The sequence below is a fragment of the Parambassis ranga genome, chromosome 12, assembly GCF_900634625.1.
Source record: "Parambassis ranga chromosome 12, fParRan2.1, whole genome shotgun sequence".
In the NCBI taxonomy this organism is placed as follows: Eukaryota; Metazoa; Chordata; class Actinopteri; family Ambassidae; genus Parambassis; species Parambassis ranga.
Window position 1 is genome coordinate 2,712,511 of NC_041032.1, and position 140,700 is coordinate 2,853,210.

General features: G+C 40.8%; 12 protein-coding genes across 24 annotated transcripts; 8 read left to right on the plus strand and 4 right to left on the minus strand.

The window, feature by feature from the left end:
- The first annotated feature begins 24,676 nt into the window (after positions 1-24,676).
- On the plus strand, positions 24,677-27,370 carry LOC114443897 (uncharacterized). Of its 2 annotated transcripts, none has more exons than XM_028418250.1 (3): positions 24,677-24,803; positions 25,396-25,831; positions 25,910-27,370. In XM_028418250.1, the coding sequence occupies exons 2-3, from the start codon at positions 25,530-25,532 to the stop codon at positions 26,340-26,342; spliced, it is 735 nt and encodes a 244-aa protein (XP_028274051.1). In that variant the 5' UTR covers positions 24,677-24,803; positions 25,396-25,529; the 3' UTR covers positions 26,343-27,370. The 2 variants fall into 2 exon arrangements, with proteins under 2 accessions (XP_028274051.1, XP_028274052.1); XM_028418251.1 differs by having other exon boundaries at positions 24,690-24,803; positions 25,418-25,831.
- An 8,512-nt stretch (positions 27,371-35,882) lies between these two features.
- On the minus strand, positions 35,883-37,133 carry htr1ab (5-hydroxytryptamine (serotonin) receptor 1A b). The gene has a single exon (XM_028418211.1). It carries the CDS (start codon positions 37,131-37,133, stop codon positions 35,883-35,885), a length of 1,251 nt encoding a protein of 416 aa, XP_028274012.1.
- Positions 37,134-37,992: 859 nt separating this feature from the next.
- On the plus strand, positions 37,993-43,298 carry rnf180b (ring finger protein 180b). 4 transcript variants are annotated; one of them, XM_028417941.1, is made up of 9 exons: positions 38,000-38,098; positions 38,496-38,631; positions 38,992-39,076; positions 39,390-39,494; positions 39,702-40,433; positions 40,654-40,782; positions 40,901-41,126; positions 41,220-41,345; positions 41,867-43,298. In XM_028417941.1, the coding sequence occupies exons 2-9, from the start codon at positions 38,579-38,581 to the stop codon at positions 42,061-42,063; spliced, it is 1,653 nt and encodes a 550-aa protein (XP_028273742.1). In that variant the 5' UTR covers positions 38,000-38,098; positions 38,496-38,578; the 3' UTR covers positions 42,064-43,298. The 4 variants fall into 4 exon arrangements, with proteins under 4 accessions (XP_028273744.1, XP_028273745.1, XP_028273742.1 ...); XM_028417942.1 differs by having other exon boundaries at positions 39,393-39,494; XM_028417943.1 differs by lacking the exon at positions 38,496-38,631 and having other exon boundaries at positions 37,993-38,098.
- Positions 43,299-43,370: 72 nt separating this feature from the next.
- Positions 43,371-47,425, plus strand: LOC114443695 (regulator of G-protein signaling 7-binding protein B-like). Of its 2 annotated transcripts, XM_028417962.1 has the most exons (7): positions 43,371-43,477; positions 43,633-43,827; positions 44,053-44,225; positions 44,516-44,646; positions 45,348-45,486; positions 45,586-45,656; positions 47,312-47,425. In XM_028417962.1, exons 2-7 carry the CDS (start codon positions 43,699-43,701, stop codon positions 47,401-47,403), a joined length of 735 nt encoding a protein of 244 aa, XP_028273763.1. In that variant the 5' UTR covers positions 43,371-43,477; positions 43,633-43,698; the 3' UTR covers positions 47,404-47,425. The 2 variants fall into 2 exon arrangements, with proteins under 2 accessions (XP_028273763.1, XP_028273762.1); XM_028417961.1 differs by having other exon boundaries at positions 43,474-43,827.
- Positions 47,426-50,996: 3,571 nt separating this feature from the next.
- Positions 50,997-58,705, plus strand: c6.2 (complement component 6, duplicate 2). Of its 4 annotated transcripts, none has more exons than XM_028417954.1 (18): positions 50,997-51,167; positions 51,261-51,479; positions 51,664-51,820; positions 52,655-52,799; positions 52,867-53,005; positions 53,088-53,226; positions 53,652-53,852; positions 53,955-54,198; positions 54,470-54,592; positions 54,670-54,836; positions 54,915-55,140; positions 55,559-55,727; positions 55,808-55,919; positions 56,655-56,787; positions 57,387-57,581; positions 57,695-57,782; positions 57,860-58,104; positions 58,189-58,705. In XM_028417954.1, exons 2-18 carry the CDS (start codon positions 51,331-51,333, stop codon positions 58,368-58,370), a joined length of 2,814 nt encoding a protein of 937 aa, XP_028273755.1. In that variant the 5' UTR covers positions 50,997-51,167; positions 51,261-51,330; the 3' UTR covers positions 58,371-58,705. The 4 variants fall into 4 exon arrangements, with proteins under 4 accessions (XP_028273755.1, XP_028273754.1, XP_028273756.1 ...); XM_028417953.1 differs by having other exon boundaries at positions 51,302-51,479; XM_028417955.1 differs by having other exon boundaries at positions 51,323-51,479.
- c7b (complement component 7b) lies at positions 58,634-63,797 on the minus strand. Of its 2 annotated transcripts, none has more exons than XM_028417957.1 (18): positions 63,727-63,797; positions 63,566-63,627; positions 63,335-63,410; positions 62,784-62,925; positions 62,563-62,707; positions 62,351-62,489; positions 62,111-62,239; positions 61,771-62,014; positions 61,584-61,697; positions 61,338-61,504; positions 61,038-61,266; positions 60,780-60,951; positions 60,603-60,690; positions 60,376-60,508; positions 60,101-60,292; positions 59,240-59,336; positions 58,972-59,150; positions 58,634-58,876 (listed from the first exon to the last, which is right to left on the minus strand). In XM_028417957.1, the coding sequence occupies exons 1-18, from the start codon at positions 63,730-63,732 to the stop codon at positions 58,698-58,700; spliced, it is 2,493 nt and encodes an 830-aa protein (XP_028273758.1). In that variant the 5' UTR covers positions 63,733-63,797; the 3' UTR covers positions 58,634-58,697. The 2 variants fall into 2 exon arrangements, with proteins under 2 accessions (XP_028273758.1, XP_028273757.1); XM_028417956.1 differs by having other exon boundaries at positions 60,367-60,508.
- A 3,284-nt stretch (positions 63,798-67,081) lies between these two features.
- On the plus strand, positions 67,082-80,895 carry LOC114443694 (growth hormone receptor-like). Of its 2 annotated transcripts, XM_028417960.1 has the most exons (9): positions 67,082-67,320; positions 70,833-70,914; positions 75,944-76,079; positions 77,208-77,380; positions 77,475-77,653; positions 77,738-77,882; positions 77,969-78,059; positions 78,142-78,211; positions 79,285-80,895. In XM_028417960.1, the coding sequence occupies exons 2-9, from the start codon at positions 70,842-70,844 to the stop codon at positions 80,113-80,115; spliced, it is 1,698 nt and encodes a 565-aa protein (XP_028273761.1). In that variant the 5' UTR covers positions 67,082-67,320; positions 70,833-70,841; the 3' UTR covers positions 80,116-80,895. The 2 variants fall into 2 exon arrangements, with proteins under 2 accessions (XP_028273761.1, XP_028273759.1); XM_028417958.1 differs by lacking the exon at positions 67,082-67,320 and having other exon boundaries at positions 70,818-70,914.
- Positions 80,896-81,029: 134 nt separating this feature from the next.
- ccdc152 (coiled-coil domain containing 152) lies at positions 81,030-85,085 on the plus strand. The gene is made up of 8 exons (XM_028418489.1): positions 81,030-81,698; positions 82,023-82,128; positions 82,521-82,589; positions 82,689-82,753; positions 83,087-83,222; positions 83,725-83,852; positions 84,500-84,604; positions 84,957-85,085. The coding sequence occupies exons 1-8, from the start codon at positions 81,636-81,638 to the stop codon at positions 85,083-85,085; spliced, it is 801 nt and encodes a 266-aa protein (XP_028274290.1). The 5' UTR covers positions 81,030-81,635.
- Positions 85,086-87,251: 2,166 nt separating this feature from the next.
- nim1kb (NIM1 serine/threonine protein kinase) lies at positions 87,252-88,812 on the plus strand. The gene is made up of 3 exons (XM_028418319.1): positions 87,252-87,525; positions 87,676-87,944; positions 88,054-88,812. Exons 1-3 carry the CDS (start codon positions 87,252-87,254, stop codon positions 88,810-88,812), a joined length of 1,302 nt encoding a protein of 433 aa, XP_028274120.1.
- A 978-nt stretch (positions 88,813-89,790) lies between these two features.
- On the minus strand, positions 89,791-91,387 carry LOC114443675 (growth arrest and DNA damage-inducible protein GADD45 gamma-like). The gene is made up of 3 exons (XM_028417919.1): positions 91,170-91,387; positions 90,851-91,058; positions 89,791-90,739 (listed from the first exon to the last, which is right to left on the minus strand). The coding sequence occupies exons 1-3, from the start codon at positions 91,310-91,312 to the stop codon at positions 90,626-90,628; spliced, it is 465 nt and encodes a 154-aa protein (XP_028273720.1). The 5' UTR covers positions 91,313-91,387; the 3' UTR covers positions 89,791-90,625.
- Positions 91,388-95,329: 3,942 nt separating this feature from the next.
- LOC114443689 (growth arrest and DNA damage-inducible protein GADD45 gamma-like) lies at positions 95,330-96,539 on the plus strand. Its single transcript, XM_028417948.1, has 3 exons — positions 95,330-95,445; positions 95,558-95,765; positions 95,877-96,539. Exons 1-3 carry the CDS (start codon positions 95,345-95,347, stop codon positions 95,988-95,990), a joined length of 423 nt encoding a protein of 140 aa, XP_028273749.1. The 5' UTR covers positions 95,330-95,344; the 3' UTR covers positions 95,991-96,539.
- A 9,428-nt stretch (positions 96,540-105,967) lies between these two features.
- On the minus strand, positions 105,968-113,699 carry LOC114443787 (uncharacterized). Of its 3 annotated transcripts, none has more exons than XM_028418110.1 (11): positions 113,533-113,699; positions 111,701-111,777; positions 111,301-111,410; positions 108,517-108,618; positions 108,294-108,436; positions 108,107-108,191; positions 107,582-107,726; positions 107,138-107,331; positions 106,914-107,052; positions 106,631-106,749; positions 105,968-106,388 (listed from the first exon to the last, which is right to left on the minus strand). In XM_028418110.1, the coding sequence occupies exons 2-11, from the start codon at positions 111,765-111,767 to the stop codon at positions 106,092-106,094; spliced, it is 1,401 nt and encodes a 466-aa protein (XP_028273911.1). In that variant the 5' UTR covers positions 111,768-111,777; positions 113,533-113,699; the 3' UTR covers positions 105,968-106,091. The 3 variants fall into 3 exon arrangements, with proteins under 3 accessions (XP_028273911.1, XP_028273910.1, XP_028273912.1); XM_028418109.1 differs by lacking the exon at positions 113,533-113,699 and adding an exon at positions 112,376-112,746; XM_028418111.1 differs by lacking the exons at positions 106,631-106,749; positions 113,533-113,699 and adding an exon at positions 112,376-112,745 and having other exon boundaries at positions 106,208-106,388.
- Between the last annotated feature and the right edge of the window lie 27,001 nt (positions 113,700-140,700).

Here is a 140,700-nt window from a genome sequence, read left to right on the forward strand (position 1 = left end):
CTAGAGGAGGAAGAGCATGAAGTGTAAAAGAGAGCACAGACATGGGTTATTAGCAACTTATTTCAACAAAACCTGACCTGTTTAGTACCAATTAGCATCCTATTAAGAAGTGTTTTTTTTGGTGGGTCATTAGTGAACACACGAGGAAGCATTCTGATTGGTCGAACTTTTCTTGGTTTATTGAATCATCTGCCTTGTATTATCTGTCGTCAGTTTTCATTGGTGGTTTGAAAACTGTAAAATCAAAGTTAAATCAAAGTTAAAAACCAAATCCCATACATTAACAACTGATGTATAATTTTACTAGAGAAATTAAGATTAAGATTAAGAAAAACTTTATTTGTCCCACAATGGGGACAATGTTATTGCAACAGCACAGATACAGAAAGCAAAAAATAAGATAAGAAAAACTATATACATTATAAAATAAATTACCAATAAAATATACAATAGAGTCAAATAAGAACATACATATCAACAGGAATTGCACAGATTATCGGAGGTAGAAGTGGTAAATTCCCCTCTGGGCCATCACCCATCACAAAGAGGTGGTGTCAGTGGCAACCCATCATCACCAGCAAAACATACGTGTAGAGGGTGGGGCTTCTCATCATGGTACCTGAAAATGGCAGCAGAAGTGACGTTTATAGTGTTGAAGAAGCAATTAGGTAAAACAACCTAATAATGTCAGGTGGACATACCCCCTCCCCCCATGAAATATGCTGGACGAAATATTGTATTGTCAATCACACAACCACCACATGGTTTCCAACATAGTGCTACCACTTAACCACAGTGACTTCTGAATCCTGTGATGTCACGTGCAAGGCCTCTATATGGAAACCCAGATCAAATGACACAGGTCATACATCTGTATGTTGTGCCCATACAGCATAACCATCTGAGCTGAGGATATATTGGTGAATGGACAGCAACATTGGCAGAACTCTTGAGTTAATAAATAGCCATGCTTTAAGCCGTGTTTTTAATTTATGGCTAGACACAGTTGTCATGGAAATTATATATCACAATAAAACCATGTTTGCACCAGGCTGTAAACATGTTTATCTTTTAACATGGACCTTTTTACCATGGTGATTGTAGCCACTAGAGGAACTGCAGCTTTTGGCTTGGATTCATGTTTTGGCCACAGAAGTACTGCTTGATACTGATGTGCTAAAAATTCCAGAATTTTGGCCTGACAATGCTGCCAATAAAACATTAATAAATTATCAAAAGGATCCATTCAGGTATGTAAATACATGTACTAAACTAAAAACCTTCTATTAAATGCTATATAAAATGAGTGTTGACTGTTATGATTCTGTGATCTTGTGTTTTGTTTTCCTTGTTTAGTTAAAAGTCTAAAGTCCTGTCCTGACCTCCCTCATGTGTTTGTGGTGTTGTCTTGTGTTTCCTGTTTTATTTTGAAAATCCTTATTCCCCCTTGTAATCCTGTGTGTTTTACTTCCTAGTGTTTTCCCTCCTTGGTGATTGCCTGCCCTGCCCTAATGTGTCTCACCTGTGTTTTCGTCAGTCCGTCAGTATTATCCACGACGTCGTGTGTTCCCATCCTACCTTTGAATCTCCTTTGTTGTTTGGTTTGTTTTTAACCCCATCTTCCTTTGCCTTTGTTTGTACTTTTGGATTTTGATTTGTGTCTGCATTTGGGTCCTTTAAAACTGGCTTAACAAGAGAAACCAGATCAGCAAGTTTGAAAAGTTGATTAAAAAGTAAAATAAATAAACTAAGCTTGTAATATATCCAAACATTAAAAAATATCAAGAGTAATGGGTAAAGTTACTGTGCTGGTTCCCTGACTGTAAGTGATTCAATTCACAGTGCAAAGCATCAGTCCCACCTCTGCATGTCTTAATAAACGCCCTGCAATCCTGTTGCTCTTTTACAGTGTGCAGACAAGTCTGCTCATCCCTCTTATAAGCTCCGTGCCCCAAGTCTTGGCAATCACCTGAACTTAATGAGCCGCTGACCTTTCACTGCATCATTTTCCACAGTCGGTCTACTGCTAAGTCATAATCCACACAGCCTTACCTGAGTGTATGATTTGCATTTTTATTGACAGGAGGAATGTGACGATTGATGCAGCTGTGGTTGCAGGCTGGGCACATTTAGATAAAATGACACATTGGATCATCTGGGCGCCTTTTGGTCTTCCTGCCCGAGCCAAAACCACACTGTATTTTTTATGATTTATTTTTTATTTTTTTAAGGTCTCTATGTCGATTGGGGTCGATGACAACGATCAATCAACATCTGCTGGGAGTAGATGCCAATATGAAGGAGAAAAAACAAATTCAGGGACATTATTGACTCTTCCTGACTCTGTCTCTAATGACAAAAAAAATGGTTTGAATGGTTGGCATGGCAACCAAGAAAATCATTAATACAATACAAATTTAGACTAAGCAGAACTACAGGCTTTTTGTGCTGTGTGTTTATTGATTTGACCTCCAATATGCAAATGACCATTTTATTTTATCTGTAAGTATGAAATTATATATAAATATAATTATCTTTATCAGATGTATCTCACTTTTAATTAAGCTAACCCAATTATCTTTAGAGGCTTAGTTTTAATTGACACATATTTTCTCTCCGTGGGTATATAAACGCATTCCTGAGCTCACGCTGGCTCGTACACACACACCTCTTTGTGTTATTTTGACTTCCTCTTTTAATTAATACTGCAGCGCTCTCACGCATACCTCACCCCCCAGGTGACTTTTTTTGACTTTGAGTTTTATTCTGTTAAGATACAAACCACCTCTAACTTCTTGCTTTTTTTTTCTTAGTGAAAGAAGCTGAGTCTTCATGAGCTGCTCCATAATGTAAAAAGCTACTAGTCCATGTCAGGTTGGTGCAGACTGGCAGATGGTAACGGTGGGTGTTGCAAGCTGTTTCCCATTGTAGAAATGACTGGAAGGCACAAACAGAGCACAACAGGAAGTGTCATTTTGAGATTATGATATTACCTATTAGTTCACAAGGGTAAAACGTATGATAACCTTCTTGCACTCAATAAAATAAACATTGATTGACAGATTGCTACACAATGGATGACCCTATATATTCCTGCAATACATATGAGAGCGCTACATGTGGTCTTCGCTTCAGATCTCTTCCAGAAAACATCCAGCTAACATGCTGTGATCCGCCTTAAACAAGTTTTGAATTCAAACTGTGATCCTGTGGCGTGCAGCTTCTGTCGAGTTATTAGTGGTTAAAACTCTGGATTTGTTGACCCGTGATTCAGCCAATGGCCAGAACCCAGCTCAGTTGGTCTGTGGATGTTTATGGAAGCAATGCAACAAATGAGATACTGCTGAAATTAGGCTATATACTGATATCATTACACTGGGTTTCACTTATTATTTGAGTTTATTATGTTTTATTCTTGCTACAGTGCCAATATTGGTCTCTTTTATTGTCTTTAGAAATGGAAGCAAGTGCAATTTAATGCACTACTTCAATTAAATTTGTTTTATTATTATTTTATTAAATGTACTAATTAATGTCAAAGTGAAAACGCACTTCTACAAACTTTTACAACTTATACAATTACAATATGTAAATATTAACTCATTTTCCTCCCCTTTAAATGGACTGCTTTAAAAGGTTGAGTCAACTGATGCTAGAAGTCTCATAATTACTGAAAAGAGGATCGGCTGAGTGCAGTGAATGTGTCTCAGTGATTGGAGCATGAAGGCAGCTGGTCACTGGTTAATGGTTATTCCTGGATGCAATTACACTGTGAAGACAAAAACACAGAGAGAAAAGATTATTGAAAATTATAAGTCAGGGGATGGAAACAAAATCATTACCAAGTCCTGATCATCTCCTGGATTTAATTAAGTCCCCCATTAAGAAATGAAAGAATACTAAGCATGTATAAATCTGCCTGCAAGGAGTGAGGGAGGCCGACAAGACAAAAAAACCTGTGACTACGAAGGAGTTAAGAAGCTTGTGGTGGACTCCAGTTATTAACTCAAAGAAGGTTCTTTGGTCAACGGACTAATCACCATCCTCTGTATGTCCAGTCGTCCCTAAACACTCTAACTTACAATGAAAAAAATGCTGCAATAGAGCATATAAGGACAAGGTGACTCCTATCAGAGGAGGACATTACACTCATCAGATTTAGTGTCTTGCCCACAGGCTCTTTGCTGCTAGGAGCGGCTCCAACATTAGCTTGCTGCTCCTGGCATAACTTTAGCACTGGCTCTGGAGGATTTGACTTTCGAAGTTCTTATGTGTCATAATCTGACAGTTTGTGTTCAGTTTTTGCCCTTATTATAACATACTTGTCAATGTGTTATGTAGTGCCGGCTGATTATTCAAGGCCATTATGCCCTGTGAAATTGCTATAGAAAAAGCAGACACAAGAGGCAGCCTATGTGATGAACGAATGTGTCAAATGGGATTTTTGTTGCTGACTTGTCACCATGGAACCATGATCTATTTTTTTCATGCCTAATCAGGTTTCAATAGAAAGCAACAGTCTCATGGGTCCAAGCCACTAACACCTCCATTTGTGGTTTTCAGCAGATGTTGGTGATCATTAAGACCAAACAGCTCCACTTTGGTCTTATGTGTCCATAGGACATTGTTCCACAAGTGTTGTTCTTTGTTCAGATGCAGGTTTGTGAACCTCAGTCCTGCTTCCATGTGTTTTTTAGACAGAAGAGTCTTTCTCCTGGTAACCCTTCAAACAAACTGTACTTGTTCGGTCTTCTTCTAACTGTGCGGTCACATTAACACTGAGCATGCTCAGTGAGGTCTGTAGGCTCTGACATGTAGCTCTTGGGTTTTTTTGTATTTCTCTGATCTTGGGCTGAATCAGCAGGGACGTCCACTCCTGTGAAGATTGACAGCTGTCTTGACAGCTGTCGCGAATAATCTTTCTCACTGTAGAACGTCTGTTTTTATAGAGGTCTGTACACCTGCTGATGATCAGTTCATCAAGGACTGGTCATCAGCAGCACCTGCTGCAGCTCAACTAATTAAATCCTATGGAAGCAGGAAAAAGAGACACGGTATGAACATGTGCTAAGAGGGAGAACCAACTTCGGAATATGACTGTATAACTTTATTTTTGTAGAGTTTTGGGCAAGTCACGCTAAGAAAATTTAGAGCACCAGGAAGAACAGCTATAAATTGTCCTCTGTGTTGACGCATTTGACACAAAAATAAATCTCACAGTGAACAGAAAAGCTTTCAGGGTCAGGTTACAAACTATTAATTAATTACAGAGCTTTGAAATATTGATATTTGTGTGTTAAAATGCTTTGGTGTATACTGCATATTCAATTAGATTTAGTCTCTAGTAATAATCTACCTTCAGTAGATTATTTAAAAAATAGTCAGTGATGCTTACAAATACGGCTGATAGTACAGAATAGACTTGAATGAATGAAGTTTGTTAAATGACATTATGTCCTGGCATCCACACTCCATTTAATTTTCTGACCTTTGTCAACAGATAATGATCGTTTGCTGCTTCTCTGGGAAATTTGTGGCCCTTTGTGCTTTGTGCTTCTGTGGCACTCCAGGGGGAGCATTTATTCATACTCAAGGACATAAAACTGAAAAACATGGTCAAAAGAAAAACTGGAATAAGAGTTTGTTGACCTAAATTAATATGCTGGTGAAATCATTAAAAAAATAAGGACAGGGAAGTGAAGAATATGTCCTTTTGTGAGCAATTAATTTCAAAGGACATGTAGCAACAATAGAGGAGGGTGCGCCTTGTTCCAGATTGGTGAAGAAGCATGGTGTCAAATTTAATCACTCAAGACGTTGCCAAGCCACAAACTTATCAATCAGCCCCAGTACACTGTATGCAGAATCACAGTGAAGAATGTTGTTGCTTCTTGTGTGTCCCCTAGCAACCCTAACGAGTGAGGTCAGACCTTTAACTAGCTGTGAGATCAATATTGGCAAATTGTGTAAAAAAAGGAAACTACACTTGAGGTCAAATTAGTGTTCAGCTTCCTGTGTGTCAGAAAGCTGCACGCTGATAGAGGGACTTGGTGACGTGACCCCGGAGCAGGAATGCATAGTGCATTAATCTAACGCTTCCATCCTGAGTGGCACCACTGCCTGACAGAATTACCATAGACAAAGTTGGTGTTAGCATGCATAGTAATTACACTTAACACTTATTTGTAAGTAAAACTTGTAATGTTATCAAAAATGATGTCGATGTAGCAACATTTGATTTTAAATATTTAAAAAATTGCATTTATACTTCAATTACCATGAACATATATAGACTCTGAAGTGACTCTGAGTGACAGCAACGGGTAGTTTGAATTTTTGTGTTAAGGTAGACTGTGCCTGTCTGGATTGGAAGAAGAAGAGTATAGAGCTTAGACTCAGTAGAAGACTGTGAAGGGTCTTCAACTAGAACCCACCATGTCCAGTTCTGTATGTTGTCTTTGAGTTATCCTGTGGTTTAGTATTGTTTCCTGTTTTACTTTGAAAGTCCTGTCTTCCTGTGTTCCCACCTGTTCCGATTACCTGCCCCGCCCTGATTGTGTTCACCTGTGTCTTGTTGTCTGTGTTTAAGTCCTGAGTCCCTTTGTTTGGGCCAGATTGTCTTTGTGAGATCCCTGAGTGCATGAGCTCAGTTTGTTAGTTAGTTTTTTGAGTAAGCTTGTGTGCACGACGTTATTTTGGAAAACGGAGGGAAGGAAATATTCGTTTTTCAAAATACCCGGCTATGTGTAAACGGGGTCTCACACAACCCTGACAACGCGCAGCTTGAAAGAGAGAGTTGTGCATATTTACGCATGAGCACAGAGTCAAATAAGACTATGTATTAACAGTTGTGCTTTCACACAGGTATTTCCTGTTGATTCAACACACACAGACAGATTTTAGTCTTTGTACATTTCTGCATAAAATGACCTAAAAAGTAGACAACCTAACCAAACAAATGAATCAGAGATTTGACAAATGAGCCAATATTACATATCTGTCAGGTGCAAAAGTTTGCGAACTTATAGGATTAGAAGAAGTGAATTTCAAGGCCAAATTAGAGTCTATCTGCTCCGAAGTGTTTCCAATCAATGTAATGAGACACAGGTGCCGCTCAGTCAGGGATTTGTCACAGTCTGGTCTTCACAACACATACAAGTGTATAATGGCACAGACAAAAAAGCTTTCTGAGGACAGAGAGCTTTGCTCCTCTGGCTGGAAAAGGTTACACAATAATTACATAAAGAAAGGCCGGGCTTTTTGGATAAAGTTCTCTGAAAAAGTTGACAATGGAAAAGGAGTTTGGAAGATGCTTTTCTTTACGAGGTGGACAGCTGAGGTGATCAGCTATGAATTTGCATCATATAAAGGGTTGCTGAAGGCAAGGCGAGGTCAAATGTCCAAAAAGGAATCAAACAAATCCATCAAGGAATGTTTCAAAAGGAAGAAATCGAGTGTTTTGAAATGCAAATGCAGTGTAGTGTCAGCATGGCTGTAGTATTCCCTTTGATACAGCTCCCTGAGAACTGAGAATAAATACAAGAGCATCCAAATTTATATAACTCCAAACCTTTTTCTGAGGGGGGTGAAGCTTCCAGGGACAAGCAGAGGCTTTCCATACTACCACCATAGGCTTCTAATCTAAGGCTAAAATGGGCTACAGGCTTTTTTTTTCTCCACCAGCCACCCACAAGCAAAGCCTCATGATCAGCAGCTGGGTTCTGACATAAAATGTAGAGAAAATAGCTCATACACATGTGGGACCAGGGTGGGACAAACTTAGTAAACCCAAGCAGCAGTAGTGAAGTGGTCACCATCCCAGCGACATTGCCTACATTACAACATTCGCCACCTCAGTGCGATACAATAGGATGTGTTTTGTTGTACAACTGAACTGCATGGCAAACATGGTGAAATTATTTGACATGACTTAAAACTCTTCATACGCCGACAACATCAGATAATGTTAGGAAAGTTTTGGTCATCTGTGGATACCGTTGCCTGCAGCACGCTCAACCGGGTGGGTTCTTCTCCGTTTTGACAGCTCCACGATGCCAAAAAGCTTTTTGAGGAAGCGACGACATGCTGCGAGTCAGAAAGCCCTCCACTCAACAATCGTAAAAATATATATCCCAGGCAAACACTCAGAATGGGTTGTCTTCATGCACATTATAGGCAAAAACACAAAGTATCTTTTTTTTCTATATTTAGTGCATTCACATTTTTGGGATTAATAATGATGTCCACATCCATAAAGAAGACTTTTTATTAGGTTGGTGGTGAATAACGGTCTGTTCCAATCTGCAACCACCAGGGCTGATAAATGAAGGTTTCTATTATATACAAAGAATTAGTCTGGTGTCTGTGGGTTCCAGTTGGAGTCCCAGGGTAAAGTACCAACAGATGCAGAATAAACTTTTTGGATGCATTTGGATAGACACACAACCAATCAGAAAAATGAAACGTGCCTCAGGCATTTTAGGTCATTTTTAGGTTTTAGTTTAGTTTGACCCCCTGTACGCCCCTGGTGCCTGCTGACTGGATGAACAACACCTGCATCGAAGAGTATGGGACCAGTCAGCGGGAGGACTATGCAGCTATGCTGAGGCTTCCATTGTTTTACTTTATTTTATCAATTAAACACCTTGCCTCACCTGTACCATCTGGTTTATGTTACTTTCCCTTCCCTAGCACAGCTGGGTTGTAACATGACTCAGGCAATGCAAAAACTAAGAGACTCTCTGCTTAGAGGCTCTACCATACCTGGAAAAGACTAGTATCCACAAAAACCATCCAAAGTGGTGTGCAGTGGAGTAGGTCCATAGGGGCTACATTGATACACTAACTGTGAAGGGGCAGGATTCCAGACCCATTTCATGGAGTAAATATTCGTGGAGTGAATGAGTATGGCTGGTCAGGCTAGAAACCCTCAACTCCACTTACGCTGCACTTCTTTGCCTGTATTATGATGGGAAACTTTCAAAATACATTGTGATGATGTTTACTATAACTTTTTAAATTTTTGACTTATTATTGTACAGATCTGGAGAAAATCATTTAGAATTCAGCTCAAAATTTAATTTTGCAAATGTGAAATTTGATATTTCATCATAGAAATGCCTATATACTTTTTATTGCATCCACATTTCATCCAGCATCATCTTTTTTCATTTTCCAATTCTTGACTTACAAAAAAAACCCACATCTACTTTACAGACACACAAATACAAAAGGGTGCACATCCTCAGACAAACACACACCATCCGAGATGACTATCATTACAGTGCATCTCCTAAGTATTCCAGCTCAATCAGAGGTGATACAAAAGGCCTTATCAGAGCTGACGAGCTACCCTCTTAAGTCCCCTTCTTCCTTCTTCTGCTGATTGCGGCTATCAGTGCAGTGTGTGGGTTAGATGGCGCCTGATAACTCTCCTCTCTCAAATGAGCCCATCTTTTCGTGTTTGTATGCTCAGATAGCTGATGTACATTGTGAAACATCACATGGGTGCGTATAAGGGCTGTGCACTTGTAAGCCATAGATCAATTGATTCATTTTCTACCGCCCTGTCTTCTGTTCATTTCTAAATACTCTTATTACACATGTTACTCCTAAACCTAAACATTTATTGTCATTTAGAAGATAATATTATCACCATTCTCAGCGCATTCTATGTACATATTTAAACATATAACCATAATTTTAAGTAGCGTTTGGACATGGGTATGGTGTGAGTTGTCTGTCAATAATAGCTTACAATCTGTGATGCATAATTCAGCATGCTGTATTACACAATCAGTGTATTCAAGCAGTAAATCTGGAGAAAATGGACTCTTCAGGGTGCAGTTATGTGTGGGGTAAAGTACCTGTGAAGCTCCAGTCGCTATAAGCATCCCGTGAAGAGACCTCCAGTCATTAAAATGTGAGCACATCTGTTTCCACACAGACTTCATATGGGTGGCTGAGATGGTTCCCGCCACTGTTATTACAGATCTAATTCTGGTTTGTAATATTTTTGTCTGTGAAATGGCGACTTCATGGTGTCACACTCACTCACACAGTCTAGGCAATAAAGCACCCTGAGAAGATGTGTACTGTCTGATATTTTTATTTATGCAGTTTTTCACTCCCAAAAGGGGCTCCTCAACTAGATCATAATAATAAATAATAACTATTTTTTAACTTCAAAAAGCACCTTCAGATGCTTTGACGGATAAGCGATGTACCAGAAGAGCAATGAATAAACACAACAAGATAGAATGACACAGGCTGCAAGGCACAAATGCACAGAGAGGGAAATATATTAGGAGATGAGAATAAAGGAATTTAAAACTTTATAGAGTAATTAACAATACATGTATACATATACATTTACTACTCATTGCTTTTTTGCAAGTCTTCTTTTATATCACATTAAAAATGTAACAAGTGTCAAAGATAAACAATACAATAAAAAATAAAAAACAAAATGCAAAAAAAAATACAGAAAATAAAATGATGAAATATTTACAATACAGAATACACTACCCAACATATACTTACAAAGAATAAGACAAAAAGTTCCAACCTAACTAATGAAGTGAAATGTATAAATTGTTGGTGTGTGTGTCTGCTTACTGATCACTTCTGTCAATAAATTCTCCAATAAAGATTGTACAAAATGTGTTATTCTTTGTATGTTTTGTTTACATTCAAAAACACAGTGCACCTTAAGTATTAGTGTATCAGTCCAGATTGAGATGACTTGTCTGTGTTTGAGCAGCAGCTGCTGCCACTGGTGATGACATTTGTAGATATCACCAAACATGTTTAGACAACAATGTAGACTGTATATAAATATGGATGTCATGAATATTTTTTAGAGTCTTGAGTCCCTGTGGGAGAGTCCCACCGCAGACATGTTGGCAGCACAGAAGCAGGAAGTTGTTGCTGTAAAGTTAGACATTTTAACATAGAGGTCTATTGGGATTGACTTACTTTTGAAGCCCCTAGAGGTCATCGACAGGAACTGCAGTTTTTGACACTTATGGGTGGGCTTCATTTCTCGGCACTGGAGGTTGCCGACACACAAGTTGTACAAAAGCCTTTTAATCTCCCAGTCTAGGAAAATGCAACATGGCCAGGTTGTAAATCATCCTCTGAATCAACACATGCTGGTGCAATCATCAGACTGTGGGGGTGTTACAACTGTAGATGATCCCTGCTGTTACGCCGCATTAGCCCCACACCTTGTCATCAGCTAAATTATTTCTCAAAATCGTTTGCGCCCTCTCTAGTTTTCCAGCCTGGCATGTGAGCACAGGAATTATATGATTGGTCCAATAACAGGAAGTGGAATTTGACTGATCTCACCCCCAAAAACACACTGAGCAAAGTTCAGGATTGAACATTTTCATTACGGCATATCAATGAATGATGATAAGCTGACTTGCAATTATTGATGTTTGATGTCATTGTTAGTATGTTCCTTTATATGGTTAAATGAGGAAATTAAGGAAGGTGGTGCAGTGGTTAGCACTGTCACCTCACAGCAAGTTTGTGTTGCATGTTTTAGCCAAACCTGTGGGTGCCTGCGTGGGTTCTCTCCGGGTAATCCGGCTTCCTCCCATACTCTAAAGACGTGCTTGGTTAATTGGTCACTCTAAATTGCCTGTAGGTGCGAGTGTGAATGGTTGTCTGTCTCTATGTTGCCCTGCGATGGACTGGTGACCGTCCACGGTGTACCCTGCCTCTCGCCCAAAAGCTAGCTGGGATAGGCTCCAGCCCCCTGTGATCCTGCACTGTGGGACAAGTGGGTTAACAGAAGATGGATGGATGAGGAAATTTGGAGAAAACTCCAAATGTTAAATCAATGATGTGTTTTTTTTCTTAGAGCTTTGGTGAACTTCGCTCTTCAAATTTGCAAACTGTCTTGACATTGTTGAGCTATATGTTAATAGAAGGCCAGAGTCTGTGTGTTCTTAGGGACAGGGACTAGTTGCAATCATGGCTAAAACATGTCATGTTATGGTGTAACCCTGGTTCTCTGAGTAAAGAGACTATCTCTCCACTCTGTTACATATTTTATATGTACTGGGAGTAATCCCCTCCTGTTAGGGGGTATGGATAATTCTTTAAGATGCACCAGCTTGCCTGGCCACATCTTGTGGGTCAAGTAGTCTCTTCAGAGAACCAGGGTTACGCTGTAATCTGAATGTTTTGGCTTTGGCCCCCTTGGGGACCAGCCTTCTCTCCAATCCACTTCTGATAGCCCACTACTCCAGAACACATTGTGGGAGGCCTGTGAGAAAACTGCAGGCGGTAACCATGGGTCATTGTCAAAACGACCCATGAGTTCACCCCGAGAGCCAACCATGCCACCTTGAAATTCATCAAGGGAGGGGGCTGACTGGTCAGTTGGCAATAGTCAGGAAGGAGAGGGCCGCTTCTTGGTGGGCGGACTATGCTGTCCTTTACAATACTGGCAAAAGGCCTCTAGCTGAGGCCTGAGGTCCCATATACCCCAGCTTGGGGCCTGTGCAGGGGAAGGTGTGGTCGTGCCACCCTTCCTTTGCTTAGAGGCTCTACCATGCCTGGAAAAGCCACCTGTGGCCACTTGTGCACAGCGTTGACTTTCCTGTGCCTGACGCAGGAGCCTTAATGCATCAGGACCAATCATGACACGGGACAATAAAGCATGCTTGTAACCCAGACACAGGACACATCTGTCGTGTCCATCATCCAAAGGAATATCAACCTCACAGCCCACACAATTGTGTCCCTGCTGGCTTGCCATACTTGCTCATGCGCATCATGACATGGACTAGCCTGCAAAGCCGTGTGGAGGCAGTACCTAGCGTGTTAACGGCTGCCAAGAAATACCAGCTGGGAGAGACAACACCTAGCGTGTTAGCCATGCACCGTAGCTACACACTACATGCTAAGAAGGTAGGACCTAGCACTGCACTGCCGTAATATGCTATGGAAACCATCACGTGATCCAACAGCTGGAAGTGGCACTGGCAGCAATATACTAGGTAGACTACTGCTGTGGATTGCAAGGTCACATGGTTCTGAACTGACACGAGTAGGCTTCGGCACATCCCTGAGTGCAATAACTCACCCCTGCAAGAAATACACCAGGACAGACAGTGGAGCAGATAACTCTTCTTCCTGGAAAGATGAAGCAGAAGAGAACAGCAATCCCAGGAGGCTGTCCAGAAGACAGAAATATCCACGTACCCTAACGGGAGGGGGATACTCCCTGTACATATGAAATATGTAACAGAGTGGAGAGATGGTCTCGAGATGATAGAGAACCATCTTTACTTAAGCCCTCACTTCATGGTGTAACCTGCTAACACAAGACAGGGTAAGTTTATTATAGCACATTTCAGCAACAAGACAACTTTTGTCTTTGAACAAGCACTATGATCGTTCCTTTTGTCTGTCAGTCCGTCAGTTTATCCACGGTGTTATCTCCTGTGTGTTCCTGTCCTCCCTTTTTAATCTCATTAGTTGTTTTTTTTGTTTTGTTTTTTTCCTCTTTTGCCTTTGTTTGATTTGTACTTTTTTCTTTCACTTCACCTCAGTCTGCCTCCGTGTCTATTACTAAAAATAACACTTTGAATATAATTTTTGCCCCTCGACACAAATCAACCCCTGTCCTTCAACAGGTTTTTAAATCAACTGTACAAGAAAGTAACAAGAACAAGTAAAAAGAAATGCCTTGTTAGCAAGTTAGCGGTTAGCTCAGCAGTTACAATAGCCCTGTGATTTAGATCAGGCTCGTATATACTTTAGGATCATGTGGGTAATTTCCCAGTCCCTGCATATGTGAATAATACTAATAATAACAACAATATGAGTAAAAAGAAGTGATATATCATTCTTTTTTACACCCAAGCAAATGTATTTACCACTTTGTGTGTGCTTCTTTTCAATGAGTTTTCAATGTGATTCGTGAGCTTCATTTATGCAGTTTTAGAACCACGTGTTTTCAAAAAGTTATTTTTGGCTGTGACTCCTTCTGATGAAAAATATCCAAACAGAACCACAGAAAAAAGTGATCCATTTTATTTAGGGTTTTGCGCCAGCATTGAATACAGACTTGTGAGTGGGAGTAAGAGAGAACTGATCTGATGCTTCGACTTTCAAAAAAACAAAAAGCTGCTCCTCACTCCAGGCATCATCACTCAACCCCATTGGTATAGTGGATTAAGCACACACACACAAACACACTCAAATACCACAAATACACATGCAGACAGTGGAAAAGTGGTGGGTTTTGCCTTGGGCCCCAAATGTCCGAACCTCTACTGGAACCGAGCCTGTTCATCAGTGTCTGTTTTGACTCAATGACCACAGGACAAGTCACTGCAGACAGCTGTTATCTAATCTCATAGAGTGGATGATGTATGATTTTTAAAACTGTTTATCTATGGTATTTTTTGAAAAAATATGTTTTACATAAATCAAGTGATTTCCTTTATTTATAATGTAAAGTGCATATGTAACTTTGCATTATTAAATGACTCTGCACATGACCACCTCCATATATAATATATTGCACATTCCACAGGCCATTCATATTAACCCAATTTGCCTCATATTTGTACATTTTATATACAAATAAGGATTATAGACATTGTATGATGACTTGAAGACCAGCAGTGTGTCCCTATAATTATTAGTAATGCCTTAATAATGTTAGTCCCATTCCTGGTTTTACACTGCCTTTTTAAGGCTATGTTTTCCACTCTCCGGTGATCAAAAATACATGCTCTTACCATGAACATAAAAAAAAACATGACCAAATTTCACTTAAATACCTGTTTTCCACATGTTTCTGTGACAGTCACATAATTTTCTGTAACCATGACAACTAAAAGCATGTGACTTTATTTTTGTCAGAGCATTTACATGCCCATTTCTTGCAGGATGAAGAGCATATTTTAAGATTCATAAAGGCTGTTAGGATGGGAACAGTACTAGTAAAGAGTGCATTAGATCACAACATGCCTTTCCGAACACTAGCACTGTTCTTTTTTTTTGTACATAAAGTGGGCCCCTCATGTTTTTTTACATATCACAGACACCTTTTTCCAATGACAACAAATTTTTTAATGGCCAACAAAATATATACAAAATGTGTTTTATATATTTTTCTAATGTATTACAGTTTTCATTGTATCAACTCTGTAAATTGCAAGGTGCCAACATAAAGGGGCCCTTTCATTGCTGCTGGTTTCTACCTGTAGTACCTATTCCAGCTCTCACTGGGCAAGAAAAGGGATACCCACAAGGGAAAGCAACACACCAAAGCAATAACATAGCAATGATGCGAAACTGACATTACACTTACACTGTTAGCAGAGGTGCTAACGCAAGGAATAGCTTGGTCCTACCTTTAAACTACAGCAATAAGAATGCACAATGTTTGCAATGATAACAGGGGACCAACAGCCTGACTCCACCAACCTTCAAAACTGGCAGCAATATAGGCCCCAAATAAAGTTCTGCTAAGGGCCCCTTGAGACACTCCTGACTGTTAGCCAACATAGCTGTATGTCGTCCCATTGTGTGAAATATTCTCATTTTATCTATTGTTTTGTGCACATCAACACAATCGTTCATTTTTTTTTTTAAAGATATTGCTGTATGTATTGTGTGTGTGTGTGTGTTTATAGTCTTGAAGAATCAGGGGTGGTGGGTGGCTCTCACCCACTGTGTACTCTGCTTTAGTTTTATGAAGTGCTTTATGACAAATATGAACATTGCTTCCATCTTGTGTTTTACTCGCAGTTGGGGTTATAGGCATAAAAAGACTATTACATGAAATTGTGATCTTTTAACGTGCTGCAGACATGAAAGGCAATTCTGATTGAAATGCATTAGATTGAAATATGTGATGCCTGTCACAAAAGAAAAAGAATGTCTCATGTCAGGATGAATGGACGGATGGAAGGGGATGAGACTGAGACTAGGGTTACCAGGCCTTTTGTTTGACACACAGAAAAAAGACAGAGATACATAGACAGCATCTGGTGCGTCCTTTCGGGCAGCAAGAGTGTCTTGAGGGCAGTCTCGTGCTAAAAACAGAAAGAAAAATCAGAAGTACCTTATTTTCTGGACTAGTCACACTTTTTTCTTCCTTTGGCTGGGTATGCGACTTATACTCAGGTGCAACGTATATATTGAAATATATAATGGTAGCTGTTCTGTCCCTCTCCTGACGGTTCTCTTCCACCTCCAGCTTGTCCACACTGCATTCCAAGCATAGGTGACGTGCATGTTCACCTCACCTGGCAATAATGAATTCTATTTTCTGATTGGTCAGATTGTTGAAATGCGTGTGTCTCACTCAGCCACACCACTTAAGTCAAGAGAAAATGAACAAACACGCACTGGCATGTTTCACTATATTTATTTCAGGAACCTGACTGTACAGAAAATCCAAAGTCTTCAGGGGAGCTTGTGTCCTTTTTTGGCTGGTGTGACTAATATATGTTTTTTATTAATATGCATTTTTTGGCTGGTGCGACTTATACTCCGATGCGACCTATAGTCCAGAAAATATGGTGAAAAAGGTTAATTTCTAACTGGGCAGATGAATTTTTGGAAAGTCTGTCACTGTTTCTCATGTGCTAAAATCACCCAATCAGATCATTTGTTAAACATGATAACACACAGATACACGCATAAACCCTGGGTGTCCATCGCTCACAATGCTATGTGTTTTTTATTACACCGGTTTTCATGACTCTAACTAAGGAATTAAAACTAAAGTCTTGTCTACTGCTATAGGTGTAAACAGTCAAATAATCACCACTAAGAAATAATGATTTTAAGTTGCAATGAACGTATCACACCATGTGATGGTGCATTTCTACATTTATATCTAAGATGTGTTCCTATTGTGGGTCCACATCATCTTCTTTATGCACAATTAAGATTTGAATTGGTAAAGCACCTCTGTTGTCAACCGTGCAAAAGGTTTGCGCCACACAGTGACAAATACAGAGATCTAATTGACATGTCAAGCTTTACACACGTTAATTGGCTGGAATCAGGACATAAACCAACAGTTTTCTTTAGAGATGGACACAGAAATGAGGCGCATGTCGTTTCCTCCTAACTGTTCGAAGCTCCCTTCAGGGTGCAATGTGCTGTTATAAAACCACGAAACCGTGGATAAATGGGGAAAAAAAATCTAATTTGCCTGTATGTGACTGAAGCCCAACCACAGAGATGGCATTGTAGAAAAGAGTGTGTATGAATCATTCCGGTAATGCAGTTATGAAAGTCAATGGCTTGATGATGCTTGTACCTTCAAAAGCAGCTGGAGTTTTCATGGCAGGGGATGCTAATGGGAGTTCTGAATCTTCCAAAGTGTGCTTTTCACCATCAGTCTATAAGTTAATATAAGACCTCCTGTGCTGTTTGCCATCAGCAAACAGCATTCAAATCATTAGACTTGTGTGATGGTACAGGCACGGGTAGAATCCGTTGGTAATGCTTGCACACAGTGCACTCTAGTTAGACATCTATGCCAGGTGTGAGATGATGTGAGACCTCATGAGACTGGAGGAAATCAGGGTGTGATGGGAAACATCTGACATACAGCTTTTCAAATCTAGAAAAATACTGTTAACTACAGTTATTAATGACATCATGCACCACAAGCCCCTATAATTATGATCCTGTGTTCTGTTGTGCTTGTTTTCTGTTAAATTTTAGTATATTTGTATTCAACCTGTATTTAACTAGAATAAAGAATCCATTGAGATTAGGATCTCTTTCACAAGGGCACATGTCAAAAGAACAGTTACAAGAAAGTGAAAGCGTCAATTACAGTTTTACAAGTGTACAAGAAATAGTGTTTTCAACAAAAAAAGTTCAGGAGCTCAACAAGAAACCATCAAATTTAACATTTAAAGCACAGACACTGTTCAATGGTGTCACGCTGTCTGTCCGTGAGGATAGAACAGAAGACTCTAAGTGGAATAATTTCAGAAAGTTTCAGTTTGGACTGAAAGGTATTTCATGCTGAGGGGTCAGCACTGCTGAAAGCTCTTTTCCCACATTCAGTCCGTACCCACGGAACAGATAAAACAAGTGTATTGCAAGAACGCAAGGCGTAGAAGATGCTTGTTGCACAAAAAATAAGGGGGTCTCTAGCCTAAAAGAGCTTTTTAAATTAGGATCAGCCAATGTACATATCTGCGTGAACTCAGGGGAGGTATGTTCGATTTAGGTGCTTCCTGTTTTATTTTGAAATACCTGTTTCCCCGTGTGTTCCTGTGTGCTTTGTTTCCTCTTCTTTCTCTCCTTTGTGATTGCCTGTCCCATCCTGTGTCTTGTTACCCTTATGTGTTTGAGTCTTCATTGTCCTTGTCGATCAATACTGTGTTGTCACTGTCTCCATGATGAGTTTCTCCATTGTTCCTGGTCTCTTTCGGATTACCTTTGCCATAGTTTGGTTGGTTTCTGTTGTTCCTTTAGACCAAGGCTCTTAAGTCTCACGCATTGAGAGTGAGGCACACACATTTCAACCACTCACACACCACACATGGCATTTCTCACACAAAGAAATGATTAACCGCACAGAAATTCCTGAAGACTATCCTACCAATGAGTCAAAGGCAGACTATACTGTGCACTCGCAATTAGCAACCTATCAGCCAATCGGAAAACAGAATTCTTGTTGTCAGGTGAGATCTGTTTTTTAGCTGCAAGCACGTTTTCCATGCTTTCCACAGCAGACTATGCTCTGAATGCAAGTTGTAGATGAGCTGGAGGTGGATGATTGTTGCAGTGTCAAAGGGCCCAGCCATCAAATGAGGTCAAACTCTGTCTAATAACAGTTGGACATGCAAAAAAAAGCATTAAGAATGGTTAAATAACTTCCTAATCGTCACTGCACACAAAAGTGCTGTCAGCCTCAGTCACCTACTGACTGATTAAAAGTGCACTTAACAGCTGAAATAATGGCTGCACAGCTGATTCAGCCAACACCACACTTTACTGAGAAACCTCTGGGGGAAGATATGAATTAGCCTGTAACACCATTATACTTTTTAATGTATAGAGGCATTATTTTTTGTGTGAAATGAGTTTACATCTATGTGACGCATATTTATATTGTTATGACATCCTTTATCAGTGTCACCGGGTTATCAGACAGAGGAGAAAATCAAGTTGTGTTTTATGAGTTCTGTTTTTATGATGGTGGTTTGGAGAGGATTGCTGGACCTTTTTGACTTTTCAATATCGTGGTGGACAAATTTAAGGAGGGAAGCTCTTTTTTAATCTTTTCGTCATGAGGCGTAACATTTTATTGATGGATTAAAGGCTACTGAAATTAGTTTCTGTTGTCTGAAGATGGATGTGTTTTTTTTTCTGCTTGTTTAGTCGAAGTAAAATGTTTCAGGAAGTGATAAAGTTACTCTTGAAGGCGTTTATGTGGACACTTTAAGGCAATTATCTTGTCCACGATGGCTTCAAATTGCCCTTGAAAGTTCATTAACATCCTCAGCTCGTGCTCCGATCATGAGCTTGCTCTAAATCTTTCACCCCTATTACATGGTTGTCATAAGCAGATGGAGTTTGGATTTAATACAGATGTTTTATCACCTGTTAAGACTTTATCTGACACAAAGTAGACCTTGAAATGAATGAAAGCTACAATTCACTCTTGACCCTGGAAATAACTTCCAAAATGTGCTTGATTTTTAATTTTGATTGCAGTTTGCCTTGGGAGGGATTCAAAATCTGACCTGTGCTTCTCCAACATGAATATGAAAATAAGCCCGGAAATGATGAATTGAGATGCTTGATGAGCGTGAAGCATTTATTAGACGCTTGGTTAGAGACTAATGAAAACCTTTTAACCCGCGTCTCATCCTCACATTCGATGCAAACTATGTCTGACACTAACATCAACTGAGCAAGAGGCGTGAAAACTCATCCTAAAATACACATTCAGATCCTCCATTGGATTAGAAGTGTTGAAGACTGAGAAAATAAAAGCCTATAATTCCACTGCAGATGAACTGCAGTTCCTTGAGTGGCCACTTGAGGCTTTAGAGCAACCCTCTAAATTAAGTCATAATACTTTATGTGACAGGATGGTTATTCTTATACTAACACATCCACATGTATCTACATGGGAGTAATACAGCCACAAAAGCCTGTGTTAGCAGTGAGGCTGGCGATGGTAGGGGTTCATGCTGTGGTGGACATTTATGTGTGGTGGATTGTCTAATCTCAGAGGGAGGAGTTGTACAGTTTGATGGCCACAGGAAGGAATGACCTCCTGTGGCTCTCAGTGGTGCATTTAGGAGGGATCAGTGTAGCACTGAAAGTACTCCTGCACCTCAGCAGCACGTTGTGAATATAAGTTAATCCTGTAGCAAGGGATAAATAAAAATGGACGGATGGTTTATTACATGGTTTATTTTTCCTGTTGAACTTTCTCTTTTATTTGAAAATCAAGTTTCCTTCTGTGGTCCTTTTGTTTTCTCGTCTCAGTGATTGGCTGCTTCACACCTCACTGTTTCCAACCGAGTCTCGTCACCCTCTGCTATTGTTCTTTCCTGTGATCCAGACCTGTCTTCACCTGTTGTTCCTTTGTTTGGTTTTGCCTGCATAAAAAAAGAGAACAATATAATCAACAATTCATTATGCCTCATTCAGCAATAAAAAAAGCTTCATTTTGTGACATTGGATGAAGGTTGGAAACGTGACTACTGTTAGTACTCACAGCTGTCGAGATAGCAAGATTACAGCAGATCTTATGAAATAGTTACACTCTACACTCTGTTAATACAGCAGGGTATAGTCTTCCTGCTTCTTCCAGAAACTGATGATCACTTCTTTTTTTCTCTTTGCACCATGTGTATTCATTTTCATGTTATGGAAAAGGAAGTGGCCTGATTCGGAAGTAACAGTGTCTGCAGATAATGTAGAGTATGTTATAGCATTTAATACCAACTATACCACTGTATACCATACTGTAACTTGAATTACTTGAGTAGTGACCAACTTTTACGTCAAATGTCAAAAAAGCTTAAAAGCACATGATGTAGACAGCCACTTACCAGAAATATGTAACATGAGGTTGTCATTTCAGCCAATGGAAATGTAAAATGTGTGCATTTCTGTGCCCATATCTCATGTGTTCATGGGGGCAGAAAATTGCAACTTTGGAACATTTTTTTTAAATGCCTAACCTTAACAATATGTTTTGGTATAAAATACCTAGCAGTGACAAGGGACCCAAACCCCAGAGTTCTGAAGGTTCGCCACTCTGCAAGTGTCCCCACCGCCCCAAGTCTACCCTACCTCCTTCTTCCACAGACCCTTAGGCTGTACTGGTCCCATGAACAAATGACATTGGGCGATACAATAACATGTTTTATTAGCATAAACATAACAATGTGTTGCCACTGGGATATGCCCACCTCGCCATTCCCCTTTGAGGTTGCACAGTGCTGGCGGTGGTGCTGTGGATGACTCAGGCTACGGAGGAGGTACTATTCATACAGTTTGTCATCAAAATTTGTCAAGCCAAATATAACCATGAGAAATGTCCCTATGGACGACACAGATACCTGCCACTAAAGTGAAAGTCTGGAGTGTCTTTACCTTATTTTTGTTGGGCATATGATAATGTTATCCATCTGTATGTGTGGGACATGCACACCTATGTTTTCTATTGTATCTCCTCCTATGGTGTAGCAGACACAGTTCTCCCCTGTTTATTTAATATAAATACTGAGAAATGCATGAATGACAGTAACTCCTGCTTTGAACCTTCTTCTGCCACCACCTGTTTTTGTCCCGCTCATTTTATTTTTAATGACTGCTGCAGCCTTCTGGGGACATTAGCAGTGCAAGATGTCTTAGAGTCTTTGTGTGTGTGGGAGTGTGTATTTGTATTGAAGGGTGTGGAAGGTTAAGCTTTCAGTGCTCTTCAGTGTTTTTCTCCGACACAGAAACAGATTAAAGAACGGCGCCAATTTCCAACTAAGCTGTCCAATGATTGCCATCAAGAGTCCTAAATGGTCCACGGTCTGTCCTCTATTAAGACTTCATTCATTCTCAGTCCATGTTTACTGTTTCAGTGAAGGTGGAGGGGACAAGGTCAAGTTATGAAAAACTGAATTCTTACAGATGAAAATCATATTTCACTGTCAGTAAGACAGCTAAATATTTATAATATCAGGAGTTATGCATTCAGATGGTATTATTGACATAGCTGTGAGTGCGTCTGTGTGGACAGATGAAGGGTTCGGCCCCGCTGAAGAGCGACGCCGCCCTGATGGCCGGTGAGCACAGGACGACGGCTGACTGAAAATGAGTGTAGACAGCTGAGCGTCCGTGGGGCAGCCCTGGCCGAAGGTTGTCATCTGATGACCTTGTGCTGCCTGCCGTGGAAAGCTGATCTGACAGTGCGAGGCCCGAGGCCGCAGACACACATGTGGGAGTGCGGATAGCCAACAGGACTTAGACTGACTGACTGACTGACAGATGTGGAGTCAGAATAGTGTGAGGACCGGGAGGCATCCGGCTAATAACAACAACACTTTGCATGTCAATTAAACAATTAGTGCTCTTCCTCCCTCTCTTTGTGGAAGTGGATTTATTTATTTATGATCATAACATTGAAAGTGCTATTTATATTAGTTTATATAGAGAGGTGGACCTTGGCGTTGGAGTTGGTCCTCATTCTGTGCCATTGTGTTATTCAACATGTGTCATTTTTTACAAAATGAACATAGATGATTTATAGATGGTTCTTTTTACATTCATTTTGTATGAAGAGACTCATACATTATGGCATTAAAGACCTTCAAATGTGCAGGATGTGATGAACATTCTTGTATTTAACAGTGTGGGTTAACAGTGGCCAGTCAAAGAGCACTTAAGAGCTCCCTGGTAGTCTTTAGTCATGCATGCTAAGGCAAAAAAAAAAAAAGTCCAATCACTGAACTCCTACTTGAGCCGTCTGTCGACTCCGTCAGCCTGTCAGAACGGTGGCGCCACACTCAGATGAAAATGGCCACATTAGCTCTTCACATTAAGAGCTCATGAATAGATTTACATCTCTGCGGTCATTAACTGAAGGATTGTCTTCACTGCGTTCACACCAGTGTGTGTGTCTGTGTGTGTGTGTGTGTGTGTGTGTGTTATACGTATATGCTGCACGTGCCTTTAGCTAGCACATGATACTCGTTATCCTCGTTATCACATCACCTTCATGAGGGGGATGAGGATGGTCATCGCAAGATCATAACCGCAAATCATTCTCTTCCTCCATTCCTTCCATCTTTCTCCTCTTCATCATCATCATCATCATTTTCTGAAAAAAAATGTTTTCATATTCATACATATTGACAACCATATTGAGTGCCACAATAAATGTAAAAAATATAGGCAAAAAACCCTCCTACCTACCTTCAATAATAATCTCTAATCATTACATTTGCTATTGGTAAATTGTAACATTGTTAAAATGTAATTTTCTCAGAGGCATTGTCACTGCTGCCATTTACACCTGCACCACAATAGTCGCCATAATTACCGTAATTATCCACTTCCATCATACATATAGCCTTTGCATTTTTTTTACATATCAATAATAGCCCTAACAATTATCTGTCAGCTGCAACTGTTGCTTGGACAGAATAAATATGCACATTATTTTAAAACATAGAGTAAAAAGAAATACAAATGAATTGATGAAACAAGGACCTTTTTGAACTGGTTGCAGTTGTAAATGGAAACACTGCAGGAGCCAGTTGTTTAACTTAAAAAGCTGTAATTTATTTTGAATTCTATTCAACACTGAAGAAGCAGTAAATATATAATAATAAATTAATAGAAAATGATCAGAATGAAGATACATTTTCTGCTATTGTTTAAAAAAATAATAATAATACAGCCTCTGAATCCCTTGCTGGCAGCAGGTTGTCTGGCCAGATTATACCTCCCTCCTCCTGAACTACAATTGGACCTTGTGATAACAGATCTTTTAATATTACTCTCCTCCTTCAATATCAGAGGATTGTTTGGGTGCCAGGCGGTGGGGATATTGAGTGAGAGCTAAGAGTTTCTCCCTTTTCGGCTCGGCCTGGTATGGAAAACTTATTAGACAGATAAATGAGAGGTGGACCTTGGCGTTGGAGTTGGTCCTATCCATTCTGTGCCTGGGTGTCATTTATTCACCCCCCCCCCCCCCCACCTCTGAATGCATTGCTCAATCAGATAGTGGGCCAGCCTGTTTTTTCCCACGTTGGCCACCATCTCTCTACATCTGTTGACCCAGCCAGGACTTAATGTGGGCTCCAGTGGCACTGAAAAGAACAGGTTTTCTTACACTTTCAAGCAGCTTTTGTGTAATTTTGATCTTTAAATAATACCTAGATAAACCTCAATTTTAAAGGTCACGTAGTGGTTCCAATGTATTTTTTGCTCTTAGATTACAAGAGGCTGTAGATGCATAAAAAGCTTGTTCAAAACACTTGTGTGCCATGTATTTCACAGAGTTTGTGTGCTCACTCTTCTTAAAAAAAAAATATCCTTGACCAGTTTCCTGTAACCATGGCAATAGGAAGTGCTCTCCTCTCCAATCACATTTTTGCATTGTGTGTTGGGGAAGTGCACTGTTTCCTGCTGTTTCCACTGGCTTCCCCTTCATTTGGTGTGAGTACTGGAGGACTCTGCGTTCAGTCCTGAAAAGCCAAACAGTTTCTTTTTTTCACAGTTCATCTTCTTTTTTTCTAATGAATTCACCTACAGCGCTGTCACGTTTGAATAACGTAAGTTTAAAGATTTCTTGTAAAAATTTTAACATATATTGAGGAAGTCTTTTTAGTGAGATATTTCCGGTTTCCCACATAGCTGATTGACTTTCTTGGAGTTCACAGCATGCAAAGCTTTTTACAGCGTCCTTGCTTACTGAGGCCTGGAGAGTCTGTATAGCTCTGTGCACAATCTGACCTTGGGGTGGATTTACTGAACTCCTGGGAAGATCAGCAGCTGCCTCTTAGCATGCTGGACTTCAGATTGTTCGGAAACCTTCATAGATTGTTAGGCAGCAACAATCTAAGATCATTGCTGATGTCTATCCTCTTTGGCATTGTGTAAACACACACCTGGCTGCTACTTCCACTTTTTTCCTATATAGAATCAGTAAAGGTGCACTTTTGTTGACATTTAATAGCCATTTCTCAGTGTCTTTAGGCTAGAAGGTGTATTTTAGGAGGTTATTTAAAGACTTAAATGATACCTATTGAGTGCCTCACCTTGATGTTAATGAAATAGTTTCTTGGTTTCTAAATGTAATAACATTATAACATAATATTAACACTACAAAAATGACACCAAACATCATCTGTGTCACTGTAACAGAATCTTCACAACACTTTAACAGCTGCCACCTGAAGACTCCTCCTCACACTTCTGGGAAATGATGGAGAACTAATTTGCAGCAAGCAAAACTCCATCACCCCCCCCCTCCCCCGTCTGCATCCAACCCAGCAGGGATGCAGCTTCGAGTCACCAGAAGCACCTCTCACCAGATCCCTCCCCAGCCTGCTACACTGAGGAGGCGACACCAGATCCTATTAGACGCCATCCAGCCAGTCCTGGTGGGCGCCATCATCAATCCAAAGCGGGGGATGGAGGAGCCCCCCCAGCTGCAGACTCCGCAGCCCCCCAGAAGTTGCAACTCACCTGCTGGGAAATCGTGCTGGAGCCTGGATGTGAGGGTAGCAGTGATACTGGTGACTCTGGCAGGTGCTGTAATCCTGCTGCTGCTGTACTGGCTCTTACAGCTGAGGCACAGGTGTGTGAACATACAGCATGCCCCCCCTTTTTCTGGTTGCGACTTCATTGGTAACTTTTTTGTCATTGTGTTCTGCAGGCTGAGGATGGCCAGGGCGAGGCATGCTTTGGAGTACTTCAGCTTCTACCACACCGCCACCTACTCATTCAAACATCCCACGCCATGTCAGGACATGCCAACTAAAAACGGAGCCATCCCAGAAGCCAGTCCACCGCTCCAAACCATAACCACGGTGACTTCCATCACCCCAGCGCCACCCATGCTGGTGCCACCTCCATCACCGCTTCCGCCTCCCCTACCACCTCCACCGTCTCTCTCTCCGACTCCCGCCGTCCTGTCCCTGCCTCTCCCCCTGCCTGTGATCCACACCACCCCGCCCAGCCCTCACCTGTCATGGGGCGCCTGCTCGGACGCTGATGTTTACTCTCGGATTGGAGCTTTCAGGCCTTCCCGGCTCTCCAGCCTCTCCAGCCAATCAACAGTCATCCTGTTTGAGCACTCATCTCTCTGAGCTCTCACATTAGATATGACTGTGATGGCTAAATCCATGTTCTTCTGGCAGACCAAGTACTGAATATATATATTTAGATACATTTTTCTGTTGACTCTAATGAAGTTTGAAATACATCCTCCACTGAAAATTGCATTTTGGATCAAAACAACTTATCTATAATTATGTTTTGACTCGCTGGCTGTGTCTGGATGTGACTTCTGAAATTAGGCTGATGGAAAATTCAAAAAATCTTCATCTCTGTGATGTTTTGGAGGTAAATGAAAAAGAAAAAAAATTCTTAGACTGTTGATCTGATCTGGTCAAACTCCATCAGGATGTCCAAGGATCAAGGGTGATCAAGGGTGAACAGCACTTTCCATATCCAGCCACAAATTCTCTGTTGGATTGACGTCTGTGCTTTGACTTGGCCACTTCAGAACATTTACTTTGTTTTCTTTAAACCATTTCTGTGTAGCTTCAGCTCTGTGTCTTTAGCTAAAAAATATAAAAGCTTGGCTGAATAAGATTGTCCCTTTGTTTTTTAAGGCCTGCTGCTGAAAATCATTCTTGCAGCATGATGCAACCACCAGAGTATGATGACCGAAGAACCTTCTTCCAGTTGTTCTTGGAGTCCACCATAACCTTTTCTCTGAGTTGCTGTTTTGCCTTCATAGTGTAATTATAGCCAGGAATACTAAATAACCATTGACTGGATCTTCCAGACACACACAGCTGTCTTTATGCTTCAACCACTGAGACACATACACTGCACTCAGATGCTCTGCATATGACGTATTGTAGGTCTAATAACATCAGGTAAGTCACTTTAAAGGGCGTTTCTTTCTCGGGGTGATTAAGATTGGACAAAATATGCATATATGTGTTGTAAAAGGACTAATATTATATCATATATTGCTCTGTGTTATAGACCAGGGTCTGTGCCATCATGTGAACACACTCATGGCTATACTACGTGGACCTAAACCCACCATCTTCTGTGTTTTCATTGCCTGATTCTGAACACTGAATTGCTTTTTTTGGACGCCCATCACTCACCCCAAGCATCTCACATTGTTTCTCACCTTTGTGATAATAATTGTATTTCATTCAGAAAAAAAACAATCATGTGGCACAGAGGACAATAATGAGAGGCAGGAATGATGCAATTACAAGCATCTTGCATTTTGAGTCAGTGGATTCTGGGACATGAGGTCATTTATCTGGAGTCAGGATCAGATTTATGATCCCACAGACTGATAACTGTTGGCCAGGTCTGATGAACACAAAAGTCTTTCAAGAACAAGGACACCATGTAATCAATGCACTGTAACGTGATGAATCCTAAATCTTTGCCATAATATAATATGAAAGTCCATGTCTGATGGTTGACTGTTAGGAAAGGCATTGGGTATCCTTTTTGTCATGATTGTGTTCTTGTTTGTTTTTCTTATCCTGTGGTTTGGCCTCTATGTGTGGGAGGTGTTTATTTCAGTAGCGGGGTGGGGCCTTCCGGCAGACAAAGCCTGCAATTCACATAGCTGTGGTCAATCGCCTCGTCCTTCCTGCTCTTAAGTGCTAACTTGACACTTCATTTTCCTACCTGCCAGAGTCAGAGTACAGAGTTTTCTGGCAGCTTCAGTGCTTTTCTAAGTTTTTCTTCTTCTTGTGTGTGTGTGTGTGTGTGTGTGTGCGCTGCGTGATTTTTCCGAAGTCTGCATGGACAGACAAATCCAATCATCATCGTAATTTTTAAATCAAACTTTAATCACTTATTAAAGAACTTAAAGACTCACAGAATATTGATCAGTCACGTCAGAATCCGTGCACTTTCCTGCCTTGCATGAACGTTGTTGTCATCGATCTGTGGCAGTACTGTGGTCTAAAATGCTTTTGGTTATTGTCATTCTTGTTGTTGGTGGTGATCGAAATAACACATAAGTCAGACGGAGTTATGTGGACCACCAAGACAGGCAAATATGATCTGTGAAAAATAAATAAATCCATACATTTTTAAAACCTTGGACTGTCTCTGACAGAAAAAATGAAATGAAAAAAATCATCACATTTATACATTTACAAACCAAAAAAAAGTTAATTTTACAAGAAAAATGCTAAACATACAGTTAAAATCCAGTTTTCTACAGATGAATTTGTGTCGTCACTTCATTTATTTTTGGCCGTAACACACTGTATTTCCATTTATCCTTTCTTCCATTTGCCTTGTTTTATTTACATGCAGTTGTAATTGCTGTGTGTTGTTACAAACATCTTTCCATCTCATCTTACGACCAACTGAGAGGCAATGCGGTCCACAGATTGAATTAACTAGCTTTTAGTATGGAGCCAGCATGCAGCTTCAATAAAGCATACTTACATTCAGAAAGGCGTAACGAGGCATGTCACACAAGGTCTCAGTTTTCACCCCACCAGGAGAAAGGAGGGAAAAATGGCTTTCCTCATGAATTTTCAAACTACTGCGGAATTATAAATAAGAGGACACTATGAAAAAAAACATGGTTAAACACTGAAGGAAAAATCATTTTAACAGCTTGTTAGGTCCCAAGGTGAGCACATATTACCATAGAAACAACACCAAGCCTCGACAGGGCCTCTGTACATGAGTCAATCTGTGCTCATTTGTCAAAGTTTAGCCGATAAGTAACAATTTATTCACAACTTGCACCTTTCCTAATTAAGTGAGGTAATTGTGCTATATATTTTCAGTGTGTTATTGATATTATTTATTGTGTTTATGGAGAATATGAACAAGGAAGGGAAGGAAATGCAAAATGAGACTGGAAAAATAGTGACCCTGCCTTGGAAACAGCCCATCATCACCAGGAAAATATTAAATGAGGTTGATATTTCATATTCATATTTCATATTCATATTCATATTTCTTGAAAACAGAAAAAAAGGTTTTCACAGTTGTCATCGATCATCAAGGTGAGCACAGATACAACACCAAGCCTCGACAGGGCCTCCTGTTTTATTGAAGGTCCTGTCTCCGTTGTGTGTGTCCATGTGTTCCCGCCTTGGTGATTGGTTGCCCCGCCCTAATGTGTTTCACCTGTGTCTTGTTCCTTTGTCTATTTAAGTCCTGTGTTCCCCTTTATCTGTGCCAGATTGTCCTATTTGGTTCTCCTTGTGTTATCATTGTTTTGTCACCTTCCGTGTTCCCTGTGTTTTCGTAAGTTTTGGATTATTTCCTTACTTGGGTTTTTTATTGGTTTATTTAGTGTTTTTTGGATTAACGTTTCATTTTGTTCTTTTACAATATAGCCTCACCTGGCATGCTGAATCTTGCCTGAGAAACATAAAATCGGAATTCTTTTAAATGCATTCACGTATAATTAGCCAATCAGCATCCGATAGCTTCAGAATGAAAACGGATAAATTTAAAACTGCTGTTTCCATGTTTTTGTGTGTACGCCCGATCTTTTCTGAAGCGATGATGCCACAGCTCCACCTCTCACTTACCCCGCAAGACAACAACAAACTACTGAACACAATATAAGTTTTACAACAAAATCTTCTGCTCCTCTACTAACACCGCGAGCGCAAGCGGCAGGTGGACAACAACTAAAAAGTTTTTAGATCCTTTCTGTTTACATCGTACGTTTTGTGTCCATGCCCCATGTGCTTCTGTCGTAGCGTTACAGCGCCACTCATAGGCCTGGCATATGTACTACAGCGTTTTCAGCGGTTTTGTGTGGATACGTGTGGACGCACATTGAAAAGATGCCATCTTTACAGAACTACAATGTGGCAGTGTGTGTCCATGTATTGTGTTTTTCTAGTGTGGCACTGGAGGACCACACATAACATCCCTTCATTTAAACAGCTGTCACACAAGTTTGGTTTCTATGACAACATCAGCATCATTAATCTTCTTCTTTAAAAAAAAATCATGAAGTTGTCTGGATGACATTCACATCCTGTTCTTATTTGCCGGACAGACAAAGAACACCTGCACAAGGCATCAAACAGCAAGACAACAAACAACAAGCCTCTGTTTGATGTCACACTTAAAATGACTGATGCTCTGACACCTGCTGCAGGTTCAGGTGGGTCAAGATCAGGAGGGCCTGGCTCCAAGATTTATGACAGGACCAGGGAGAGGCTTGTGACTAAACAATATGAATGTCAGAGACATGTTGTTTACCTTTTCAAGCTTGTTTTCTTAGGCTAACAACCTCTTGTTTTACACATTATTCAAATCATTTTAGGTGCCGACAGAAGTTTTCCTCTCACTTCAGTTTACTTCGCACGAAAGGAAACTTTCTGCTCAGGACTAATTGGCAAAATTAATTTAATAAGTATGTACACATAATGAGTGGTGGCTTCATTACTGTTAGAGGACCGCTGTGCTGCACGCTGAAACAGAACAACCTCACAGCGGAGGCTTCATTTGTTTTCTTACAGCTCCAGGAGAGACATTCGTGCATGACCAGGAATCCATGTTTCATATGATCTCATCGAGAAAGTCAAACTTTCAAAAGTTGCCAGAAACACAGTTTATTTATCAAAAATAAACACAGAACTATTTTGATTATAAATACTGTATATTCTCAGATTTGTATTCAAAGTTCTTAGAGAGGTTTTTATTTATGGATGTTTTGTATATTTAACTACAGTGATATTGGTTAATCACTCTGTGGGCTGCTATGGATACACTGTTGCTATGGACACAGTTTAGATCACTGTCCAATCTGCTAAATCAGGCTGGTAAATTTCATTTTCCCCTGGAAGCTTATTGATTTCTTCAGTAGTATTTGTAGTCAAAGGTAAGCCATTGTAAAAAAACATAGAAATAGAAAAACACAAGACAGCTGTCAATCTTCTAGAAGATCAGAGAAATACAAAAAAACCTAGAGCTACATGTCAGAGCCTGCAGGCTTGGTGGAATTTTGGATCATGCAGCAGGACAGAATGACTTAAATGAATGAAAAATATAAATAATTTTCTATCATTTTTATAGTAATTATTTTTTATACATAAAACACAACATTATAAGAATGGACACTAACTTTTGAACATGGCTGTATTACATTTATGGACACTGGAAATGTTTCATTTTCCATGCAGCATACACTTAATAAATTCCACTGTATTTAAATTGAAAGCTTTATAAATGTTAATGAGGCTCCTGTTGTGCTATTTTTCACTAAAGCTCATTACCAACAAGTTCCAAGAGAAAATTCACAAAAGATACAGAGGCTTTATTCCATTGTTTTGAGTCCTACAAGGTTTTGAGAACCCGTAACATAATTCCTCTGACAGCAGAATGCCACCAGCAGCCCTGCAGGGGAAACATGACTGAACAGTTCAAGAGTGTATGGATGAAATTTAATCCACACTCTTCTCCTCCTCCAAAATGTAGGCTGATTTACCGGCAAGTGCACTTGGCAGCAGTCTCTGAGGAAGCGCGGTGAGTGAACCTGGAGAATACACAAGCATCTGCAGCATCTGCAATAAACAAAGAGAAGTGGTGCAGTATTATCCTGTACTTTTTGTGACCTCATGAAATTTTACTTTCTTCAAGGTTAAAAGAGCAGTTTCTCAGTGTGTTAGGTAAAAAAAAGACCCAAATTATGAATTACACAATTAACAAAACAGCTACGATGTATGAGCCCTTTGACAAACTGGCGTCCCATCCACAGTTTATCCTGCCTCTCAACTATTGACAGCTGGGATAGGGTTAAGAAATTGGTTAAGAAATTGAATGGATGGATCTTGTTATCTACGTATGTTAGCACATTAACCAGCTAGGCATAAACCACATCCTTATTGCAATACCAATTTATATCACTAGATGGTGTTGTGCCAATGTGGCATCTATCCTGCCCTCCGTCAAACCAGAGAAGAAGTAGTTTAAAATTCTTGAGCTGTGTCCCTCCTCAGAGGCTGCATCCATCTGTGACCTGCTGGACCTCTGCCTGACCACCACTTATTTCCAGTACAATGGGAACTTTTACAGACAGAAGCACGGCTGTGCGATGGGATCACCTGTGTCTCCTATTGTGGCCAACCTCTACATGGAAGAAGTGGAGAGAAGAGCCCTGAGTTCCTATCCTGGAACCACCCCCACCCACTGGTTTAGATATGTGGATGACACCTGGGTCAAAATCAAGACCAACGAAGTGGAACGGTTCACAGAACACATCAACGCAGTGGATAACAACATCAAGTTCACTCGCGAGGACACCAAGGACAACAATCTGGCCTTCTTGGACTGCACAGTACATATTGAGGAGGACAGGAGCCTCAATGTGGAAGTGTACAGGAAACCCACACACACGGACCAGTCCCTATTGTTTGATTCACACCACCCACTGGAACACAAACTGGGAGTCATCAGGACCCTGCAGCACAGAGCACAAACTGTACCAACCAGCTCAGAGGGGAAGAAGAAGGAGCAACACCACATCAGGAAGGCCCTGCAAACATGTGGCTACCCAAAGTGGGCACTCATCAAAGCCACAAAACCAAGACCCCCCAACAACAAGAAGAAGGACAACACCAGGCGGAGAAAGAACATCTCCATTCCATATGTGTCAGGAGTATCAGAGAAACTCCGCGGGATCTTCAACAACCATGACATCCCGGTCCATTTCAAACCTATGACAACACTGAGACAGAGACTGGTTCACCCGAAGGATAAGATTCCCAGGGAGAAACACAGCAATGTGATATATGCAGTCCAGTGCAGTGAGGAATGCTCTGATCTGTACATTGGAGAAACTAAACAACCACTCCACAGAAGAATGGCTCAGCACAGGAGAGCCACCTCCTCAGGACAAGACTCAGCTGTTCAACTCCACCTCAGAGACAAAGGACACTCCTTTGAGGACAACAATGTTCACATTTTAGACAGGGAGGAAAGGTGGTATGAAAGAGGAGTCAAGGAAGCCATCTATGTTAAGCTGGAAAAACCTTCCCTTAACAGAGGTGGTGGCCTCAGACATCATCTTTCTACCACATACAATGCAGTGATTCCATCCATTCCCAGGAAGTTTGCACATACTCACAGTAAGAACAAAGGGCTGTCAACCAGTCCCCCTCCGGCAGTTTCATAGTCGTTTCGTTAGACACACCTGGCCCAGTCAGCCAGAACATCACAGGTAAGTATGGAAACATTTAGTGCTATTGTTTTTAAGTTTTTTAAGTTTTACCCAGACCCACCCACTGAGGTCTGTAACCACATATAAACCATGTTTTCCCACCAAACAGTTAGAACTGATGAAGCTGTTTGGATGAGCAGCAAAACGTCTTCTAGAAAACGTAAGGTAATAAATTGGACCATGTCTGACTGGATGGCTGTGGAAGTTGGGTGTAAAGTTGTGATGGCAGCTGCTGTATTTACATCAACTCTAAAGAAGTTTTTATGTTACATCTCATCACTGGTGGTGGAACGATGAATTGGATCCTCCCCTTGAATTGGATGACTGTATTATATCAGGGGAGAATATCATCAAAGATTTCACAATTTAATCAGAATCTGCTCACAGTGATGTCCACAATTAATTAAAATAATGATATTGATGAAACCTTATTTAATCTCTTAAAATGATTAAATTGCATAATTAATTCATTAGAAAGTGACACTGAGATGATAGGTGCAGATAAGCATACATACTTGAAAAAGCAGTTAGACATGACTATATTATGTTGCTCAACATTTCCCTTTTTTTGTGGCGTATTCGACATACACATATATACATATACATATGTATATATGTGTATATATGTATATATTTCTACAAACTGAATAGGTGTGTGCATATATTATCTCAAGAATTGCTTAAGAGGAATTTTTGTGTTTTGCAGTGCTCAGTGTTCAGCAGAAGCTGTTAAAAAGGTCAATAAAATATCAAATACACCTGCTTATTGTCTGAGGTAGCTGCCAGCTGTGGGCCCCTCACACACAACTCTGTATTCCTGTGTCGCAGCAGGCCTTTGATCAGGTAATTGCCCCTCGGCCTCCGGAGTTTGCATCCCCCATATGTCGCTATGGCGACCACCTCTCCAGCATCCATCTGCGCGCCGCCTTCACACCCGGGTTGGGCTTATATGTTACGAGGCTAGGAGTGATGGAGGAAAAGGGCAGCAAGGTGCTACAAGTAGCACCTCGTATACTTTACCAGCAGCATTTTTATGACCGCTCATGTATAGCGATGAGTGTATGGTGCGTATGTGTGCATCCATCTAAATGTACGCAGTCCCCCCCCCACTGGAATGACAAAATGCAATGTTTGAACCTGTAATGGGAATTATCTTTGTTTCACAAATGGCCCAGAGGTACAGGAAAGCCACACATGACACATGACACACACATGACATGAGAGGATCAATATGTAGGTTGAGCTCAGGAGGTTGAAGGTACTTTGAGGAGATAGATGACATTTTGTGTGGCAGGGAGATCAGATTCTGTGAAGGTTCTATTAAAAGGGCTTATTCTCTGATATAAATTTATTTTCTAATCACTCGAATTTCTCCTCAAATAAGGCTTTTGAAGACTTTTCTGTCAAGATCACATCATCTCTTCCAACACTTGCTGTGTAGGCAGATATATTCCTGTCAAAGCTCTATTTCAAAATATAGAAAGTTTAGATTTTAGGCACAGCATTTATATTGACAGATTGCTGTTTTTATTCTCTGTTTTTAAGCATGGTTTCCCTGCAAGTTTGTAATGAGTGGCTGGGGAATGAGGAAGTTTAGAGTTATGATGTCAAGATGACAGCTTTTGCCTGCAAAGCTGTCTCATTATGTGCCTTGCTTGAGGGCAGAGCAGTAAAGGGGGACATGTTTAATCCATATCTCCACAGACAAAAAAGATTTTTTTAGGAAAGTTGCGCATTGACCGAATGCTGCAAATATGAATGTTACTGTGTCTGAATATATATCTTTTTTTAAAAACATGTTACATTATTATGTATAAACCTATTAACCTTTTTTTGTGTTTACATCATTAAAATTGCTAAAATAAATAAAATATTTTAAGAACTCTTTAAAACGCTTATTTGTCCAACCACCAGTCCAAAAACTATTCATTTTAAACAATAAAGTAACGCATCAAATTATTTTAAAAATATAATAAAGAACTAAAATAAAATGTTTATATAGGCCTACTCAAAATTGCAATCGTATTTATTTGTGCCTATTTATTTATTTATTTATTGCTCAATACAATATGCCCAATATATTTCCAAAACAATAGTAAATAATTGAAAATGTAAATCAACAAATTTATTTTAAAATAATGACTTCAGGGAGGGGGAAAAAATATGAAAAAGTATTTCTTTATTGGACTTTACAGAACAGGGTGGTTATAACATGGAGCTTCAATCCAACGATCACAGCTTTATCTATGCATAGGCTACAGACATCTGGAAAATATTTAACGGTGGTGATAAACAGTAATCATGATGAGCCCTCTTTTCAGATTCATTTTTAATCAGAACAATCTTTTTATAGATTGTCTCTTTTCACCTGGATGTCTTCAGTTCGAACCTCACTGAGTGTTATGGTGACACCACAAAAGCAAAACTGGAACCATCACGGTCTGCAGAAATGACACTTGATTATTTTCTTAAAAGCGCTCTGAAAGTCTTTGTTGAAGTACGCGTAAATGATGGGATTGAGTAAGGAGTTGGAGTAACCGAGCCAGTTTATGACATCCTCCAGCCAGCGGGGCATGTAGCAGGACTCTTGGCAAAAAGGCATGACCAAGGCGACGATAAAGAAAGGCAGCCAGCAGAGGATGAAGGTACCCATGATGATGCCCAAAGTCTTCACCGTTTTGCGCTCCCGTGCAAGCGCGATCTTTCTCTTCGCCTCCGTCGCCTTTTCGTGCCTGCTCTCGAACAGCGGCACAGTGCTGGGTGTGTGAGGAAGTGGCAGGTTGCCTTTGGAGTTGCTGTGAACTTCGATGATCTCCAAAGACTCGCCGTCCTCAGCGTGTTTCACCGCGCCGTTGACGCTTGGCAGTGGCCGGGGTTCTACGCTCCGTTTCCAACTCTTGCCCTGTGCGTCTCCGTGAGTCTTTTTGTGGAACAGCGCTGGGGAAAGCGCCAAACAGGAGTCGGACACTTTCTTTTTCTCCGTTTTACGCACAGTCCTTCTGATCCGAAACCGGGCTGCTTTGAATATCCGCCCATATAGAACCAACATCAGCGTCAAAGGAATGTAAAAAGCACCGAATGTGGAGTATATTGTGTACCAGGGGTCTTGCCTAATTTTACACTGTTTTGGGTTCGCCCTGTCCTCTGCCATGCTGCTGGGCTGGGAGCGCATGATCAGCATAGGTGGCACTGAGATGGAAAACCCGACGAGCCAGGTGACGCTGATGAGGACCGCAGCTCTCCTCGGCGTCCTCTTTTTCATGTAGTCTATGGGCTCGGTTATCGCCCAGTATCTGTCCAGAGCGATGGCGCACAGGTGCAGTATGGACGAGGTGCAGCATAAGACATCTAGAGAGATGAAGATGTCGCACGGAACTTGTCCAAGTGTCCACCGGTTTAACACCTGGTAAAGCGCCGCCATGGGCAGAACCAAAACCGACACCATCAAGTCGGTGACTGCCAGAGAACCAATCAGGTAGTTGGCCACATTTTGGAGAGACCTCTCCAACGCAATGGCCGCAACTACGCACGCGTTTCCAAATATTGCGCACAGGATGAGCGCGCCAAGCAGGAACGATGTGACCACTTGATAACTCAGCTTTACCTCCTCATCTTCAGGTTTAGAAGTTCTGTTGGAAGAGTTGTCAAACTGGGGCCAGGCTGTTGTGTTGTTCGTGCCTTCCATTGTTGGAAAACCCGATGTGTTTTGGAGCGCTTCTGTTATTCTGTGAAGAACCCCATGCGCATCACACGCTGACACCCTGTACAGTGCATAGCGGACTGAGCAGGTGCTGCGGAGAAGGTCTGAACTGTGAGTCTCGGCTGCTGACGGAGAATGATGCTGCCTATTTATACCAGTGATGGAAAATGCGTCATTTGTCTGTGAGGATGTCTGGCTGTGTTTGAGTTGTGTAAAGTCGGCAATGAAGACATGGGACCAAGGAAATAAAAACATAAAATTTTCTTTTTTGTTTATGCTCTCAAGACTACAATTGATATTTATAATAGAAAGTGAATTTTCAGGTGTGATATGGTGAGTTATAAGGCGGTACTACATTATTCTGAGTTTCTCTTCTTTCCTTACACAAATTAAAATGCCCCATTAGAACTATTTAACCCCAAATGCTCTTAGGCTACATTATTTTTATGTTTTATTAGCACCAGAGCAGGGCCCACCAGGTGTGACGCTGCCACCTAGCGTCGGCCCACTTTCACAATACATAGTAAACAATTGTAATGCAATTTAATGCTTTAATGCTTCTCTGTTTAAACAGTCTTCTTCTGCTTCTTCTTATTATTATTATTAGCCTATTATTAGCCCATTATTATTATTAATATTAGCCTATTATTATTATTATTATTATTAGTAGTAGTAGTAGTAGTACTAATACTTGTATTGGCATATATTTCTCTGCCGTTCGGCTTGCCTGAAATGCTGCAGGCTATAAAATAAAGTCCGAACCCACGGAGGGTCCCATTATATTTCTAGCGTATGACGTTTTTTGTCTCATTAGACTTTCCGTAGTGTTCCTCCTTTTCGTGACGTCACGACCTTATTTAAAGCAGAGAGGCTGCATAAGTTTTGTTTTTTTCCCTGTCTTGAACATGTCCCAGTTGTCACAACGGCCATAAAGTCTTCCAGGCGGTTAGGTAGGTTTGCTTATATTTTCCACATAACAACAGTGTGACTGTCATTATCTTATAATTAGTAAAAACCGTAATGTTACAGTCTGTTTTTGTCAAATGAGCTAAGAGGCTAACTCGCTAGCATTGTTTTTATTCTGCCACCGTGACTGCTAGCTTGTTCTGTGCGTGTTAAATGATGAGAATATGTCATTGTAATGTTGCCCTGAAGACTTAAACACAATCAGAAGAACTGTTTATCTTTTTAAATTGCTTCAGACTGGAGAAACTGCTTAGTAGCTTTACAGCCCAGGGGTCAGCTAGAGTACTAAACATATGAGATTACAGGAGACAACTCTGCTCCCATGCGTTTGGTCTGCGGCTGATTTTATGCTACAAGCTAAGATCAATCTTTATCCCGCAGGTCCAGCATCACACAGAGATATTTTAGACACTAGTGTGCTTCCAGCTTTGGTAAACAACTTTACTACCCACAATCCTAATATAATGTGGTGTTCTGTCCCTGACTTCAGCCGCTCACTGCTCCAACAACATACAAGGTACAGCATCAGGTTGCTTGATGTATAAATAAGTGGGTCACTCCAGCTTGATTTACCTGTTTTGTCACACATTTTAAGCCTGTAAGACATGAGCCTGAGATTTTATGCAACAAAGGTTTTTTCCACCCTGATTTTCTTGCTGAACATTTCAGATTATTACAAACAGGTTTTGCCAAAACGGAAAAAGCTGCGGCACATAAGGATCTCTCCTAAAGTACACATTGTCTCAGGGTTTCTTGTCTTTTCTAAATTCAAGGAAATTCTGACCTGTAAAGTAACATTTGCCAGGTTACATACCAGTGCAGTGTTAGGAGCTATATGCGTTAACTATGATATGACAGTTGTCAATACCATCAACAGATGGACTAAAAAAACTGGAGGGAGAACCATGCTTCGCTGCAGGAGGTGTCGAAAAGGCGTCATAGAGTCAACATGTTTGTCGGTGGTAGGTCAATTTGATCTCTCATGCCTTTAGCAGTTTGATCTTACATGTTAGTTACATTTTTTGTATGTATTGTGAGGGTAAGCGTCTGTGATTGTCTTTTGCATATGTTTTAGTGTTGAATTGTTTATTAATATGGGAAAATAAAATATTGGTATATAGCATCTCAGGACATAATGGTGACGCATAATCTCTGAAGGAGATGTTAGTGTTGGCAAAACCCACAGATAACAGCTTGTGTTCAAGTCATAAAAAAAGATAGAGGGTTATAAGCGTCCCAGAAACTGGGTCTGATCGTTTGTCTTTTACACTAAAGCAGGGTCAGGCGCAGGCCACAGATGAAAGCTCAGCTGCTGTTTGCAGTATTTGGCACGTGAACGTTGACACATTACCAGAGTGGATACTGACCTCAGTTCACCAGGTAAGTTTGGTTGAATTATTATTATTATTATTATTAAATAATTTAAAGGAACTTCTTGAAGGAACATGTTCCTGACACAAATTTGCAGTTCACACGACTCTGCATCTTGTTAGACCTAAAATACTCTTAGTAGTAACTCAGCTACTGTCAGCTGTTTACTCCTCTGTGCCGTGCGCCTCCACCTAACCTGATGTGTGTTCTGTGTAGGCCCAGTGGACTGTAGGAAAACTGAACTGCCAGAACTGCGGGGCCCGTTTGGGTGGCTTCAACTTTATTAATCGCAGTGATTGTCCCTGTGGGCGGGATGCCACCATCCACCTGAACAAGAGCCGCGTAGATCATGACCAAAAGCACTATGTTCTCATTGTTCAGCCGAGGAGGACGAGGCCCGAGAGGGGACAGGCTGGTCTGCTGATGGACAGCCCTCAGAATAAAGAAGATGGGCCTACTACTCTGGACAGTTTACAGCTGAACTGTGCTGCTATCATGTCACACATTAGCCCCGCAGCAGCATCCAATTCACTGCCTGATACTGAAAACACCCCGTCATTTTCTTTCAGTCCTCTTTACTGCATCTCTAATAGGAGACGGTGCAGTTTGGAGGATGATGCAGACTTCAGGTCATCTTGTTTTTGCCCTACTGGCCCTTCGAATGTGTCTGCTGTTGATTCAGTGAGGTCAGGGACCAATGAGTCTGCAGGCTCACCTGTCTTGCATCCCGTACGTGAGCAGTTAAACATAGATGGTGACGCCTCATTTAATGTTGTCCCATCTGTTTCTGGAGATACTTGGTTGCCTCTGAATCAACACCTGCTACGAACTGAGGAGGTTGTGGAGTCTTTTTTTGAGACCACAGCTGTCCACGAGGAGGTTTCTGATTCTGCCCTGTTCCTCAGAGGGAGATCCGTCTCCGACAGTGTAGCCAACGAGGAAGCAGAGGTAATTTAAATTAGCCTCTACATAAAACATTGATTCAGATTCAAATTACATCATGTTCCTTTTTATCCAATTCATGTTCTGTCCTGAAATGATGAAGCTGCGGACATTTGTGGGCAGTTGTGGTTAAATCATCTTCTTAAAACCATGCATTAGTCTAACTGATGGACTCTCCTGTATAAGCTGCTGCATATCATGTTCTTGGTGTGTGTTCCCTTCTCAGCTTCAGGCTTCTGTGGGTTCTCCAGCTCTGAACAGACTGACCAAAAGAGAGAAGAACCGTCTGAAGAGCCTGCGGAGGAAGCAGAGGAGGAGAGAGAGATGGCTGCACAGTCAGCTAGAGCAGGAGCAGGTGTGAGAGCAGAGTTCACACTGATAACGTGGGCGTATGCAGGAATAGATTTAACTACCAATGGAAAAAAGTAGCAGTTTTTTTACACATCTGATGTATGATGATGATTTGTGTCTAGGAGGCTGAAAGTGTGAGCGGTTCACCGTTGGACAGCGAAGGGGAGGAGGACAGAGAGGGCTTTACTTGCGCCGTGTGTCTCGACATCTACTTCAGTCCATACAGCTGCCAGCCCTGTGGTCACATATTCTGCGAGCCTTGTCTCCGCACACTTGCCAAAAACCGGACAACAAACACTCCCTGCCCTCTGTGTCGCACCCTCATCTCACACACCGTCTTCCACAAAGGTGATCCTACATTATAACTAGGACAGAAGCCACTTGCATCTTACCAGTTTGTGTGTAAAAAGTGATGATTTGCTTTCGCCTATTTCTCTTCAGAGCTCAACCAGACAGCAAAGACCTTCTTCCCGAAAGTTTACTTAACCCGCAAGCAGAACTTCCAGAACGCCTCATGTGCAAAATGGCCTCTGCCCAGCTTTCGTAAACACTTCAGTCCCTTCTGGGGTGAGAATTTTTTTTTTTTACTTATAGACTTGTTTCTCTTTGCTTGGAAATTAGGTCCTAAAGAGGATATTGCTGCAATTGACCACTAGAAGCTTATAAGTAAGCCCACATTCAGATGCCTGACATCATTTTTTTATGTCATTTTACAGCACTCTTTCTTCATACTGTAGTGAAAATAGTAAAGGTTAATTTTTCCAGCAAGATAAGATAATATACATAAGTGTATCCACCTATTTAAAGTTATATGGCCTCATACCTGTGGAAGGTCAGTGCAACCAATATATAAATTTGATCGCATAATACTTTAAAAAGTTTATTTTCCTAAAATAAATAAGCATGTGCATTTACACAGCTTTTCAGTAGCGTATGTCTTAATTATGTTTTTACCGTTGTTATTGCTCGACTAAAACAAAAAAAACAACTGGAAATGTTTGTAATTTAATGAAAATGGTTTTCAAATGTTACAATTAAACATCAGATAAAAATGCTTCGATTGCTGAATGTAACTTTATTTTCTTCAGGATATCGGCGACAGGCAGCAGCAGCAGGGAGACGCTGGCACTTTGTCCACGGTGGCTTCACGCTAGAAGCGCTGGACTTCACCGACATGCGTGGCTGGCTCTTCGACATTGGCCTGGTCATCGTCTACGTTCACTCTCTCAACTGGATTCTGGCTTTCTTGCTCCTCTGTTTCCTCATGTACTACTTCTTCTGTTGAGACACTGATGAGTGTTCATGTATGAGTATGTACTTTTTTTGAAAGTGCATTGGTACTGGGTAGTTTTTGTGTTTGACACCAAACACACATACAATGTTAAGTATCCCAGAGAGCAGAGGTATAAAGGAAAGTAGCATATAGGTATTACCTTTAAAATGTATTAGTGATTTAAACAGAGCCTCATTTTACCTTTTGTTGGATGTGCAATAATACATGCAGAAGTGTCCTGATGTTCTGGGCAGTGCTGATGTGATGCCATTAGGTTTTCTCCTAATAGCTACAGTGATATATCAGTGGTATTGATTTGTTGATTTAAAGACTCACAGCAATAGGGGTGTAAATATGAGTATAAACATAGTGCCTTTGCTTAGTTTGTGCCTTGTTTACAAATTGAAACTGCACATGAGCAACTCAAAGTGCCAAAATGAAATGTAGACACTATTATGTTTATAGTGAACAATTCTTGTGTCATTTTTTTGTTTGCTTTTCTCTCTCTCTCTGGAAAGCATTTTAATTTAAAGGAGATAAAACTGACACCAAAATTAAGGTCATGGTAGAAAAAATACAGATTTTATTTAAATTGCATAATTGAGAGAACTTGTGATTGGGATACAGTTAATTGAAATTATTTATAGTTAAGGGGTTAAGTTTATTCAACGATTCATACCTGCACGTTTACTTTATGTACGTTACGTGAACATCACAGTAAAAGCGACCAATTAGAAACGAGCTTCAGGTCACCTGTTTACCCAAACAGGAAGTGCGTATATCGCTCAGGCATGAACGCACAAGATAAGTTAACAATTTACTGTTTACATAAGATAAATATGTTTAATTTTCAATGCATATTTATCTTAAAGTATTATACATTTCAAGTTACATTTGCTCTAAAAACAGAAAGAGCTAGCTAGCAGCGAACTAACTAGCTAGCAAATAGGCTAATTGTTAGCTAGTTAGACGGACATTTTTCTAAGGATACCATGGGAGATATTAGTTATAATGTAAGTAATCGGTGAGTTCAGTTTACAATACGTCTACCCTGGTTGCGGTGTATTGTTTTGTCAGGTTGTACAATGTATATGCTAACAATTTACAGAAAAAACAACAGTGCTTCGTTAGCTACGTTAATCAACAGGTCAGTAGAACCTCCTAGTGGCCAAAGTCATCTTTAAAACAATGAAAGTGCATGTCGACTGTAATTCATTCATAATAAAATGTTTCGTTTTAATGACGTATACCACATTGAAGAAATTCATTCATTTTTTTGGCCTACTGATGCAGATAAACAGTTAATATTCAGTCGGAGGGTGACGACTTGTTTTGCTGTTGGCTCCCTCCTCCTTATCTACCTCACACGTGAGCGAGGGGCGGAAGACGGAGGAGCCTCCTTCTCGGCCTTCGGGAGGTGCTGAAGGTGACTCTCCTCTTGGCTGGGATGCAGAGGGAGCTGCTGGGGGTCCTTTCGGTCCGATACACGGTCCTGCTACGGGGAATAAGCGGGGACTTTAAGTATTAATCAACCCCCCCCCGACCCAGCGGCGTCTGAGCGAGTCATTTTCTCCTCCACAGAGGACGCAGCAGTCACTAGAAAAGAGAGGGTATCTCTGGCTGAGCTCCTGTGGTGGAGGTGCATGCATGTGTTCTGCACCGTACGGGCGGAAAAAGCGCCCCAGATCTGCAGGGAGCATTTTCCCCATCAGTAAAGTGCAGACGGAGCCGGAGCGCCGGGAGAGCACGGAGGGGGTCGTGGACGGCAGCAGGATGGTGGGTGCTGAAATAAGGATGTTGATGATTGACAAGTGTTCATTGTTGGCTCTGCACCAAAGGACGGCTTCTTGTGTTTACCATGCAGATATAATCGTGTGCTTGGGCAGTGGTACGGGTGAAAACGACGAATATCGTTTGAAGCTGTTTGTTACACATAATGAATCACGGTCTGTTCAAGGTTATCGCTCGTTTACATATGTATTTTTTCTCTCTCTCTCGAAGACTGTCCAGGAATTCAACAATCTCGTAGCGCTGTACCGGGAGCAGGTCATATCCGTCGGGGAGATCTCGGCCGATTGTCCGTCCCTGCGGGCTCAGATGCACCACACGCGAACCAAAGGATGCTCCATGGCTCGGGCTGCGCACCAGGACCTCGCCGACATCTCCGTTTCAGGGTATAATGTTGTTTTAATTGTGTTTTAATACATTTTCAGATCCACAAACATTTTTTTTTTGCAAATACATTTTTAAATGGTAAAAATAAAGGCAAGTGGACTGTGACTCCTTTGTGAAGTGTGTGTAACTACAGATATAGGTACTATGTAAACAAATGAAAAGCGTCTTCAAAAGCCCAAATCTGCAGAATGTTTCAGATATTAGCTGTAATATGGATGCATGTTTCCCTCCGCTGTTTCTCCTCCATCTTCCTTCCTACATGTCCCTTCTCTTCTTTCTCATGCTGCAGACCAGAGGACGGAGAGATCCACCCAGAGATCTGTCGGCTCTTCATCCAGCTGCAGTGCTGCCTGGAGATGTTCATAACAGAGATGCTCAAGTCTATGTGCCTGCTGGGGGTGCTGCAGCTACACCGAAAAAGTACCATCACAGAAACATACAGCAATAAATACAATATAATACAGAACAGTGATGCAGAGAGTCAAGGCTGCACTTCATAGACATAATCATTAATTCAGAGGCCTGGATCAGAAGCGAGCTTCCTATGTTTCATTTATTAGGCTTGATTTGATTATGATTAAGATATGGCACGCTTAGCATGATTACACTTCTTGATAAAAGTTGCACCCACCAATAGGACCACCGCTGTAGGACCTTGATATTCCAATTAAATATTATATGCCATAAATAGCCCACTGCTGTGATTATTAGCAAACAAAACACAGAAGTAAATGCATGATTTTATAGTATAATGGTCATAAATGAATGATAAATGAACTGTGTTCAGTAAAAGGATGTTATGAGGGATGGTGATAAATGAGTCACGAGTGTACACTGAAGTAAATTCTAGTGGTTATATTTTAGGAATAAATGAACTTTTTTAAAAAAGTTTCTCAGCTCTATTACACAGTACTTTTGAAATGTTTTTTTTTTTAAAAAGGACATTTCTATATGACTTATACATTTGTAAAATATACAGTACTGTCATATATGTAAAGTTCATGCTTCATTTAAACAGCAGGGGGCAGCAGTAAGCTGTGTGATGAGCAGCCTCCATAGTATTGCTGTGTATATGTTATCAAAGGGTTTGAAGTGGCTGCTCTCTCTGTGCTGTTCTGAAGGAATAGATTCTGAGCCAAGGGTGGACTTCAGGGTTGATGAGAGCTCAGATGTTCCCATCCTGGAGGACCGATCCTCCTCTCCCATCGACTTCCCTCAGGAGCACTGGCTGGTGGGAACAGACATTGAAAACATAGAGAGGTACACACACACACACACACACAGCACCTCAATGTTTTGTTTCATGCAGCATGTGCACAAATGTGCAGTTTGTTAACAACCGATTCTTGGTGTTCACAGAGATATGCGAGACATGCGAAACTTACTCAGCAAACTCAGGGAGACGATGCCATTGCCACTGAAGAATCAAGGTAGGTGAAATTCATGAAATTCAGTGACTCAGGTGTTGAATACTGTGAAAGGTCATGATGCTTATAGGCTACTCTCATTTATAGAAGTATAATAGCATATATTCTATATTCTATAGTATTTTATTCAAAATTCAAAAGTTCATGTTGAAATACTTTTAGTTTTATAGTTTTGACTGTTAGAATAAAATAAGTCGAAATGGGGAAACAGCAAGCTTAACCCTTGTTAGTGTTCTTTAACCATAATCTCTGTGTAAAGGTCACTGCTAGTTTAATATTAATATTAATAATATGTAATGTATAACGATCTTCTTTTTTGTTTTTCTTGACTTAGAATTTCCCTTTCCCATACCGTGTCTCTTTGTAACTCGACATTTTGTGCCGCCATGTTTGTACAGTATTCCAGAATGGACAAAATATGTATTGATATACCGTATTTTCCGGGCTATAAGTCGCACTTTTTTTCATCCTTTGGCTGGGTATGTGACTTATACTCAGGTGCGACTTATATATGAAAAAATATACAATTAGTTAGCCTTTTTTCCTGACGTACCATTACAGATACAATGACAGCTGTTCTGTCCCTCTCCTGACGGTTCTCTTCCACCTCCTGCTTGTCCAGTCTTTGCATTCCGAGCACAGGTGACACGCACGTTCATGGAACCTGTGCTGGCAGCTGAGCCGACAGGTCGCTAACTCTAGACAGCTATATCAGCACACAGTAATCTGCCTTTGACTCATTTACAGGATGTCTATAGGAATTTCTGTGCGGTGAAGCTAATCCTTTCTCCGCGTGAGGACTTGTTGAAATGCGTGTGTCTCACTCTCAATGCCCTGCAGCCGCACCACTTAAGTTAAGAGGAATTCAAGAGGCAACGTTACGCTAAAAACTAGTGATTTACGCTGGCCCGCTGGTGCGACTAATACTCCGGTGCGACTTATCTATGTTTTTTCTTCTTCATTACGCATTTTTTGGCTGGTGCGACGTATACTCCAGTGTGACCTATAGTCCGGAAAATACGGTACTTGATTGACCCACAAAGAAATACAAAATATCTAAAGAAAAATGCAAAAATGTAACAACAAAAGAAGGTTTAAAGCACTGTTGCAGGCCAGCATGATAAAATGATCTTAATATATTAAAGAAGTAGAACAATAAAGTAATGCAATGTATATATATTAGACATAATTTATTAAAATCAGTTTTTAACACAGGTGTTACTCTACCAAGTGGGGGCAGGAGGGTAGCAATGTATGTATCCTCTACATTTGCGTACATGCAGCGGTCTCTTTTCCTGCATAGTGCAAGTTACTGATGAAAATTTCGGAAGTCTCAAGTAATGGCCACAAAATCACTGGAATGATTCTGTAATGAGTCTGTAACTAGCAGTGCCTCACATGCCAATGCCATAACAGAGAACTCCCATCATAAATAATACGGACACAGTACTAACAGCTGGTCCTTTATCTGTACACAAACACTGCTCAGCTTTTAATATGTATGAGAGAGGTGTCAGCAATGATGGATGTCAGCACAAGTAGCTCAGAAACTCAGTCAGGTGACGATATTTTAACTTTTATTCGGTGGTGGCATGAACTTACAACCACAACACTGCTCGGGAACCACTGAGAAAAGACACAATTTTGATTTGTTGCAGACGACAGCAGCTTGTTGAATCTGACTCCACACCCGCTGAACAGACAGAGGAAGAGACGTTTCCCCGGACTCTGCTGCATGGTGTCTGGCTGAGAGTCTGACGGACACACACAGGAAAGGACTTTAATTTTAGGTTCTTTTATTCCGTGGTATGGGGTAATTCAGAGATGCTTTAATAATATTTCATTGCATTCTTCATTTTTCTACCAATATCTAAAATTGTAATCCTGTAGTATATTATTTTATTGATCATCCTCAATCAATATGTGCTGTTGCTGCAGTTCATTTGCATTTAGCTTATTTTCAATATGTACATTTTGTGTACATTTTCGAGCTAGAATCTGATGTGATTATTTTCACATGTATTTTTGTAAGACGTTTGTCTCATAGACTTTAAATACAGGATGGGATTTACAGATTGTCAGTGATAAATGAAGCAAGAGTACCGTACATCACTTGCTGTTCTGGTGTCTGGTAAGTTAAGACATCCTCATTTCACACATGCATTAATATACTTCGTCATCTTTCTGTTTTTATACAATAAAAGCTAATAAATGTACATATTCAGGCTATGCACAGGCATTTCCAGCTGTCTCACTGTGCTTGTGTCACAGGTGTCATTTGAGCGTCAGTCAGTGGGGACTGCTGAGTCTCTGCTAACACGTGTCATGTGACACTGTGCACACAAAGCAATTCATCAACAGCACTATGGTGTATACACCTAAAATTGTAGTATTTCGATCACTGTGGGGGAAAAAAAGGGATTTAGAATTTATTGAACACTGAGTCTGTAAAATAAATGTTACGCCTGAGAAGAAAAAAAGATGTTTACCAGAACTTTGCCTTGTAGAAGTCATCAGCATCTTTGTTATGACCTGACATTGTAGTTTATACAATAATGAAGTAATTTCATTACATTTCATAACAGTTTCTTTATGCCAAAACAATAGATATGGTCACATTGTCATCAGCATTGTCATCAGTAATACACTTATATCCTCAAAGGAAGATACTGTAGTTACCGGTAAGTGACTCTTTAACTGTAATGTATGTCATCATATGGTTTCACAGTATGGGTCAAGGACAAATAAAGGGCCAGATTGGTCAGCAGCAGTGTCTCGGTTATTAACATCTCAGGCATTTGCATAATGTAATTGTTGCATTACAAAAATATATAAAAATGTTAAATACAATGTTTCTTAATACAACAGGTGACAGGAAACTGCAAATGGCTTTAAAGTATGTCATTCTGCAGAAGGCCAAATCCACTCATTCACAATTTCTTCATGTGCAAAATGTCATGGGAAAAAAAACATGATAGACATTTTTTCACAGAGGATGGCTCACTTGACCACAGTATCTAAATTTGAATGTGCCAATACGTACTTGTAATGTTTTTGTTTTCATTTCATTTGCATCAGCAGCGCAGCGTAACATTAGAGCTTTCAGCTTCAGTTCTTCACAAGGGCTTTGCAGAATTTACACACAAAAAACAATCCACCTGTAAAGTTCTTCATCTGAAGCATTCTACTAGAGCCATTCTCCCATTGAATGTAAGTGCAATGTCATTTGTCAGTGCTTGTAGTGCGGTGGTGTTTAAATAGCTGAACTCTTTGTTTTTGGCATGCGTATGATGACTCAGACTAGGCCTTGTGTAGATTGTGTCCTGCAATGTAGAGAAAACAGCTAAACATAATGTACAGCGTAGGACATTTTATAATGTGAATAAAGTTTTATACACAAATGAGAAGTCTGTACTGTGATTACGGACTAATTTATTTCCTTTTTAAAAGAGTGAGAAAGGATAAATATAGACGGGTATATGCCTGCCTGTTAATAGGATTAGGTTCTGGCCTTTTGTTTTGTAGTCTTAGCAGTACAGTGTACCTCTTTTTATTTTGCTCTGCTCTTGCTTATAGTCAGTGCATTTTCAACAGACTGGCCATGGTATGTTTGGATAATAATGTTCTGACACATTATCATTTTGATTGTGGTTTTGGAAACCAGTAAAAGTGTTATGGGATGATAAATACTTTTATTATTGTTTATACATTCATTTCTGTCATCATCTTTATCTATGATACAATAAAAGCTAATAAATGTACATATTCAGGCTATGCACAGGCATTTCCAGCTGTCTCACTGCTTGTGTCACAGTGTCATTTGAGCGTCAGTCAGTGGGGACCGCTGAGTCTCTGTTAACAAGTGTGAGGTGACACTGAGCACACAAAGCAATTCATTCAATTCAACAGCACGATGGTGCATTTTCTCGGTGTGTACAATAAATGTTATGCCGGACAAGAAAAAGATATGCACCAGAATTTTACCAGATTTTTGTCTTGATTTTGTAGAGCGTGCAATAACTAAGTCATTTCATCATGTTTCATAACACTTTCTCATGCCAAAACAAGAAATATGGAACAATTACAGATATTGTTTTAGAGGATGGCTCATTTTTCCACAATATCACCATTTTAATATACATTTGAGCAATAATAATAATAATAATACCTACCTGTTGGAATTTTCCAACATTTTCATCAGCAGTGCAGAGTAACGTTTTATTTACATGATAAAAAAATGTCCTGTTTGTTGTTCTATTTGTGTATCTTGGCTGGTAATGTCCCTTTTATTTCATTTTGAATTTCTACAATGTATTATCAACAATAAAACATCCAACCCAGTAACATGCAATTGTTGTAATAAATTAAATTTCTGCAAAACACTTACTGTTGTTATATTGTACAACCCTGTATGCACAGGCACAACCAACAAAGGGTTTGTTGTCTTGTTGAAAATGTTTAGACGCCTAACCCTGGAAAAAAAGCGTGCAAAGCGTAGGTGGTTTACCCACACCTGGAGCCTAAATGCAGCATTTATGTCCACTCTTAAGCTTTGCTCTTTTTTTATGGGCACTTCAGAAATAAATACAGATTCCACTGAGAAAAGGGGCAGAGAATAGGAGAGACTGGTTCACCTGGTCCTCGGGACTCATCTGTAATTCTTTTGACATGCACTGTTGGATAAGCATGTCTCTTGAGTCTTTGTCCCCCATAGGAATGCATGTCCAATACTGGATTGTGTTCTTGTCTGTGAAGCTGTTGATTTAAGTGTTGCCTCTGCTTAACTCCTTGCTCATTATCCAAATCTTATGTGGCTTAAGGGTTTACGCTGGAGTCTGCAGTCCTCCCACAGGCTGATCAACAGTTGTATCATGGTTCCTCATGACACTTTGTACATGTATCCACTCTGTTCACTCTGTTAATTCCAATGTGTGCAGTGGCCTACAATGTATTAAGCGACTACACATCCAACCAAGTAACATTTATTAACTGTAATAAATGATGCATTAGTTAAGGGACTGCAAACAATTTAGTACCAATACTTACTGTTATCCTGTACAAGCCTGTATGCAAAGACAACAACCAACAAAGGGTTTGTTGTGTTTAGTGCCAAGTTGTGAAAATATTGGCACAGCTGACCGTAAAGAGACCCCCCCACCCTATTCTGGGCTCTTTAGTCTCCAACACTCAACATCTGGTTTTTGTCTCAGCAGCCGGGAAACTCCAGAACTCCTAACTTCCAGTAACACTGACAAAGATGTTATGTAAGAACTTCATATGAAATATTTTGTTCTCTTATCTATTTGCACATTTATTTATTTTGACGTGTTTTTGGACACAACACCCAGTGTTGGAATTTGAATAGTCAGACTGAAAGCTAAAAGAGTCGGAGTCCGCTTTGCCTGCAGTGCAGACACCACTTTCTCCACTTGTGCTCCCTTATCAGCCTCTTAAATATCCAGGCAGACACAGAAGCTGCTTAGATATCTGCTGCAGAGGACGTCAGCGCATGTGGTGAGTTTGATTTAACTTTTTAAAGCATTAAAAAAACAACTTTGTAGTTGCTTTATGTTGTGTGTTTATTTGACTTTTAAATGTGCAATATAGGCCTAATGTAAATACCAACACATGCTGAACTTGTTTAAAAGTTGTTGACTGAGCATAGAAAGCTTCTCAGATGGCTCCTACCAGCAGAAACTTGGTCCTGCTCCTGCAGCTCCTCAGCTGCGTATCAGTTAGTCTGAGCTGCCACTGCGTCCGATACCACTGGTCCTCCTGGTCTTCCTGCACCAGGACCTGCAACTATGGTACACAGCAGAGAGAGAGGTGAGGCGCAGTAAAGACACATTATTGATACAAACAAGTCACTTTTACACATGAAAGCTGTTGTCAAAGAAATTGTGCAACAATATAATCATGACTTGTTTCCTCTGCTGTGTTCAGTTGTGAAGTAAAGTCAGATAATGCCAGCACTTGTTGCCAAAAGTAATTGTTCTTACTTTCTCGGCAGGAACTTTATTCTTGATGAGTATTACTGGATCAGCAGCTGCTATCAGTTGTGTGACAAATATGACTACCGAGCTTGTAACGAGCAGGCTTGTCCAATCAACTGCCAGCTGACAGAGTTTGGGCCGTGGTCCGAGTGTTCACCCTGCTCCAAAAAACAGGCAAGGATCACACAATGATACACACTCTCTAAACATATCATATATCACACACCACAAGCAAACCTGGCTCTCAGTCTGAGGTGATCTGGGGAGTTTTTGTACTTAAAGACCATAGTGTTCGTCATGTCAAAGAATTAAAATGTAGTAATTTGACGTATGATACCTGGAGTAAACCACAGAAGCTAGTGTGGTGTGTGTGTGTGTGAGAGAGAGAGAGAGAAAGAATAGAGATGTGAGGGGGAGTTGAAGCATTATTCAATGGTTAGAGGTTCTTTTCCGTCACAGCTGGACACGACTCCAGCAGCTCAAACCTACTTCGCTGGTTTGATTTTGTCCTTGGTGTCTGTCCTGAGTCAGCTTGTGTCAGATGTTTCATTTCCTCCTCCCATTCTATCCACAGCTGCATAAGAGCACAATATCCTTTTTATGTAGTGCTCATACAGCTTTTGTTGTTATCCTGTGATTCTGTTTTGGATCCATTCAAAGATCTGACCTCGTCCTCTTTAGGACTTGAAATATTTCTTTTAAATCCTTATATGTCTCCTCCATGTCTTGATGTTTCTCCCATCAAATATGTCTCCAGCTCCACTGTTTCCTCTGTAATACTGTCCTGCAGAGCACTGTTCTTATACACAAGTGTTGGTGTCATCTAGGTCCTTACAGAAGGATACTGTCTTGGCATTCATTCTCATATGTCTGTTCATACAGTATGTGAGGAAATATTCCAGTATTGACACAGATTCTGTTTACAGTAAGCAGTAATTAATTAATTCACTATTGTTCAGTCTAATTAAAATGAACTCCTTATTTCTTCCCCTCATCTTGTCACCACAGTTTCGGACCCGGTCTGTGCAGAGGCCCTCCCAGTTTGATGGATCTGCCTGCGACGTGGAGCTGACAGAGGAGAGGCCCTGCCATCCATCCAAAGAGTGCAGGATGGCATCCATCGACTGCAAAGATGACTTCATGTGTGATAGTGGTAAGCAGCAATTTCCCTCCACGCTTTGCACAACATTTGAATCTTAATAGCATTCTTTCTTCTGCAGGACGCTGCATCAACTCCACACTGACATGTAACAACCAGAACGACTGCGGAGATAATTCCGATGAGAGGGACTGTGACGAGGTCAGAGTTGTATGTCCAGGTCGGAAACCTGCCCCTGGGGCAGACCTGGTTGGAAATGGGTAAGATAAAGTTCAGCTTCTTCACTGATATTATTGTCCCTGATCAGTCATTTGACTTTTGTGCTTGATTTTGTGTGTGAAGTTTTGATGCTCTGGCGGGGGAGCCGAGGGGGGCGGTGCTGGACAGCCTGTTTATGGGAGGAAGCTGCATCCTCCAGAGGCCTAAGGGGCAACCGCAAATCTATCGAATTCCTTACAACTTCGAAAGCTTTGAGATTAAGGTAGTGTTTTGTAGCTTGTCCTCAGGACAAATGAACAATAAGAACTTTGCTGAATTATATAGTGGATTAGAATACAGTGGAACGCTTTATGTATCCCACATTTGAAGCCCATACCAACACCTAGCTAGCTATTATAATATTCATATTCTGCTATGATTGTACTTTTATGTACAGTGCGGTTGGAACGTTTGTTAAACCCTTTAGAATTTGTGATATTTCTGCTTAAATATGACCCAAAACATCAACTGATTTTCACAGTCCTGGAAACAATAATACTTCACTTTGTAATTCATTCATTTGAGAAAACGGCCTAATATTACACGTGTAAGTGTGCAAACCTGAATGATTAGCAATATATAAAATACATACTGCTGTAAAATACAGCAATATTAATTTTCTTTTGTAATGTATTTTGGATCATTTAGATTGGGGAGGTAGAGGATTTCAGCACACAGCCCCAGGAGGTGCACACTGAGCCTCTCAAAGTAACATTCACAACAGAGTCTGGAAAATCCACAAAGGACGACGACTTCTTCTTCATCTTCCCCATTCCCTTTGTTTTCTTTAATAACTACGGGTCGTCGGTCAGCTCCAACAAGGGCGCTTTCACAGCTTCAAAGAAAATTGTGAGTGATGCAATCATCAACAAGCATGCTTATGTTTGTATTGATGTGCTGAAGCTAAAACTATGATGTCATCCTCACACTTCCTGTTTGTCCCCTTTACAGGACTCTAAGTTTTTCAGAGTGCAGCAAATTCTCCCGGTGTCCACGTTCAAGCTGAGGGACCCAGGGAACCTCGTCCTCTCGCTGCCTTTCCATCAGTTTCTTCACGCCCTTCCTCTTGACTACAACTACGCCCTCTACAGAGACATCTTCCAGCGCTTTGGAACACACTACTACAGCGCGGGGTCACTTGGAGGTCACTACGACCTGATGTACCAGTACAACCGGCAAGAGCTCACCAGTTCAGGTATAATAGAAAAGCCTGGTGGACAACATTTGGAATGACACCCTGAGCTGGAGTGGAAACACAAGAACTGGAAATTTGGGTTAAAATACATATACAGGAAGTGTTAGTGGTTTCTTAAGCACAACCATATATTCAATATTGAAATCCTACATTGCTGAGTTTGTGTCATGTTTGGTTTACTGAATACTTTTATTGTGAAAGAGCCAGTGTCTGCTCATACCTAACATATGTCTATTACAGATGCTTGTTTTCAGTTCATTTGTTTCCGCAGGCGAAACAGAAGAGCACCTCACAGGCTGCCTGCACCGAGAGACCGCCTGGAGCGTGATCCTCTACACTGAATACAGAAGTGCCCATCGATGCACTAACAACAGGATGACTGAGAAATATCAAGGTTACAGACCAAACAATCTAAAACTCTGTGATTATGTCATCACTGCAGTGTTTTCTTTACACTTTCTTTTTCACCAGGCTCATACATTCAGGCAGCAGAGAAGTCCTTCTCCATGGTGAAGGGAGGTCGAGCCAGAGAGGCAGCAGCTCTGGCCTGGGAGAGGCAGGGCTCTTTTCCGGGCCAAACCACCTACAAGAACTGGGTCATGTCTGTCCTGGAAAACCCTGCTGTGGTTGATTACAAGGTTAAAGCTCCTCAGCCAGTATTCACATAACCATCATTATACAATCTCATCTTACACTCGTGTGGGTTGTGTCTCTAGCTGCTTCCCATCATTAATCTGGTTCGGGGAATTCCTTGTGCTGCCACAAAGAGGAGACACCTGAGGAAGGCCTTGCTGCAGTACCTAGAGGAGTTCGATCCCTGCAAGTGCGCCCCGTGTCCCAACAATGCCCGGCCGGTTCTCTCTGGCACAGAGTGCAAATGTGTATGTCAGACTGGCACATTTGGGACCAACTGCGAGAAACGGGCTCCTGACTACACTTCATGTACGTGATATCTGTTGTGTAAAACTGGACTCAGTTTAACAGTATGAGTCCTGTAGCATGTCTTGTGTTATTCTCACACAGTTTATACTTGCATACACATAAGAATGTTGATGAGTTTTCTTTTGAGATCTCAAATACAAGTAGGTAGATGGTTTTCACAAAAGTGCACAATGGGACACACCCTATGTCGCTTCTGGGGCTCCATAGGTTTTAGCTGAATGGCTAACAAATAATTTGTGCAGTATCTTGCATTGGTTTTTTTCTAGGACATGGATACAAGTCTCATATACAACTCTTCTTCATCACATCTCTCCCATCGCACAACTCCTAGAGCAGGAAGCTGAGAACAACCCTGACGGGACATCTTACCTCTAAATGCAAAACATAACAAGGTCTGTTACATTTGTAATTTCTACAGACGCAGTTGATGGTTACTGGAGCTGCTGGGGTCCGTGGAGTAGCTGTGGAGCCACCATGAAAAGACATCGGACGAGGCGCTGCAATAACCCCGCCCCCCTCAGAGGAGGACAATACTGCAATGGTTCATATAAACAGGAGGAAACATGTCACATCTCCATCTTTGAAAGGAAGGATTATCAGCTGCTATTAATACATATTATTCTAAAACTACTCATTTAAATGCAAATGTTTTACTTTTCTCTTTCAGACAGGAGACCTGTGAAAATGATGACGACTTCATGGTGGGCTGGAGGGACGAGCTGCCTCCTGGTGTGCAGGGCTGCCTGAGACCACAGAGGCCTCCTAACAGCTTCCTGAGGGTAAACACACAAATCTAAATTTAGAGCAAGAACTGAACACACAGATGTTTATATTTTTGCCATGTTTATTGTTTTGTAATCTTGATTTGTTTTTTTAAAAAAAGCTAATTTTACACTATAAACAAACTCTAGCATGGACACTTACAATGTCATGTTGTTTGTGGTCCCATACATAGAAACATATAAAGCCATCGGTCAGTGCTGTGTGTTTTGTGTTAACCACAAACATTATTTAAGCATTTAAACCAAAAGATCCATGGAATATGTGACAAAGGAGCAAGAATCCTGAAATACTTGGTTACTACTCTGGTTTTAGGGCTAATTTGTTGCAGCCTTTATTAAGCAGCAAAGGTCCAAACTGTACTAGCGAGTTGCATTGTGGGAAATTTTGCACAGGGCGTTCCAGTTAAAAACTCTCTTTGATTTATTTAGAGAAGTAGGATAGCAAAGAAACAAAGGAGAAGCACAAACAAAAAATATTTAAAGCAGCAACAAATTAAAACTCCTCTGTTGACACTGTCAGAACTACATTTTTACTGATATATATGTATGGATACATACAGAAACACACTTTTCTCAGTTACTTAAACGTATGGCCACGGCACTGAACGAAATGTTGACTAAATGATTTGCATAAAAGTGTGTAGAAGATTTGAGCATATCACAGAATCAGTTTCATATTTGAAGTATATGTAACAGCTCCTAAATATGTTTATGAATTTTCTCCTCTGGCAGAAAGCAAAGAGATATTATGATTTTGGTGAGGCTGAGGAGTTCCAGTGCTTCACTGGATTTGAGCTGGTGGGTTTCCAGTACATCAACTGTCTTCCTGATGGAACCTGGAGTCAACCAAAGGGCAAATGCATTAGTAAGTTTCATCTGTAACCATCTCAACACGTCACACTTAACATTTCACAAGGCAAACAGCTCACACGTGGTCGCCCTTTTGGGCTGACATCAGGATAAGTCCTCACCCACCATGAGCAGGTAGAGATGCGGGATTCAGTGGGTTTGGAGTGCAAGGAGAGGCTTCTATAAGTGCATGGGAGCCGCCGCTACCTGCTAACATCCGCTGCACTAATGGTACAGTACTGTAGTGGTAAAAATGGCGACCCTACTGGTCACAGCTTTAATAATACTATAGGTAGAGATGCGACCGAAGAAACACTCCATTTTTAAGAGCGGTAAAATCAACCTCATGCTGTTTTTTTCTGGTGAGGACCAGGTGCCTTTTATTCTTCTGTATTAAATAACTTTCTGTTCAGCTTTAGCTGGCTGTTAGCTGCTGAGCTAACTGTGGCTAACTCCTGACAAGATGGAGGTCTCACTATAATAAAAAAAAACACTGTATGAATGAATTTTACATTTTTATAGTTTTTTCATAGACTCAACTGAGACTCAACTGTCCCATCCTGTTAAAGAAATGATTAAAAATGTGTTTCAAATGTGTTCTCCTGTAAATTTTAGGAACGTTATGCCTTCCTCCTGAAATCCCTGATGATATGACGCTGTTCCCCACCAAAGACGAATACGCAGTGGGTGATTCAGTCAGTTTGGAGTGCAAGGAGATGGGTCTCATGCCACTGCCGAGAGGCTTCTATAAGTGCGTCACCGGTCTTACATGGGAGCCCCCGCTACCTGCTAACATTCGCTGCACTAATGGTACAGTACTGTAGTGGTAGAAATGGCGACCCTACTGGTCACAGCCTTAATAATACTATGTGATAGAGTTCTGGCATGTGATTACAATAATGTGGTGTATTTCCTTTGTGTAGATTTACCATTTGTTCCTGAGGTTCTGTGTCCTCTAGGGCAGAGGCTAGAGAACTCTCGCTGTGTCTGCGTCCCACGGGAGAGCTGCCTGTAAGACTCTTTAATGGATTCACTCTCCTTTCAGTTCTAGTCTGTAAGCACCTATGTGTGTGTGTGTGTGTGTGCAGGTCACAGCTGGAGGATCTTTGCATCCTGAACACAAACATTGACGTCACTGTGTCAATGTCCCTCTGCTCCTTCACCTCCGGACGTTGCCACGGAGATCCGCTCTTCTTTGTCAGCCAGGGTTTGTGTAATGAAGTGGATCCATCCATACTGGAGTGGTCCAAGTTCAGAGCCAAGATGTCCTCCAAGAGTTCTGTTCAGGTGCCTTGTAAGCATGACACCTGTTACGAATGGGAGACCTGCTCCGGTAAGTTTATAAGAACTTAATGAACACTTGTGAGGTTCTTGTGAAATCAATGACCGATTATTTATTCATTTATTCTGTTCCTAGAGTCTAAGAGGTGTGAGTGCATAGCTGCTCGGGACTGTGCCAGATCTGAAGACCGCATGTTCTGCGTGAAGCTGACGAGGAATCAGAGGACTCGCAGCATGAACCTCTGTTCTCTGGGTGCCCTCAAATGCGCAAGCTATGAGTTTGAAATTCTCAGTGAAGGTGTCTGTGAGTCCAGATGATGCAGATCATTTTTTTGTAGATCCGTTTAGCAGTGGTGTGTTTAATGTAATGTTCTACCACTGCTGGTGAAACTAAAAAAGTAGCTTTAATGTTGAATGCACATGATATTTTAGAATGCTTTGTGCAGTGAAATTTAGATAGTTTGTGCGTATGTTGTGTTTTTCTTGAGCTTTTAAGCTCATGCTTGCCGTCAACTAAATAGTGAAGAAAAAAAACAGCATGACAAAATATTCTAACAAAAATCTTTTAATAATTTTCCTTAACAAAAAAACAGCAGCTTACTATTTTATTTACAGTGTGAAAACATTCAGTGAAATAAAGCATGTTTATTCCAGACATGCATCAATGCTGATCACATTGATCTGTTCTCCAGCACACCGCCTGGCCCCCACTTCACATTCTGTCATGGTAACGGCAGCGCTTCCATCACCGAAGGTGACGCAGATGGGGGCGGAGTCTTCAGGGCATTCAGATGTGTCCTTGCATATGCATTTCCTCTCTGATTCTACAAAAGAAAAGATTATTAATTTACTGCTGTAGTCAAGGTTAAAAAACTTATTTTGGTGGCCAAAACAAAAAAAACAAGAAAAGAACACTCACCTTGACAGGTTGTCCCCGGTTTGCAGTCCCTGCAGGATGTGAACGTGTCTTCTGGCAGGTTACAGTCCCTGGCCAACGTGACGCTCCGCCCCATACAGCGCAGAGCTCCGAGCTGACAGACGCCCAGCAAACGGGTTTGGCTTGAGCCGCCGAGTCTGGCACACAACTGCAGTGAAGTCCTTAAAAAAGGATAACAAATAGAAAAATGTGTTCATCTTTGTACTCGGATAGTGTATTTGATTGTGATACTAAAAAAAAGTCTACTCACGAGCACTGAAATGGCATTTTACACACACAACCAGTTTTCCCTGTACTTTCCCACAATTTACAGTTCAAGCCAGAGGGGGGAGGGCGATGTGTGGGCGCTGAGAAGATAAAATACAAAGCAGGATTAGTGTGCATATTAGAAACAGAAACCTTCCTGCAACATTTTTTGTGCTGACTTCAGATTTAGTGATAAAGTTGTTTATTCTGCCCATTCCAAAGTGCTTTAAAGGTGTTACTGATGCTTTTGTTTTGTTCAAGGAAGTCCCCTCTTACTGTTTCCATAGGTGAGATGAGACCAAAGTGGAGTTGTTTGGCTGATTACAGACTGACTACAATTAGATGATTTTTGTGTTGTGTTTATACACAACCATAGAATTAAAAGAGGGAGTACTAACATTTAAACATGATGCCACCTAGTCCATCTGGGGCTGTGAAAGTGTTTATTTCTGTTGTAAGTGAACGTTGCACACATGGCGGTCTGGGTGGATTGACTTGGTATTGGAGCCAGCCTCCAGAAGACACAAGGGAAAACTGCAGTTTCTTCCTCTTTTTTTATGTATTTATCATATAATTTGCTAATTATCAAGCATAATAATGTACATGCTCCAAGTACAAATGAGAGACAACACGAGCAAAATTAGCTTTCACTGCTGTTTGCTCCACACTGCCACTTACTGGTAGCAGACAGCTATAACAGGTAGTTGCAAAAAGAAGTTGCAAACAAAACCAAAACCATGAGCTAAACGAAGCTAAAATGAGAATGTTTTAAGGATTGTTGTTTATTTATATGTTTATATATATGTGATATATTTCTATTCCTGAGAGGTGGACTGTAGAACTACTGAGGCTGAGTGGACAGTACCTGCTTTACAGTGAGTATTGGCAGGAGAAGGAGACCACTGCAGACTGGGACTGCATATAATCTCCGACTCCTCGCTCTCCAGCACCGATCCCGCAGGACAGGACAGGGACACTCTGTCTCCAATCTGATAAGCTGTTTTAGTAGGCGTAGCTATAACTAAGCTGTTGAGTGATGGGACTTCACATGTGGAACCTGGAACAGGAAGAGAAGAATTTAAAGCTACAGACAGCCACTCTGTGAGTCAGGTGACACCATCGCTTACATACTTAACATACTTTTACAAGCCATCGCACCCATTCTCCATGTCTGGTTTTCGGTACATGTGGCTACAGAGTCTCCAGTGAGGTGATATCCATCTATGCAGGAGTACTGCACCCTGTTTCCAACCAGGTAAAGATCTTTGGGATCCTACCCAAAAAAAACAAAATGTCACAGAAACACTTCAGCAATCATTTCTGTGGCCTCAAAGAAGACAAAGACAAAACTAAAAGTAAGACCTGACCTGGATGAATCCGTTCCTGAGGTTTGGAGGTGGTCCACAGGTTTTTGGAGGAGTTATGGAAAGACTGAAGCACTGAGGCTCCATCATTCTGAGAGTAAACAGTCAACGGTAAGACACACATTCTGTCTATCAAGCTTAAAGGAATGGATACAAAAGAAAGTATGTTTGTGTCCTGACTGTAAGTGCTGGATGTCTGGGTCTTCACAAGGTTTCTGCTCCACCTGCAGTCCAGTGCAGTGATGGCCGCCTCCTCTGGGGGCTGGGTTGTTGCAGCTTCGGGTCCTCGACCTTTGACCTCCAGAGCAGGATCCCCAGGAAGACCAGCAGCTCCAGCTGCCATGGATCACCCCTGAGAGAGAAGAAGATTCTCCTTCTTGTTCTGTCTAGTTTGACCATTTGATTCGGTGTTGTTGAACATCAAATCTTGTCACTAACCTGGTTGCTCTCCGATCACAGATCCTATCTCACAGGCTCTCCCTGAACTTCCCGGGCGGCAAACGCAGCGACACTCAGAGCCTGTCAGCAGCGGTTGGCCGTTGTTCTGGCAGGGTTGACAGTGACAGGGATGCTCCTCCGCCAGGTACTCTTCTGTAGCCCTTTTCAGGTTGAACTTCTTCAAACCTGCACACTGCACCTCTTTCACCAGCTCATGCAGCGGGCGCAGCTAGAACACAAGGTTATAGTCTATTAAAGGTTACGAAAGAATGGATATCTTAGTCAGGGATCCAGTTATACCTTCTGGTCTATGACTTCAGGGAAGTCTTTGACAGAAGAGGCCCAGTTATTGTAAATCTCTCCATTAGCTTCTGGGTTTTCCAAATCCAGAAGAGACAAAGTACCTATGAGGCCTAGATCTCCTCCAAACACATTGACCTTAATGGGCATCTTGTTAACATCATTTCCTGCAATGACAAAGGGTATTATTTTTATGAAATACTCTTGACACTCTGTGGCTTGAAGTCTTCTTCAGCTTCTACTCACTGTAGCTGGATGATAAAGATTTAGTCAGTTTCTCACAGACGGTTTTGACTTTCTTCCAGAAGAGACGCCGCTTCACTTTTCTCCAACACCTCTGGTATTCTATATCAGTTGTACCTATATACAAATAAAACCAAAAATTAGACTTTTTAAATAAAAGAACAAATTATCAACCAGCAAAAGTTCTTACTTGTGGATGCGAGTGCCTGACGGTCTAGCTCCAGCAAGGCTTGGTATTCTCCTCCTAGTGACCCCTCAGAGAGATAGTGTGTCCCGTAAGTCTGCAGTAGCTTGCGGTAAGCTGAGTAGTCGTATGTGAGAGGCAGCGAAGACAGGGCCCTCCAGAAACCTTCGGACAGAGTCAGATACTGGGGGGCCGAATTCTGAAACTGGGCCAGCTCCACTTTGTTTTTCAGGATTAGAAGTCTGTAGGCCTAGATTATAGATTTGAAAAGACAGGGATGTTATACTCTGTTGGTCTTATGGTACTGAAGAAGTCAACATGAATGGTGATTCGAGAAGCACATCACCTTATTGTCAGTGAGCTCTTTGTGAAAGGTGCGCCGGTCATGTCCCACTAAGGCGTTAGACTGGATGTGCTGCATGTAGGACCAGGAGCTTTCGTAGGATTCATCACTTTCTTCATTGTCTACTTTTACCTACAACATGAAGACAGTTCAACATTTGGCTCTGAGGAGATGGTGGTATTCTTCAGCTGGTTCAGGACTTTTCTTCTGGATTTTTAACCACCTAACACTTGTCCGACTCACCTCAAAGTTGTATCTAAGGATGTTCTGTGGCAGTCTGTAAAAGACTTTATGGTCACCACTGAACACCTTCCTGCACTGCCCTCCGAAGCTCTGAGTGTTGATCACACCTCCTCTCAGTTTACCTGTCAGAACATCATACCTGTAAAGCCATAAAAACAGGTCATCAGCTGTTACAGTGCTTTATCCTGGTCTAGGGACTTGTAGTCACTCACCCTCTGCCTGTGAAGTCAGAGTTGGGAGGTGTTTTGTCAATGTCACATGAGTACTGGTTGCTGTCTTGGTTGCAGTTTCGCTCATCAAGACCGTCTTCACAGTCCTGGTCTCCGTTGCACACGAGCGATTGGCTGATGCATTGACCTGCATTAGTAAAGACTTGTGATTATGGTGCTGAAAAAAAAAATCTCAGGCATTATTTTTGTATACTGTAACATACCTGAGGTGCAGTGGAACCTTTCTCCACAACCTGTTCCCAGGGGACACCTTTTCTGTGGAACACACGTCTGTGTTTGGGAGCCTTCTCCTGCACATGGTGCACCACCAAACTGAGCATATACCTGCACATGGCGAGTTCGCACCTGAAAAGTGACCATAGAACAAAATGAACAAATGTTGATGTCTTTAGGACTTATAAGCTGTGTCAAGCTGTGTCAATTCATGGTCTCATGGCCTCAGGAGGACGCAGACCATGAATTGGGACACACCTATAGTCCTCTAAAGCAAAGAGGAGTTTGAAATGGATGCAAGGATCCACAAGACATTGAGTGGCTTTTTGGTTTCTTAATTCCATAACGAAGCATTGACTTCAACATTTAACCATGACGACAAGACAAACAAAAAAGTCCTACACAGTTATGTACTGTATTGTTGTCCTGAGCTTTTCTAAAACCTAAGTAGTTTGACGATTCATTATATTGAAGGGTTAGGGTCTTGACAGATCGTCCAGAAAATATAGTGTGGTATAGTTCAAGCAGTGTTCTGAAGTACCTTAGTATTTGTACAGCCATCACATTCAGACCACTGGCCCCATGGCCTCCATAAGCAGTTTACAGGCTGCTGACACCTGACAGGAATGAACATACACAGTTTACCCTTGCAGAACACTAAAATAAAATGCTTTATAAGATTTTAAACATATCTAAATTATATCCTAACACCATTAGGGCATTCTTTTTCAGCTCATTGTACAGTAGTGCCAATGTAAAAAGGCTCACTCACCAAACTGGTGACATAAATATGACTGAAAATGCCAGAGAAGGCAGAGCTGCAGGCAAATTCAACTGTGGATAAAAAACAAACAAAGCAAAGTATTGTTAAATGTCAAAATGATAATATTCAAATGTAATATTATTTCTGTAGGGTAAGCATGAGTGTTTTACCTTCATAATGTGCTCATTAGTCTGGTCCTGCACTCTAACTCTTACATATTTATATTTTTTCCCAGGTAGGTGGAGTTTAAGAGGGGGATTAAACAATCAGGTGCAGGAATTTCCCAGCTGGTGAAAGTCATTCATGATCTGAACAGTCAGAGTCATACCACATTAATTAGTGTAGTGAGTCATGAACAGAGACCCAGTGTTCCCTTCCACCAAGTTAATCCTGGCTTGTCCCAGCTTGTTTTGCTTAACACGATCAGCTTGTTTAGTAAAAAAAACTGTGTTTGTTTTGGGATTTTATTGGAACAACAAGAAACCTGATAAAAACCTGCTTTTTTCACCATAGACAGGTGTAGTTGCGTCACAATCCTGGATAAGGCTGCCAGAAAAGCCGTCTGTATGATTTGGACAAAGGTCAGGAAATTCCCATTTGTCCCATATGTGTCCCATTTTTCCCCACTTCTCTTCATTTGCCAGGTTTACTAATTTGAGACCAGGAGTTTCTTATTTTGAATATTCTGAAACGTTTTGAATAAAATAAAAATGTCCAGTCAGCAGATCTCTAATGGTTTTTATCATCAGGACTAGATAAGGGAAATACTCTCATCCTCTGAGTCACCACTGCTTGTCATCTTCGATTTTTCCTTTAGTGATGTCAGGGGGAGCTCTGATGGCGTAGTGAGTCATGAAGGGTGAAAGAATTTATTCTGCACTGTTACCATGCAGTGTGTGTTCAGATATATAGAAGTATGTCCCTAACATGAAGTATTCAAGTGTATATTACTTAATAATGTGATTTTCACATTATTATTTCACAAGCGTTTATGTGTTAGGAAGTTTTATAGAAAATCAAAGTAATTTGAGGATACTGAATGTAATAAGAAGTAATTTCATAGTGTGTCATATAACTTTGTTTTCTGCAGTTCAAGCTGTGGCAGAGGAGATCAGTTCTTTTTCTGCTCTCTGGAGAGAGCTCCGGTTGGTACGAGATGGTCATAAATTCAGTCTAAGGACAGCAGCACCTCTGACCTGATAAAAGCCAGATTCTAAAGGAATGTGTTTTTCTCCTGAGTGCCCAGTTTATGGTCACCCCCAGATCGGACTGACAACCTATGATTGAAGCTTTCACCTTATTAGGGAATAAACACTAATGGTCTATTCGCTGTATGACCCAGGGTCTGCAGGGGGGGCAGTAGATGCCCCTGTAGGCCGGCAGGCAGGAACGCCCATGTGGTATATCAATGTGTGAATTCCATATCCAGTTGTTGCGTTGTTCGTTGTTGCTGCATGGTTGTTTGTTTTTGTGTTGTTCTTGTTTGGTTCTTTGTGTTGCAACAACCCAGAGCTTTGTGACTCAGAATCTGCCTCATTGTTCAGTAAATTGTAATCTTGAGACCAGAATTTACAAACAATGGGAATTTCATCCCTGACAGTCATCATCTAGCCAGTGGTGAGAGACTTTTTGATGCATTTGGAGTCTATTGAAGTCCATTCAGCTCCTGCTGCTGTGGTGCCTAATTTTTCCTCACATGCATGAATGAAGATTATTGCTATGAAAAACTGCCTGTTGCTATGTAGATCTGATTGTTGCTATGCAAAAGAAGTGATTGTATTTTATTTTAAGTGTGAAATGATTGATTTAATATGTTTTCATGATGAATTAGTAAATTGCTTCTTTAGTAGGTAGCTGTGTAATAAGCAGGACCCACTTGTCTGGATTAAATTCAGTGATGATGATAGAGTTTCATGAGCCAGCAGAAGAAAAAAAAGTCATGTTCATCATGTTTCTGCTTCCCCCAAGAGGCTAGTGTCAGTAAGTGCAAACTTAAGTTGTACATAAACTAGTTAGGCAGGGTGTCTTTCTGACAGTAACTACTAGTTACCCCTGTTGATTTGGGGTTGGGGGGTTCCTTTAATGCAAATTAAGACTACAGATTGTGTGTGTGTGTGTGTGTGTGTGTGTGTGTGTGTGTGCTTCTCTCTCTCTTTGTGTGTATCTGTGCTATGTGAAGCATGTGGAGAGCGTGTGGGTGGTCCGTACAGCCTGAGGTGGTGGATATAGAGTGGAAAACAAGTTGTTGCTGACATGTGTCCGGCTCACATGTAGCACTGTCTGGATGCAGTGAAATGAGATTCCACATTCTAGATGGTTGAGGGAGGCAGACCTGACAAGTTAATCACAGTTTATATTTGTATTTTGATTATATATTATTATATATGATTTCATGGCTTACAAATTCATTGATTTAAGCTGTATGGTAATAATAACACAACACAAATGTAGAGAACGATCAGTGCTGCTGCTTCTTTTCATTCTGTGTTTTTTGTGTAAAAACGTAACAAAAAATATTGTATTGGTTGTTAGTATTAGACAAACATATTTTCCTGTATGACTTTATCAGTCTCTCACATTATTGTAGGTGAATTTTGGTCCATTCAGTTCAAGGTGTTTGAGCATTCACTTCACAGACCTCTGAATGTCCAGGCACAGCTTTTCATTGGGTTGAGGTCTGAACTTTGACTGAGTTGTTGCAAAACATTGATTCTTTTATTTTTCATTCATTCTGTTGTAGATTTGCTGCTGTACTTTGGATCATTGTCCTGTTGCATGACCTAATTTGGTTCAAGCTTTAACTGTCAGACAGATGTCCTCACATGTCTCTAGAATACTCTGGTATAGTTCATGGTGGACATGATTGACAGCTGTCTTGAATGTTTTCCACATGTGAATAATCTTTCTCTCTGTAGAACGTTAAACTCCAAATAGTTTGAAATGGTTTTATTAGTCTTTCCAGATTGATGTGCAGCAACAGCTGCTTCTCTAACACCATTGTTTATGTCTTTCTCTCTGGTCATTGTGTTAACACACACCTGAATGTTCCAGAGCTGCAAACTGTCCAAACATCTGTTTTTATAGAGGTCTGTGCACCTGCTGATGATCAATACATCAACGACTGACGATCAGCAGCACCTGCTGCAGCTCAACTAATTAACTCCTGTGGAAGCAGTGGACACAATATCAACACATGTTTTTTGGTTTGTTTTCTGTTGTGTTTGTAGTTGCCCAATACTAAGAGCCGCTTCACTCACATGATTTTTTTTATTATGTTTTAACACAAAACAGAATTAAAAGAAGGCATACCAACTTTTGAACACGACTGTAGACATTATAATTCAAAGCTGAATCCCAACAATCTATCCTAAATAAATCTAATAAAAAGTGAAAAATGCTGAACTAGTTATAACTAAACGAAGAGAAAAATGTGAAATTCTTAGTTTTTGTCTGTGTTGTCCTGCTTTACTAGTCCCCACCAGCAGATGGCGCCCCGCTCTCTTCTTCTCATCAGCCCCAGCACATTAAAGCAGCGCTGCTGCTCCAAGGAGCCGCAGACGGACACATGAACAGCGAGCCTTTCCTCGACATCCAGCGCAGCTCTCGCTGAAACACGTTCACGGAACCTCCGTCCGTTTACAGAGACTCTTCGGAGTTCTTTTCTCCGAGCCCGCAGTCTGATCCAGGACGCCAAGGGACACGCTCCAAGTGAGGCAGGGAGCAGACTGCTGTTCGTGTCCGGTCCGGTCCGGTTCTCCACAGCGGTGAGTTTCTGTCTGTCTGTCCTGCACGTTTATGTCTCTTTTTGTTGAATTCTGTACAGTTTACACTTGTGTGTGTCGGTGCTTGTTTACGTTCTCTTTATAAGTAGCTAACCTTGTGACCAGTCTGACAAAAAACAGGAGGGAAGACGTCAAAGCCAAAGCTGTGACAGTTTTTACAACATAAAAATATTATAATAGAAAAATAAGGTCTATTGTAATTACAAAAAACGAGAACAAGTTTTTAATTATAATTATATATTAAAAAGAAAAACATAATTAAAATAATTAAAAATATCATTTTACTAATATTATATTATATAATGCAGGTTTTAGGACTCATAGCTGCATTATTATAATAATAATTATAGACTAACTAATACTGAAGGGATTTGAAAAAGGTGCTTTTTCAGTTGATATAGCCTATTTCAGATCTGTAAACACAAGGCCCCTCTTTTGATTATTTTCTTTTCCTGTTTCCTTATTGACCTAAAATGGAGTTTCAAAATGTACATATTGTTCTTTTAATTACCTTAGTGTCTGAAAAGAGTTTTTGAAAACTAATCACTTAATCTCAGAGTGGTTTATACGCCTGATAAACACATGCAGATCTCACTCAGTCCGTGCACAGAGCACACTTTTGCTTTTCACAGAAAGGTTCTGAAACTGAGCAGAGATTGAACAGCTGCAATAACAAGTAAAGCACATAAAATAAATAAAATAATAAAATACAATTTTTTTTTTCCTGAGCGCTGTCTTGCATTTGATCCACTCATGCATCCTCCCTACTCTCCTCTGGTCATTGTGCCCAGTTATAATCACAACAACCACTAGGGGGTTTCTGTGTATGAACATGTGCTGCTTGCTGTAAAGCGGGTTAACGGTAAAACATAACTAACTGTTTCAGAGAAAAGGGTGATTCGGCCCTGAACATGTTGATGTATGTGGAAAACCAGACCCCACCTGCTATTGCACTGTGGGGATTGTTTAGACTGTTACTGAATCAGTGTGAGAAAAAAACTGTGTTTATACTAATAGTGGTGAACAGAGATAACAAAGTATTAACATTGATATTATAGCCACGTTTATGGGATACAAGAAGTAAAAGTTATGCAGCAATGGAAAAGATACTGTAAATATGAATGAAATAAGTTCCAGTTAATGACGATTGTCCCCTGTCCCAGGAGGCTGAACCCCTTCCCCTTGACTATAAGACATAATATGAGAAAATGGCTATATGTCTATATCTAAGCTGCAATGGAGTTATAGTCTGTGTTTGGTACTGGATTCAGGACAGCTTAAGTAAAAGCAATATGTGCATTGATTTGGTTTCAAAACACGATTAAAACATGATAAATATGTAAAATCAGAAATTCTAATCTTACAATGTGTAACCACTTGCATGGACAGTCTCCACACCAAAGTTTGTGTTTCTACCTCAACTTTTTTATTACACACTAAATTTCATTGATAGACTAGAATGAATTAGGGAAGTCATATGCACTGCACTAGCGCCACATTGATTTTTAGCACCATATTGCATGTAGACTATTGGACTAAAACAGCCCTGAGTTGGACTGTTGACCTGTCCAGGGTGTGCCCCGCCTCTCACCCCTATAGCTGGGATAGGCTCCAGCCCTCCAAGAACCAAGGACCCAGGAGCAGGTTCAGATAATGGATGGATAGATGTAGATGGCACCATCATTCCACAGTTTCTTATGCATACTTGTCAGTCAGTAAACAAGATGCAGTGAAGGATTGGACCTTTGCAGGGATGGATTTCATAAGTGCTGGCAGGAACGACTGCTGGCTGCAGATGGATGTCATTATTTCGAGCAGAACTGTTTGAAAACATGCCTCTGTAGGGAGGATGAGCGGTGCTAATGCCAAGAAAGAAAGACAGTAATACATAAAACTTGCTCAATTTTGATTTGAACCAGCTGTTCTCAACCATGCCGATGCATCGCTCAGATGAATGTTAATCAGTCGTTTTCTGAAGAATCAGGAAAATCAAAAGCTGGTACAATGATTTTGTATAATTGTAAAAGACAATGTCAAGAAAATTAAGCTCAAGCACTAGAACACAAGTGAAGTGGATGTTCATCGAAAGCATATATACCTATACCTATACATATATAAACGCTTCTATTTTAGTCAGTGGGAGTAATTACACCACAGCGTCCAACCTCATCAAGCAGACAGGAAGTCAGGCACCAGAGAGTTTTCAGGAGATTTTCAAAATAAAACACTGTGAGTGAGACTGAACTGTCATTGATTTAACATCACAGCCACAGCCATGTACGAGGAGAGATTCAGTTTGGAAGTGGAGAAACAGCATTTCATATGACATAACATGCTTTATATTGAGGCGACATCAGAAAGGAAAAGGCAGGGAGAGAAGCAGCAACTGTTTCCAGAGTGGAAGAAGCTGCCTGTGTGTGTGTTGATGGACGTGCTCTGTAACCCAGCCTGATACATGTAGAGAGGACATTAACCAGCAGGTGAACGGGCAGATTAGTGTGAGTGTGTGATTTTGTGAATCTCGTGGGAGCTTGTAACATACGCACGGAGACAGTACGCTTCAGAAGGCCTCTGGTGGGGATTGGTGTCACTCCGGTGTCACTGTACGGCACTTCTGTAACACTTTTAAGGCTTTAAATCTGGGGTTAACTTAACGGTAGGGTAGGAGATTTCATTCTGATGCACTTTTTGTTAAATTAGTGTAACTTCTCTTAGCAACCGATTAGTTCGGCAGTTCCGCTTTAAACGAAGAATATGAATCATCTGTGGAAGCTATAAAACGCTAAAAACATCAGCCAATCCTCTCTTCCTGCTCTGCGCGCATCAGAGAGGTACGTGCATGATGGCCGAAGTCTGGGTGGGAGGCGTGGCTTCGGGGTGAGCTCCGAGAGAAAGGGGCGTGTGTTTACTTTCAAAATCTGGCTGACTCTCACTGAGTTTTCAAAATCTCCTACCCTACCTTTAAGTACATAGGAGCTAAAAAGGAGCTAAAAATGGTAGACCTTGAAAAGGAATAAAAGGAGTTGAAGTGCCAGTTGAACAGGTGCTAATTCCCATCATGTCAACTTTAAAAGCAGATATCAGAAAGAGGCACTGTGAAGTGACACGTTGACGTGTAGCTGGGACAGGTTTAAGGTGACATACAGGTGCAAATGCTGAGTGTGAAAGAAGTTGAAGTGTAAGAGGCAGGAGGAGTTCAAAATATTAAAAAACACGTTCATTTTCTTTCATTGACACGTTACAATGAGTCTCCTAATATCTGCTATATTTGTGTTTTCTCATAAAGCATAACAATCAAATCACTGTCATAGTTAATGGAGTTAATTAAAATGTTGATAATTAAAGTAGGTAGCCATTTCAACTGTATCATGGGTGTCTCCTATATGGGGTGGGGGGGTGGGGGTCTTCCCTCTTTAATGGTATCAGTGGGCTGGGCCTTCAGCTGGGTGGACATGCTCGGAGAAACTAACATCAGCCACATGTTCCCTCCACAGCTCAGCACCATGGCTGCTGCTCTCACCCTGCTCTGCTTCTTCCTTCACATCCTCACCGCTTCAGCGCTGGACTCGGAGCAAGGTATGTGTCAAAACATATGTTTAAAAGTCAACCTTCTATATTTGTTTTAACATTGAACTGGGATAAATTGAAATTATGATGAGGCCTTCTTTCACGTCTGCTGAATTATAACACCTAGATTTTGATTGATATGAGTGGAGCAATCTGCTTTTAATTAGGCGCGCAGCTCATGTTTAAAACATTAGTAGCGGCTGACCGCGCAGCCTTGGCATTTTACACGAACACAAAATTGTATTGCGCAACAGCCGAGCCACAGAGAACAGCCAGCAGATTTCTAGTGAAGTGGCTTCCCAGGAATTCTGCAAAGCAGAGAGAGAGAGAGAGAGAGAGGCCACTCCACCGCTGAACAATGGGAAGCTGTTTAGTATGTAGACGCCCAGCGTTTTTTTGCCAGACACTCCTCCTGCGGCAGTCAGAAAGACTGTGTATTTGCATACATGGTGTGTATTTTATCCACAGACATTAAGTAGGTCTGGTTTGACCATTTAAGTCACAGGCACAGGCATCCGGTGCTTTGTCATGTTATATAACACACTCAGGGAGCTAGTAGCAGAAGTATGGACACAATGTCCTGCTGCTTTTTTATTTTGTTCTGGTTTCATGCCTTTATTTTGAAAAGAAGATAACTGCTTGCCAAAAAATGGGAAAAATGTAACCTGAGAACGAATAATTTCATGTTATGATGTTGTGTCTTTTTTGTTTTGTTTTGTACATTTTTGCACACACAAGAACCAGGTTTAAGGGTCCTTAACCACAATGTAACATTTCCAGTCCTTGGAAACCATCACTGTGTGTGCATCTCATGCGTTGCCATGGAGGCTGAAAACTGGGATGTAGAAATGAAATGTGTTTCCTAGTAAAAACATGCGTAATGTTATGAATGTGCGTGTGTTTTGACACAAACCGTGACCTTTATCCACATTTTTGTTTAATACTAACCCTAAACAAAAAACAGGGAAAGGAAACAGACGACACGTTTGCAGTTTTCCTCAAGCACGTGACTAAAATGCCACAATGACACAGACACCAGACACCTGGGTGATAGTCTGCCGCAGGGTTAAAAAAAAAACCCACCAAACCGCCGTTACATCCACCGGAGGATGGGGATCTGGCGATCTATGAACTGACTGTTCACATCAGTCCCCAGATCCGATTACGTCAGGCCATACGTCTCTATGTTCCAGTTTCTGAGAATGTGTCGTCCTCGCACGTCTGCACGAACTCCAGAAAGTGTCCTTGGTGTCCTTCTAGTGTCCACGGTCTACAGCAGATAGTTGTCTAGACGATGTCTTTATGTAATTATATTGTTTTAAAGACATTATGTGGAAGTCTAGTTAGTGGAGGAGCAGAGCATCCGCATCCCTTATGTGTTCATGAGGGGCGGGACTTGTCAACCCGAAAATGGTGACTTCACCTTCCTTATAAAATGTGTTTTGTGTTATAACTGCATGCAAACCATAAATGTGTCCTAAGCCGTGCCGTGCTGGTTATTTTTTGCTCATTGTTTCGGTGTACATTATGCATTATGCATACCACTTACAATAAATAAGTCTTACAGCAGACTGGCAAACTGTCCAGGGTGTGCTTCCAGACTTCTTACTAAGATGTTTTTTACCTCCCCAAAGAGATTGTGCAAGTTTTAGTGTGACAGCAGTCACACAAGTGAAGCAAGTAGTAGAAATAAAGCCCATGTGGACGAATTAAAAAAAAAAAAATGGCAGTTCACCCCACAGCGTGTAGAGGCTTGGCTCCAAAAGACAGTCCCCTGTAGACTGCCATGTCAAAATGTCTAACTTTACAACAGAAATAAACATGTTTACAGCCTGGTATATATATATTTTTGTCATACATTGATAAGTTGCTTCATCCACAGATATACATATTCTATATCTAAGCAGGAAGTCTTTAGGAGTCATATAAAAGCTCCCAGAGGTACTACTTCTAGGAATCCACAAGTGTTTTTTTCCTCCACATTATGTGAGCATGCTGTTTACGTGTCTCTTAGAAATCAGGACATTGGTTGTTAGTGTGATTGCTTCTTGACTGGTGTAGACAGCGCTGGGCTCCCAGGCTTTTCCCCCCCCTTCCACCTTTTGCCCATAAAGCTTGTTCTGGACTGTAATCACCGATGAGAGCTTTGTGGCTTTTTAGCCAAGGAAGGAAATGACTTTCGTAAATGCATTGGATAAGGAATTTCCCTGTGAGGGTGCAGTGACTGATGTCTAAACACGTGACTGTCTAAATAACTGTTTGCCCTGCATGCTGACAGGAAACACATTAATGAAGGCTTCCCATCGGCACCACTGTGCAAATGTTAATACATCCAATAATGGGAAAAACACACACTGCTAATTATCATCAAGAGGCTGTATAAACAGAGAGGGACAATACGCTGTGTTCCATAATGGCTTCAGCTCTTTAGCTGCTATTTCCTGGTCCCTTCACACTGAAAGGAAACACATCTGGCCTTATCAAAACAGATTGAGCGAGGATGTTTTGGTTTAAACCTGAAATAGACCGTCAGAGGCGTTCGGAGAAAAACGCACACTGAATACTGCAGGACATGCGACAAGCACAAATTGATATTAAATTGTCCTGTTTTCGTGTGTGTTCAGAGTGCGCTCCACATCCAGCGCTCGCATGTTTACTCACACCCGAAGTGAACTCTGCTCGGCAGCTGCTGAGCAAACACAGAAGCACTTTGGAAAATAAAGCCTGCCTGCGCACGAGATAGGAGTCGACAGAGGTTGAGAAATCCTCATTTTTAGCTTCAAAATTTCACACAATGCACACTGACCTCCTTTATAAGACTATATTTCATGTGTATGTGCCCATTATATGTTTCCAGACAGCATAATACTATCTTAAAATTCGTTTGTCATTCATATGTGTCACTTCATGACTAACTTTGTGTTGCCAGGGATATTGTGTTACACTGCATCCTACTCTGCCTAAGGTCAGGAATGATTTCCATGCTCAAGCTCTTGAAATTCAATCCAGCAGTGCCATAAAGCAGCAATTCATGCCGGAGACATAAATGTATTGTGACAGCAGTGGCAGATCTGTATCATTTCACGTTATGTATTAGCAGGAGTAAACCGGCCTCGGCCCGCACGTCCTTATATATCACTGTAAAGAGAGAGAGAGGGAGGGAGAGAGAGACAAAATGCTCTGCATAGCTCAGTGTCAAATTGATTTTTCTCTTAATCCTGAACACAGTTCCGAGGAGGAGTCAGGGATCTGGTAAACAGGTTATTTTTAACCCTTCCCTGAAGCAGGGCAGAGGTATTCATCATCATATGCTCTGAGCGCTGACACTGAGCTGAGTAGGAGCCATCTTGTCCTTACACTTCCCGGTACTCAGCCAGCTAAGGAGTTGTGTGTGTTGATCCTCTCTGAACTGTTGATGTGGTCAGTCTGCTGACACAGCTGCCCTCCTCTTCATACAATTAGCAGAGTTTACCTTTAACAAAACACACACACAAAAAAGAACAAAACAGTCACATCACTTGTTTGTTTAAGGGCCATATAATGGAAAATAAACAAACACGCACTTGTGGTAGCAGCAAAAAATGTAAAAGTCCAGAGGGAACTACTAATTATTTCATCTAAAGATCCAATAATAATGATATATTTGTGTTTGATGTGAGGAAATACGTAAATAAAGGGTGTGAAAACACAACTTGTTAGTGCTCTCTGGAGGACAGAGAGGAGATGAGCCAGACCTCACAGTTAGCTGTCTTCATGGAAACCTGTTTCCATCTAAACAAAGAGTGTTTTCTGTGTATCACAGTAACCAGAACATTGTTCTATTCTGGGAAGAGTTTGAGTTTTTTTAAGCCATTTTGTAATTCTAGTAAAACGAAGCTATTGTCTGGGATAACAAAAAGATGTCATGAAACCTTGAGGCAAGTGCGCTGTGCTGCGTTCAGGACGCCGAGACGCAGAGGAGAGGAGAGAGCAAAAAAAAAAAAATTAACATTTTGCTGTACTGGGCAGCTGTGGTTCAGGTGGTAGAGCCACTCCCATGGTTGGCGGTTCAATCCCCGGTCCTGGCTGCATGCTGATGTGTCCTTGGGCAAAGGTAGAAAAACACTAAATAAATACAGACAATTTAGCTTTTGCGTCTGGCTGGATGCCTTTCTTTTGGTTGGATGGACGGTGTGCAGCAGTCAGACTCCAAATTTACTGAAACGTAACCACCGTGCAAGCATGAGCCTTCAGAATGATGCACTTAGATCAGTTAATGTTAGATAATTCAGAGCTCAGCGGCACTGCTGTTGTGTCCTCTCGTAAAGAAGCCTGAGGAGCAGTTTGCAATCTGAAAGCAGCTCATTATGTGTAGCTTCAGTATGATATCAAGGGATAAACCCCATAAATTGCATGTCAATGAATACTGTATTCTATTTGGAGCAAGCCTCAAGTGGTCAATTTAGGAACTGCAGGTGTGCTTTTGACGTAGCTAGCTTGCAATTCCCCGAGAAGACAATTCTACATCACCCTCTGTTCATCTACATGCTGCAGACGGTGCTGGAAACAATTCAGAGCGCCCTCTGCTGAAGAAAATAGAAAGAACATTTTTGATAATATTGCATGATCACTGTTGCAGTATGGCTGGTTAAACTTTACAGAGAGAACATTTTGTTGCAGTCTTTTTGCCACAACAGCACTTGGAACAGAGCTGCAAGAAGAAGTCAGTTCACACATGTTTTGCATGAAGCAAAACAAGATCCAGAGACTCTTTTCTAAGCATGTGTGTTTCTTAGTACTGAGAAAGCAAATATCCTGTTCCCCGACAGTGGTGGCAGTGAACTCACCAAGCTGCAGCTTTCTATTGAAGAGCAGTAAAATGACTTCCAGGAAAATGCTCACACTAGCGCTTGTGGCAAAGCTCCTTGGCGGAGTTAGGTTACTGCCCACCCAGTCATCCTCAAAAGCAACATGACAAGCAAAGGAGAAACAAATCTTTGTGGTGCGCTGTATAATTAGATGTGTAATCTTTCCTCTCCCTTGTCGGTTTATCCCGCAGTCCTCCCCCAGAGACGCCCACACCTAACTGGCTGTGTTTCCACCAACATGGAGACTTTCCGCTGCAGATGGAATGTCGGCACTTTCCAGAACGTGTCCAAGCCGGGAGACCTGCGCATATTCTACATTAATATAAAGTGAGGAACAAGAAGGAAAAAAAGGGATTTGCTATTATTAACTTCGAGGAAATCTGATGCAAGGCACACAATTCTTAGAAAGAAGGAAAAAGAAAAGTAGTAGTAGGTGACTCAAGTTTTCTCTGACTTGTAAATTGCAAGAACAGATGATTCAGATGATTGATAACATGATAACATCTGGTCCATCAGACAAACGTGAGATTGCAAAATGTCTGTCGACACACTTTTACTTAACGGTCGAGCTGACACAGTTCATGCGAGGTTGGCGCTTTTTTTTGTGTGTGTGTCTTATCTGACACATGCTTCACTCCCTCTCTATGTTGACAAGGCAAAGTCCAGTTCAGGGAAACAGTTGTTCCTTTGAAAAAGTCGAATTTAAGGCACAGTCAGGGGTTCTTTTTGCCGAGGGCCAAGAAGGCTAATGTATTAAACAAAAAAAATGTAAAATTTGAAAAAATGTACACACAAACAATCCTAAAGACAAGATCTTAGAAATACAGAGGTCTAAAAAGTGGAAAAATATGGAATGTGCAAAAGTGGCATTGAGCTAAATTCTCCTTTAATATTTTCCAGATCTGTACAGAAGTATGTAATTTAAATTGTCACAGTTATGGTCATGTAATCCATTGAAATCCATTTCTCTACCTCTAAAGGATAATTGGCACAGTTTAATTAATAAACAATGCATCTGAGGCTTTTAAGATGGGACAGATATGTTCATAATAAAAATTAATTGGACCGATACCGTAACAGTTTGTATAGACGCTGGCTTGACCGAGCTTTTTCAGATGATGGCAGTAAAACCTCTGCATTTGTCAAATATATTGTATTCATTGCTCCCATTATAAACCCAAGAAATGACACTAGTGATCAGGACAGTAGCAGTGATTCTTGGTATTATACAACGTCTCTACAAGGTTGTTGAGATGTTTCCCAGAGAGGAGTTCTTCCCAGTGCAAATATTTTTTGTGCCAAATTTGAGGGCTGGTTCTGTATAAATGTTGACCAGAGTGGACCCATTTCAAAAATGCTGCTTTTAGGGATTAATACAAATTTCATGCTCTACATTTTGACTCACTTATGACTGTGTTGTTGAGTAGAGTCTGACTGCAGTGCTGTTTTGTTCAGGCCCCCTCCACCGACAAACTGGAGTGAATGCCCTCACTACAGCAGCAAGACGCCAAACGAGTGTTTTTTCAATGAGACCTACACATCCGTCTGGACATATTACAACATCCAGCTCCGCTCCAGGGATAGGTCCATCCTATATGATGAAATCTTCTTTCATGTCCAAGACATTGGTGAGTTTCCTACCAACCTGTCATCAGCCTGTCAACACACGAAGATGCTTGACCTTGATATTAAATTAAATTAAATCAATGTTCTGTCCTAAAGTACAACCGGACCCTCCTGTCGGCCTGAACTGGACCTTGCTGAACATGAGTCAGACTGGCACCTACTATGACGTAATGCTGAGCTGGAAGCCTCCACAGTCTGCAGATGTGGAGATGGGATGGATGACCCTGCAATACGAGGTCCAGTACCGTGATGTGGACTCTGACATGTGGGAGCCGGTGAGCGATTTAAACTTGATCTAAACTTTCCTTAGTTGCTGTGGCTTCCATTGGGTGTTTGAACCTCATGTTTTTCCACTGCAGCTCGACCTTGTGAAAAGCATGTATCGCTCACTTTATGCTCTTCAAACTGACATGAGTCACGAGGTTCGGGTCCGATGCAAAATGCTCGGAGGGAAAGAGTTTGGAGAATTCAGCGACTCTATCTTTGTTAATATTCCGTCAAAAGGTAAATACAAGTCTAGATGAAAATGACATTTTTATATTATATATTATATGAAGTTTATGTGAATCTTTGTGAACCTTTTCCCCCAGTTTCAAGATTCCCAGTGGTGGCTTTGCTCATCTTTGGCGCCTTGTGTTTAGTGGCTATCCTGATGTTAATTGTGATATCACAGCAAGAAAAGTAAGTATTTCAGGCCATTTGTGCAACATCTGACAACATCCTTCTAAATTTAACATTCTTCTTCTTTTTTTTACTTCCCAAGGTTAATGGTGATTCTTTTGCCTCCTGTTCCTGGACCTAAAATAAGAGGAATTGACTCTGAGCTACTCAAGGTACTCTCCATATCCACGGTAGTGCAGTAGTACAGTATAAAGCAGCATCAGCTCATCTATATGTGGGGCCTAGGTCCTCCTGAAGGTACAAGACGTGATGAACATTCTCCATTTTCTTAGTTACTAGGGCAACAAGTTCCATGCACAGATTGGTTACTGTGACAACACTCTCACATGATGTGATTAGCTAAACAATTATAGTTCTGTTAATATGATCTTTTAAAAAATGCATTTCTGCTGGGTGTGTTAAGGAGTTACACAAACAAGGCCCTCAGAGGATGCTGTAACACAATAGCCTATTTCAGGAAGTTTATAATTGCAGATCTGCCCTGTTAGCAGACCACAAGCTACAACTCAGGGCTTCAGTGTTTTAGACATTTGTGACGATACAAGCGCCACAAACTAAATTATCTGTGCCTTCATTGTGCATCAGCTGAAGCCTCAGGGGAGATTTTGGGTTGTATATGCTCTCTTCTGTTTGTTTGTTTGTCCTATAAAAGGTGGTAAATACATTGGTATTGGTCTGTGGTTGCAGATGGGTGGATACTTCTTCTGAGATGGTGCCACTCTTGTGTGATTGTAACGTTGTATAAGCTTCCCAGGACTTTTCCATGAATCAGGTTGAAACAGGATTATTTAAGATTTGTTTTGTGAGTTCATCCAATCACCGTTCAGTTGGTGTGTAGAGCCCAAGGTGCAGCGTTCAGGGATGAAAAATGCTGCAGGTGTGTGAGAAAGTGCAGTTCCCACTGCGGCCTCTAGGGTTGCTGGCTCCAAAAGTGACCTCCATACATCCATACTTAACTTGGTTTGTACAGGGTCATGGGGGAGCTATCTACAGCTATCTACAGGCGAGAGGTGGGGTACACCCTGGAGAGGACTCCAGCCCATCTTAGGGCTTCTATGTTGAAATGTTCAACACAATTCAAAAGGTTGAAGCAAGGCACCTTTTCTTGAAAACAATTCTGGACAGTTCTCAGTCCAACAGAAATAACCATGTTTACAGCCTGGTTACTTTATGACTTCTAATTTTGCATAATTATAGCCAGAACTCCACTCTTTTTATCTCACAGAAAGGGAAGCTTCGAGAGATGACATCAATCCTGGGCGGTCCCGCTGACTTGAGGCCGGAGCTGTACAACAATGACCCCTGGGTGGAATTCATCGATCTGGACATCGAGGAGCAGAACGACAGACTAACAGACCTGGACACAGACTGCCTCATGGACCGCTCCCTGTCCTCTAACTGCTCACCGCTCTCATTGGGCTTCAGGGACGATGACTCTGGTCGGGCCAGCTGCTGCGAACCGGACCTCCCCAGCGACGCAGAAGCATCACCTTTTCATCCTCTCATCCCAAATCAGATACCTGTAAAAGAACCGCCCTGCCCAGCTGTGTCTGCATCTACCCCCACCAGTGCAGAACCTCCTCCTTTAGCAGGCCCGGGAAAAGAGTCTTTGTACACCAAGGTGAGCGAGGTGAGGTCATCTGGCAAGGTGCTGCTGTCCCCTGAGGAACAGAGCGAGGTGGACAAAGACAACATGGAGAAAGAAAAGAAAACATTTCAGCTCCTCGTTGTGAACGAAGATGACAGAGACTACACCTCAGAGCTCCTCGCAGTGAAAATGAAACCCAAACTATCCACAGGGGATCTGAGCGAACACCACCAGACAGTAGGAGAGCTGAGCGAAATACCGTCTCTGTCACACGAATCGGACACCAGCCCCGTGTCCTTGCTGCCCCCTGTTCCTGTCTACACCGTGGTAGAGGGTGTTGACAGGCAGAACACCCTCTTACTTACACCGAATTCAACACCAGCGCCACATCTGATAATCCCAAAGAGCGTTCCAACACCAGACGGCTACCTGACCCCTGACCTTTTAGGGAGCATAAATCAAAAGTGAAGTGTGCAAAAATCAAAGACTATTCAATTCAAGACAGTATTGGAGGATGACTGTTGGGGGGTCCTAGGCTGAGTGTCAGCTTGCATAAAACAGATTGCTGGTGGTGTGCTGCCACCACCTGTGCATCCTCTGACAGGACTCTAAAGTGGAAGTTTGGTTTTTAGCAATGGATGCTAAGTGGGAACAGAAACATGTTTTACACTGATTGTAGAAAAATTGGAGCAAAAAAAAAACATCATCATCGTGCATTATAAGCTGACATTCATACATACTGTTACAAAATGTGTTAACAAACAGTTACCTATTCATATATTTAGCATTTACACGCATTCATTTTCATGGTCATTAATATTTGTCTATAAATATTTGGCTCCTTAGCTGCTTATTGTTCCACTTTTTTTTTCTGAAGTTAGATGCTAATTTTTGTTTCTATTACAACCTCTAGGGCCAAACCGCAGTTCCTCAAATGGCCACTTGAGGCTGAATTCAAAATGTCCATATAGATGTTAATATGCCCAACCAGCGAAAATACACAAACCTAGAACTACTCTCCTGTTTAAATTATATTTATGCATAAAGTCATGTGCTACCATGATGATTAATGGAGCCTTCAATACTTTCAAAAAAGTTTAAGTGTAATTTCCCCATGGGATTATTATCACAAATGGCACCTTTAACTTAATTTTATTCTGTGTGATATATAAAATTGCAGCATTACATTTAAATTAAATTAAATCTTGTACATATAATTTTTTTTTAAATAAAATCAGGCTGAAAACATGTTCTTTATATGCTCTATTTTTTTATGACTCCAACTTTTGCATTATGTTTTCATTCCTTTTAGGCCACCACGGAAACAAATAAATAACTTACTAATTTCAATTCATTTCTATGTCATTATATGCATCAAAAAAACATGATTTGTGTGTAAAAGGATCAACAACATTACGTTACAATGCATATTGTGTTCTTCATTTATGTTCTGAAAATTTTTTCAGCTTTTGTTTTTTTTGTTTTTTATTGCATTGACTGTGAAGGTCTTTTTTTACTATTATTGTTTTAATTGTTTTAATTTCTGGTTGGATGTTATGTGCATTTAATGCAACATAAAGATGCATGTTTGTCATTGTTAAAGTTGTACAGTTATAGCATCTGACTGTTCCTGATGACAAATTAAAAAAAGCATTTTTTGCCCTTTTTTCATGTTATCATTGTTTCACAGGTAGGCCTATGTAGAAACACTTTGTGGATATGTTTTTAAATAGCACAACTGCATAAAAATACATTAAATATATATTTTTTACATTTGTGAAGCAGCCCTGATGGCACCCAGGCCCCTGCGTAGCGTGTTTTATATGAGGTTCCTAAATCTCGCGAGAATTCAGCGCCGGAAGTAAATGTTTGGTAGTTGGAACAGGAAGATAATAAGACCTCGGAGCTAATTAGAAGCCACTATTAATATTTATAGAGCAACCGCTTGTTATTTTATACAGTTGTTTGAACACTCTTGGATTAAAAAGATGACAAAGTCAAATTGCGTTAATCTTGATAAGTTTATACAGGAATTTGCTCAACTAGAGCAGGTAAGCTAGCTAGCTAGCTAACTGCTTTATGGCTAATTTTGGATGTTTGCAATGGTCTTTGTTAAATTAATATTAGGCAGTGAAGGAATACTAAGAGGAGTTAGGAAAACGTTTCTTCACATGTATAAACAATAACAGCACGTTTATTCATATATTCATCTGACATTTTCAAATTATACCCTATTTTTTCTATATTTTGTTTGATTTAAGTGGATGCTCCACTAAACTAGTGCCCAGTTTTACAATGTGCAGTAGTTGTATATCATTTAAATCTTTTTGTAGCTCGGATCTGGCATAAATAATGCGTTTACTTTCATTAAACAGAAAATGACAGAAGTTACTTGCAAAACCAGCGTGTTGGAGGTCATGTTGGAGGATGCAAATAGACTTACACATTTCTACCTGACCAAAGAGAAGAGTCTGATTGAAGGTGAGTACTTTTCTTTGCAGCCAAATGCAGGTAATTCACATTGATTATATTGTTTTTACAGCGTCAGTTATGGTGGCTATTTTGGTGTTTCTATGTCTCCCTCTGTTGGTGATAGCGACACATGACAGCCATTTATTTATTTATTTATTTTTATAATGTGATTGCTTGGTTTTGGTTAAGTTTAATTATAATAAGTTGACAGTATAGTGCACTGAATATTATTTGTGCCTGCAGTTGAAATTTAACTCTGTTTATTGCAGTAATTTAAGTTGGTGTAAATATATAACAAAGTCAGTGGTTGAATAAAGATTTGTTGGTTAATAGCTATATATTTGTACATACACATATGTGTGAAACATAACAAAATGCTCATTTGGATTATGTTGTTGCAGAAAAAGACAGCCTTCTAGTCACAGTGAACAGTCTGCAGCAGACACTGCAGGAGCAGTGCAACCTCAGAGGTAACTGTAATTGTCCAGAAGGAATGCACAGAAAGTGCTTCTTCAATACCAACAAATTCTAAAAAAAATATATATATATATATATATATCATGTTTTAGTGGAGAATGAGAGACTGAAGAATGATGTAGCAGATCTGAAACAACAGAATGAGAAAACAACGCAGGTAAGAACAGAAGCAGGAGTCATCATAAAAAGTGCTGCACACACAGTTTTACTTTTATTCTGGCTGATTACACCTGTAGTCAGAAGGAGGCTGAGTGACACTTTGAATTATCGAAAAGTTTCGTCACCATAAAGGAAACGTCAATCATGCCCAGTCAGCACATGCCCACACAACGCTGAGAAAAGCTCAAAGCAGGGAACATAAATGAAAACCAATGGGCCTGTAGGGGCATGTCTAGTATTTTTTTTACCATGAGAATCTTCAGAGCACTTTGAAATGTGTACTCAGTAGTAATTTCAGCTCTCATGTGTGTGGCCTGTGTGTTGTTATTAGGTTGGAGAGGCTGAAGTTCAGCGGTTGGTCAGTAAAATAAAGGCAGAAGAGGACAGACACAAGAGGGAGCTAGAGGCTTTAAAACAGCAGTGTTGTACAGAGTTGGAGGAGGCCCACAGAGAGGGGATAAACCAGAGTAAGACGGCACAAATCACTCGCCAAGCCAATGGCACAGTTTACATGAACCCAGTGCGGCCCAGACTGAAACCCACGTCAATTGTGACATCAGTGTTAAGTGTTTAATAGCAAGAGATTGTGAGGATGCTAAATATCTGTACCAATCGTCACACCTCATTGTATTTTTGGTGGGTAATTGTATTGTATATGCACTGCAGTCAGTCTTCGTATATATATCATATATATCACATATCTTCGTTACATAAGGTACCAATTGTTTAATTATAATATAATATATATATATATAATTATAAGTATGTTAAAATACAGTCATTTAAAGCAAAAATGCAAAAAAATAACAATTGACAATGACATCAGCCTACAGCAGAGACAAAAAAACTTATTGAACTTAGAATTTTAAGGATTAATCTTGATTTGAATGGTTCCAGCTCTTTATTTTTTAAGTATTTTATTTTAGTTTTTTTATATAAATACATACATATTTTTCTTTTTTTTTGCAGTGGAAGCTAGAGATGCTGAGGTGAAGACACTATTGGAAACAAAAGACCTGGAGTTGGAGGAGATGAAAACGAGGATGAAGAATCAAGAGAGGGAGAGGCAGAGCGAGCTACTCAAGTTACAGATGGAGGTAAAAATGCTGGACTCGGCAACAATGTCTCAACCTGACTTTTCTGACAAACATCCAAAATATTCTAGTTTTTTCCCATGTTCTGAAAAGACAGCTTTACCACTGAGCTGTGTCCATGTCTGGGAACAGTGTAGTTAGTTAGTATTTCCACTAAAGTCTTTCTGGATGTTTAAAAGTTGGTGTGTGTCTTCCTACCATTAACTTGAATTTTTCTTTTCCCCAGACATGTATCTATGCACCAGCCTTGTTGGGTTGTGTATAGTATACAGAATAGACTATAAATAGTCTAATAAATAGTGGTAAAACAGGCATTTAATCCAAATGTGATATGTGCCATAGTTTTGGCACATTCCACAGGTCAAAATCAGAAAATGCTGCATTTTAAATAATAAGGCATTATATGGAATATCCAAATAAAATATGCTGTTAACAAGACCTGCAGCAGTATTTTCCATATTTTGACTTTTAACTAATTTAAATTAAATAAGCTTGTTTCCTGAGTACAATGGAGCTCTTCTAAAATAATGTGGTTTACTTAAGGCCGGACCACACATATGTTTGTTTGCATGTGTTGTGTTTAAGGAGCACAGAGCTGCTGGATTAAAAAGCTGAAATCTAACATGATTTGGTTCTGTGTGTTTTGGCAGTTTGGTGCAAAGTTAGCCAGAGTTCAGAGCACAGCTCAGTGGAGCCAACAGCAGCAGCAGCAGCAACATGTCTCCAACTTTGTTCCACAGAGTGTCTTCAAGAGGGTGAGGCGGCTTTTACAGCATTTTTTTCCGGTAATGTAAAACACTTTGGTGAAGACAGAACCCTGTTTGATCCTGCAATATGGGGTATGTTTATTAGTTTAACTTGACTGATGGCAGCTCATACACTTTGCAAATAGTCGGACTGCTTCATCAGCTTTGTGTGACAAAGTAGCTCTTAATTGCTAATGATAGATCGTCTGAAACTGTTTTTTATCTCAGAAGGATCACTCACTAGAAGATTTAAAATGATGGGTTGTGTATCATAGATCATCGCTGTCAGCAGTGTTCTGTTCTGTTCTGAGAAATGTGTCAATTAACAGTGTGTGTGTGTGTCATGCGTGTGTGTCCTCAGAAACTGCAGAACTTCCAGGAGGAGAAGAACAAGGAGATTGCAGTTCTGCATCAGAGAATCAAAGAGCTGGAAAGCAATCAGCGTGCCAGCAACGTCAGCGGCATCCGTCTAAAAAAGAGAAAGATCTAGCTAACGAGCAGCTGCTGGCAGCTTCACAGGTGCATGAATCACCTCATTTGTTCATGTGTTTTGATATTTGCAGACTTTACATTCAGTTCTAGTGTTTCCCAAGAGCTGTCATGTTAGTTCACAGGACAGTTTGTGTGGAGTGTAATGCCCTGCCTGCAGGTGACTAGTGTGCAGAGCACATTTAAACACACGCTGTATCCCTGACGAAGGCTTTAATCCAATTAGATGCCTGCAGGGAAGGAAGGAAGGAGGGAGGGAGAGGGAGGGAAGTGTTGATGAGGGAGAAGCACACTTCTGAATGAATCCAATAACTACCTGGAAGGACTGTCCCATTCAAAGAATTAAACCTCTTTATTGCTCTTCATTCAGTGAAATACATTAAGAAGTATTAACCCTGTTTTCTTTCACATGCATTGACTTTGAACATGTCAATGTAGTTGTTTTCCTTTAAATGTATGTTGAGTAAGTGATAAATCACAGCTGAAAACCTAGGTGACAAAAATGTATACAAATATTGCTGGATAAATTACCCATAGTACAGTTGGCCAACTTTCTTCTTAGCTAGTTGCTATCAAAATCAGCCAATCAGAGCCATCAAATGTGAGGCTGAACTGCAGTGACACAGCAGAAGTCACACTGCAGCAGTGTATATATTAACAGGCTGGATAGAAAGCCTTTTCATTTCAACAAGTCTTGACTGTTGCATCTTTCTACTTATGGTTCTTATCAACTGGAAAGTAGCCCTATTAAGTCATGAATTCTACAATGAGCCTGCAGCTCCAGAGTCGGGGTACTGGGAGCACGCTGCTCGAAGGGAGGGGAGGCATTGTTCATTTGCATATACCTACATGTTTTTGTTCGGTTTTCAGCTTCATATGCACTTAAAAACTTAGCAAAAAATGGTTTCTTATCATAGCCTGAAATCCCATTCTTTAATCCAACATTTTTTAAAGCTGTAAGGCCTGGTTGATTAGTCAGAAACAGACATGTGCAGAAATCCAGATCTCTCTGTGATGAATGCAAATGATCTGTAAAACTCCTTAAGTCAATAAGGCTAAAAACTGTACTTGCATTTAATGGTAAAAATAAATAGATTTTAACTGATGTCTTGCTGCCTTTGACCGTCATGTCCCCTCCATTGCACCTCACAGGGACGAAGCACCTGAATGAAGACGCTCCGCCCACTGAGGCGTTGACGTCGTGCTTTGTAATCTCTTTATCTGTGCTGTTCAGCCACAAGTCTAAAGGAGACAGAGACTTAATCTCTATTGGAACATTGGGTTTTACCATTACGTAACATTTCATCTTCACGAAAGCCAGGAGATCAGTATCGGCTGCAGATATTTCCCTGGCACAGGTGCATTCTGCTGTATTGACGTTGTGATTACATACACTGTAAATATAAGGATGTGGGCACTTTCGTCATCTAACGTTCATTTTTTTTAACCTAAATTATGCGGCATGGTAACTGATGTTGGTCGTTTGAAGGGATTGGAACAGAGCTCAACTGAAACAGGATTAGAATACATGACACCATCTTAATCCTTCTTCCCTCAGTGAGGAGAGTGTGAAGAGGAAAGAGGTGAGGTGAGGGGGCGTGACTAGGGATGCCCACACTGACTGTCCACTTGACTAATGGATCAAACAGACATGCCCCCTCCCCTCCTCTGTCCTGTGTTCTTACTCTATCAGTGTACAGTAGTCACTTAACAAAGGGAAGAGAAGGAGTCTCTGACTAAAGCATGTAAATGAAGGAAACGTTTTGTGGGTCCTGCTGTGCCAAAAGAAGACTAATATCATTTGCAATGGACTCTACAGCCACATTTTGATGCAGAAGAGCAATTTGGGAACTTGGTAAGTACTTGTTTACTTGTTTCATATCTTGAAGAGTTTGACCTTTATGTTTGCTCTTTGTTAAAATTGGTAATATCAGTGTAGTCCTAGAACAGAGCTAGAAAAATAAGTATAATTTTATTTATGAAAACTAAAAATTTAGAAAGAAGTTTAGGTTGAAATGGCTTTTTTAAAAAACGAGTGCATCCTCTAATACTTATATTTAGGGCCTTGATTACATAACATGTTCTCATATAACTCTCAAATAACTGTCTACAAATCATAAGGTGATAATGACCAGATTTTTGCCGTTATCTTCTGCCTGCTGCAGACATGCCGGGGGGCCACTACCAGGTGACGAGCACCAGGCTCCGCCACAGCCTCTACAGCCTGTCGGACAGCTCTGACGCTGGCCCCGAAGATGATGAGGTCGAACCCTCCATGCGGCTCACCCCCTTGCAAAAGCTCACCACAGACATGTGCAAGGACGAGAAGACCATCAAGGAGCTGATCATAGGCCGCAGGGTCGGATTCTACAAGGTCCGCGGGGAGATCGGATACGGGACATTCTCCAGGGTCAAACTGGCTTTCCATGCTTTGACCAAAGGTATAGCTGACTCGACTAATTCCAAGGGTTCAAGATGATGTCACCAAATGTCATTCTGTCTAAACAACATAATTTTAATTCAAATACATGAGGAAGTTTTACATTTGTGAGACTGTTATTGAATGTCTGTCTGTCTGTCTGTCTTTGTAGACAAAGTGGCCCTTAAGATACTGGATAAGACAAGGCTTGATAGTCAGGCCCAGCGTCTGCTCTCAAGGGAGATCAGCAACATGGAGTGCCTGCAGCACCTCAATGTGGTCCGTCTGTACGAGGTAGTGGAGACGCCAAGCCGCCTCTACTTAGTGGTGGAGTACGCAGGAGGGGGAGACCTCCACAACAGGATCTGCAACGAGGGGAAACTGCCTGACAACACCTGCAAGACCACCTTTGCCCAGATCCTCTCTGCCATTAAATACATGGTAAGTGATCCTGAGCAGTAGTAACAAGCAGTAGAAACAGAAGGCATGTGAAATTACATCTCAGCTTCAGATCTAGACATAACAATCTGGCCTCTGTTTTACTTTGAAGCACGACCTCAACGTCATCCACCGAGACCTGAAAGCAGAGAATGTTCTTTTCACCTGCAACGGCTGTGTGAAAGTGGCCGATTTCGGATTCAGCACGCAGGTGTCAAACCGTAACAACACCCTGGATACCTTCTGCGGCTCGCCCCCCTACGCCGCACCCGAGCTCTTCAAGGACGACTGCTACCTGGGGCCCCCGGTAGACGTGTGGGCCATGGGGGTCCTCCTTTTCTTCATGGTTACCAGCACCATGCCGTTTCGGGCCGAAACCATGGGCAAGCTGCGGCGCAGCATCATCGAGGGCAACTACACCATCCCTCCCTGGGTGCCCGGCCCCTGTCAAAGGCTCATCAAGGGCATCTTGAAGCCAGTCCCTGCAGAACGTTACGCTATTGACCAGATGCTAGGCTGCGATTGGCTCTTACCCGTGGAGTTTCCCTGGACTTTGGTGCCTTGTGAAGCATCGAGCCCTCTGCAGACCCTCCTGGAGACGGGCCGCGGGAACCTTGAAGAGATAGAGGAAGAGGTCAGAATCTCACTAGAGGAGCTCGGCTTTACAGAACAGCACCTTCAGAACAATCAGCTCGATGACAGCCGCAACCCTGTCACCGGCGCTTATCGCATCCTGCAGCACAGAGCCCTGAAGAGGAGAGGCTGCGACTGTCCTCCAGTGGTCCGAGGGATGGTGAGGGATCCTAAGAGGGAGGGGCTGCGGGCGTACAGGGGCCTAAGGCACACATCCAAGCTGTGTGTGCTTTCATAACACAGCAGTTTTATATAGACTTCTTTTATACTCATTTGACATTGTTTAAAAGTGACTTCATGTAGTTTCTACATGTAGCTTTTGATAAGCTATTTTATTCTTTGTAAATAAAACTTTAAATAGCCTAAGATGCATGTAAAAGTGCCTGATAAAATTAAAAATTGATTGTAATACTTTGTATAGGCCTGACTACATGAAGAGTTTTAATACTTAAAATAAAAAATCAAAACAAAATTTACCCCTGATTTATAAAAACGTTTTTTAAAACCACATATTAGTTGAAAAGTTGTTTATAGAAAACTGAAAAAAGTGCTTAAAAAGCTGCAGGTTTCATTGTTAGAGGCAGACGCAGGTGGCTGCTGCTGCTGCTGCACCCAAACAGAGCTGATCTCTGTGGCCTGTTTACCAAAGTTTCAGCAAGTGCCTGCGAGTAAATAATAGTCCCGACAGCAGCTGGCAGGTCACCAGATGATACTCAGGACCTCCCTCGCATCTCCACAACCGGTCCAAACCAGCCAGACCCAACTCAGACCCCCTCTCCCTCCCTCCTGGCTCCTCCTCCCCAGCCCTTGCCCTGCCCTTGCCCGACCCCCCCACCTGCAGGAAGCGGCAGATGGCGCGGCGTGGTCTCGGAGACATCTGCAGTCCTAGACAATAGGCGCTCTGTGCGGACCGCTGGAGCTGACAGGCCTGGAGCTCCCGCTATTGTGTTATGCTCCATACACATGCAGATGAGATCTGCAGGAGGAGGGACCGTAGCAGATTCTTTCTTTCTTTCTTTCTTTCCTACAGGGACAACAGCGAGCAGATGACAGGTCTTAGCGCCCCCCATGCAAATTTGCTGAGTTTTAAACTTTTGTCAGTTTCATACCCCGCCCACCCCTCCACCATCTGACACCTGACCGTCTCCTCCATCCAAACACACAAAACTAAAACACAACTGTGCAAAGGAAAGTGAAAACACAACTCAAAAAAAGATATGTTTTAGCTTTTATTGAGCATTTTTTTCCACTTAGTTTCCAAGCATCTCTTATGAAACTGCTAAGAAGACATAAATTAGTTTGTTTCCAACATTGTTCCAACAAAATCAGAACATATTAAGTCAAATCTTCATTTTTAACATTTTCTCTTAAACATTTCTCTCCTTAATACAAAATGGAATTTGAAAGGATATTCTAACAAATTCTTATAATTTTAGACATTAACTTAAACTTGTCGTTTTCTAAAGTAAAAACCTTTAGAGAATAGACATTTCCAAGTTTCTTTTTTTTGTTGTTTTAGAATATATTTTTTTTGTCATTGTTAAACTTCTAAAGTGAAACCTTTAGAGAATTAAGACAATTCTGGAAAGTGGGAAACATTTCCGCTGATTGCAACTGATGTCATGTTGCTCAGCAAAGAGGCCATCTTTAAAAAGTCCCTTTTTAAGAAGTCCTCTTTCTCAGCACCGCTTCTTCTCCTACTGCGCGTGCTTCAACGTGCGACATTTGCTCTGTGGGACCACAGGACGCAGAACTCGCTTCTCCTTCCTCTCCAAACCTCATCCGCACAAAGAATGAGGGTCGATGTGTCGCTCTTGTGGCATACCTGACCTCATTCACATAAAGAATGAGAGTCATCTTGGCATGGACGGGACAAGAGGCGACGGTTCACGGGGGCCCTTCTTTTGGGCCGGCGCCGTGCTGCCTGGACGTGAATCCTCCTCAGGAGTATCCAGGGATGAGCAGAAACAGGGTCATCCTGTTCATCAGGATGAGTATTTCCAGAAAAGAAGCTTTGCAGCATCTGAGCAAGTGAGGAGCTGAGTCCCGGATCAGCGCTCGGGCAGGCTGATCTCAGGAACCCAGTCGTTCAGACGGCGGCTCTCCTCACAGAACAGGTGCAGCTTCTCTAGAGCAGGATCCTCCCAAGACCCGTCAGCTGGGTTCTGTTGAAAGAAGAGAGAGGAAAGCAGCTTTAGTCACATGTTCCTTTACAAAGAGAACCACAAATGTAGTCTTGAAATCAAATAAAGTCTGAATCTCTGAGCTCCACATACCGTGATGAGGACGCAGTGCGCATCTTCAAGCTGTTCAGCCTTGTCTCCAACAATCTCAGCCAGGCGCTGCATGTCGCTCACTCTGACAATGCTGATGTCATTGTCGAAGCAGAATGACTGGATGAGGGTGAAGTGGATCTGGAGAGCGATGTCACACTCGAACTCCTCATCCATGGCCAGGACGCAGAAAGACACGCTGTCAGGGTCACTGTGGAGACAAAATAAAGAAAGAGCATAAGATTCAATCCAAAAACAGAGTCCATGGTAAAGTGATGGATATAAATATAGGTTTGTATCTGTAGAGAAGTTTTATACTTACAGGTTCATAACTTTTGCGCACTCGTAGACGCCCACGGTGAGGGAGTCGTTGTCTTTAGCGGTCACCAGGACCTCCTCCAGGGCTTTGCCAGTGCACTGGGCACGCTCGGTGGGTTTCTGGATCAGGACCTCTTCGAGAGTCATGATGAAGAAGAAGATGTAAATATTCCGCAAAAAGGGAGAAGAGAGAGATTTCGAGAGTTCGATCGGAGAGTAAATCCGAGAGCAGAGTGTTTTCTAAACAGCAGCCTTCGTCTTTTATACCCTTCAGCTCGTGCGGCGCAGTGAAAGCGCCGCGTCCTGATTGGCTTAGAGGTGAATGGTGTATTGGTATGATAATGCTATTGTCACACTCCGGCTCGTGGCAGATTGATGGGGGTCATCGAGCCACGCACGCCCCCCCCCCCCCCCCCCCCCCCTTGCACACAGCAGCCTGGCCTACAACTAAAAATAGCTTAATTAAATGTTTGGGGGTGCTATTCTGCAGCACTTTTTGTGCAATGTAGATAAAAAGTGACGCATTCTGCACATATTCTGCACCCATACATGCCCATAGGGTCTTTAAAGTACATGCACTACCTATATAGACACTTATGCTTGTAATCCTGCTGTGGCAAATGCTTTATGCAATTTTAGCTCCATAAACACTTACCGAAGCTTTCAAACTTAACCAAACAGTCTTTGTGGACTAAAGTAAAATAAACTTGTTGATGTTTTTATTTTATTAAATAACTTTTGTCAAGAGTGTGTCAGAATCAACATAGAGAAAGTGTGTAGTGAGCCCCAACCCCTCCCCCCCGCCGTTCACTCTCCAATGGGCAGGTGGATGATGCCATCTGTGGACTAGAGGCTGGCCATAAAACGGCCTCTATTGTGCGCACAGAAGCCCTCTATTATCACTGGCCCCTATACAAATGCAAATGACTAGCGCGTGCCAGAACGCTGTGCGTGCTGTGCAAACTGCTTGGCCCATGCAGACCACGTGGCCATCAGCTGGCCAGAAAATCCTTGCTTTGGGTTTTATTTATTTACTCTGGGGAGTTCAGCAGCCACATGGGCCGAATTGTGCTGGAAGGGGCTTCTGAAGTTTATTGCACTTTTTTTGGGTGTTTTGGTGCACTCATCCATCACCCCAACCTAACTTTTACGCACGGCTCTATTTCACCTGTTTCACAATTTACACAGTGCCATGTCGGATTATGTTTATTTGTTGACATTATACTCTGCACAATTTATAATAAAAAGTCTTTGTTATGTTGCATCTGCCAGTTACACGAATCATCCAAAATCTCAACTTTTACGCACGCATCTTTATCAGTTGTTCTACTGATAAATCAGTTTATCCTCAACAGCCCGTGTTTATATGGTGCTATTTCATCTGCATAATAATCCAAAACACATCTTGCATCAGGTCAGGCCTGCTGCCACCACTGCGTAAAGAGAGGAGGGGGCGGCTGGTGCAGGAGACACAGGTTGGCGGTGATTGATTTAGCGCTATTGTTCTGCGGAAGGCAGAGCGGCAGATGGAGAACTGTCGCTATGAGGGGACCCCCTCCTCCTCCTCCTCTTCACTCCTCTCTCCTAAACCTAGGTCAACCTCGACCCCAGGGCGCAGCCGATCTTTTGTATACAAGTCTCCACATTCGCCAGTCTGTTGTCTGAGTTTTGATTAAATTTGAATGCCAAAAGAGGACAGCTTATGGTCCAAACTTTCACAATGGCAAACGTTATCTACAAAAAAAGGAGAGATGCCAGACGTGTAACTGCAAATAAAATTCACTTTCAGTTTGGGCTGTAAACACGCGCAACAATTCAGAGTGTGTTTTGCTTAAAAACAAAACTCTTATCTGTACATTTACTCCCAACAACAATCTTTGACCACTTTCATCTTCTGTCTGTTGCGCAGTCATCAGCACAGCAGCTGCTCAAAGAGGCTTAACGTTTCTTAACGTTGCTTCAAAGTTAGATTTAGAACCAGCTGACTGAGACTCAAACACTGATCTATTTTAGGAAGGATCAGCTTGCATGACCACGGGGCAGGCGCGTGCAAATCGATACCGACCTATTGTTGCTGCGGCACATCTGCCAGACGGAGGCTTCCTCGGCACTGCGCGACAGGTGTTGGTGGTTAAAGCTCCTTTTCTGGTGACCTGCGGCGACTCAGAGGCCGGCACTTGCAATGATGCGTGATAATACAAAGTGTCTAAAGCTGCAGATAAGGTAAGTTAGTCAGACGTCAGTGTGCAGACATGACTTGTTTGGAGAGATATAAACACAATGTCTTTTATTATTGTCATTATTATGCGGTTAGTTTATGTTTGACCCGCAAATCATTTGCTAAAAAGTTTGTAGAGTGTAATATTTCTTTCTATGTTTTGTTTATCCCTATAGCACCAAAAAAATAATATTACCAACTGAATAATTAAAGAAAAAAAACAAATAAGCTCACCACGCCCAGCAGGTGCTGCCTGACTTCCTTTGTCCACCAATCCATTCACCCCAACCTAAACCCCACCTCACCCGGGACAGATGGTATATCTCGGTTGCTATGGAGAGTGATGCAGACAGAAGAGATAAAGCATGCAGGCATCTCCAGATGCCACGCGCCTCAAGTGAGGACTATCTATACGCATGCAAAGCAGCGGCGCGTGCCGGTACCTAATCTATAAAAAAAACAAAAACAATCCGTACTGTGAAATTGCTCAGGAGGAAAAAAATGTCTGCCTGAAGTACAGTATAACTTGAAAATGTTTCCTTAAAACACTGATATGCTGTTTCAAACATTGCAAATATTTCCATTCTTCTCTCTCTCTCTCTCTCTCTCTCTCTCTCTCTCTTATTGGTCTGGAGCATAAAGCCTCAGCAAACTTTATAAGAGTTATGTTAAGGATCATGGCAGTATCATTCAAAGTTTGACCTTCCTATACAGTTCACCTGTCTAAGCGAAATAACCTGAGAACAATATTTAATTCAGACTTTTATTTTGTAGGTTTTGCCTCGTTCTACACATAACTCAGGTGAAACTGTCATATAGGAACATTTTCCTCCATATCAAATTTGAATCAACCTACTAGCTCCTCTATTGGATTTCACTCATTTCTAATCAACATGGATTTCGTTCAAAGTAACCCGAGCCCAATATTTCATTCATGCTTTTATTTTGTAGGTTTTCAAAGAAGTTTCATAGACTTATACATCACTGAGGTGAAACTTTTTGTAAGATTTATCTTACCACCAGATCAGTCATTTCCTCACAACATGGATTTAACTTTATTTTGTAGATTTTCATTCATTAAAAATGTTTCTTTAGGCACATTTTCCTCATATAGCCTTTATTTTACCTGTTATTTCCCATTCATTTCCACAAATATGGAACTAAACATCTAAAACCACGCTAAGCATCCAACTCTGTTCTAACCATAGATCACATTTGATCATAAGTCTGAACTGTACACCCTTTACTTTGAATTATATATTGGCAAAATGAATGAAGGTTAGCGGCTGACCTTAAATCTTAATAACATAAGATTGAATTTTACTGGAGCTTTCATGTGTTGCTCCAGGCATCCATTGATTTCCATTAATGTTTAAGCAGTAAGAAAATCAATAGGAAGTTGCTTTAGATTGTGTGCACTCCTATACCAATCTGTTTTGATGGTTTCAAAGTTTTTAAGTCTGAAATTACGCAGAGAATTGGAAAGTTAAAGAATCTACAAGTTGTACTTTCCTAAATGTGTAGCTGTAATGTGAAGTTCTGTAGGTGAAATCATCGTATTGTATCGCTCTCTAACGGTTTGAATGGAAGTCACTGGTCGCTTGTAATTCTTCCAGGACTCCTGAGGACTTTGACGACCACAGTCTGGTCTCCCTGTGTGGTGTCATTATTCCTGTAAGCTTGAAAGAATCATTTAAAAGGTCAGAGAGTTTCTACATCTGATCCTTTCAACTAAAGCTGCCCCCGACTTTCTAAGACTTTTCTATGGGCACGCGTCCTGGAGGGTGGGGTGTGGAGGCTGCTGGCCTGTTGTAGCCATTGTGCTCCCGACGGCCAATCAGAGAGTGAGCGTGTGCCGTGTCTGCAGTATAAATGCTGGATGGTTCCTGGAAGCAGCACAAACACTCACTTCTCTGGACTTTCTGACCACTATAGCTGAACTGTTGAGATACACTGTGACCATGCAGTCTCCTGGAAAATCTCTGAAGGAAGCCCTGCTCTGTGCTCAGAGCGAGGACAGACTGACTGTTGGAGTTTATGAGAGCGCCAAAATCATGACTGAGTAAGTAAAGTAAAAAATGACTTTGATGATCTTTGGTGTGATCTTTGGACATTCAACACAATCAACACACATGCAGCAGCAGCTAACAGGTGAATTTCCTTTGTCTCCACAGTGACCCTGACAGCGTGTCTTTCTGCGTCCTGGCCATGGATGAGGAGTTCGAGTGTGACATCGCTCTCCAGATCCACTTCACCCTCATCCAGTCCTTCTGCTTCGACAATGACATCAGCATTGTCAGAGTGAGCGACATGCAGCGCCTGGCTGAGATTGTTGGAGACAAGGCTGAACAGCTTGAAGATGCGCACTGCGTCCTCATCACGGTATGTGGAGCTCAGAGATTCAGACCTTATTTGATTTCAAGACTACATTTGTGGTTCTCTTTGTAAAGGAACATGTGACTAAAGCTGCTTTCCTCTCTCTTCTTTGAACAGAACCCAGCTGACGGGTCTTGGGAGGATCCTGCTCTAGAGAAGCTGCACCTGTTCTGTGAGGAGAGCCGCCGTCTGAACGACTGGGTTCCTGAGATCAGCCTGCCCGAGCGCTGATCCGGGACTCAGCTCCTCACTTGCTCAGATGCTGCAAAGCTTCTTTTCTGGAAATACTCATCCTGATGAACAGGATGACCCTGTTTCTGCTCATCCCTGGATACTCCTGAGGAGGATTCACGTCCAGGCAGCACGGCGCCGGCCCAAAAGAAGGGCCCCCGTGAACCGTCGCCTCTTGTCCCGTCCATGCCAAGATGACTCTCATTCTTTATGTGAATGAGGTCAGGTATGCCACAAGAGCGACACATCGACCCTCATTCTTTGTGCGGATGAGGTTTGGAGAGGAAGGAGAAGCGAGTTCTGCGTCCTGTGGTCCCACAGAGCAAATGTCGCACGTTGAAGCACGCGCAGTAGGAGAAGAAGCGGTGCTGAGAAAGAGGACTTCTTAAAAAGGGACTTTTTAAAGATGGCCTCTTTGCTGAGCAACATGACATCAGTTGCAATCAGCGGAAATGTTTCCCACTTTCCAGAATTGTCTTAATTCTCTAAAGGTTTCACTTTAGAAGTTTAACAATGACAAAAAAAATATATTCTAAAACAACAAAAAAAAGAAACTTGGAAATGTCTGTTCTCTAAAGGTTTTTACTTTAGAAATATTACATTGACGAAAATAGAATTTGAAAAGTATCTAAGGGTTTCACTTTAGATGCTTAACTGTGTGAAAATGAAAAAAAAAAAAACAATTGTTGATTTGACTTTACTGAATATTGAAATGTGAAACTTGGAAAAAGAAGTGTTGTATTTTTTAAAACCTGAATTTCAAATATATATTAGATGTTAGATGAAAGGGCACTGCATATAATAGCCTTCAATAAAAACATTAAACTCACTTATGTTTACGTTCTGTTCTTTAACTTTTTGTCCACAAAGATGAAATCACATTTACTGTGACAAATCTTTTTACGCGTCAAGCTACTTTTGGGGATTTTCTCTCAGTGAACATCATGACAAACTCATCTGCGCTCTGCATCTGTGCACTTGCCATCCAGATGGGATTTATTTCTTTAATTCTGCTGGGCTAACTCTTATGTTGCCTTGCCTAATTTTGTCCACAGCTCTACATAAATCTTATTGTTCACACCCTCCTTAGTAATTACAGCTAAAATGACTTCCTGTTTTTGTTTCTGTCAACCTTCTGCTCCTCCAGTAATTTAAATTTTTTATATTTTCAAAGAGTGTCTTCTATCAGAAGGTCTTTCTCTTCCGTTGTGTCGGTTCGCCATGAAATTTGGCTTTTTAGTGAAACTATAGCAGGTTAGCTTGTGTGAAATTAATCAATCAATCAACCTTTATTTATAAAGTGCCTTACTACAACCAGAGATTGCCCGAAGCGCTTTATACATAAAACAAATTTTAAAACAAAGTGCAAAATTCAAAATAATAAGAAAGAAATAATAAAAACTGGTTAAAGAATACCAATAAGACACAATAAAACATAAAAGAGATAAACATGCAATGTTTACATTTGAGAGGCTGGTGTTACTAATATGCTATGCTATTAGCTATTAGCAGATTGCTATACGCATGTAGCCTAGAGACAGGCCTAACTGGAGTACTTTTATTCTTAAAAATATAATCATACTAAAAACTTTACTTACGTTACTTTCTTTTGATTTAGCGCATCTATTACAATGTTCAAGTTCCCTCAACAATGACAGGAAGTGGTGAGGAGACAAAGCATTTTATCAACAGTGTAAAGCTAAGGTGCAGTCAGAGCCAGTTAGCTTAGCACAAAAACAAAACAACAACAAAACACAGAAACAAAGTCTAACTTTAAAGCTTCAGCACATTTTTAATCTTATCTGTACATTGAAAATGTTAAGCTAAATGCCTTTGTGTGCAGAGTTGCAAATCTAACAAACAAATGTCGTTAGTTTAAATAGATAAATATGACAGTATGTTCAGATGTTAGCTTGAAAAAGCATTTGCATTCATTTCGGTAAGGGAAATATAGGTTAGCATGCGCTATGCTATGCTAGTTTTGTGTGGAAACATGCAGTATTTCTCAAGCTAGGCCAGACACATTGTTTTGCAGCAACTTTCAGTTTGATATTTATTTCATATTCTGCTTCAGATTCAAGTTTTTTTAAGACTTAAAGTTAATATAAGAGCACTGCAGTATTCCACAATGTTCAAAAAGTGTGTAGCTTAATGATCTATGATCTTTTGCTCCTGGCACACGCTAGTTTTTCTGTTCTTTGTCTGATTTGCAATTCAGAAGCTTGAAGAGGCTTTTGTGTTTTTTGGACTCCAACCACAAAGTCACTCTGACCTGCATGTTGCCTGTCACGGCCAACTATTGTTCCCTCAACTGCTGCTGCAGCCTCCACGCCCTCACTGTGACACACACAGTCACATCTGCCCTTACTGCCATCTAATAATTATAAGTTGTAATGTTTCAGCAGAAATAAGAACTCCAGCTGATCTGCAGTCAGTACAGGTGTGTCTGAAGTAGTTTCATCGATCTCCGTGTTGTACACTTAAATGTGCTGCACGCCCACCCACCCAACCTTTGTGTCAAAAAATAAAATGGTCCGAACAGCTGAAACGTAATCACCCCTTTAAATCTCCACAGCAACCAAACCCAGCACTCACTTCCATCTGCTGTCCAATTTAATGACGGGGAGAAAGGGAGAAAGGAGGAGGAGGAGGAGGAGGAGGAGGAGGAGACCCTGTGCCTGGCACAAGCCTGCTGCCATTCATCCATTCACAACCAAATCCTCACTAACAACAACATCCACCAGCAGTCAGCAGAAATCCATCTGAAACATAACATTAAAAACATAAAATGTGCTTTTAAAATAATAGTTCTACAGTTTTAAAGATGTACTTTCACTTTTTCTGACTGCTGTTAGAGGGGAAAATGTCCTGTATGAGCTGAAGTTTGGACTTCATTTAGCTGAGTGCAACATTCACTGGAATCAGAGGGGACCTGTGCCAGTCCAACTTTGGTCCATTACACACCGATATGAACACTTCTAAAGAGGACATTTCTGTTCACCACTCTAAACACCCCTGACCAACCTCAGCTGCCCTCTGTCTCAACCCCAGGCCATGAGGAGCTGGGCTGCTGCAGCCACATGCTGCTTCTCAAGTGTCCCTTCAACATAAAAGCCTCCTTCTCCTCCTCCCAAAGTCTTTTCTGTGCTGCTGGAGAGCTGCAGCAGATGGTAATGATGGGCTCAGAGTGTGTGTGTGTGTGTGTGTGTGTGTGTGTGTGTGTGTGTGTGTGTGTGTGCAGGTGTGTTTTTTGTGTTGTTGTTTGGGTTTTACTTCTATAATTTTTATTTATTTACTGACATAAATTAAGTTATACTTCCAGTTGTTAAGTCTGCTGACTTCGGCTGTGTCTGATAACTATGCTAATCTGTGTTTTTTTTTAACTATGCTAATATCTTCCTCCCTTATTACCATAAGCCTGCTGCAGGTCAGAGCAGGCTACTCAAACAAAGCACTCGTGTATGTGTATGTGTGTGTGTGTGTGTGTGTATGTCTAAGTGTGTACATTCAGTCAGATGTGTGTGCATACATAAACACACACACGCCCATTCCCTCAGTCATCAGCTGTTGATGCTAATTTCTGCTTCTGATGTCCATGAGTCAAACTTGCTCATAATGAATTAAACTGCTAATCACATTAGCAAACATGGAGGCCCACAGGACGAAAGATGTTTTTTTTTTTGCATATCCATTTGCATTCGCACCATGCATGGACACGTTCATGTAATAATCCAGCGTTAGCATTTGTCCAGTTCAGAACCCCCTTATAAAAACCCTTTGTGCACCTAATTCTGCATGAGTGAAAGTATATTTATTTGCAATAGATTTAATCTTTAAAAAGTGCAAAGTACATATGAAGATAAAGTCTTTATCTGTTTACATTATTGCAACTTGTTAGAACAAAGTAGATAAACTGCAAGTTGTTGCCAAAACATAGTCTGCATTCAAAGATGGGGCCCTCAAGGGCCTATAGTTTGTATGTTACATCACCACTGTCTCTTACTGCAGTCATGTCATACTAGCGTATGTCCAAAATAAGCACAATTTGTCTGCTAACGTCGTCTAGAGAGCAGATTTGAGACGTAACTTGTCTGCATCTTTGTGTGTGTGCACAGGAGGATGATCAGATGGTTGAATGTGATTGTACCCCCCCCCCCCCCATCCTTTGCTGCACACCCTCACCAAAACAAAAGTCGACACAAAAGCTACAGCCAACACTTCTACGCCCTCATCAATGGGCACAAAGAGCAGAAAAATGACAGGAGGGGCCCCCGTGCATAAAGGTGCACCGAGACCCCGGCCCTCTCCCGTCTTTTGTGCCAAAGAATAGCGAGGTCCAGGAGCAGCTGCTGCTGCTGTGGCTGCTGCTGGCTGCTGGCTGCACGGGACATTTGAGACGGTCCCCTTTCACCAAAAAACAAAGTCTGGAGCTGTGAGTGTGTGCAGGCTGCAGGGCTGCAGGGGTGAAGAGGAGGGGGAGGAGGAAAAGGGGGAGGGGGGGGGGGGGATGTATACAAAACGAAAGGCACACTTTGCCAGATCAACGTAGAGCTGACTCCCCATTATCCTGCAGATCAGCAGTATAGCAGAGTGAGGGGGGGTTGGTTTTAAAGTGAAGGAGGAAGCCTTTAAAGTTGACATGAGTCACATCAGTCACAACACAAAGGAGTCCCAGAGGTCTACCATATGGACGCAGGCTCGTCATCTGTTCAGGAATCACTAAAACAAATCCAGGCTGAGCCAATAGCAGGCCGAGCTCTGCCCACTGCTCTACTCAGCAACAACAAACCTCTGGCTTCTGATTGGCTTTCAGAGACAGAGAGTGAGCATTAACAACTCAGTATCTCAATTAGCCACATAGGTATAGGAGGACACTTCGTTGTCATAGCATGTCAGATTGATTAGTGTCGGCTCCAGAATACAAATGAAATAGTTATGTTAGAATTAGTTTTTTTAAATTTTTACTCTTTTTTCAAACTGCCTTGTCATCAATACAGGAATTTTTGCTCAACCAATCAAAGATCAATCAATAAATAAATAGATCAATCAAGAATTTTTACTAGATTTGTATTATCGTTTTTTTCATTAAAAAATAAAAAGTTTGACTCAATTTTAAACAGACCTAAGCAGCTCTCACCTTCACCACATACATATTTATATCATTATATTATTATTTATATTTTCTCTTATTTTTCATCAATTGATTTTCTTATCATATATTCACTTTATAAAAAAATGATTTTTCTATTGATTAGTAGAATTTTAGTCTCCTCAGTAAATACACGATAAGCCATAAAAATGACAGGTGTGTTTGTTACACCGCCCCCTAGTGTCGAATGAGGATTTTGTACCTGAAAATCAATTTACAGAATGTAAACACAAAAGAAATATCACACCAAGCCCGCTTTGATTTCAGATTAAAACATAGTTTATGATTTTGTGACAAAGTAGTAGTTATTTATACATTTAATGTGTCAGATTTGTTTTATATAAATTTGATTCAAAGTTATTTCCCATTAAATATTTTGTGTGATATTTTGACATAAAACCATCAGTCCTTAGTCACTAAACATCATCTGAGCTGTCATGTTAATGTTGTGTGAATAAATGTTATGATGTAAAAACATGTTTTAAAAACAAACACATAAACATACATAGTAAAGTACAAATAATTGTATAGATATGTCTTCTTGTGCCACACAGTGGTGACACTCTGGTACTACAGCCATCATCAGTTTGCCCCTTTGAGCCTGCTGAAACACGAGAAATACCTCCACCTAGTGGTGAAGAGCGACATCACAGCACATCTCAATGAGGATTTTAAGCAGCCTGATGATAAAAATAAGGTAGCTGCAAGATATTTAAAATTTCTTTTGATTTTATTTCATATCAAATTATTCATGCTGACCGAGGCTGTGTAACACACACAGACACATACAGACTCATTTTTTCCTCTAATATGTTTTTGTTTAATTGTTTAATTTCTTATCTGTTGTTTCTTTTACTGTTTGTATTGATTGTTTTTGGTTTTAATCACTTTTTTTTGCTCCATCTGTGTTTGCTTATTTTGATTTTTACTATATATTTATATGCAAATTTCTTATGTCAGTTGATTAGATGTGTGTGTGTGTACATGTGTGCATGTTTTCTGTCTTACCTATTTGCACAGCCACCCCTTTATTCCTCAGCAGCATACTGCATTTGAGTCCTACATTTCCCATAATGCCACTGATCAGCTGAGCACCTGGGATGACCCTTTGGTTGTATTATTTGTCGTCCTTTTTTCCCCTCTACTTTCACCTCAGAGAAGAAGCTGCTGCAGGTCCACTGCTTCCAGACAGCCGGACCACCCACACATGAGGCTGAGGCAGCATCACCTGAGTGTTTATTCAGTCTCTATGCGTCTGTGTGTGGTCAGAAGGCATCCTTTTTTTGGAGCTCTCGTTTAAACTTCAGTAGCTATTTAAACACTTCAGTTCATGTACAGACCATTAAAGTGGGGACAGACAGATGAGTGAGAGGGTAGAACACCACGATTTGCTTGACTTGAGAAACACAGAGTGAAATGGAGAACTTAGTCTTCCAGCAGCTCTTCTTTCAAGAGGCTCTCAGCAGCAGGAAAATAGATGTGCACTTAGACATTAATATGAGCGTGTCAGGTCAGGATGCAGTTCATCCATCCATCTTCTGAACCTGCCTAGTCCTGTACAGGGTCACTGAGGGCAGGAGCCTCTATTAGCTGTCAATGGGCCAGAGGCGGGGTACACCCATGGACAGGTCGCCGGTCCGTCGCGGGGCCAAGACGTGATGCTCACACGCATACCTACAACCAATTAACCTCGCCTGCATGTCTTTGGAATGTGGGAAGAACCCGGAGTAACCAAAGAAAACCCACAGGAGCATGGGGAGAATGTGCAAAGAGAGGGTCAGGACCTGAACCCTTCTTGCTTCTTCCTAACCACTGTGCTGTTTTTTTAAATAGTGGAATACTCATACACAACAGTGATGCACTGACATCTTCTTTTCTTCTTCTTTACAGCCTGGGTGGGGAAAAAAACAGTTTTGGTCTCTATTAAGTTCAGTTTTTTTTTGGTGATTGACAGGTGCCATGGTAACATGGTCTTATTCACTTTACCTGTTATGGCTAATTGGTGTATTGATATACTGATCAAATACATGCACATGTTCTTATGTGTTAGACACAGGATTTAATGGAGTTCCAGCAATAGAACAATGCTGTTGATTTGTGTCAGTTAGACAATTTGTGTATTTATATTATTTCTGATACCTCATCATTACATTAGGTCAAATTAGATTTGACACATTTACATTTACACATGTACAAGTGCAAGGCAATGAAACACAGTTTATCCAACCAGAAGTGCAATAAGCATCAAGTGCAAGATATATGTCGCTACTTCAGTATGTACAGGATGATACACAAGTGAATTTACTATAACACAGTACACAGATTAGTGTATATACAGATTAAAGTACTATAAACATACTATACAGATGGATCTGTGCAATTATTATGATTACTATGTTTGAATAGAAGCTGGTATTTTATCTTAAGACAGCTCCATGTGTGGCTAATTGTGTACTTCATTGATATATTTATTTATTTATTTATATATTAGAGATATGGATACCTTTATTCAAACAATGTAATATTTCTTATCACCCAAATCCTCCTGTTCTTATTCTCCAATGTCTTTTTTTAAACAGCACTTTCTCTATCTCTGTATGTGTGTGTGTCCCAGGGTGCACACCGAACAGACTGGAAGTCATTTCAGAATGAAATTAACCCAGGAGTCTAATACTCTAATGCTCCCACACAACAAATTGGATTCGTGCGCTCCACTGACTCCGAGTATCAGCTTGTTGCAGGACACAAAGCCTCCCGCAGCAAACCAGAAACACGGGCTCAGGGGGGGAAAGGGACGCTGTTGCTTTAACACGGCTAAACTCCAACCAAAGAGGTGCATTTGGTTTAAGTTAAGCTGCGTAATTGCTCACAATACATGTCCAAAAAGTGAGTGGACACATGGTGCTGAAAGTGCTCATGCTATTCTCAGGATTTTCTGTGTGATTTTTTTTTTGAATCATGGCTGCAGAGATTTTGCTCCTACTCAGCCACAAAAAGCATTAGAGAGGTCAGCATTGATGGCTCACAGTCAGCGTTCCAGTTCGTTTCAAAGGTGCTGGATTGGGTCAAGGTCAGGGCTCTGTGCAAGCCTCTTATTTTCTGGTAGCCATGAAGCCAGAAGCACAGCAGCCAGAAGCTTTACGTAACAAAACACGTCACCCTACTATAACAACACATGTCCTCAGTTACAGAAGCAACTAACGAGTTACCCACAACAAATTGCAAAAACATAAACATTGACTTAAATAATCAAATATTTGGATCTATTTTCCCCTTTTCTTCTTCACTTCTTGGATTGAGTGTGGGATCACTAGCCTTTTTTTGATATTTCCCACGTTTACAGACTACAGCTAGTTTTTATTTTTTAGCATGCACTAGATTTCTCTGCAACATCATCTCTGATTGGTTAATATTTTGTTATTAAGGTTCATAGTTTTGAATTGGTCCTTTAAAGACCATGAAAACAACCATGCAATCAAACATGTTGATTATTATGTAAATATTTGTTTTATCAAAGCTACATTGTAATGAATAAAAAGTTTATAAACTCCATGTATAAATACTTTTGTTTTATTTTGAAAACCTTCTGATAACAGGAAGTGAAGGTTGGTTGATTGGTTCAGGTGCTCCATGTGCAGATTAGAGCGGAATTGAAATATTTATCCGGGACAAACTATTTCGCAGCAGCGCATGTTTGTGTCTAGTTTTTAGTGTTAAAGAATTCCGATTTAAATGTCTTCGCCTGGAGCCTCTTTCTGTAGATAAGTCCGCAGTAGTTGGAATATTTTTTTATTGGAGGTGTGCTTTCCAGCTTGTGTATGTTCGTTCATTAGCATACCGAGCAGCTCGTTGGCACACATTAGCAAAGAGCCCGGAGCAACAATGGAGCGAACTCAGTGGAGACATTGGAGCGCTGTCTGTGGGAAATGAGCAGAAAACATTGGCGTATTGAGGACTGACGTCACCAGGGATGTACACTGAGGGAGGGACAGGCCCAATGTTGGACACCTGCCGTCCATCTTGTTCTTCGTTGGACAAATGCAGCATATTGGACACAAGGTACCCCAAATTTATTACATTACTGAAAAATAAGTTTACGGCCTTATGTGGTTTCTAATGTTCATGATACATGCTGACTTCATTGTGTGTTTGCTTTGAACTTTCATCAGTTGTAGTTATGTGAAAAGATCCATAAAGTGACTAAAGGCTGTTTAAAATTAGGATTAAACCTGATTGCATGTGGTGGTTTGTTGTGATTTTGGTGTTGTTTTATGTTATTTTTAATCATAGCAGCTTTTGCAACTACACTCAAAAAACTGCTGGGTTAAAAAATAACCCAACCTTAACCCCACTGCTGGGTCACTATGGGACAGAACACACGCTGGGTTATTTTGGCCCAACTGCTGGGTTCTACCTTTTTAACCCAGACTGCTGGGTTATTTTTTGACCCAATCTAGTGAGTCAAATTAACCATATTGCTGGATCAATGTTACATATAATCTGGGTTGTTTTTTGACCCAACCTTATGGGTCAACTTAATATATTGCTGGGTAAATTTTACCTATAGAGTGGGTTGTTTTTTGACCCAACCTTATGGGTCAACTTAATATATTGCTGGGTAAATTTTACCTATAGAGTGGGTTGTTTTTTGACCCAACCTTATGGGTCAACTTAATATATTGCTGGGTAAATGTTACCTATAGAGTGGGTTATTTTTGACCCAACCTAGTCAGTCAAATTAACCATATTTCTAAATCAATGTTACCTATTACCAATTTGTTTGCTCCAACCTAGTGGGTACTCATCCTAACTTGATACAGTAGATTAATTTACTTTGGAACTGTTTATTAGTCAAAATTCAGATTCTGACAACACATTTCTATGTAACAAAACACAGGTAAATGTCAGTGGAAACCAAACAAACCAAACAGTCTTCAGAGATAATCCACACTCTAGGTATGGGCAATGGCTGTCCTCAAAAATTTGACAGCTGAAGATTCTTGTCCATTTATTTCATAAATGCAGTGCTGCAAAAACTCCCATGTGGGTTGGCACTCCTTTGGGTAATTCGTGTCAAAAACATAAAAAGACTTAAAGCACAGGTCCACAGCTTCAAGCAGCGAGTCAGTCTCAATGGCATGGCCTTCCACAACCAGAAATGTTTGAGACACTCTCTCATGTCCCAGCGACAGAACGTGTGGAAAGGTGTTATCCACATTTGTCAGGTACTCCACTATATTGGTTCCAACCTGTTAAATAACATATCAGAAGGTTAGTGTCATAATAAAACAGAAATTTATATTCATATCAACATTGAGTTATTGATATCATATATAGGATAAATGTTGTGAAAGCCTTTCTAGTTATCATCAGTGTTCAACTTAGTTTATATTTATCATTAGATGTGTAGTTTCTGATACTTACTGTCAAGCATTTTAAGAAGTAAAAATCCTCACATTTATTAAAAGAAATATGTGAAAGATAAACTTACAGGCTGCATGTTAACAAATGCCCTTTGAGACTCCGCTGTCGTGGGTCTCACAATTTTTCCACCTCTTTTGAAGAGTGATGGGGGAAGCAGGTTTGGTAAGGCCTTTAAAGCTCTCTCACCTTTATCAAATACACAATACATAGTGCCCCGTTTACTAGTGCTGTTTGTGATTTCCATTATGATCAATTATGGAAAATATATTGTGGATGGAATATGGATAATAATTAATTATAATAAGAACAGGTTTCACAAGATGGATACATGGATAATACAAATATCTTACCAGGTGTGACATCATCTGGCACAACATTTATTTTTCCCTCTCGTTGGGCATATTTTAAGATTTTGTCTGCAATTGCAGGCCACTTCTCAAACATTTGTCCTGCTGCCTCAGGATGAAGTTGCTGAAAGTCTTGCGATATCTGATAAATAAAAAAAAGAACAAATTAATTACGATAGCACTGAGAGTTCAATAAGTACATAATAAAACAAACTTTTTTAAATTACCATGCCAGGATTGTCTGTCAGCCTGGGAAACTCCCTCAGGATTTCACTGATGGTTTTGGAGCCGTTACATCTAATCCATTTGCTTCTGTGTATGGAGGTTTCCTTCATCTTGGCCTCCACTTCAGAGACTGGATATTTGTTAGCTTTCAGCCAGGCAACCATCTCTCGAATATTTTGGGGAGATGAAAGTGAATCTGTTGAACAATAGTAAAGGCAGTAAAGAGTGTGAACTTGTTTGTGAAAGTGGTTGTCACAATTAGATGTTGATTGGCAAGAGAACAAAAACATGAGTATAAAATTACCATCCCATTGCTAAAGAACGGCTGCTAAATGTATCATACAACCTCAGCAGTATCTATAGTCCCTCAAACAACTACCCTGCAACAGAAAAATACTGGAAAAAAATCATGTAAATGAACAAATAATGAAAATATGATACCTTACCTGGTGTAAGGACAGCATGGTCCTCTTGTGGTTCCTGTTGGCGCGGGCGAATCAGGCTCCTCATACGCTTTCTGACATTTCTCAAGCGCTCCTCCAAAAAACCTGTAGCAGGTCTGTGTTTTCGGCCAGGTGTGTACCATGCTCCCTGTGACATAAGATCCAATTCAGCTTTAAGTGTAAACCCAATAATAGGTAATGAAGCAATTAACAAAAAATGTGTTTGTGTTAAAAACCACATTAATGGAACACAGTTGCCACATTGCCAAATTGACTATTACTCATTTCACTTCCTTGCTGTCCTTCCATGGCACGCAATTTTTTTTTAAGAACAAAATAATTTGACAGTTTGTGACATCTACATAACTCACTCAACTCTTAACTGAAACAATTACAGCCTTTTCCTTGCGTAAGGATGTACAACTAAACACATTTGTAAACAGTTCAAAAACGCACATTTTTAATTTATGCATTTACTTTATTGGTGGGATAAAATATACTGATTACTAAATATCTGGGTGAACTTACATAGCTGCTGCCTGTGTCATCCTTAAGACATGGAAATTCATAAATCAACGCCATGGCAAGTGCTATCTTAGTGTCTGAGGGTGGCCTGTAGAGGATAGCATTTAAAAATGGGTAGAAAGGTTACGATGCCATTATATAAATCAACTGCATTAAAATTTTATTTTTTCTCCTTGCAAAACTTGCTTACATTTCGCCATGTTTTTCAATAAGGTGGGATACCAGAAGTCTCACAAGAAGCTTCCTCTCTTTGGATGTAATTGATTGCTTCTCATCCAAAGTGCTTAATATAGATCTCCCTTCAAGGCTACCTCCCAACATTTGGCGAATCGCCTATATTGGATATAAACAAATTACTTAAAGATTTTTACGCATTGCACTGTTATCTAGGTGCTTAGAAAATTCAAACATACAAATTCTGGATGAAGCACCACAGTAAGCAGAGTTGTCGATGCCACCGTTTCAACATTCTTTTCTGATAAACATTGATCCTTTGTCGAACAGGCAGCTTGGAGCTATAGTAAGGAGGGATTCAAAAACTCATCATGCACTTAAAACAAACATTTAACACAATACATATAATTCAACACCTGATCATAACATTGTGAATGTCAGATGAAATGAACAGCGTCTTAAAAGATTCTGTATCTAAGTGAAACATATAAACAGTCATCATTATCCCTGAAGGACTTCACTGCATGGAGAGTGTGATAGTCAAGGAGGGAACCTTGATCAACAGCAAACACATCAGTGGTTGCTGTTACACCGTAGGCAAAGAAATGCTTCTCAAATCCTACTGTATCCCATTTTTGGATGACAAGCTTCACTCTGTCACCCAACATGAGAAGGCTTTTCACTCTACCAAACTGGGGCTCGCCATCAGCAGTGTAAGACAGAAATACTGTGGTTCCAGGTTTGTAGTGTGTACCATTTACTTTTACCCAAGCTGGCACAAAGATCTCTGTAAAGGGTGGAATATCCTCAAGACCATTTTGTACATCACAAAAGCCATCCATTACGGCAAGCAAAACACTCTGGCCTGGACCAACCTCTGTTTCATTTTTAAACACAGAACCAGAGAGGAGTGAGTAGCATAGCATCATCTGATGCCGAAATGCCATAGTCTTACAAATATTCTTAAAGTTACAGGTGACATGGCTGATGCGTTTAAAGAAACCATGTTTGGCTTCAAATCGCATCGACCAGAACTGAACAAGTGGTCCCAAGTGTAGGATTGCATTTGGATAGTGCACCATGAGGTGGTGCTTCGGGCGAAGATGCAATCTGGGGTACAGCTCAAGGAACAGAGAGTGATGCTCATCAATCAGTGCAGCCAAGTAAACTACAGCCTCTGGTGTAATGGAAGAAGAGAAAATCAACTCCATACATTCCAGAAGGAGAAGCAAGAGCTCCCAGTGCTTGTTTTCTTCAGGAATGAGGTCCCCAATCATACATGGCAACCATCTGAGGAGACACCATGTTTGCGCTGCAGACTGATGCATTGCTCCTTCGGGATTTTTAAGTTCATTCTTCCCAATCAAGGATGGCTTATTCTTCAGATCAGGAAAGCCATAATCAAAACTTGTGATCCGGAAGTTGAGTTTTTCAAGGGTCAAGTGTTTGTCCTCAATCAGTGAAGAGATTACCAGCTTCAACTCATATGGCCCCACCCCTTCCAACAAGTCATGCATTATGTCTGCAACTTTGTTGTCTGTGACATGAAAGTAGGACAGACTGTTTAGGATGCTGTCTCTTTTAACACCAGTCTCAGACACATTACCATGACAAACATCTTCAGCATGGTTTGTTTCATTTCTTATCATGGCAAGATCCTCTTTTGTCTGTGTCCTTGTGATGTTCTTGTGTGCCTTGCACATGCGACAGAAGAAATTACTTGAGAAGCTCTCAGTAAAACCTAGAATGGCATTTAGGCCAAGATTGTCCCCACACACCTGTGCAACAGAAAACCTCATTTCACCCTTGAAAAGAGGTGTGTTGAGGGAGATGCCAGTGATCTCAAGATCTTTCAGCTCCTCTACAATTGACTGTAGAACACTATCAATCCCATAGGTTTTTGCATCATCTGTTCTGTAAACTGCTATGAGAAAGTGTGATGAGAGTTTTGATAGAAACTCTGGAGGCAGACTCTTGATAGTGAAGTAAAGGAACCCCAACTTGTGTACCACAACCTTTGAGCCTAGTGGGTTAACTATTTCACAGTCATCGTTGTACAAAAGAAGTGGAACAGACACATTGCTGGAAAAGAGACAATGCTGCTTGCAATACTTCCCATCATAGAAGTCTATGAGTACTCCATTTTCTCTTTTCTGCCAGGTGAAGATGGCCTCCAAAATGCCAGGGATCTCAAGCAGTTGAGTTAGCAGAGTTTTCAGTGGGACACGAAAAAACACATCCTGAACAGCAACCTGTCTAAGTGTCCCAGTAGCAGAGTCCCTTCTCTGCACATATGAGACTCCAGGCAGAGCCTGCTCTACAGGCTGGATAAAGTATCCTGACTTTGCAAAATACTGCATTTGTTTGAAGTCTGAATCCAAACCTTTAAAGGGGCACACTGCCTTATCAAAATCACGGGCAAGTTCTTGCACCTCTGGGTCATCCCGATGGCCGAATTTCGCAAAGAGAGACAAAGACTTTCTCTGAAGTGAACCCACAATGTCTGAAATCAAGCAGGATGTCTGTGCAACAACAAAATTGACTGTACTATATGTCTGTGCTGCCTTGGCCTTAAGAGCTGCTAAAAACAGAGCTACCCGCTGTGTTACAGTCTCTGGCTGCAACTCGTCCCAGAAATCATCTTCGTTTCTGCCCTGTTGTGTAGGAGCCTCAGATGTGTCTGCATTTGCTAACTCTCTATCAATGGGACCTGAGAAACACTGTACAGACATTGTTGTGGTACCAATTAAATGCTGTCCAGTACTTTGGGCACTTTCTTGGACAGAATGTTGAAGAAGATGTCGTCTGAATGACCGAATATATCTGAATGTCCGTCTGCAGCCATCTTCGCAGCATTGAAAAAAGGACGAAGCGGTATTAACACCATGAACTGCCCTTAAATGAACAAACAGTCCTTTTGCATGACCAGGGATTGCCTGTCTGCAGCGAAAGCATGTGAATGACATTAGAGAACTTACCTTTAATCTTTACCAAACTTACAAAAACAAAAGCACTTTACTCACAAGCTCCTTGTGATGTTTTTGAAATTTGAGACGTTGACCAATTTTTGGAATAAGATGCTGCATGGCAGCATCATCCAGCAAAAGGAAACTCTCCTCATCCACTTCCTGCTCTGAAAATTAAACAGACAAAAACAGACAGTTGTAGTTTTGAGTCCACACACAAAATATGCCACAGATAAATGAAGTCAACTTCGGCTTAGTTGGTCATAAAACCAAGCACATCAGCTGAAGAAAAAATTAAAAAAACACCTTCTGTTTAAATCTAAAAAGTTAGTTAGTTTACTGTAGTATTGGTGTAGCTCTTCAGGAAAGGCTATTTACAATGAAAACCCTCATAACATGTGCTTGCATCTTGATAGACGTTTTAGCAATGTTAACTAAATATTAAATATTAGCTTACCTTTGAATGTATCCAACAGGGTGTCCAGCTGCCATTCATTTAATTTTGTTTTGACAAATTCATCCATCAAGTCTGATCTAGAATAATTAGAATCAGAATCAAAATTACTTTATTCATCCTCAAGGGGAAATTCGGGGATAATAATAATACAATATTATTTATAATTATTTATAATATTTATATAATAAAAATAATATTAAAGATAAAATGTTTAGGCAATGAAACAGTCTAACTTTGTATATATAATTTGCCAAGAAACATATGCCAAAAATATGTAAACATAAAAAATTTAATCTAATCTAATAGATGAAAATTGGTACTTCGGCTATAGGGCGCTGCCATATTTTCGACGCGTCACTGTTGTCGTCATGCGTCATGTGATTCGGTACAAACGCACAGCAGTGAAACCTATTGATTTGTTATTGTTAAGAGAAGCCGGTCTGTTTGCAGTCACTTTTAACTTAAATGCATACGGCAGCGATTCATTCTCCTCTAAAGACACAGAGACCCGCAAATAAAATCTATTTAACGATAACGTTAAATAAAATTTGTTGTTAGTGTTTATTTGATTGATTATTTTATTTACATACCATTAACGCATTAAACAAACAAAGTCAATCAACCACCCGTCAAATACTTTAAAACAAAAAGGTAGGCTACAGCCAACCCGCATACCTGTATGGCCTCCCTGCACGCCAGTGTGGAGCAAGGTGTGCACCTGCCTTACTCCACCGGGCGGAACCAAACCCCAACACCTTTGTTCCCCCGTACAAGGAGCCCTATATATGCGGGTCGACTTACCCTCCCCTTTTTCCCGACCTGAGGCAAATAGCACCCGCTACAGGATGTTTGTGTTTAATACCAACTCACACAGTATGAATAAATCGATGCGATGTCAAGTCAAAACTCACGGACGTAGTCGCGCACCTTAAATCTTCGGTGCGGCTTTTGGAAAATGACGGCTCACTTGACTGCAGTCACGATTGCTGTGCTCACACTGTACGGCTGTATGGTGCGATTGTCGGCTGCGACTTCAGGTGATCACACTGAACCCGAAATGAAACATGTCTAACCCGGTACTGTTGCTGTTTCAAAGAAAAAGTCAGTCAGAATTTGTGTTGCATGCTGCTGCATCACCTCTGTCCTACAGCGATAGAGTATAAATATATCTCTCTCCATGGCTGTGCTCTGTCCAACAACGTATGGGCGCCGCCATGTGTGTTATCGTCTGTAGCAACTTCATGGAGGCTCAGAGACATCGCGTATTCGGCCAACGCATGCGCAATAAAGGAAAAGAGACTTCGGGCCGTATATCTACTTAAACAGTGCTTTACTCTTACGAAGGGCGACAAAAATATCAAACATGTCAGAAATTCAACCGATCATCCGATTGCCGCTCGTGCCACTTTAACCGCCTCCAGTAAGCCCATGTCGACTGACGCACGACAAAGCTAAAATTAGGCCCGAGTCAAACGGACAAGTCTGCAGTGTGCTGCGTCCCTAATGGTCACTTTAAATGCTAAAAGAAGGATTCTCATGTTTGTTTTTAATCGAACTCGGTACTAAAGAGACTTACAATATAAACGGACACAAAGGTTAGGACTGTGAATTCAGATAAAGACACACAATGTATTGGCTAACTTTATACTGACGGCTTGTCTTAGCTAGCATATTTGCTCTGGCATACGCCAACCAACAAGTATCACGGCACAGAATAAGAAATATGTACACCACAAGCATTATAATTCAATATTGCGACGATAAGTGACAATTAACATTAAAATAAACACAATATGGTGACCTTAACCGACAAATGAAGAATATTAACCTACCAGAAAGTCCAGCAGTTGTTTCCCCTGCCAGCCGAAAAAACTGGAAACTTCCATGGGCGGGAAAATAAATGACACTGTGGCTGGGTCAAAATAACCCAACCAGATGGCTGGGTGGTGAAAATGCCTTTGATCCAGCATGAGCAACCCAACCATTGGTTCACAGTACCCCAAACAACCCAGAATGGTGACCCAGCATAATCAACCCAGCAATGTGTTTACAAAAATAACCCAGCACTTTTTTGAGTGTAGACTGAACGATTTTGCTGTGCAGTGTTTCCGAGTGACTCCAGCTTTTAGTGCCTTTTTCATGTATTTATGTATTTATTTATTTATTTTACTGCAATATGAAGTACTGTACTCAGTGAAAACATCACAATAACAGCTACAAGAAGACAGAATGGCTTTTTGCAGTATAACACATTTTTCCCCAAAATTGCCAAATATTTATTTATTTATTTTTTTTGCAATTGGTTGAATTAATGTTTTCTAAATTGCACTGAGAAATGCACAATATTTAGTTTTTTTAACAGCATAGCAAATGTTTCGTTTTGAACAATTTTAATACATTTAGAGATATATTTATATAGAAATACATTGTCTAAAATAAAATAAATAAGGGAAACTAACAGTCCGCACATAGTAAAAAAATATAAAATAGGTCAGCTTATTTACAGCCTAAGAGAATATGTAAGATTCTATGTGTACAAACCTGAATGCAAAGGTAGCTTCAGTGTAAAATGTGAGATATACTGTATGCAAACATCAGCAATTATGGTGGAAAGACTGACAACAGTAGTTTGACAGCAGTGCAGATGCTTCCTACACATTTCTTTGAAGCATTGGTATCATTGAAATCTAGTGTTTTCTTAGTTTTACAAGTAACGTTTTGGACAGCAGTATGACTCTTAGATGTACCACTAACAGGGAAAGTAAATAAGCCTGATTATCTGGTTACCATGGAAACCATCAGTGGCTGAGATATATTGGGCAGCAAGTGACGCATTTTATTCTCAAAGATGAAGGAAAAATAAGCAACTTTGCAAGGACCAAAATTATGATAGCTCATCGGCAGGATTTCCAAAATGGCAGCTCTTGTGGAGTGTTCCTGGTCTGCAGTAGTCAGTGGTGTGTAGAAGGGAAAATAGTAAACCAGTGACCAAGTCACTGCCCATTGATGCACATGTTGAGTGAAGGCTGTCCTGTTGGTGCTGCTTCTGATAGAAAGGGGTCAGAACACAGTGCATCACAGTATGTATGTTGTGTAACAGGGAGCATAGCTGCAGATCAGTCATGGTGTTGGTCATGGTGATTGGTGTTCTTAAGAGAGAGAAAAACACCGCTGAACCCGTGTTGTAAGGGGAAGTGCAAAAGTTATTCCTAATCCATTATATATGGGTACAAAGCTGACAAATGCCCGCTTCTGTCCCTGAATATACGTAAGTGTCATGCTGGAAAGCATCTTCACATTTATATCTAGTCTGATAATGGTTCATAGTACGCTCTCAAGTGTTTTTAAATGTTATTTTTCTGTATTTGATTAAATAATGGGGATCAGTCTATGTTTTCTTTCTTCGAACTGATATTGTTGCGATTTTTCTTTGTAAGAAAAAATGAGAACGAAACTATTCACAGCATTTATCTTATGGAACTAGCTAAGCGTTAAGAGGTCTACATTGGCCTTGCTGAATTGATTTTGTAATGGAAGATGCATTTGGCATCATAATATTACATTTGGTGGAACAATTCAGAAATCTTCACTATAGAACTAATACACAGTAGTGTATTAGAGTGTATAAGAGCTACTGATTATACAGATTTATTTCGTATGAAGGACATAATTAGCTTCCTTAAGGAGTAAGTTTGGGTAAAAAGGGGGAAACGGCAACATGGTTCTGTTCAGTTGTAACAAAGGACCCTATTGGCTATTCCAAGCAGCAACTTCCGGGCCTTAGAAATAAAGCCCATGCATAAGTAATTAATTAAATAAATAAAAATTTTGCACTTCAGCCAGCATCCTCTAGGAATAAATCCACAGATTTCTATTTTAAAATTGTCCAACTTTAAAGCTAGAATGAAGATGTTTGCAGCCCGGTGCAAAAGACAGTTTTGGTTGGTGCTAACTCATAGTACGAGCCTCCTGCTTCTGCAGCTGCCTTGCCAGCTCCATTTGCGCTCCACCTCTTTTCCTGTAATTGGAGTTTAGGTGGATTTCGGCGCTGCCAACATGGCAAAGTTTGTTTGGACTCACACCCTATGGACAATGTACAAATTAGTATGATGTTTATATCTACTATTGGCAAGAAATTGTGGATTTCCCCCTATTGTCCTCATGCTTTTTGCATTCACTTCTTCACAGGACAGTACAGAGTCATACTTTGGCCACAGCATGTAAACCATTCAGGGATTTAAACCTTATTTTCCACCAATGCAGAGGTGATATCTGTCAACTTTCAGGATAAAGCCCTTGAGATTCACCATCACATAGTGTTTGTCTTCAGAATGTCAGTAGATGACCTTTTATCAGACCAGCAGTGGGATTCAGACAGGAGCGTGCCATCCTTCTGCTGATATTAAACCATGAAAGTCAAAGACTGGATTTACGAGGTTTTGGCACGGCAGTGGTGATCCGCAGGCATGACGGACACATTATGAAGAGCGGCTGCATCACTGCACTTCTTCTCTGAGCTCCTTAAACAATTTCCCCACAGCTCATTTTTAACCTGCCACACCGCCGTCATCATTTAGCCCCATAATTCCCCAAATTCACGCATAATCAAACAAATTAGCCTTTATGCTAATTTCTTATGACTCAATTATGTTAAAAGCCCAGCTTGAATGACAGTCATAATTACAGCCATAATGTCGGCAGAGATATTACTGGAAAATAACACGGTAATGGATATCAAAGGAGCGTGCTTCATCTGGTGTACAGAGATGCCACTGAGTGGGTTAGCAGGAGTAAATAAACTCTGATGTGTTTGCTGATGAGCTGATTTTTGGTCTACAGCACTGCCGAGACACCACAGAGGTCATGCAAAAAACATACTGATGGATGAAAAGAGTTTCAGCAACCTTTAGAACTAGTTTATTTCAACCACGCAATATGTAGGCTTCAAGTGCATTCACCCTGGAGGCTGTAGCTGCTATTAAAAAACAACCTGCTGCTTTTTTGAAAAGTTTTGTCTGCCAGTATTTGTTGTAACTAAAATATGCCAGTGTTGTGCTTCATTTAAAGTTTAGGTATGTGCAATTCAAGCTACAATATTGTTAGATAATTCGTTCAACTCTTGAAAAACTATTTAACAAGATGCTGCCTGCCTTTTTAGCATCATGTTATGTTATTTTTTATTTAAAAAAAACACATTGCACCTCTGCAGTTAATGGTCTAAAACTACTACTACCTTCTTTTTATTTACTCTCTGCTTCTTCTTCACCTTCTTATTTACCCTTTTTGTTAACTTTTTCATTTTCTTCTTTACCTTTTTTGTTATACCTCTTTCAGCTCCACCTTTACGTGTATTACTGCCACCTTCTGGCAGTAGTAATATGTTTATTACCATGCAGCTGGAGGGAAATATATAAACATTGGAAGATGGAATACTGTTTTAATGATTACCATAACTAAAACTTGTTGTTTTCGTTTTATGTTCAGTGACTAAAAATGTCTCTAATATCTTCATGTAATGTTATAATATCAGTGTTTCCCCTACTATTATATTAGGGTGGTGGCCCACCCCCCAATGGCGCCAGATCATATGATGAAATCAGCTGTTTCCAACAATGTCTCCTCTCAGATTGCGCACATGTTGATTATTACAGCGATGGTCATTACAGATGAATGTTTTTAAAATCATGCTGATGCCCTGAATTGCTGTTCCAACAATAAGACATCAGGCATGTGAACCCCCTTGTTGGAACCATGACAGATAGCAATAAAAAGTGAAATCAAATCTTGGTAGTTTCTTAACAAATAGTCCAAGCCTAGAGCTTGTGTTGACAGGATAATGAGACATTAAAAGACCCGGACGTTAGGTTTCTTTTGAGGCTGATTGTTCTTTCCTTCACAATAGATTGATTGTAATTTGGAAGTTGTTGATTCGTTCTTCATTGTTGAAAGTCAGAGGTCAAAGTGAGCATGGATCCATGGAAATGGATTGTGCAACTTGTGATGGCATCCTCTCTCTGTGTTGTGTGTTCCAGAGCTTTGTCTTGATCAGAGAGCAGCAACAATAACAAAGCACACGGGGTCCATAACTTTTTATCCCTTAACTGCTGTGCTGACAAAAGTGCTGCCTTTTGCTGAGTGTCATGATGGATGGATCTGGAGCAACTGTAGAGTAATTGCATATTTTAAGGCCCGCAGATGAATTATCCAGCTCTGATCCGTCATTATAATACTGAAAGTCAGGCCGTCATTTGCAGTGAGGAATGTTGCATGAAACTGGTATTTGCACAGCTGCAGGGGGTCATAAATTATTACACAGGACACATGCACATTAGTTCAACTCTTTCATCTCAAGGTGTCAAACAAGGTAGCCTCCTTCTTCCCTAGATGTTGTTGAGGAGGCTCTGCTATTTTTTCTTCACATCCTTTCACTGTATGTCAGCATGCCTAACTCAATTTAACAATTTCTTTCATTTTCAGTCCTTATTTTGGGTTAGGTTTGAAAAACAAAGATTCTGAGTTAGCATTAGGCAAGATCCTTATAATTACTTGAGGCAAAAAAATGTGTTGAATAGCCATAGAACTGCTGTGGTGTGACACCACGATACAGTGTAGAGTGCTCTTTAGTTCAGTAGCTCACATTCTTGATGACACAAGAAACAGGCCAGTGTTTCCCATACACAGACCATATATTATATAATCAACATCCGTCGCCACAAATTGGTTCCCAATGCGATTTTAAAATACAGCTATTTTTTCGTTCACACACTTGGCTGAACTCTCTCTCTCTCCCTCTCTTTCTCATTCGCACACATACTGACAGCTGATCCGCCCGCTCCTCCTCTCCATGCGCAATGCCTGATGCCTTTAGACTATTGAAGGAAAACCCGAATCAGCAGGATGTTTTCACAGACAAGATGGTCGGCAATAGGGCTGAACGATCTATCGTTTTAGACCGAAAATCGCGATCTCAGATGACGCGATTTTGAGATCGTCAAAGCCGCGATTTTTTGCACTGCTCCTAACTGAATCAGGTTTTGTTTTGTCAAATGCTATGGCTGAAAACGAAAAGAAAACGGAGGAACTGGTCCCTAAAACGAACTCCACCTTTATGTTCGGTGCTGTTTCTGCCGGCAGCCGCAGCGTGTCTTCTAAGCCTGTGTCTGTGTCTGTGTGCGCGCGCGACGTGAGTCGCAGTGGAAGGGCCGCGTGTAAATGCTAAGAGCACGTACGCGCCCACCTCTCTGAACATTACCAGCTCCTTATATTCAGGTTCGCTGCTGTTGTGCCGTCAGCAGCTCTTCTACACCTGTGTGTGTGTGTGTGTCGCGCGTGTGTGTGTGTGTCGCATGGGTGTGTGTCACGTGTGTGTGTGTGTACATCAGATGCAGACAGAGGCAGCAGCTAATGACGTCACCAAAACAATAACGCAGGCATTTGATGAAGAGGCTCCATATGAGGACTCTAGTAAACGGTGGACAGAGGCGACAGCAGCAGCTCCGTTTGTCCTTAGATATGATTCCCATTAAAGTTTGATCATTTGTTCTAAATCACATTGAACTTTAAGAGTTACTTAAGTCTCCATACTGTATTTATTGTTTAACCTTAGGAGGCACACTTCAGTCTGTTTAAATGACTGTTGAATAATACTTTACATAATTACATTAGTCTTCTTTTTAACCTATTTGAAATAAAACTTTATTTTGTTCTGTAATTGTTATTTAAATTTTCATGTTTATTAAAACTAATACTGAGTGCACGTTATCGGAGTTTACTTTTAGATCTACTGATAGTTTTTGAGAAGTGACAGAGTAGCTACCTGAAGTCATTTACACAGAAACATGTTTGACATGATTTGAAAAAAATCGTGGATGAAATCGAAATCGCAATATTTGCCAGAAAAAAAATCGCAATTCAATTTATTCTTAAAATCGTTCAGCCCTAGTCGGCAATATCTGGAGTTCACTCAACGTTGTTGATAATAGAACATCCCACACTCTAATTCAGCATAGACAGAGATTGGTAACGCAGCAAACAAGTAGGCGATTAAATGTGAAATGCGGATACGGATGAGATAAACTATGGTACAGTACCCATAGTCAAATGAACAATAATAACACCAAAAGTTTCATTCTTAGCTGAGTTAGATGTGTTACGTCCCAGCTCTGCTATGGGAGGGGGATTCAAACAAGAACCAGATGGTGATGGTTTAGCAAGGTGTTTAATGTAAAAGTAAAACAAAACAATCAACAAAACAGACGATTCCCAGACGAGTGCATGGTATAACTGAAACTAAATGAGTGCCTCGGCTAGCACTAGCTAAACAAAAACAAGAGGCATAACTAAACACAAAACGAAGCCTCAGCGTAGCGCTAGCCGCACAAACTAATCCGGCACACACACACACAAGAGGCACTCAGGCGAGCCACATACAAACAACGTAGCCGCCTCGAAGGACCGACGGCGTCTTCTTTAAATCCTCCCGGTCTTCCCGCTGATTGGTCACATAGGTCCTGACGACACGTGTGGTCCAGCCAGTCAGCGGGCGCCGGGGCGATAAGGGGGAAGGGTACATACAAAACAAACGAGGGGTGCAAACTAAACTAAACCCTGAAAATAACCAAAGGCCTGCGGCCGTAACAGATACCTTGTTGTGCCTTTAGTAGTTCCATATAATTGTAGTATTCATGTAACTATTGTAGCCATGTGGTTATATTATACTATTTATTTTAATCATAAGTTTACCAGAAAATGTCAAAACAAGAAGAGGTTGACATATTGGCTAAGTTAGATAAAAATAACATTGTAAAACTTGTACTCCCAAGTACTTTTGCACATTTAGGATTTTGTAATAGTTTCATATCAGTCACGGCAGTAAAGGAGGCTGTCGTGGCATTTATTACAATGATGTGTAGCTTGTGGTGTAAATATCAGAAACATAAAGCCTGTGCACTGATTTGTAAGCAGGTCTTTCCAATAAATCTTAGCAAAGATATTGGCACTAAAGCCAATATGATACACTGGGTGTGTGTTTATGAGGATGTGTGTGAATTGATACATGCATGCGATGTCCCTAATGTTTCTCCATCTCTCTTAACGACTCTTCATTCTTGTTGTGAGCAGGATATGGATCACCGCTGCTCATCGCTTGGCTGCCGCTGTTCAGCGCCTGATAACTCTGTCCAATTAGATCGCAGAAGCGGCTCACGCTCGCCTCTTTGGCTCGTTTCTTAGGGTGACAAATATGACAATTACCCAAAGTACCGGGCGCTGCTGTTCATTCCTTATTAAATAATCAATCAGGACTAGGAGCGCTGGGCCCCATGGCACTGGCACTTCCAGAACCTTGAGAAAGGATACGAGGCTGGAGGTTATTCTGCATGTCTGCCTCACTTGTAAACTTGAAAATTGTTGTTGCACCTTGGTAAAACTACTTCATATTTATTTGAACAATAAATATTTTAACAATGATAAGGTTTTGGCATTTGGCCACATTTGAATATGAAATCAAGACTGTACACTTTCTGACAAAAGCCATTTTCACACGCGCACAGAGATTTATTTAGGCTAAACGCCAAAAAATGCCAAAAATGCTGGATAGTCAAACTAGCTACCAAAGATTAAGCGATGCTAATGTGACCATAGTAATATGTTGGCAATAGAATAGTACAGCATAGGCAGTATAATAGATAATATCCATCTGGGGCCGGGTTGAGGAGGCAGCAGTCTAAGCAGAAACACCCAGACTCTCACCAGACCTTTCGGGGGATTCCCGAGGCGTTCCCAGGCCAGCCAAGAGACATTTTCTCTCCACAGCATCCTGGGTCTCCCCCAAGGTCCCCTACTGGTAGGACATGCCTGGAACAATCCTCCAGAGAGTTGTCCACAGGGCATCCGAAAGATGTTGAGCCAACTCAGCTGACTCTGAGTGTTCAACCACCATTCGAAGATTAAATGGATAATATGGTATCATAATATTGCTGAAATGCCAGTGGGATATCCGGGAATCTGGGAATCCAACTTGTCAGACTTCAAGCAATGTGCCTATGTTAAAGTACTGGACTAGTACTGGTCCTGTGAGGAAGTACCAGCAGTTTTGGCAATGAACACAAGTAGTTTTATTGTTCATTTGTAAACACAAATTGCTATAGTTTGTCATATATTCTTACAAAGACATCAAAATCACCTACTGACACACTCAAAGCTGCTTGTTAGCTTTGAAAAATCCTCAGCAGCTTGTTGTGTTTTTGTCTTCACTGTGGTTAGACTAACTCTCATGGTTTGTTGATCTGATTGCATATAGTTGACTGATGATAGGTTCTGTCAGTCACTTTGTTTTGCATTCTTTTGAAAAAGCCTAGTGACTTTCTAGTGAACTGTTCTAACCTCTGGTGTGTCTGGTTGATTAGTTTACATCCTACCTTCATTTACATGCATTACTGTGTGCACTGGGGCCTCTGAAGATGTAGTTGCAGAAAGCCGCAATGATTAAAACTAGAACAAGCGAAGTCAACACCACAAGGGTCAAATCCACACAGCTTAGAAAATAGCAAAAATTTCTGCAATATTAATAAGAAAGGAGGTTTATTTTTTCATTGAGACAGCAGCAACATTTGTAGAAAGTTGCTGAGTAGAGACTGGCCTGGTATGCGAAGCACTTTTGGTGGAGATAACATTTCCTCATCTCAGCAGAGAGTCACATACACTCTGACACACTGTAAGACAGACTAAACACATAAACATACTGTAAACCTCCAGCTACAGTTAGGGGCTTTGTTCAGCAGGCTTTTCTCGCCAAGCTGTGTGAGCTGTAAACCACTCCACATGTGGTCGTTTAGTCCAGGTCTGTAAATGGATTTGTGGAAGCTGTTTATCATTCTGCTAATGAGGATTAGACATCCAGGACAGACACAAATTTGTAGAGAGACTGAAATACATGTCAACTCCATCAGCCCGTGTTCTGTCACTTAGCTTTGCTGATATATATTTTGTTGTTGTTGTGTGTTAGATGTAACAGTATCTACTGCTCTGGTTCTGTCATTTAATTTGTTGTGAATAGACTCTTCATATTCATATTCTTCTGTTTCTTACAGCAGATATTTTCCCAAAAAACTCTTTATTTATGGCGATTTTACACCCTAATAATTAGGGATGTCCCGATCCGATCACGTGATCAGAAATCGGGCCCGATTACGTGATTTCAGACTCGATCGGAATCGGATGTTGCCTCCCGATCAGGACTCGGATTAGGGCTTTCAAAGTTAACGCCTTCTGTGCAGGGTGGCTCTGTGTCCTGTAGTGTAGGGGTATGACTAGGCCTGTCAAACAATAAATCAATTAATTGCACGATAAATTAAATGGGCTTGATAAGTTTTTCGGCCGCGATAAATTACATTTGCATGCTGGTTTGTTTTCCTCTCTTTCTCTCTCTCTCCCTCTCGCTGCCAAAGAGACTGGATGACAAAAGTGTCAAATCAACAGGTAGTTCTTATTTTTTAACTCATTGTGTAACGTTTACGGGATGTTCTGAGCAGACCACGGTCAGCTCGCTGTCTGCGTCGCCACGGTGCGTCACAGCGCTGCAGGGCTTGGACGTTACAGCAACACAGAGAGCTGTGAAGCTGCACAACACCGGTTCAACACTGTGCCACAATTCACCGCGACACTAAACATGCTCATGTATAGAACCTGCTCTCAGAGAGAGTCCGTGTTGTACGAGTGAAGTTCTGCCTTCTTACTGGCGGCACTCGCTGCAGCGCCACCCGGTCTAGTTCTCTTGCCCAGTCCTCTGGTGCCATCTCTGCTGTCAGTTTCTATGTGTTTCTGTCTACATGGTGGCGTTTGTAAAATTCACTGCAGCTGTCTGCAGCGGCCTGATGCGCATACACACATGCAAACGCAAACGCGTGCGCACACAAGCACATGTGCGTACAGGTGAGCCCACTCCCAGAGAGTGCGTGTTGTTTGGCTCTGTTGCTCATGATGTGCTAGTTGGTTTGACTTAACTCCATTGTCTATGCTCAGATAAGCCATGGTAATAGGCCTACCACTACTCATAATAACAATATCAACATTAATATTAATATCATTAATAACAACAATGATAATAATAATAATGTTGATGATTGGGGCCTTTCCAGTGTTAAATGTTCTTTAGAAATTAAAGTTTATTGATCTTTAAAGGGTGTACTTGCATTGTATGTCATTATCATTATATTAGTTGAATATAGTCTCCAAACGACAATATTATTGATTATCGCAATAATTTCTCTTGGCAATTAATCACCCAGCAAAATCTGTTATCATGACAGGCCTAGGTATGACAGTTGCTTTTGGTGCGAGGTCTCGATGAGCTGCTGTGTGTCTGAAATCCTATTTACCGCCTTTATAGAGAATCTTGAAAGTATCGGATCGGGACTCGGTATTGGCAGATACTCAAAATCAAATGACTCGGACTTGGACTCAAAGGCAAAAAAACCTGATCGGGACATCCCTACTAATAATGAATGTAGTTGATACAAGTGAAAATGTCTTGCTAATGAATTTAATAGTCCATTATTGGTTGGTTACATCATTGTACAGATTTTTCATGCTGTTGAGTTAAACTAACCATTGTTTTACTGGAGGTGCTGATGGACATAGCTAATGAGCAAACTATCTTTTTACTATTTCTGACAGTTGCACATGTGTAACAGCAACCAGGAAACGATCAAAAATAGCGATGGCCGATGCAATATAACCACAACCACACAATTAATTATAACAATGGAGAGGAATACTGTGCTTGATTGGCACAGGAACATGTCTGTTACACTTGTATACCTTTTCTGTACTGTTTATGGGCTTAACATCTACACCTGGCTTAGATGGTTAGCTGGTTATTAAGATTAAGAATTACTTTATTAATCCGTGGGGAAATTAAGTAATCCAGCTATCCTGCAACATCCACAGTAGCCTCTGGCCTGGAAATAAAACAAATAGCTTGTCGCAATGCTGACTTCCTTACATTCTTTACATAGCCTCATAGTGGCACAACTTTTCTTGTTCAGGCAAAAGCTTTGTACTGGTTGGTTTGTGTAATTTAGTTAGTTTTGTTATATTTTACTGATGCTGCTTGTCCTTGGTTAAAATGACTTGTGTAACCAACTAGATGAATAGATGATTATTAAGCACCTGCCTTGTATAATCAAAATTAATCAAACATCTATTAGCTAGAGAAAAGTGTTAGCAAGCTACTGTAGTATGTGAAGGCTCCGGGGGGCATAACTATATTGCTTGCTAATTTATCCACATTGTTTTTTTAATGCAACTGCAATGAATCTAAATATTTTTGCTTAACTTACAAAAGTACAATAGAGTAAATGTTATATTTATCATGTGTATTTATTTAACAGAATGCACTGCTGGACATACTGAACTTCAAAACACCACCATATTAAATCCACCAGTGCCTTTTAAAGCCATGTTATTTACCATTCATAGTTCATTCTGGGCATACTTTACTGTAAATTACCTCAGCTGTGTACAAGCATTACCACATAGTGTTTTGAGATCGCACTTGTGTTGGTGAGGTTTGCATGTCAAGCATCTTGCAAATGTAGCAGAAAAATCACTTCCCCTGTAAGTCTAGCATAATCAGTTCAGTGAGGAGAAATGATGCATCAAGTCCATCTTGCACATACAATTTCATTTTGAGTTCCACTGCCTCCATCATTGCTCCTTTGGTAGTGATTACTAGGCCATTACTGCCACAGTCGTCATGATCATCAACATCTACACCTGATGTAATTTCAAACTCATTATGTATTATTTTAAAAGGCAGGTATGATAGGCTACTGTTCACTGAGAGTCATTTATACTGGATGCACATTAACTCTCATCCACAGGCTCAGTAGACATTTTTCTCCAATTAAGTCATGTAGAACTGTTACATGCAGCAGGTTTATTATCTCAGATCATGAAAATGAGTCTTTGCTGATCTGTTGAATTGCATTATGGGAGTTGTTGCATAATCAGCTGCTTTGATTTTTTTTCCTGATGTACATAAAGGGAGTAACTAAATCACTGGTACCTTAATAAGAAATTTAAAAATTGGTTTATATGCATGTCAGTTGATAGTTTGATGTTACAGCAAAGACAGAAGAGAGACGACTGCAGTCCACAGAAGCTAGAACAGTATAGTGATGGTATAGTGATTTAAAGCCATCTGAAGCAGATATGTCTCTCTCTAATTGGAATGAGGCTTGGCTTGCTCACAGTCAATCCACAATATAACTCTGTTTTACACACATTTGCATGTAGACATGCGGCTGTGATGAACAACAGTTCATAGTGGAACAAGACTTACATTGAAGATTACTACCAGGAATCACCTTCACATGTTTAGGAAAATCACTCTAGCTATAGTTCTGTGGATCTATAGCTAATGTAATGTTTTAAATGCTGCAGGAAATAGATGAATTCCCCTGAGTCTAAACAATGTCATTGCAAGGCATGACCCTTAGCCACAATAATACATTAATGGGTAAATGCCAAGGTTAAATAAACTACAATTATCCTTTATTATCATAGCCTTATTTTCTGAAATAAAAGTGGATTGGATATTATTTATTTGTGCAAGTAACCGCATTCAAAATATAGTTATCATAATTATTTTTCACAGTATGGTCCCTCACCCATAGCATTTGGTTCAATGTTCATAACAAAAGTAAGCACCACATCCCAAACAATACAGTCTATTGTTTGCATGTACAGTGAACGATCTCAACACAGCAGCTTTTAGGTTCTCTGTCTGTTAATTGTAGACATATTCATCAAGTTTACAGATGGGCACAGAGAGGTTAAAGCTGAGCTAAATTTAACACCAGCAGAGGTTTATGGATGCAAATGTTAATATGACATCAATTATATTTGTTGAATGTCATTACCTTCATTGACTGCTGTGCTTTTCATAGTGTGACATGACAAATGTGTTCTGTGTGAAAGGCCCTCATGCTGTTCACTTTTCTTTTATTCTTTTGTTTAATAAAAGCCAATGTGTAATATAGTATATATATCCAGTAAAAAGTAATAAAACTGCTTTTTTAAAAATGTTTTTGATTTAAGAATCAGATTTTTTTTTTGTGGCTGTTAATGTTAAGGACGTATTTTTTCTTGCATACCAGCAGGGAGGGTCATTCAAAGTTATGTCCTTGAATAATGGCAGATCGGCTACAGTATCATATCCTCAGTAGATATAATATTTAACTATGATGTTCTTGCAGTGTCAGTATCATACTGTAGTAGATTCATTTAATATATAGTCTTAAAAAATGTTGCCTTTCCCCTGTGTAACTTATATTTAGTATTTTTCTCATTCCTCTTCAACCACCACAGTCAAACTGTTTATAGGCCTTTAATCATTGTTTATTATGTCTGGGCCTAACTGAAAACATGCATTCTCATCAGCTGACACACTTGACTGGCATTGACACAGACACATTATTTTCCTCTCAGGAATTCTCCCCTCCCAGCAACCCGGGGAGTCTGTGCTGCACTGGCGGTTCGGCAGACACCTGATCTTGTGCAGGACCCTCCGGGATCTTCTTCCCAGCCAAAACGATCGCTCTGTTTAATGAACAAATAACGGTTCGGCCCGGTATGCCCGGTTCACACGCAAACATGTTTTGAGTTAGTTCTCGGCAGGAGGAGGCGACATGGATACTGACGGGGAAATACGATGAGGCAGGAATATTTACATTTACAGGGGAAGAGAACATCAGTGCAGGTTCGGTCACATCAAGACAAAAGGGAAGGGTGTGTAGTTGACGTGGAGTCATGCTAAGAGGAGCAGGATCAGTTTAAATTGACAATAAGTAAACAGGAGGTGGTCGCCAGCAGGGAGATGGACTGATGACCTACAGATCATACTGTCCAGTCTTCACACACAAATACTCAGTACAGACAATGGAAGAGCACCTAAAGAGAATCCACCCTGATATTCTTTATCATTGCTGTTGAAAAGTCCTCTGTTGCCTCCTGTCCTACTGTACACAGTACTTGTGTCCGGTAACTAATCCGGTACTTGCTGGTGTAGAGATGTTGAACAGTTTTAAGACCTACTTCTTTACAACTGTTGATATCAAGTTAAGGTTGTTTGCCTGTCTTTCCCACCTGTATCCTAGTGTGACTTCCAGAATGGTTCTTGCACATCAGCAACCTTAACCAACCCCCCCACACACGCGACTAATCTACACAGATACGATACTTGTACAGCCTGCAGTGGCTTACATGGTGATCATAGTCACACCACGTGGGAGGAAAATGAAGAGGTAGAGTAGCACCCAGTCTTTTTCTCTTTTACACTATTCTTCTTCTGGATCATAGTGGATCACAATGTATTGTCACCAACCTTCAATGTAATCTGTTTAACAAGGTTGGATTTTGACCAAATTTTCAGTTTAGTAAAAATAGGCCATTCACTTTATATTTTTCTCTTGCCTTAAAAAACCAAACAAACAGCATTTTGAAAAATGTGAAGGAAATGACAAGTTAAGTTGACATATCCTTATGCTGGATAGAATTGATTGTAACTCCTTTTTTGTCAGACATGACAGGTTTGGCCTCTTTCCACTGGATGATGTGGTTCTTGTAATAATATGAGATGTTTTTTGGGAAATCCACTACATTGTTTTTTTTTATAACCCAAAATCTGTCTGTTAAATGTAAAAATTGAAAGAAGCATAAGACGCCTTTGGGCCAGGAGAAAAATGGTGTGGTATTGTAAGGTTCAAAGTTTCCAATGTAAGATTTTCTGTGTTTGTTAATTAGTACATTATTTTTTGATTAACTGCTGTCTGTAATAGTGTTTATACTGTCACCATATTTAGCATGTTAGTGGGCTGTTAGTGGGATTAAGCGGATCAGTTTTATCAGATATACTTTAATAGTGCCATTGTGGAAAAAAAACACGTTCAGTTTGCTTGATATTGGAGTTTTGCTGATATCTAATATAGCAGATTACCAATATGATTTTTCTACCTAATCGCAGAGAATCTCATAGCTTTTTCTACACTGATTACTTACTAAACTGAGTATTTTAGCAGTTTTGGACACTACATTCATACTGTCCCTTTTATATGTTCACTGACATCATTTCTGATGTGTCTGCGATGGTGGTCAGTTAAAAATCCATATTGAAATCTCGATGGATTAATAGTATTAGCCATGGAAAAATATCCAATGTTTGCCTTGAAGGTGCCCTGGTCAGTTAATGGCAGACTTTCTCATTTAGTGATAGCTTTTTCTAACATGTAGTGTGTTGCAGTGTTTCCTATAAATTAATTATTTTTCTCTGTTTTCAGAAGGCTTTAAAGGTGAGAACACTTTTCACAGGCTACCATTAAAGGTTTCCAATGTGTTGACTGATGTGAGTTATTTATATGTCCACATGTTGGATATATGTATGTGTTTTGGAACAGAGGCGCTCAGATGAAATATTTTGTTTGGTAGAGGAGGTTCATGCATGAGCAGAAGCCCCCAGGGTCCTCTCACTCAACTGGGCCCGCTGCTCATGTCACGACCCCGCTGTGACCCTCATCACTTCTCACTTCCCGTTTCGCGTTTTCCCACCAACATAATGACGCACTGCCGATAGCCTCAGAGTCCACTTTGATACAAGCGCCACTTTATTTAATCTAAACTCGAACGGGGAGCCACAGGTCAAAGTCACTTCAAAGATGTGTTCCTACTTGTCCTTTTCAAAATAAACATCACCCTGCTGTTTTATTGATGCAATGAAGAGAATAAAAGGAAGCCTTGTTCTTGCATAAAAATGAAGTGTTAAGGCTTAGACATTGTTTAAAGTGCAGGTGAAGCGTGTTTATAGGTCAGTCCAGGGGTTCCTTTTGGAGTGACAGCCTTGTCAAATAAACATCAGGCTAAGTGTTAGCGCTTATTCCCTCATTTCCCCCACAAAAGTCAAACAAAAGTCCTGGTCTTATTTTATGCTACTAGCATGCACATCTCTGGAGAATTTGTTGTATAGGTTAACCTGAATTTTAATGACTGCTCATGAAAAATATTTCATGGAAAGAAAACAGCTGAATAAGAGCCCTTGTTATAATGAAGCAGTGTATAATTTAAACACCTGGGAAATTTCATCTATAACCATAAAGCAACAAGAAAAGCTCACGAGATGTTCATAACATCTCCCCAGATATGCTTTTAAAACCTTCATATGAATACGAGTAATGTTTTGCCTCCACAGGGATTATCTTGTAAACTCTGAGGACTGTTCCTCCCATAATATTTACTATCCTTCTGTGTCATTCATAACAGTCGTGTCATGTTAAAGGGGGTAAACAAGCGTATAGATCATAAAATGTTTTCATAGCACAGTCTTATTCTGTACAGGCATAATATCAGATCAAAAATCTTCCTCCTGCTGATGTGCACTTTGGTCCACACTACTCTACTACAAATGTATATATGGATGAAACTGTATGTGAGATTATGTGAATCTTCATTATAAAATTAAGTCTTTCCCAGTCATCATGCCCTTAATTATGCAAAATCGTATCTGTTAATATAATTCCAAGTAGTGACTTGAATAAAAGTCCCGCCACATATTTGTCACAAGAAGGGAATTTAGGGACCAGTACTGTACGTTTTTGCACATTTTAAAAAAATTGGACATTTGAAAGTAGCCATCCCCTGGAAGCTATGTGGGGGATGGCGGTTTCTGGCAGTTTGCATTGGCCTGATTTCTATGCTTGGTCCTTTCATTTTATTGAAACTAAATTTTGTTAAACCTTTCACTTGCCAAACGGTCTATTTGATGGACTGGCATCTATCGGCAACTGCGTGCTTCTGTGACCGCCCACCTCAGCTCCACTTGTACTTCATCCCTTTGCCTGTGATGTGTAAGTGGACTAAGATGCTGCCAACAGGACCATGACTTGCTCTTAAGAAACCTATGGTTGCCGTCAGTTTTTCCATAGTTCTATCTGTCAGCGACTGGTATTGAAAAAAGGCACATTAATGTTGCCTGTGTAAGATTGAACTTAAGATTTTTCTCTATTGGATCATCTTTACACAATTTGAATTTGCTACATTTTTGTCAAAACACTCATGAACTAATTACAGCTTTAGCTGTATTTAGTGTAATTGGCGACATGGTAGCAGTATCCAAGTACAGGTTTTCAGAACAGTTTCAGATTTCTTACCAGACTTGTGTGTGAACGTCAGTAGTTTATTACCTGTATGCATATTTTTAGGCCTGAGAAATAATCTGGTTGGTCAAAGTCAGCCTTTAAAAGACATTAAACTGATACAGACGACAACCTGATTGCTATATTGCCAGTTGAGTCCTAATAATTTTAATTACAGACACAATCACACAATCAGTATAGATTGTGTGATTACTAGTGGTGTTTTCGTTGGCACCGTTGGCTTTAGTTCTCCACTTCTATCAGACTTGGATCTATATATAGAGAAACAGGACTGTGGTAATGGGATGATAAATGGACTCAGTGAGGCCTAATTTCATGGGGCAGGAAATCACTGGAGAAAAGCTAAACTGTAGAGGCTGTAATTATCCTTAGGGAGAGATCAGTCACAAACTACAGCACAGGAAATGGATGTATCATGATTCATGGTAAAGTAACATGTTCAGTCTTACACAGTGATACCCACCTTCATGTACTGGTGCCCATTTATGTGCTTTCTCTGGGGATTCTCTTCGTAGAAGTGATATACTATTCAAATGACCTCATCACATTCCACTTCTCTGGAGACACTGAGCCATGTAGCGTTGGCCACATACCACTGTTTCCTCCACAGCTGCAGCTACACTACACAAGGTACATGCATTTACTATAATGTACCATGTAAACAGTGTGGAATGATATAGTGCTGTGCTATACATGTTGTTCTTTTGCACTGTGGGAGGTTGTGTAGCTCCATGTTTGTCATCCTGAGCAGTAAAATACATTCAGTATGTGTTCAGAGGAATATGCTAGTGAAAACTTAGGGTTGGGTGACTATGGGTCTCCAGTGTCACTGACTTTCTGCGGGTGCTAAGGCTGACTGTAGAGCATGGTTAGGTGGACAATTATTACGTGTATTTGTAATTTTGTACTTTCAAAATAAGTGGCTTACTGTGCTTGAATCAGAGCATTAGACACCCATTATCCTACATTTTTCTTGTTGTCAACAAACCCTATAAAAAGATCAAAATAAAAACAGATGAGGCACGCTTGCACAGCACCACAAATGCAGCCTGTGTAGTTTATTTTGCACCATTCCCATATTCATCATCCTGCTGCCATACTCACCAGTAAACCTGCTGTGTATTAATCCTCTGCAGAAAAAAGTCTCCTAACAAATGTGCTATTTACTCCTGTTTCTATTTGCCAAAAAATACAGAGCCCAACTTTTAACTTCATTTTAAATAATAAAATGTACTATATAATTTTAAATCTTTCAAAGCTGCTGAAATGAATGTCAACCCACTGCAGCTTTAGAGAGTACTAATAAAACATCATCAACTTGACATAAAAATACAACTTGCTTACACAGGTATTGTATGAAAAGTGGGGGGAAAAAAGGCTCACTAGAAATGAGGTTTTCTTTGAGTTATTTTTAGGTTACTTCAGAAAGTATTTATTCTGAAACATAGGGATTAACAGAGAGTTATTACACTGCCTGGCAAAAATGCTACATGCCCTGTATGCAACATTTGGTCTGTCAGGTACAATACATGTTAATGTTTATGATAACAGATCATATGGATGTATTGCCTGACATATGACATTACATTACATTTATGCTGAATTTGGAATTAAAAAAACTACTAACTCTAGTTAGGCATCAAGAGCAGGGTAAGAGGTTAGAGAGATCACATGCACTGTTATTAAAAATGATATTTGAAAAACAGCAGTAGAACTCTTACCTATGTTTAATAGTGGAGGTAAGAGCATTTCCACACAGTGTGAAGAACTCAAAGGACTGGGACTCAACAGGTGTAAGAAAAGTACTTATAGTGCTAAGGACTATCACAGAGTCAGGCCGACCATCAGCAGGAAGGTTCTCCCTTGTGAGCCGAGTCTTGCTAAAGGTTTCTTCCTGTTAAAAGGGAGTCTTTCCTTTCCACGGTCTGCTTGCTTGGGGGTTCAGGCTCTTGGTTTCTGTAAAGTACCTAGAGTCAACTTTGATTGTAAAATGTGCTATATAAATAAATAAAACTGAATTGAATTTAGGAGCTGATTGGACTGTAAAGCAATGGAAAAAGGTCATATCGTCTGAGTCCAGATTTACCCTGTGATTCAGAGGAAGTGATGCATGTCTCATGCCTACCACACAGCTTGTGGGGGCAGTGTTATGATGTGGGACCGGTCTGGGTTTACAAGATCAGCTGACTACAAGAATGAGAACATCAGCAACATCAACACGGGGATGTCAGGATGCAGGCTCAAAGTGTCAGATCGTAGTTTAGGGGGCATGTAGCATCATTTTCACAGATGGACTGACCACCACAGAGTCCTGATCTCATTGGGAATCTTTGGGATGTGCTGGAGAAGCCTTTATGCAAATTTCTTATCATCAATATTTCATAAGCTTATCAAAATGATGCCAAAGTGAAAGCATGCTGTGTGTGTGTCTGTGTGTTTCTGTGTGTCTGTGTGTGTCTGTGTGTGTGTGTGTGTGTGTAACCTTTTTGGCTGGGCAGTGTATATTCAGACTTTACAGACTCTACTTTGGGCATGATTTTGCAAATATCCTTAATAATATCCAGATTTCTGTTAATGTATGGTCAAATGTGCCAACTGTGTCCTCTACTAGTATATTATTTGTTTGTTCCCACCACTTAATATTTGATCACTGCATGATGTCCAACTAATGATGTGTTCACAATATATCAGCCAGCAGAGGGAGTCATTGTCAGTAGTTCAGTCTCTTGTTTTTAGTGTCAGTCTTATCTCTTGCTTTAGTCAGTTTAGGTTTTCACTGTTTGTGAGAGTGTGTCTAAGTGTAATCCAAGCTGGTCTGGTCCGGGTGCTGTTTGGCCTTCTGGTGCTCTGGAGTAAATATGAAAATAAAGCTTCATGCAGGAAAGCCTTAATTAGTCTGTCACTCTAAACTAACCGTTCAAACCCCTTCCTCACCTCATGTGCCCCTTCCGCAGCACCCCCACCCCCTCCTCCGTCAGTTTTTTTCTCCCCCCTGTCAGAGGTGGTCATGAGTGTCAGATGTAATCTGGTGCAGGGGTCGACCAAGCCCTGGGGTGCAGGGAGAAACCCATCTTTGTGTGTGTTTCTGTGTGTGTGTGTGTGTGATGGATATAACAGATAGAGGAAAGGATTGGGCGGCGGAGAAGGAAACAGCCTGACAAATTCAATAAAGCACCACTGGAAAGCACACGCCGCACATTCTGCTTCAGTTTACCTCTCAGAATAAATATGAGTTTGTCAAAATCCGCCGCGCAGCGCATTACCGTTGTGTATAATTGTCTCATTTTTTCTGGAGCGTTCCTCCGTGCTGTTGTTACAGAGAGTGAATCCAATTACAGGTGTCACCATCACTCACAGTGGTGGATGGAGCGGATGATGCAGGGATCTGGGCAATTGATTGGTTATTTGCGGGGTGATCACATTGATTATCCATGAAATGCTCCAAGCTACAGCAACAATCGCTCACTCCTAAATGATGCTCCAAAAGGTTAACTTAAGCTGAAGTGGGATGTGAGTGTTTGGACTGAAAACTGACCGTAAAGCAGGTGTAAGATATTGTTCTTTCTCCGTGAGGTATATTATGTACCAGATGGCACCACCCTTAATATCTGAATAAATCTTGCACATCACTGGGCAAGCTAATTACTTGGAAAACAAATCTCCAAATGGCCTCATTTGCTCAGTAAAATCACATCCTTACACTCCTCCAACAGATCAGTAAAGCATTGATCTACACTGAGCTACAGTCAAAACAAGTGTTCATTCTTCCAGGTGACATATCCATCTCCTTAAAAGACCCGATTGCTTTAAGACCTAATTATCCTCACTGAACTTATGGGGATGTTTCCTTCTTGAGATAATAAATATGTGCCACCCATTACTTTTTTGACCTGAAAAATGTCTAAGTTAAAAAAGATGGCATGGGATCACAGACAACAGATCTTTTTTCAAAAACTCACATTTTGACCCAAAGCCCTCGGTTAGACCTGAAGATGACAGTGTAAGAAGACACCAAAAATTGTCCAAAGCATCTGTTGCTTTGACAGACATGGATCCATTTTGTGAGCTAAGCAGAAAAGCAACAGTGTCAGCCTGTTTTCTTGCACTTGCAGAGGTCACGGTTAAGTGGTGAGGTTGGAGGTGCAGAGAACTCATGCCCTGCCCTGAGTTGCAGAGGGGACGAGGGCAGGACTTTCTAATCAGTAGGCACAAGATTTGAAAAGACTCAAAAGACCCAGAGTTCAGGGCAAAATTGATGTTAATGATCACTCAGCAGATGTTTAAAAAGAGTTTAATTTCATGGTTTGGGTTGCAAATTATTCACTTGATTTGACGGGACAAACTCCCATCATGTTATCATGACTTAATTTCTTTGTAACAATGTAATCTGATCAGTTAACTAAACATTATAACCATCATAACATTATAACCATCATAACATTATAACCCTTTAGTGCAATCTTATGTTTTACATACATGATATGCATTTTTTTTCCCCAACGATAATTCATCTTCACAGATCTTCTCAAGGGAGATAAAGAATTGTTTTCTTTTTTTTTGCAATATTATTTTAACACTCTTAGGGATCCACTGATCTGGTATTAATAACAGATATTGGCCCCCTGATACTGACTGAATGGCTAGGAATAATGTGGCTAATCCGTGGGGGATCTATTCACTATTCTATTCTATGCTATGTTTGCAAGGCCATCTGCATCATGTGTTAGTAGCACTCGTAGCATGCTGGTAGACTTAACTCACAACATGGAGCTAGCAAAAGAATCAGCTGTATGGAGGCTTTTCACAAGCTTGTGTTGGTGTGTACTCACAAAATCTGCAATGAAATGATATTAGATGGGTTTCAGGTATTACCTGAAACACAAAGCCCATGTATTGGTATTGTTATTGGGACCTATAATGTTGGGGCATCCTAAATCTATTGAAGCTTGTCATTTCAAAAAGATGCTTGACCTGCTGACCTTCTAGAAGTCTCTCTGATTATCCGTCAGCCATGTTGGTGATCATATGTCATCCATGTTTGGCTGAATACTATTTTGTTCTAAAAATAACTTGCCCTGTCATGCTACCGAAAACTCCAGTCCAGTGAGAGAAGAGAAACTTGTAGATGTGGACCTAATTAAAATAACAGTTTTATGCGGATAATCTTTCAGTTTGCCTTTTTTCACAGTTGCGCTTAGAGGTCTCATTTTCTACTTCACCTGTGAATTCCTCGCAATGTGCGTACACTACCTTGAACTGTTGATAATCAATGTTCACCCGTTAAAACCTGGTTGAGCCGCTCTCCTGGGCGTAGTGTGGTGTGTGGTGTCTTTTTAAGTGTGTGTCTTATTTATGAAATTCAATATGCGTGCAGCGAGAGTGGACTGCCATCCTTGGGGGTATCAGTAATCGTCTGGAATAACTTCCAATTAATGAGCCAGATGGTATTTTCACAGTAACACCTGGGATGTCCAGGCGCTCGGCAGACAGGAATTAATTCCACTTAGAGTAATATTTCAAAAAGTGTTATCCCCTACATTCCTGTCGCTTCTTTTTCCACTGCCGGCTGCTTAAAGCTGTAATAAATACCCTTTGCACCTCACTAATAGAACAAGTCTGATTTGCCTCCTCTCTTGTTTCCGAGCGTTTCTCGTTCTCTGTAATCCTACTGAAGACATAACAGTCTGGGACGACTTCCAGAGAAGCAGAAACCCAGAAAAAAAATTCATGTGTTGGTATGTTTATAACTTAATATGCCACTCATGCTCCTGCAGAGCGGGCCGACCACTCGGGCCCAGTGTGCGCTGGCGAAATCACGTTAGTTGGGCAAACACTGCAACATGACAGGATTAACCAGGAATGTGAGCGGAGGCACAGAAGCCAGGCTCAGCTCACCCCGTTGGGTTCTCTGTAAAAAATGAGTGATTATAACCTAGGCCAGTCAGTCTGTTGACCACAGAGACCACATCGAGAAATACTCACGTCACATATAATGAATGACTCTCTATGGATCGCCATTTTGGTTAGGATGTGCCACTTAACTTTGTTTTGTTAATTTAATCCAGTAGAGTTAAAATGAACAGATAAATAAAAAAAACAAAAAAAAATTAAATTAATACAAAAATAAAAGAAATTAAAATTAAACATAGTGTGGTGTTAACATATTAATTACAATAAGTCAAATAATTATAAAGGAAATAAGATGGTATTAACATATTAAAAATAAATATTAAAATAAAAAAAAGTCAGAACAATAAAAATACACAGGGGAAAAATGTGATTATGTTGCTGCAATGCAGTTCACCATGCTTGTTGCTCAGACCTTCAGTATGGGTGGTATGGATGTCAAAAACATTACCATGCCGACAAATATGAAGAGAAAATGACCAAGTGGAGCTCCAAACCGCAGCACTGAGGTTCATGTCGTGTCACCCGTGCTTCAGGCCTGCAGGGCACTCGGTAGTTGTACAACATTTGTACAGTAATATTCTTACAAGAAGTATCACGCAGTGTTATGGCCACACAGATGAAATGTAGCCAGTAGAGGAATATTCTCTATTGGATTTAACTGCAATAACGCATTCATTTTTAAAGTTGCAGAGACATAAAATTCTAATTTTGACCCTGCCAAACGGCTCCTCTCACTGTGTTATCATCTGTGGAATATTAGAATTATTCTTCCTAGAGTATCCGGAGATGGAACATATTACATACAGTCATCCTTCCGCAAGTATAATCATTACATTTCAAAAGTTATTTCACATATCTACATTCAACAACAAAGTCATTGCTATGAATTTGAAATGCTCCATTACAAAATAATTCATGGAGAGATTCCAAATAATGAAACTTGGCATGCTTTGTGTGCGCCTCTTTGCAGCGGCATTGACTTTATTGTCAAGTGCACAAAAGGCGTGCTGTGATGAGCTGCCTTTGATGATCAGAAATGAAATCAGAGCTCATTATGATGACTTTGTTGATCCCCCCCCTCCCCTGCTTGTAATGCTCAAACCCGGCTCAGGCGCGTCTCCCTGGGAATTTCTTGCGGTTTGCCGTTGTCTTCTTTCCAGGGGCCATGCTTCAGCCTGGGGGTTCAGCCCTCCATATGGAAGACATATGCACCCAGTTATTTTCCCATGTAGAGACAGGCTGCCTCTTTGCCTCTACTCTGTGATGTAATTAGTAGCTTCCCTTGTCAAGAATGAGGTTACTGTTTATCTTTGTCACAGCCTGTCCATTAAATCATTATTAGCTGGCTAAATGCTGCAGGAGGAGTTTGCTGCCTGCGTGGCCGGTTCACTGAGTTATGACCGAATATCGGCCGTGTCTGACTGTCCTATAATTGATGGCTCTGGTTAAGCTCGGGCTGATCCATAAAGAGCAGTTTCTGCACTGTGGTTAATGCAGGCTTGGAAACGGAGGAAATATGAGATAGAGGAGGCAGTGAGTCACAGGAGGACACAGAAAGTCCCCACATGAAAGCCAGAGCAGACATTACATACAGCCATGTAATGTAATGTTGCTTATGTCCACCCTGAACACACCGAGCATTACTTTTCAGGATCTAATAAGAGAAAAACTAAGAAACGGTTCTCCCGAGGCCATTTTTATGGTTGCCTTACTTTTCATTACTGTGTTGCTCAGTATTCAGTATAGTGTAGCATAAGAGACTACAGGCTAGCAGCTCAGTGAGGACATTCCTTGGCACACAAGTGATTTGAACAACATGCTGATGTGTAGCAGTGGTCCTGTGCGCCATATTTGTCTTGTTTTAAATGAATACTTAGTCACAAACGGCAAAGTAGCATCCAACCTTTTTGCTACCAAGTATGTAAAATAAAATATTTAAACAGGTTTTCATAAAACACATCCCCAGATACGACACATGATTAAAAGTATGGCTTTGATTTCTGTAGAAGCTCAAGGGCATGACAGAATCTCAAACAACAATACATGAAAGACATCTATAAACAACAGAGCAGCACCTCCTTAACAATGCTGGGTTTGAAGGTGTGGATTGTTTTTCATGTACATTTTGCCATGTATGGTAAATAGCCTGGTTATTGTACAGTGAAAGCTTTCATTTTTGCTTCTTGACCATAAGTAACAGTAGATATGGAGACATTTGTTGAGTTGATGTGTGTATGTAAATGGCAGGAAATAATAGTTCAGGGAATTTACAGTGAGCAAGTGGGCGTGGTGATTAGGCCTGGGTACCAAGGCAAGTACAAGTATGGAAGCAAATGGTGCAAGATTTTGGTATCTGAGACAATGGTACAAAAGCTGCTGCTTGTCTTCTCCTCTCCTCTCTTTGTCAGCTTCAGCTCTCGGTGTACTTTTTTAACATGGAGCAAACATAGCGTCAGCGTTGAAGAATTAACATGGACGTCTCGTGTGAGCCGTGGATATTGATTTGTAGGCAGCAAAGAGAGACGGTATGCGTTCCTCCTGCGAATGTGGGATGCTGAGGAGGAAGGGGCACTAATGGTAGATTGAGTTGTTCTCCTGCAGAGTTATGATACATAAATGGTAAAACACACATGTCGAGGTGGGTGGCATACCCCTGGCAGCACGTTTCTGTGTGTGGGAAACATTAGAACTCTGACACGGTAAGATCAAACGAGAGTCAGGTTTGCAACGGGGTAAAATACATTTTAAACGAGGTATTGGGGAGCTTATTATATTTTTTCACTGTCTCTATGTCATTAGTAACATTAGTTTAATATAACTAAGCACCGAAAAAATGGTACTATATTGTGTGGACATTGAAACCACAGACTGATGTTGATGTTGTACTTCTTCTTCTTTCTGCCTTTTGTATATTGCCTATGTTCATATTTTGGTTAGGTTAAAATGCATGTAAGTCTTTCCAGTTTTTCCAGCAGTGAGAGTGTATCTGGCACTGACTGTCTCCCACAACTCCACACAATACCCAAACCTGATTCTTTTGACTTTCCCTGACTGTATGTGTAAAGATAGCTCTTGTCACTTCCCTTTAGAGGTCTGCCAGGCACAGCCAGCTACCTGGCGATGAAGGACTGACTGGAAGACTAGCTAGGAATCCCTAGGGAAGATGCTGTAATCAGAGGCCTTGGCAACTCTGCTTCCCTGTAGCTACAACTGTAGAATAGATAGATCTAATGGCTTCATACTGAGCCTGTGATTACAAGTGTATTTGTGTTGTTGGTGATTTCTTTCTCTGACTTCTGTTTTTTGTTTGCCAACTTATCAGCTTTGCCTTGCAAGTTACTGTTTGATCTTTTCAAAAAGCCACCATTGCCGTCTGTCTTGTGTGGGTTTCCAGACCAGTTTTTGGCCCTCCTCATGCTCCTTCCTCCTTTAGACTGAATAATACTGAAGCTTATCCTGTGCAGGAGGAAGAAATCTGTTTTTATTATTTGGGTGGTGATCAGGGCTAGACTAGACTAACTTTTTGCACTAGTTTCACTTGGTTACGTGCACCAGCACAAAAGTTAGGTGGACTGCATTGCACTTAACACCAGTTTGTTTGTTTTTTAATTGCTGTCCATATATTTTCGGACAGATCAGACCTTAACATCTATCTTAATGAAAAAGTTATTTTCTGGTTGCTTTCTCTCTCTCTCTCTCTCTCTCTCTCTCTCTATTTTCTGGCTGTCACTCCTCACTTATCTCATCTGCCAACGCGTAATAAGAAATGATTAAAATTATACACACCTTTATTAGAGCATTCAGCTCTCTGTGCAACATATCTGTGTTCTTCTTCTTCTTATGGATTTCTGGCAGATGTTCTTGCTGACTGGAGCAGACACA

Coding starts and splice junctions, on each gene's coding strand:
- LOC114443897 (XM_028418250.1), top strand. CDS start 25,530: ATGCAGCTTCGAGTCACCAGAAGCACCTCTCACCAGATCCCTCCCCAG. Junction 25,832..25,909: donor CTCTTACAGCTGAGGCACAG/GTGTGTGAACAT, acceptor TGTGTTCTGCAG/GCTGAGGATGGCCAGGGCGA.
- htr1ab (XM_028418211.1), bottom strand. CDS start 37,133: ATGGAAGGCACGAACAACACAACAGCCTGGCCCCAGTTTGACAACTCT.
- rnf180b (XM_028417941.1), top strand. CDS start 38,579: ATGTGGTGTTCTGTCCCTGACTTCAGCCGCTCACTGCTCCAACAACAT. Junction 40,434..40,653: donor TAGCCAACGAGGAAGCAGAG/GTAATTTAAATT, acceptor TTCCCTTCTCAG/CTTCAGGCTTCTGTGGGTTC. Junction 41,346..41,866: donor ACACTTCAGTCCCTTCTGGG/GTGAGAATTTTT, acceptor TATTTTCTTCAG/GATATCGGCGACAGGCAGCA.
- LOC114443695 (XM_028417962.1), top strand. CDS start 43,699: ATGTGTTCTGCACCGTACGGGCGGAAAAAGCGCCCCAGATCTGCAGGG. Junction 43,828..44,052: donor TCGTGGACGGCAGCAGGATG/GTGGGTGCTGAA, acceptor TCTCTCTCGAAG/ACTGTCCAGGAATTCAACAA. Junction 44,647..45,347: donor GCTGCAGCTACACCGAAAAA/GTACCATCACAG, acceptor GCTGTTCTGAAG/GAATAGATTCTGAGCCAAGG.
- c6.2 (XM_028417954.1), top strand. CDS start 51,331: ATGGCTCCTACCAGCAGAAACTTGGTCCTGCTCCTGCAGCTCCTCAGC. Junction 51,480..51,663: donor GGTACACAGCAGAGAGAGAG/GTGAGGCGCAGT, acceptor CTTTCTCGGCAG/GAACTTTATTCTTGATGAGT. Junction 55,728..55,807: donor CACATCTCCATCTTTGAAAG/GAAGGATTATCA, acceptor TTTCTCTTTCAG/ACAGGAGACCTGTGAAAATG.
- c7b (XM_028417956.1), bottom strand. Junction 62,015..62,110: donor AAGAGCTCACTGACAATAAG/GTGATGTGCTTC, acceptor TCTATAATCTAG/GCCTACAGACTTCTAATCCT. Junction 61,267..61,337: donor CTGAAGTCATAGACCAGAAG/GTATAACTGGAT, acceptor CTTGTGTTCTAG/CTGCGCCCGCTGCATGAGCT.
- LOC114443694 (XM_028417958.1), top strand. CDS start 70,818: ATGTTCCCTCCACAGCTCAGCACCATGGCTGCTGCTCTCACCCTGCTC. Junction 77,883..77,968: donor TGTTAATATTCCGTCAAAAG/GTAAATACAAGT, acceptor CTTTTCCCCCAG/TTTCAAGATTCCCAGTGGTG. Junction 78,060..78,141: donor GTGATATCACAGCAAGAAAA/GTAAGTATTTCA, acceptor TTACTTCCCAAG/GTTAATGGTGATTCTTTTGC.
- ccdc152 (XM_028418489.1), top strand. CDS start 81,636: ATGACAAAGTCAAATTGCGTTAATCTTGATAAGTTTATACAGGAATTT. Junction 81,699..82,022: donor AATTTGCTCAACTAGAGCAG/GTAAGCTAGCTA, acceptor TTCATTAAACAG/AAAATGACAGAAGTTACTTG. Junction 84,605..84,956: donor CACAGAGTGTCTTCAAGAGG/GTGAGGCGGCTT, acceptor GTGTGTCCTCAG/AAACTGCAGAACTTCCAGGA.
- nim1kb (XM_028418319.1), top strand. CDS start 87,252: ATGCCGGGGGGCCACTACCAGGTGACGAGCACCAGGCTCCGCCACAGC. Junction 87,526..87,675: donor TTTCCATGCTTTGACCAAAG/GTATAGCTGACT, acceptor CTGTCTTTGTAG/ACAAAGTGGCCCTTAAGATA. Junction 87,945..88,053: donor TCTCTGCCATTAAATACATG/GTAAGTGATCCT, acceptor TTTACTTTGAAG/CACGACCTCAACGTCATCCA.
- LOC114443675 (XM_028417919.1), bottom strand. CDS start 91,312: ATGACTCTCGAAGAGGTCCTGATCCAGAAACCCACCGAGCGTGCCCAG. Junction 91,059..91,169: donor TGCGCAAAAGTTATGAACCT/GTAAGTATAAAA, acceptor TTGTCTCCACAG/TGACCCTGACAGCGTGTCTT. Junction 90,740..90,850: donor CGCACTGCGTCCTCATCACG/GTATGTGGAGCT, acceptor TTCTTTCAACAG/AACCCAGCTGACGGGTCTTG.
- LOC114443689 (XM_028417948.1), top strand. CDS start 95,345: ATGCAGTCTCCTGGAAAATCTCTGAAGGAAGCCCTGCTCTGTGCTCAG. Junction 95,446..95,557: donor AGCGCCAAAATCATGACTGA/GTAAGTAAAGTA, acceptor TTGTCTCCACAG/TGACCCTGACAGCGTGTCTT. Junction 95,766..95,876: donor CGCACTGCGTCCTCATCACG/GTATGTGGAGCT, acceptor TTCTTTGAACAG/AACCCAGCTGACGGGTCTTG.
- LOC114443787 (XM_028418110.1), bottom strand. CDS start 111,767: ATGGATGAATTTGTCAAAACAAAATTAAATGAATGGCAGCTGGACACC. Junction 111,411..111,700: donor CCTGTTGGATACATTCAAAG/GTAAGCTAATAT, acceptor TTTAATTTTCAG/AGCAGGAAGTGGATGAGGAG. Junction 108,619..111,300: donor AAAAACATCACAAGGAGCTT/GTGAGTAAAGTG, acceptor TCCTTACTATAG/CTCCAAGCTGCCTGTTCGAC.